The sequence below is a fragment of the Rousettus aegyptiacus genome, unplaced genomic scaffold (assembly GCF_014176215.1).
Source record: "Rousettus aegyptiacus isolate mRouAeg1 unplaced genomic scaffold, mRouAeg1.p scaffold_m13_p_13, whole genome shotgun sequence".
NCBI classification, from domain to species: Eukaryota; Metazoa; Chordata; class Mammalia; order Chiroptera; family Pteropodidae; genus Rousettus; species Rousettus aegyptiacus.
Window position 1 is genome coordinate 53,441,782 of NW_023416288.1, and position 136,501 is coordinate 53,578,282.

The 136,501-nt window shown below is 51.6% G+C and overlaps 7 protein-coding genes, 2 long non-coding RNA genes and 1 pseudogene across 26 annotated transcripts; 4 read left to right on the plus strand and 6 right to left on the minus strand.

Annotated features, from left to right (window-relative positions):
* The first annotated feature begins 13,058 nt into the window (after positions 1–13,058).
* LOC107516919 lies at positions 13,059–13,278 on the plus strand (annotated as a pseudogene).
* A 9,811-nt stretch (positions 13,279–23,089) lies between these two features.
* LOC107516979 lies at positions 23,090–29,226 on the minus strand. 2 transcript variants are annotated; one of them, XR_001598409.2, is made up of 3 exons: positions 28,981–29,226; positions 23,549–23,721; positions 23,090–23,371 (listed from the first exon to the last, which is right to left on the minus strand). It is a non-coding gene; the product is annotated as an uncharacterized LOC107516979 (long non-coding RNA). The 2 variants fall into 2 exon arrangements; XR_001598410.2 differs by lacking the exon at positions 28,981–29,226 and adding an exon at positions 28,346–28,605.
* EPHA1 (EPH receptor A1) lies at positions 28,808–42,979 on the plus strand. Of its 3 annotated transcripts, none has more exons than XM_016157195.2 (18): positions 28,808–28,927; positions 29,860–29,924; positions 33,844–34,125; positions 34,962–35,358; positions 35,605–35,760; positions 36,075–36,419; positions 36,561–36,688; positions 36,936–37,086; positions 37,522–37,618; positions 37,836–37,894; positions 38,722–38,847; positions 39,522–39,707; positions 39,850–39,911; positions 40,017–40,223; positions 40,415–40,564; positions 40,789–40,982; positions 42,436–42,591; positions 42,672–42,979. In XM_016157195.2, the coding sequence occupies exons 1-18, from the start codon at positions 28,846–28,848 to the stop codon at positions 42,748–42,750; spliced, it is 2,922 nt and encodes a 973-aa protein (XP_016012681.2). In that variant the 5' UTR covers positions 28,808–28,845; the 3' UTR covers positions 42,751–42,979. The 3 variants fall into 3 exon arrangements, 2 of the variants coding, with proteins under 2 accessions (XP_016012681.2, XP_016012682.2); XM_016157196.2 differs by having other exon boundaries at positions 28,857–28,927; positions 29,837–29,924; XR_001598408.2 differs by lacking the exon at positions 42,672–42,979 and having other exon boundaries at positions 40,789–41,036; positions 42,436–42,534.
* Positions 42,980–43,070: 91 nt separating this feature from the next.
* ZYX (zyxin) lies at positions 43,071–52,585 on the minus strand. Of its 3 annotated transcripts, XM_036230764.1 has the most exons (11): positions 52,466–52,585; positions 51,734–51,816; positions 51,408–51,627; positions 50,739–50,938; positions 50,502–50,594; positions 49,856–50,404; positions 45,713–45,833; positions 45,386–45,555; positions 45,113–45,291; positions 44,163–44,283; positions 43,071–43,604 (listed from the first exon to the last, which is right to left on the minus strand). In XM_036230764.1, exons 3-11 carry the CDS (start codon positions 51,613–51,615, stop codon positions 43,500–43,502), a joined length of 1,746 nt encoding a protein of 581 aa, XP_036086657.1. In that variant the 5' UTR covers positions 51,616–51,627; positions 51,734–51,816; positions 52,466–52,585; the 3' UTR covers positions 43,071–43,499. The 3 variants fall into 3 exon arrangements, with proteins under 3 accessions (XP_036086657.1, XP_036086658.1, XP_016012683.2); XM_036230765.1 differs by lacking the exon at positions 51,734–51,816 and having other exon boundaries at positions 52,466–52,581; XM_016157197.2 differs by lacking the exon at positions 52,466–52,585 and having other exon boundaries at positions 51,734–51,833.
* Positions 50,918–63,917, plus strand: LOC107516980. Its single transcript, XR_001598411.2, has 3 exons — positions 50,918–51,278; positions 62,316–62,380; positions 63,753–63,917. It is a non-coding gene; the product is annotated as an uncharacterized LOC107516980 (long non-coding RNA).
* A 953-nt stretch (positions 63,918–64,870) lies between these two features.
* Positions 64,871–71,665, plus strand: FAM131B (family with sequence similarity 131 member B). 2 transcript variants are annotated; one of them, XM_036230767.1, is made up of 7 exons: positions 64,871–64,991; positions 67,909–68,018; positions 68,333–68,368; positions 68,660–68,753; positions 69,057–69,254; positions 70,724–70,867; positions 71,079–71,665. In XM_036230767.1, the coding sequence occupies exons 2-7, from the start codon at positions 67,965–67,967 to the stop codon at positions 71,549–71,551; spliced, it is 999 nt and encodes a 332-aa protein (XP_036086660.1). In that variant the 5' UTR covers positions 64,871–64,991; positions 67,909–67,964; the 3' UTR covers positions 71,552–71,665. The 2 variants fall into 2 exon arrangements, with proteins under 2 accessions (XP_036086660.1, XP_036086659.1); XM_036230766.1 differs by lacking the exon at positions 64,871–64,991 and adding an exon at positions 65,342–65,464.
* A 2,546-nt stretch (positions 71,666–74,211) lies between these two features.
* On the minus strand, positions 74,212–101,113 carry CLCN1 (chloride voltage-gated channel 1). The gene is made up of 23 exons (XM_016157194.2): positions 100,934–101,113; positions 99,257–99,377; positions 98,792–98,923; positions 98,054–98,182; positions 97,694–97,827; positions 96,603–96,680; positions 95,430–95,508; positions 90,439–90,564; positions 90,061–90,145; positions 89,715–89,816; positions 89,341–89,425; positions 88,924–89,073; positions 84,642–84,711; positions 84,341–84,451; positions 83,006–83,219; positions 82,612–82,745; positions 80,502–80,746; positions 80,095–80,206; positions 79,717–79,796; positions 79,459–79,497; positions 76,527–76,631; positions 76,352–76,438; positions 74,212–75,790 (listed from the first exon to the last, which is right to left on the minus strand). The coding sequence occupies exons 1-23, from the start codon at positions 101,111–101,113 to the stop codon at positions 75,419–75,421; spliced, it is 2,970 nt and encodes a 989-aa protein (XP_016012680.2). The 3' UTR covers positions 74,212–75,418.
* A 4,347-nt stretch (positions 101,114–105,460) lies between these two features.
* On the minus strand, positions 105,461–122,046 carry CASP2 (caspase 2). 3 transcript variants are annotated; one of them, XM_016157224.2, is made up of 11 exons: positions 121,885–122,046; positions 118,688–118,838; positions 118,240–118,407; positions 118,007–118,088; positions 117,322–117,416; positions 116,887–117,063; positions 111,625–111,753; positions 111,398–111,488; positions 108,153–108,302; positions 107,886–107,995; positions 105,461–107,568 (listed from the first exon to the last, which is right to left on the minus strand). In XM_016157224.2, exons 1-11 carry the CDS (start codon positions 121,956–121,958, stop codon positions 107,437–107,439), a joined length of 1,359 nt encoding a protein of 452 aa, XP_016012710.1. In that variant the 5' UTR covers positions 121,959–122,046; the 3' UTR covers positions 105,461–107,436. The 3 variants fall into 3 exon arrangements, with proteins under 3 accessions (XP_016012710.1, XP_036086661.1, XP_016012711.1); XM_036230768.1 differs by lacking the exon at positions 121,885–122,046 and adding an exon at positions 121,178–121,547; XM_016157225.2 differs by lacking the exons at positions 105,461–107,568; positions 107,886–107,995; positions 108,153–108,302 and adding an exon at positions 108,659–111,312 and having other exon boundaries at positions 121,885–122,045.
* Positions 122,047–122,350: 304 nt separating this feature from the next.
* Positions 122,351–128,843, minus strand: TMEM139 (transmembrane protein 139). 5 transcript variants are annotated; one of them, XM_016157223.2, is made up of 4 exons: positions 125,700–125,792; positions 124,948–125,043; positions 124,188–124,437; positions 122,351–123,967 (listed from the first exon to the last, which is right to left on the minus strand). In XM_016157223.2, exons 3-4 carry the CDS (start codon positions 124,418–124,420, stop codon positions 123,556–123,558), a joined length of 645 nt encoding a protein of 214 aa, XP_016012709.1. In that variant the 5' UTR covers positions 124,421–124,437; positions 124,948–125,043; positions 125,700–125,792; the 3' UTR covers positions 122,351–123,555. The 5 variants fall into 5 exon arrangements, with proteins under 5 accessions (XP_016012709.1, XP_016012706.1, XP_036086662.1 ...); XM_016157220.2 differs by lacking the exon at positions 125,700–125,792 and adding an exon at positions 125,422–125,499; XM_036230769.1 differs by lacking the exon at positions 124,948–125,043 and having other exon boundaries at positions 125,700–128,843.
* Positions 128,844–130,769: 1,926 nt separating this feature from the next.
* Positions 130,770–136,289, minus strand: GSTK1 (glutathione S-transferase kappa 1). 6 transcript variants are annotated; one of them, XM_016157219.2, is made up of 8 exons: positions 136,147–136,289; positions 135,621–135,702; positions 135,396–135,521; positions 134,995–135,101; positions 134,797–134,832; positions 133,122–133,238; positions 132,686–132,779; positions 130,770–132,401 (listed from the first exon to the last, which is right to left on the minus strand). In XM_016157219.2, the coding sequence occupies exons 1-8, from the start codon at positions 136,216–136,218 to the stop codon at positions 132,355–132,357; spliced, it is 681 nt and encodes a 226-aa protein (XP_016012705.1). In that variant the 5' UTR covers positions 136,219–136,289; the 3' UTR covers positions 130,770–132,354. The 6 variants fall into 6 exon arrangements, with proteins under 6 accessions (XP_016012705.1, XP_016012701.2, XP_016012700.2 ...); XM_016157215.2 differs by having other exon boundaries at positions 132,686–132,914; XM_016157214.2 differs by having other exon boundaries at positions 132,686–132,914; positions 135,621–135,807; positions 136,147–136,288.
* Between the last annotated feature and the right edge of the window lie 212 nt (positions 136,290–136,501).

Below are 136,501 nucleotides of genomic sequence, written 5' to 3' on the forward strand. Positions count from 1 at the left end.
TTAACCCTGAAAAGTTAAATAAGGGGAAAGAATTAAGATTTTGACAGCTGTGGGTCTAAGAGTACATTTCAGCTTGTCAAGCAGAACACTCCAGCTACATCCAGAACCATAATCATCCAAATGTCACTGCAAAATAGGGGTCTACCAGAATGGAAGCAGTGGAAGATACGATTACTGATTACTGCCATATTTTGCAGGTCCTTGAACGCCAGATTTAGGGACATGTGCTTCACTTGATAAGCACTGAGAGGTGATGAGGCTGTGGGCAAAATGGTCATAGAAGTTGAATACGAGTTGCTGGCTGGGAAGAAGGGCTCAGCTGAGAGCAGGCGGTGAAGCTAACTCAGAGGTTGTCAGCCTGATTCACTGAATATCAATAATAGAAAAAACAGGTTCAACAGAGCAGCAGAGGGGCTGGTGGGGGGAAGGAAGAGAAGGACAGCCGTTTCGAACTCGCTGAGCGTGAAGTGCTCATGGAACCATCAGGTGCAAACGCCCAGTAAGAAGAAGAAAATAGAGATTCTGAGTTTTGAAGAAGGCCGGGGTTAGCGTTATCAGTCACATGCAGTCATCATTGAAGCTATGTGAGTAGATGGACACACAAAGGGAAAGGCGCAGATTAATCTTGAAGAAAGAAGGGGGCTGACTAAGGGAAGAGCCAAGGGCAGGAGGGCGAGCGAGTACGAGGCGGACACAAAGGCGCGCAGAGCAGGGAAGAGGCCCCTGTGCAGCATCTCGGGAGCCAGGAGGGGACGGCCTTTCCGGAAGACGTGTGGACGGGCAGGGATGGTGGCGTGCGCTCTAAAAAATCCTCTACCAACAGCAGGTATTACTTTTGCGAAAATATTTTTAATGCGTTTGTTTTTTGAGAAAAAGAATAATTTATTATCAAGAGAGGCAAATATTGAGACACGAGAGGATGAGGGCTGAGGATAAGAACACATTGAGGGATCTGGAACTCAGTTGTGTCCTTTAGAAACACATTTCAGCAGAACTGGGAGCAGAAGAAGGCTGTAAGGGTTGCAGGGTATGGGGGGGGGACCCTGGGCAAGTGACCAATCAGCAGGATGGATGCTTGAGTAAGAGAGTAAAGGAGATTGCTTTCAGGAAAGAAGTTAAAAGGCACATTTATTGAAGAAGGGAGGACCAGAAAGTGAGACGTCGAAGATGCACGCGGAAGTGGGACTCCCTGACTGAGCGGGGTACAGAGAAGAGGCAGGAGAGATGGAGCGAGGAGCACACAATGCGAGCCTTGAAACGCCAAGGGCAAGGGCGCGTCTTCTACTGCAGGGGCGGGGGAGGGGAAAAGTAAATGAGGCTGGAGATTTTACAGCAAACAGAGGGAAGTTTAGGGATCTGGGTTTGAATCGTTCAAGAGGTAACTCAGCTTAAGGAAGGTTTGAGAGGATCTGTGACAGATAGAAAAGATGTCTATGGTTGTCACCTAACCAAGCCCGGGGTCTTTCTTCTTAAATCTCAAGGGTCAGACAGATGTAGAGGAAACCCTCCTTGTCAAAATTTCAGTAGGTCCTAGTATCAACATAAATGAAGTTGCATCTGGGTTCCTGGACCTTAACATGTCAAAACTGACTAACAGACTGGGCTATTGTAGAGAATATGAACAACATAGAAGTCATAAAGCTCCAGCATTCAGAAGGATCTCAAGGGATCATCTGCAAAGATCAAAAACCCAGGTAACGCATGCTGCCACAGGCATGCACAAACCACGCCACCCTTTGTGAAGAGAAGTCTGACACCAGAGACTCCCCCAGAAAGGCCGGGAAGCGTCACTGCAGGGGGTGGCTGAAAACAATTAAGTGATAAAAAGGGAAAGGCGGGGTTTACAGGAGGAAGCAGAGGACAGCTGAGGCTCCAAAATTCTCCAGTCTGATTCAACAGATAAAAATTTCATGAGACAGATCACAGGGAGAGCAAGTTTCTTGACTCTTGGCCACATCGAGTCCCACAGGAAACACAGCTGTACGCTTGCCGAGTGTCAATCAGGGACACTAGCCCCTACTTCAGGACCCTCGACCTTGCCTTGAATCCCTATTTCTTTGAAGTTGTTCTCCTCACCAGGAAATGTGGCAAAGAGGAAAAGAGCATTAAGTGTGGCAAAGACATTGAAAGAAGCAGTGTCCCACTGTGCCCGTGCCTCGTGCATTCATCAATTGCAAGTCAAGATGCCACAGGCCTTAAGACGGGCCCTGCCCAGGGAAGCTCTCAGCCTGGGGGCTGCTCACAGTAGGATGGAATGGGCCGCTGTGCGCAGATAAATCACTGCCTGCACACCCAGTCCTGAGACAGGGAAACACCTGCGGCGCTGAGCGTCGGTGACAGGAAAGAGGAGGCAAAGGAGATGAGAGCCAGGAGAGCCTGGGTGTGTGCCCGGGCGCCGGAGTGTGAGAGCCTGAGACGGACTGGGAGGCCTTCTTCGCAGGCCTTCCCAGAGCGTGATGAGCTAAACCATGCAAATGAGGATGACGATGGCAGAGACTGCCCAGGTGACCATTTTTAGAAGGAAAAAGTAGAATTTCTGTAAGTTCTCCTGACATCCAGTGACATTCCAGGATTGTGGACCTCTCTTTAAATAGTTCTGATACACGTTTTGGTTGCTTATATAAAATATGATGCTCAAGCTGGAGGACCCCCACAGAGCTGAGCAGCATCCATGGAATCACCTCAAATACCTTCCGCCTTAGCCAAAGGAAGACGGGATGAGCGAGGGTTGTAATTTTCATACAATAGAAGACACCGAGCCAACTAGAAAACCATAAGGCGGCAGAGTTCAAGAAGTCCCGCTGGAAGGCTGGAAGCTGGAGCCCAGGGCGTCTGGGAAGGCCCTTGGATACAGGAAAACAAGAGCTCTTACTGATCACCGCCCACTGCGGACAGAAGCGAGGGGCCCTCAGGCTCTCTGGCGTGGATAACTTATCACAAGGTGACAGTGCTCTCCGCAGCGACCACTCCATGCCCAGTGGTGCAGTGACGAAGCCATTGTTCACCACGGCCACCAGGCGCAAAAGAATAAAATGACAGCCAAGATGATGGCTCTCTTAACCACTTTATCCTCATTCGCCCCTCCTGCGGACAAGGCGGGTCCCAAGACCTCAAGGTCTATTTCTGCAGGATTGCTCTTGCTCCAAAAGGTCCTAGATGACGCTTGTCCCTCTGGCTGCCCCAAAAGCAGAGGGCAGACGAGAGGATGCGGGCTGTCTGAGGAGGGCAAAAAGAGGTTCTTCTTCTCAAAATAGATGCAAATATGGTGAAGGCTCAGTTCTGAAAGTCCTCCTTCCTGCCCATGAATTCGCCTGCCCTTTCTCTGCTTACTTTCTGCCCGTGTCAACATTGGTGTGAATGATGTATCAGGCCCTTGCATTTAGCATCCCTTATACAGCAGTTGATACTTCTTGAAGCTGATACCTAAAACATGACCACACATCTGTGAGCAGCTCCTACAGCCAGGGTTCTAAGTGTTCTCCATTGTCTTTAGTTCTCACAGCGGCACTAGGAAGTAGATGCTTTTAGCATACCCTCCTCCGCAGAGAAAACTGCGCAAAACTCCTACAGAGAGAGATTAATTCAAATCCTATTGCTTGCAGTGACTGTCATCATCAAATACAACATAGGAGGCAATTATATACAACCAGGTAGGTGGATTTGTTTGTACAGTATTTTATAGGAAGTGACCTTTAAAGTAGCATTTCACAGAGGAAACGCGACCAGGATAGCAATAAAACCAATGAGATGTGGCAGGAAGAAGCCTGAACTAGGAGTCAAGACGGACCTTAGTCCAAGTTCTGCCCTCACTGTGAATTATTGGGCATGTCAGTTAGCCCCTTGTGCCTCAGTTTCACTATCAGTAAAATGTGAAAAGTATCATCTGTTTTAATTCACAAGATGAGACTAGAATCTAAGATAAGGATCCCAATTTTGAGAGTAAAATGAGGCATTAAAATAATCCTATAGACAAAAGAAATGAGGCCTCAAATTATAGTTTAATACTCCCACCCGAAGTCACAGTCACAGGGAGGACTGACCAAGATCCAGACTGGTTTCAGGACCAGAGATCTTTGCCATAGGCAGCGATTCATCCCTTACGCCCACCTGTTTCATTACTAGCTAAAGTCAGGAGACCGGGCTTTGAGTCTCGTCACAGTCACTACCTGTGTATCTTCATTCTAGTCATTTAACCTTTCTGAACCTCTTTCCTCACCTAAAAATATATGGATCGCAAACAAATGTGATTTTAGATAGATAGATGATAGAATAGAAAGATAATAGATACATGATTGATGGATAGATACTTTGTAAACTATAAACCTCTGCACATGCATGAGAAAAAATTAAGGTGATGATAACAATTATTACAAGTACATTCCATTTAATCCACCCTGTGGACCCACATGTAGTCCAAGGAGAATTCAGGAGAGCATCCGGGATGCAGCACAGGTCCAAGAAAGGAAACATTAGACAATCTATTTTAACCATGGAGTAAGCAAAGGCCACATTTTTCATAGGAATGAAGTTGAAAGAGTAATAATAATAATAATAAATAAGAAGAAATTTCAAAAATAAATCGGCAATTAGGTAGTGCTTACTCACTAGGTAAGCTGAAGGAGGTTAATGTGTAATAAGGAGATGGATCAGCAGAAATGGTTCTGGGTCAATACGGCAATATCGAGGGCTCAGGATCAAGTAGCATGAGAGTAAGGGAGTATTTTATAGTCCACTCACCTCCTGACCAGCACCATAACCTACCAGGTTCACACAGAGAACCCCGCAAAGAGAGAACAGAACACAAACACTCAACATCTCTCTTCAGTTCCCAGTCCACCTGACACAAAGGTCCAGCACCGAGGCCTAGCTATGGTGAGCACTTCCTTTCCTGGGGAGAGGAAGAAAGTGAACCCAGGAAACTCATTCACTCTTTCTCGATGCACATCTCCAGGAGATAGAGCTCCCAATTGCTCTTTTCCCTGCCCTGTTCCTCTGAATGACATTTGGCTGTTTCCTACCAGATATAGAAAACTCATCTTCTCTCATCTACCTTCTACATCTTTGATGGTGGGAAAGGTGTACAGTTAATCCTGTAAGTCATAATGACCTGTGAAAGGCGTTGGGCTACAACAATGAGCTAAGTATCGGCCCTCACCATGCCTTCATGTATTTACCATAAACCACGAACACTTGCTGGGCATATACCATGCACGGATTAAGTTAATCCCAAAGGGTGAATAATCATTTGTATTTAAAATACAATGTGTTTTATGGTGATTATTGTTTGTGCTTTTTGTTTGTTGCAGCTTGCTTTCTCATATTTAGATCATTCTTCTCAAGCCAAGCCTGAGAATTAAAATTTTTTCACAGCTAATCTTTATAAGCGTGATTGTGAAAGTGGGAGAGGTGGGAATCCTAAGTAGGTTCTTCGTTGTGAGAAACACTCAACTCAGTACTCTGTCTCAGAGAGATTGAAAAAAAGGAGAATCCTCAGGCTGTGATTCTAAATGCTATGTGTCATCCTGTTCCCATCCCAAGAATTCTCAGGAGAGGTCAGCAGCAGCAGCAGTCCCTTTATTATGAGACAACAAAGACGTTGTTTATTGAAAGGAAGGAGACATGGCATCAGTAAAGGAGGTGATGTGATTATGCCTAAGGAACAGGACAAATTTGGCTGGAGCAGAGGATTCATGTAAGGGAATGGTGGTGTGCTGGGCTGATAGGCAGGCTGAGGGGAGATCATAGAAAGCCTTGAAAATCAAGATGAGATATTGGGTTGTAGCTGGTCAAGATGGAGCCACCAAACGTTTCCAGGCTCATATGAGTTACAACCCAGGAAAGGGGGGTTGCGAATATCAATCAGTTAAGAACTACTGAGATGAGCCCTCTAGACCCAGCATAACTCAAGGGCTGGGGAGATGTCACAGAATACGAGAGCCCCACCACCATGCGCTTCCCACCGAGACATTCCGTCAAGTTCCGGGGCTCTGCAAAAGGGAGAGGCAGTCTTCCGGGTGTCACAGGTGAGTAGATGGGACAGAAGGGACAGACACTCTGACACTCTGGCCTACACTGCCTCCACCCAACCCTCTGGATTCTCAAGGGCTGGTCTACACAATTTATTATTGCCCTCCCTGTACGAAGTCACCAGTTCACTTGGGTTGCTGAAAGGAAGAGGAGAGGGAGAGGGAGAGGAGAATAAAAAGGAAGGAAGGAAGGAAGGAAGGAAGGAAGGAAGGAAGGAAGAAAGGAAGGAAGGAAGGAAGGAAGGAAGGAAGGAAGGAAGGAAGGAAGGAAAAATGAAAAAAAAAAACCTCTTTATGACCCAGCTTACCACAGGTCCCTCTATCCAGCCTCAGCCTCTCATTGTGCCCTGTCCTCGTCTCCAGCAATTTCGAATCTCCTCCTTTAAAGCCTTAATAATCTTTTTCCGAATGAAAACTCCTCACCCTGGTAGCTTATCTCTGCTCCTTGCTTCCTCCTTCCTCTGGCCTAGCTCAGCCTTCGGCTAGTATTATAACATAACATTTTGGGGCCTTAGCTTCCCAAGAATATTAGCCAACTTATTACAAATGCAGTTATTTATTTGAAAATTCCTTATAGCTTCTATTCTGTTATTTATTACTTTTATTTTGACCAGCTCAAATATAGTCTAGTGCTTTCCCCAATCTCCTCTAGTCTCTGTACTTTCTTTATACTGAACTCCAGCAGTTAAAACAAAAGAAAAAAATTATGAACATGCATCCCACCATATGCATATTTATTTTAATTATATGTATTCATACTTTACCAATACATTATGTACATCATGATACACATGTAAAAAATAGGAATTAAAAAGATGAGATAAAAATAAATGGAAATTGAAGTTGCCACGCTTTTCTTCCCACATCCAATGGATCATCTTGCACACACTCCAGGATGCAAACACCCCAAATTGGAGACTACCATCCTACGCACTGGTGTCCAGTATCCACTGCCTGGGTGAGCAGACAGGAAGAGTAGAATTGTCAAAATCAAGAACTGCAGCAAATTTCCTTTGTTTTCCTTCCCTCTCATCTGTTGGCCAGAAGCCAAAACCATTTCCACATCCGATAACTCCTTCTAATTCAACCTACAGCAAACACGCAGAACACTGGACAGGACCTGTAGTAGCAGGAACTCACATACGCCCTCAGCCTTCCATGGGATTAAACTGCAAAAACTCCATAGATGGAATCGGACATAAGCAAGGCACAAAAGAAGGAAATAGCAAAGAATGGCAGAGAGAGCAAAGAACGGTGTTCTGGAAGGGCCAAATGACCACAGGCCAGAGCGAAGAATATATGGGAGATGGAAAGAAGCCCTCCTGGGCCAAGCGGAGAGACGGGCGGAGAGCAGAGCAGTGACAAGGGCAGTTAATGCGTGGGGAGCGGGTGGGACAGTCTACGCTACCATTAAAAAAACGACATCTCCAGGTCAACCACGGAGACGACCGACATCCATTACAGGTCTCAGTAAAGAGTGTACAGACTGAAAAGATGCTTAAAGAATATTATTAGGGTTGTTCTTATAGAGAATGAGAGAGGCCAGTGAGGAAATGAAGCCACCACCATCCTAGTCCAAGGTGGCTTGAGACCAAGACTAGGGACTAGGATCAGAGAAAGGGAGGGTAGGAACAGACGAGAATGGAAAAAGGAGTAATGGGGCATCGAAGGAGTGGGAAAGAAAGAAGGAAATGAAGGGAGCGAAGGACGGCACCCGAACCTTGTGCACTTTGCCGCTCGTGGGCTTGTCCATTGACAGTGGTTGTTGACACTGGTAACTCGAGATGAACTGCCCTTTGCCCAGACCCTTGTCTTCAGGGCCTTTCTAAGCGTGGGGCTGCTCAGCACCAGGACGCTGGAGTGCAGACAGCTGGCTGCCTAAGTCACCACTTCCCAGGCCCGGTGCAGTGATTCTGGAAGGTTGTGATTTTCACAGCGACAATAACCAGGGACAGGAACTACGAGATGCAGAAGATGAGGAAGACGGCAAGTGATTTCAGGGCCACGGTGGGAGCCACGGTGCTGGGATCACATGGCCCCGACCTGTGGTCTCTCTGCCCCAAGAGCCAGTGCAGTGAGAACAGGAGCAGGAAAACGGGACACCAGGAACGGGAGGAACGGAATCACTGTCCCAAGCACTACATGAGGAAGGAAAACAGGCCAAAAGAAGGTGTGTACACTATCAGCCAGGCCGCCGTTTTCACGGGAACTGGGCAGCAAAGACCTGCGCCAGAACTATACTCCGAGTGGCTGATGAGATGCTTGTCAGCCCAGATATGATCAGGGAGCCCAGCGGTGGCCCAGGCCCTGACCGAGGAGTTCTCCTCTTCTGCCAGAAGATCCAGGTGAGAGAAGAATGAAGTCTTCACACGGTAGAAGACAGCCAGCCAGGCAGTCAGCCAGAAAGTGAGGGTGTTGATAAAGGACCAAGGCATGTTGAAACAGTAAACTTTGGAACAAAACTCAAAGGAGGTCAGGAAGTTTGTTAAGAGGGCCATCCCATGCAGGCAGAACCGGTAGGTGGCCAGGCCGGCCACGGCCAGGTCACCTGAGGGCAGTGTCTGGCATTGCACACAGCCACCAGGAAGTCATTCGGCGGCAATGCAGCCCACGACTCCAGGAATAAGGTGGCCTTGGAGACCACTGTGGGCAAGGAGGGCGTCTTCTCCAGAAGGTTCTGCTCAGACTTGGCTTTCACGCCAGAATGCTGGGACACAGCCACAGGGAAAAACAGCCTCTCTGGCCAAGCCACTCTCTTGAGATCAGAGATCCAGAAAACTCTCTCCCAGGATTCATGCAAAAGCTTAGCTCCTAGCAAAGAGCTTCAGTCCCCCAGGATTTGAAAAGACGATCTCTGTGATTTCCCTTGAAATGCAAATCACTCCCAGCTCTATGACACCCTGTCTCTATTTGCATAATCTGTATTTGCCTATTCTGTATCAAAGCCAGATGCAGGAAAATGTTAACAGAAGCTCCAGGGATGACGGAAAATATCCATGTTTTGCACTTTATTTCTTACCTTACCATTTTTTAACTTTTCCTTAAAAGATGCCCTTATCCTCATTTCCTCCCCTAATCGCAAACCTTCTCTGACCCTTTATGTCCTAGGTTAATATTGTATTCAATAGTCTTTATACATTGTATTAAGGACCACCTTCTGAATGGGTGGAGTAAGAAAGCACTAAGAAAAATTTCTCTTTTGTCCTCCAATGATCTCTCAGGCTGCCTAAAATTTCACTGACAGGCATCATATTGGAATTTAGGAGTCTCCAGTTAAAATGTGAATTTCTCTGACATGCTAATGTCAAGTCTGTTAGCCATTCACACCTTAGCCTCAAAGTGCCTGGCCAACCAAAACTGATCCTTTCCTGAGAAGGCTCTGAGGAAATGAGACAGAGTAGATGAGTCGTAATGAGAAGGGAAAGACAGATGGGAAGTGGGGAGATCAGATCGCCAGTGAAGATCACGGTAGGAGCCGAGGCGAGAGTGGGTGGTGTGACAAGAGGAACTGAGAACAAGCCCACGAGGAGGGACTGCTTTATGTAGGATGAGCCACGTCCCATAACAGTGCTTAAGATAACGACGACCAACCTGTTGGAACACCTTGCCTTTTATAAAATGAATTCACACGTCACATTTTGCCTCTACCACCGACCACACGAGTGGCACTGGTTCAGATCAGCCAACCCAGGCTCATGGAGCCATGAGGGAAGACCCAACAAAGGAGGGTCATAAAAGGCAGGAATGCCTGTGAATATGAAAAAAAAGAAAAAGGGGGAAAGGGAAGAGAGAGAAGAGAAGAAGAAAGCAGAGGTGTGGGTGGAGAAGACAAGGGAGCTCCCTCTTCGGGTGTCAAAGATCCCAGAGTCACAGCCCTCCCCGCGAGCCGCTCTCGAGTAATGGCCTTGCCCCCCACTTTATGCGTCCTCACTGAGATTCCACAGGTGAGCAGTCCATTGGGAAAGATTAAAGGGAACTGAAAACAAAGATAAACAACTGCAGTGGAGAACTCCGGTAAAAAAGGTTAGGCTGCTCTTCAAATGAAGCATTTGCGTTATGTTGAGCGACCTCTGGAAAGGTTATCAAAGAGCAGACGATCCGTTCTGAGCACGTTTTGCAGCATAGCTTCAGCATAGCTTCTCTGCATGTTTCCTCTGTCTTCTTGAATTCGGCAGCGATGAGTGGTTTCTGCATGTTTCACAACAATTTTCTGGCTCTTCCTGGAATCCTTTGGTGAAAGGCCAGCTTCGTGGTGTCATCGAGAAGCAAGTTGAGGCCATGGCACACACACCCTATAAAGGTCACATGGAAGAGTATTCCCTGTGTACTCATAGGCAACCTTCCTACGTGACTTGCACAGTCATCAAAGTGTATACTCTGCCAGAAACAGTCCTTTCTGCGACTGTTCCTTTTCCACAGCTGTCAGCTCTGCAAAGTCAATGCTTCCCCCCATTTCAGTGCTCTTTTCTAAGAAGGCTGAAAGAGTACCCTTCCTCAGGCCCCTGCCCTCCATCTCTCGGTGCTCCACCAGATATGTCAGAGTGGTCCCATGACCCATGCATAGTCTGCCACCAAAAGAGGCCACAAGCAGAACAATGCTTTTGTTTTTAAGAGTCCTTCCAACATGCAACAGCAATCAAAATACTAGGTGTTCCTCATAAGAGTTTGGGTCACATTTCTCTTTTCTAGAAGTGTCTCATGCCTGCAAACGAAGCTGATGAATCCCTTCCCGTAGCACAAACGGTGATGTCTGAGTCCTCTGTGAAATGATGCTGGGGTCAAACCAATTACAGCGGAAGGCTGGATTCCAAGTGGATGGTCCCGAAAAGACCTCCTTACACTTCATTCATTTTGGTTCTCGACACTAGTAAAGGATTTGTGGAGTTTCTGTTCATGAGTTTGTTTCCGTTTTACTTTTTCTTATTACATTTAAAAATGCATTGTGTCAAATTAGAGATATGTGAAAACAAATATGTCATCTGACAGGGTTTATAAACCTTGGTGTCCATTCTTCATTGGACCTTCGAGTGATACTCAGTGTATGAATAAAGTAGCCCTCCCTCATCCCCAATTTTGCTTTCCATGATTTCATCAACATGTGATCAACCATGGTATAAAAACAGTCAATGAAAAATTCCAGTAATAAACCATTTATAAGCTTTAAATTGCGTGCCGTTTTGAGTACGTGATGAAATCTCGTGCCGTCCCACTCCATCCTGCCCAGGACGTGAACCATCCCTCTGTCCGGTACCTCCACCGGGTACACACTGTCCGCCCATAGTCACTGAGTAGCCACCTCAGTTATTAGCTTGACCATCGCAGTACCACAGTGCTTGTGTTCAAGTCACCCTTATTCTACTTAGCAATGGCCCCAAAGTGCAAGAGTAGTGATGCTGGCAATCTGGATACGGCAAAGAGAAGCCATAAAGTATATGTCTGTACAGAAAAAAAACATAGTATACATAGAATTCAGTACTATCTGCAGTTTCAGGCATCTACTGGGAGTCGTGGAATTTATCCCCTGCAGATAAGGGGGCACTACTGTACTTCTATTTTTTTCCATGGTTTAATCAGGTAACTGATGGTCTGTGCCAAGGAAAGATGGAGGAAGAAAGAAATAACAATGTTTTTAATGGGTAGACTGCACGTAAATAAAACTAAATCATGTACAAATTTAATAATCATTTTCATGCAGAATAAGCACTAAATATTTATTTTTCTGGCCCTACAGACCTCTTCTCAGCCTATATTCAAGTAAATAATTTTGGATAAACATTGGCTCTAACTACAATCCAGTATAAAACAGAATTTTAGCTTTCTGAAACTAAATCTGAGAGGTCGTGACATTCTCAATTATCAAAATATGTAAGCACAGTTAAATACTGTTTAATATTCAGGTAAATTTACCCATTCTCCATTCAAATAAAAAACAATGTTTTAAAGTTATTTTTACAATTATAAAGTTAGCCTGCAAGGAGGTCCAGAGCCCAATTTTATTTCAATTCAAAAATTTTAGAATAGTTTTTTTCTCTCTGTTTTTCACTGTTCGAGCTATTGGAAGCAATAAAATTCATCTCTAAAGGAATAAGTCAATGTTCCTTCCATTATGCCACAGTCTTCACTCAAATGTCTAATATCTCCTAGAAGGATAAATAATATTCAACTTCTAAATCAGTGGTTTATAAACCATATCCTCTTCAAACTGAGCAGCTTTGTTTATATCTACAGTACTTTATATACTAAGCTTCTGCACAAGATTTCAATTACAGACAAGACTCCACTCCAAAATAAATAAATAAATAAAAACTGCTGTCCTAGATTAAAAGTCTCCAAGAGAGAAAAAGACAGATTGAATCAATGTATCTTCTTTCACGCCCTCACCAAAACTTTGCTAAATTGACTGTACAGGGATTTTTAGAAATTATCTTTAAGGCACCAATCCAGAATAATGGAAAAAATGAGAGGAAAAAAAAACACATTTGGAAAACTGGAAAGTAGACAAAGAGGAATCAAAAACATAGCAGGGCTGAGAAAACTGAATCCCATGCAAGCAACAGGAAAAGTTGAGAACTAACCTGATTTTTACTCAGGATTTATAGTACCAGGTACCTCTGAAGAAAATTTAGTAAAAATTGGTTACAAGTCTGTGTAAGATTCAGATGCCCGGATCATTTCTCTTTTGTATAACTGGGCATTCCTCCCTCACCCTAGGAAAACAGTGGGAATGTATTCTCTCGAGAGGATAAAACAGGATCTCTGAGCTGGGTATATATCAAACACATTTGAGGCCAGAGTTTACTGAAAACAGAAAAATTAGGTAAACAAATACCTTTCATTCACATGGCTTCCAGAACACTAGCACACAGGCCTTCACTCTCCAGGTAGGAGATGAGTACATAGTCTTATCCAAGCACCTGAACCTTCCAAGAAGATCTAAAGACACTGGTATTAGCTTGCTGTATCTCTGGGGCCGATGCAGGATATGGGGAGTTAATCAAGGTACCAACCCCCATTCTTTCCGCCCTCATAGCCATGCCTTGCAAAATTGAGGAGATGAAGGACTTCCTGCTCACAGCCAGACGAAAAAATGCCAAATCTGTCAAGATCAAGAAAAACAAGGATAATTTGAAGTTTAAAATTTGATACCTTTATACCTTGGTCATCACAGAAAGAGGGAAGGCGGAGAAACTGAAGCAGTCCCTGCCCCCCACCCCCACCCCGTCTGGCAGTGAAGGAGCTGAAATGCCTTTAAATTTTTTAAATTCTTAAATTCTTAAATAAATAAATAAATAAATAAAAATAAAGGCACTGGTAGTAGCAAATCCTCAAATAATTGGCCCAGCCAATCACTCTATAACCAAGCTATGGTCGACAAGTCCCATGCATGAGTTCAGGGTGTCCAATCCCTTTCCATGACTTACTCTACACTGGCAAAAAAAGAAAAAGAAAAAAGAATTTCGGACATGTGAGAAAAGATGGAAGACCAAAACAAAGAAACCAAATAGCTACTTGGAGGAAAAAAGCAATGCAAGGAAAAGAAACCTTTCTCTCCTCCCACAAAATCGATATTCTTAGAGAATTAAGTAAATATAGCAAAACCATATTAAATAACAGTGTGTTTTTAAAAAGTACTTCTCAATTCTTTTAAAGGGAAGCTCTTGGGAACTAAAAACATGATATTTGCAATTAAAAAATGCAATAGAAGAGTTGGAATATGAAATTTATGAAAATCTCAGAAAGTGGAGCAAAAAAAAAAAAAAGTAGGTGAAAAACAAGAGAATGCCCAGCCAGGATATCCAATATCCAAGTAATACGGATTCTAAAAATGGAGAAATAATCAATGAATTGAAGAAAAACGTCAACTAATAATTGAAGAAAATTTTTCAGTACTCAAAGATCTGGGTTTTCATTACAGACAGACTCTCCAAGTATCTGGTCCATCATCACAAAATTTCAGAACATTAAATATAAAGAGAAGGTCCTACAAGATTCTAAAGCAGGAAAGGGGGCAGGGGAGACCAAATTCCAAATATTAGGAATTAGAGTGGTTTAACGCTTTTCCGAGGTAATTTTAGAAGCTAAAAGACAACAAGTAACGATCTCTAACCTAGAATTCTGTTCCTGGATACTCAAGTGCAAGGGCAAAATAAACAATTTCAGGCAGGCCAAGTCTCAAAAAAGGTTACTTTTTATGTACTCTTTTTCCTGGGGGCTACTACTGTTGAATGTGCTTCTCCACAACAGGTGAGTATACCATGATAAAGGGAGACACAGGATACAGGGAGCACAAAATCCAAGATGAGAGCGAGGTAGAAACCGAGGACACTTGGGAAGGCAGATCTCAGGGCGAAGCGAAGCGTGCCAAGCATGGGGCCAAGTCCAGCCCAGAGCAGGACGAGAGGTTCCAGGAGAAACTTTCTCAGGCAAATGAAATCTTAGAATACCGAATGCACCCCAAGTCATTGAGCAAAAGATTTAGCCCACTGAGGAAGAGTCTGCAAGCAAAAGCAAACCGAACGAGCCAATTAATTCAACAGAAAACGAAAACGTGTACCGCAAACAAAAGGGAATCGTTCAATTACATGTCTGCATCAGGAACAGCACGTAACGTTGTCACTAAAAGAAAACTCGTTTTCCTACTCACAACACGTCTGCCCCCAAACGTGCGGGAGTTTGTCCCACCCTCCAGACGCCGTCCCGGTGTCCCACGGTCTGATCCCCACACTAACTCCTTGAATCCAGTGCAGACCCCCAGGTTAAGGACACCACGTCAGACACACGTCGCAAGTCCCCGTTTATCACCTGTACTTCTGACCAACCCGCTGTAAACTGGGGTTCCTCGGGTTCAGTCATTTGCTATAACGGCGCGCGGAACTCAGGGAAACACGTGACTCACGTTCATCCAGAGGAGCAGCAGCGCGAAGAGGGACCAAGCTCCCAAGGGCGAGTCTGGAAGGTTCCGTGAGAGGGCTTCGTCTGCGTGGAGCCGGGGTCCCCACTCTCCTGCGTGCAGGGAGACGCGCTCACCAACCCAGACGCTCTCCGCACCCCTTCGTTCAGGGCTTTTCTAGAGGTTCCATCACGTAGCTACGATTGATGCGATCGTGGGCCACTAGCGAGTCACCCAGTTTCCAGCCCCTCAGACGTGGCCGTGCCCCCGCCACCAGCCAGCCGGTCATCGCGTCAGCTCGAGCCAGACACCCCTGTCACGCCGACATCCCGCTTTAGAGGCTCCTGCGTCAGGAGCTGGAGTCAGAGACCACGTGCCGTCGACCCTTAAACAACACGCGTTGGAACCGCTCGGGCCCGTTCGGACACGGTCGTTGCTTTGTTTGGTTTTGCTTTTCCCCTCGCTGGCGGCCCTTCGTATCCGCGGGTTTCACATCCGGGGTAGTACACCAACCGCGGCTAGACGGCGGTGTCTTCTTATTCCCAGCAGCAGATTCGCAACCGCGTCTCCCAGCCTCGGGACCGCCAGCCACGCGTGGATGGAGAACGGTATTTTCGTGTTCCCAACAGCAGATTCCCAGACTCGAATTCCCACGCTGGGATCGAAACTCTGTGCTTGGTCGAATCTGCAAATGCTAAGGGCCAACTGTTGTTAAGTTTTTGGGGGGAAGTCAAAAGTTATATGTGGCTTTTCGACTGTGTGTGTTTGGCACCCCAACCCCCATGTTGTTCAAGGGTCGAATGTATCTGAATAAAAGATACTCGTGGTACCGCGTCACTCAGGAAATTACAAGGGTCTTGGGAGTTTTGTATGGGGAACTGCAGGTAAAGACCAAATATCTATTTCTTATTACATCACAGTCATTATATTTTTAAACACTGAATATTGATTAGGCCAACACCAGAATAAAACTATACTGAAAAGTGTGATGGGAATGGGTGAGGAAGAACAAAGTTTCATATCTCATAGTGAAAAGTGCGCCCGAGACTGAAAAATCAAAAGTAAAAATACAAGCAGATAATTTAGATACAAAGGCATGAGCGCGTGCGCGCGCACACACACACACGCGCACGCACACACACACACACACTAGCTAAAGGAAATGAAACGTTTTCTTGGGAAAGAGGGGAATGAAAGAGAGTAGGAGCAAGAACCAGTGTTTTTGCAATACAAGCTAGCAGAAATATCTGGCTCTTTAAACTAGATGCATATATAACTTCGATGAACTCTTAAGAATAAAAAACGAGGAAAAGGAGCAGGGACATGGCTACAAGCACAAAACAGCCAAATCAGTCTTCCTCGGTTTTTGTAAATGGCAGTGTCTCCTAGAAGCATGTCCATTTTCCTCTTGGAATCAAGTATTGGGCCAAAGTCCTCCATAAACAAGAATTATAATGACCTTATATTACTCATAATTTTATTAAAATCTTCCAAGTATGTGTTTTTGATAATCACTTGGAGGAAGAAAGGGCAGAAGTCAGTATATGAGTCATGTTTCTAAAATGGCTTAATCATCTGGCATTAAAAAAAAAAAAATCATGCTCTAAGACTTCCATTTCTCAAATGGCGATTTTTTTCTAATTCTCTTCTCTCCATCACCCCCCTCCCCCATCTTGTTCCTTCTAAGAGCCTCAAACAGTCCCCAGACACCAGTCATCATCATGCACCTTCCTGGAGGCATGAGAGTGAGGAGAGTGTTGATGGCATCAGATTGTGAAACACTTCCCCGGAAGAAGCCAAAGTGTGCTGACCCGGGTACACTATCAGCGGTGTGACCGTGCTGGGGATTGGGGGTAAAAAAAAAAAAAAAAAGAGGCAAACGAGGAACATAGCACAGCACCCACTAAGTTCCTAAAAGCAAGCGGACGCCCACACATTCCCTCTCAAATTCAATGGAGAAGAGGCGTTAAAAAGCATTCCCACTTACCCAGCTTCCCCCGCCCCCGCAATCAGCACTGAAAACGCCCATCACTTTGTTTGCACATGTGGGAAAGAAGGAAACAGGGATTTTGGTGTGGCCGCGTGGCAGTTTCCGATGAAGTACGCCTCACGCAGGACTATAGAACAGCTGTGGGAGCGCTGCGTAAGTGAGCAAGGAACCACAGCAAATAGGCCCTGGGCGAAAAGGTAGGTAGCTTAGTGGATTTTTTAGTTTCTCCCCATCGGACAACGGTAATAAAAGTAGGAGGAGAAAAAAAAAATGTGTGTGTGTATGTGTATATATATTTTTAAATCACAAGATATTAAGTAGGGAATTCTAGAAAAGAAATACATCTCACGTACCAGCATCCTTTGAAAACCTAGTCAGTGGCTGACATTAAGCTCAGGGCGATTCGCATACATCACTCTCTCATTTAATCTGATTTAAGGACGCCATATGCGCACTCCAGAGTTTGTTCTTCCTTGTTAGATACACTGTCTGTGTCTCCCCCCACCCCCACCCCCACCCCCCACGCCCAGGGCAATGCAGTGAGGCCGTGGCAGCTCTGCCTTTGGCCTAAATGGACTATCTGATCGGACTCCAGGTCACTTGACAACGGTTTCCATTGCCTCACGGGGCCAAAAGAAACCAGCTTTACCCACTTGCCGTTTTTCAGTGACCAAATCTCAAATTTCTGAACCATGAATGCCGTTGAGAAGAAGTAACAAATGTTTTGTCATCTCCTTGCTTCTCCTCTTCCTGGTAACATTTATTTACCACCAGGCAGCAATGAGGAAATACATGGAAGCAGGCAAACATGAGAGAGACTAAGAAAATACGACATTCCAAAGACAGTTATGAAAATAACATGCTCAACTTAACATTCTACGAGTTTAAATTAACTTTGAGCTACGTCGATGTAAAGGACATATAATTAAGTTTCAGAAGTCCATTTAAAAAGATTAGCTAAATCTGTATATGCTGAAATAGAAAAATCTTTAAGATACATAGTTAAGAGAGCTGTTTCAGAGAAATTTATATAGCATGTCCAGTCAATATCAATTATATAAATATATATGCACAAAATCATATTATATGTAATATACATATAGAGAGAAAATGCATGGAGAAAATGTCCAAAAGTTTACAAAATCAACTGATATAGCAAACGGATGAAATCAGGGTGGGTTTCTGCTTTATTTGTAATGCTCGAATGGGTACAGAGAGAAAGCACACAGATGTTCATTACATCACTTAAAATTCCTAAAATAAGAAAATGTTTTAAAGAATTGCTGAGAAAAAAAGCTATGCCCAAGCTCTGACGGTGGTCACCCAGTGATTGTGGCCTGAACTTCAGCCAGCCACAGTGAGGCCCCGCCTGGAATCCTGCTTCCTTCTGCAAGGGAGACAGGAAGAGAAAGCACTTCACCTTGGGTGCCAACCTAGTTCAAGTGGGGCCCTTCACTGAGTCTGCACCCGTGGGAGGCAGGCATTCCAACCCAAAGGCGAGCCACTCCAGAGAACACACTGCATTATCACCGTGAGCCAAAGGGAGGCCCCAGACCTTCTCCCAGCTTTTGGGCTTTACACCCAGGAGACAAAGGCCAATTCCCTGCGCAGATGAGATGGCACTGAGCCAGACTGAGCTCCATTCCTCCATTCCAGACCAAGACCCTATGAAGCATTGAGAGACCCCATCAGAGGGGCATCAGAGGACGGTTAGGGGGGATTCCCAGGCCCTCTGCCATGACCATAGGGTGGGGGGGGGGGCTCGGTGCACTCTGAAGAAGTGGACACCTCACCCTACAGTCCCATGTGACTAAATCACAGCAGTCTCAAGGGCTATGGTCAGCTAAAGTGCCCCTCCCTGAATCTCACTGGGCTTATGGTCAATATCGGTTCCAAAAACCGACTTGGAAGCCGCCTTTGGTAAAAAAAAAAAAGGACATTTATATAGGCCTGTTGGGTAGAAGAGGCTCTAAACCTATAAGATCCATTTATATGCAGAAGTTACAGTTATATCCCCTGGTCCCAAAGGCCTGGGGGACAAATGACGCATCGCAATGGCACTAGGCTCTGTGTGCCCTGCCAGTCTGGTCTGTGGACCTCCACACCCAGCTCCCCTGGATTTAAACGCCCCCACACAGCTGTGCAGGGTTCTGCTCCCGCAGCTGTCGGGCTCCCGCTGTTGCTGTCTGTCCTGGCCGCTGCCCATGGCCTCAGGTCACCACCCACACCCTGTAGCTCCTAGAATTAGAGGAGCAGGCCCACCTCCGAGGAACATGCTCTCTCCACCCACCTCAAAAAGTCAAGCTTTCAAGTGATCACTCCAGCCTTTTTCCCCTCAGGAGCCACACTGGACACAGGTAGCTCAGGACACCTGAGGAAGCGTCCTTGATAGCTCACACACCTTCACTCTCTCCCAGCCTGGATGGAGTTCCCTGCCATCCAGGTGTCCAGTTAGGTGGCATTCCTCACTGTATCTCTGTTTCTTTACACAATGTTCCCAGATTCCCCAGGCCCTAGCCGTCACTAACATGCTCTTCACGTAAATACAGAAAGACAAGCATTAAACGTAGTGAGAGTGTGACCATTTGGGTTAGAAGGTCACCTTTACCATTACTAGCTGTATAACCTGAGCTGTAAACAAGCATGCCCCCTCGGGGTTCTCATAAAGATTAAATGGCATGTACGTGAAGTGCTTAGCACAGCTCTCTCTCTCTCATACAAAACCTCCAAAGGCGCTCTCGATGTCTGTCTCAGAGCCGCCTGGAGAGGCGTGCAGAGGAAGCCTCATTACAACTTTCTACATAGAGACGTACATTTTAAAGACCTGTATTCTGACCTAGAAACTCTCTCGCTTCTTTAGTATTGCCTCCTTAGGACCCTTCCATGGAGAGTGGGAATTCTGAAATCACGCCGGATTGATTTTGACTTTGTTTCTGGGACCTTCGAGTAAATGCCATTGGTAGAATTATAGATCCTCATAATGGCAGGGCCATTAGGAGATCACGTGGTCTTCTCCATCTTCAGGTGAGATCTTCTTATCCCCATTCGGAGCCAGGACAGCTCAAACAGCTTGTCTAGGGTCTCACAGCTAGTGAAGGAGCGAGGCTCAAAGGCAGCGGGAAGCTAGAATTCATGCAGTGAAGTCAGGACTCTTGGTCACTTCCATCGCACACAAGTGTCCATGGTTCTTGGTGTCAAACTCTCCACCCTCTAAGGACCAAGAGAGTTTTTGGACTATTATCATGCTTGTTCACTGCTGTCCCCACGGGCCGGTTACAATTATTTAAAAAATGAGTCTCAGAGATAAAGGAAATGATGATTATGATAATGACAAGGTAAATGCCATTCCGCCATCCTATTAGTTTGCTTTTTGGTTCTGAGAATTGCAAAATGACAGTGAGGGATGTATTTCAAGTTAGAAAAAGTGATAAAGAAACAGGGAACAAACACAAATTGTCACCAGGGAATAGAAGGCAAGTAAAGAACTGAGTGACCTTCCCCGCCTCTCCTGGACAGACGCACACCTTGGGCAAAGGAGTGGGAGGTGGTGACCTCTGTTTTCAATCCAGCGGGATTGTCGGGAGGTGTGGCACACAACCTATGTCACAGAGCAGAAGCGTAAGGCAAAATGCAGGGCTGAGAGGAGCTGCCAGCAAGAATCAACCACATTTGACGGAGAAAAAGAAAAACTGTCAGTGCAGTTGAGATTTTCATTCGTTTCACTCTCCTACCAGGTGACAAGCAGCAGAGCAAAACGAAAAGACTGACCTGGTCATGGGTCCTTGGCATCCGTCCCATCCTTCCAAGAAAACCGAGACTCTGACTCTAAAACACCACCTAAGGCCTTAGTTTCTTAGACAGCTCTATACAAAGAAGAGAAGGTGGCTACATTCCATGCCACAGCTCGCTGCAAATCTTCTGTAAGCTGTCACCAGCGCCAAGTCCAAGTCCAAGTTTATCTCCTTCTCTCTCCTCTCCGCTGTTGGTTGTCCTTCCCTCCACCTGCATGGCACATTCCCTCCTCCCCTTCGATTCTTTGCCCAAACTCACCTCATTCCTATAAAATAGAGACCTGATCATATAATTCTGTCCCCTTATCCCGTGTTAATTTTTCTGTCAATATTTCTCACCATCAGAAAAACGGATGCTGTTATTTATTTGCATACTGTCTGGCTCTTCTCCCTAGAATATAAACCAGCGAGGTAGACTTTTATCTTTTTTTTATTTCCATTTTCTTGTTTGCTGGTGTGTCCCTAGCACCTAAAACAGTACCTAGCTCAAAATAGGGGCTCAATCCATTTTTGCTGAATGAATAAGTGAACTGCCCTTCATAGTCATACTACCCAGCCCAAGGCAGAGGCCACCTTTTCCCCACATTGTTTCTGATGTAATCGACCTCCGATGGCTATTTGCATCTGCCTCTATCGTAGGGTTTACCAGAGCTATCTTCTTCCATCCGGGGGCATCCAAATGGAACACACACACACACACACACACACACGAAACCAGGTCTCAGAAAGGTTAAGAAAAATGCCCACGGCCTTATACCTGGGAGGCGGAAAGCCAGAACTCTGCCCAGGATCAGTCGGAATCCCGAGGCTACCGAATACCTTTTCCACTAACTTTGGTGTCTCTCCAGTGTCTTACATCTGGTCCAATAAACAGCACTTCCCAGTAATTATTTAAAAAGAAAGAAAGAAGGGAGGATGGGGAGCGAGGCTCGGGAGGAAGGAATGAAGAAAAAGAAACCGCTGTCATTTTCCTCAGTCAGCGTTCTGCCCAGGGACCTGCCAGCTTCTGCAGAAGAGGCTTCATCGGAGTGGAACACCTCTGTGTGGCTCGTCCCTAACAGACACATTGTGAATAACGGTCACCTTTTGCCCTCAGATGGCACCTCCTGGATGACTTACTCGGTTTCCGCTTTTTTTGTGTGTGTCCATTTACTGAACTCTGAAAGTGGGATAAGCCCCTCACCACACTGTTGTAAGCCTCTCGCGCCTTTTTGTTCCCACCTGGCTCTTCTCCTGTCAGAGGCTACTATCACTGGGATGACACCGTAAGCTAAGAAAGCTACTAGCTAGCTTAAAGCATACCCATTTACATAACCGTGAGAATATGCAAAAATGGCTGCCACTTTCATATCGCATTGATAGTCCCATGCTAGTCTGAGATTTTGTAAACAGTAATTATACCTGTTTAATAGCACACCTGAAATTTGAAGTTAGACATGCAGTTACCTGCTTGCCTCACCAGGTGGCACCGAGACTTTATGACCCAAGGCGTGGGTCCCTTCCAGACTCAGGTATGGATTTGGAGAAATAGACGTTAATTTCTTAAACGAGGTGGCTGGGATGTGAATGTTCAAATGTGTCTGTTTCTGTATGTTTACATTTAAAACAATAACTTTCTAACTAGAACTTGTTAGAAGAAATTACAGATCACCCTATTTACAATCTCTTCATAAAAAACTCCTTCAAAGCAAAACTTAAAAGGAATCAAATTCATGTTCAATTAATAGGGCTCATATTCATCAAATACGTCTTTTATAAGACAACAGTGTAATGTTACCTCCAGACCAGTAACTTAAAACTGTGAGTGTGGGTTATGCCAAATCTACATTCTGCCCTGGGGGGTTAGTTCCCCAGGACTCCCAGCCTAGAGCAGCAATAAAATCATATGTTTTCCAAATAAACTATGTGAGCCTAATCTGGAAGACAAAGCTGCCAGTTTCAGCCCTGTCCTCTCCCATACTAGCCAAACTAAAATTGAGTTTCTAACGCGGCTGGTTGGCCACTTTTTCTCTCCCTGCCGGCTAACCAGCAAACATTCTGACAAGGACCAGGTTAATGCGCCTCTCGCAGAGGGTTCTGGCGTTTCGGCTTGTCTCAGCTTGCTCTTATTAAATTTCTGACGTGCCCCAGCTCACTGAGCCACGTTTGTTTCTTACTTCCTCTGTCTCCCTCCTACCTACCCGGGACTTGTGCAGCATTTTAATCTCTGCAGTTAGCCACAGTGTCTCCTCCGACAGCCACACAGACAGGTCAAGGTCGGAACGCAATGGTTGCTCCTGAGACACACACAAATGTTAGCGTGAGGGGTCCCGGGGCACGGCCCCTTCCTGCGACCGACCCCCTCCACATTTTCCAGTTGCTACTCCAGAAATCAAACGAAATAGCAGGATTGTAAATTGGTTTTATTTTTACCTTAGCGTGTGCTCAGTTCAGAATGGGGATGCAGAAGGTGTTGAGGTGAAGGTTGTACTGAAATACACACTTGGATATAATGCGTGACCCCAGGCGAACGCCCATCGCGACCCCTTGCCTCTCCCATCAGCTGCAGGAACAACGCGTCTCCTCCTGTGTGGCTGCCACTCACTGCCCGTTCCTCAACTCCGTTCCTCCCTTCTCCTTGGCCCAGGCTAGAATGCACACACAGGCTCACAGCTTCTCCACCACCTCCTTGCTCCTAAAACAAACAGAATGCTTTGGAGGATTTTAATATTGCAAAGATAGAGTCGGGGTTTCTTTTGAAAAAGAAAAGTTAAAAAAAAGAAGAAGAGGAAAAAAAGAAACACATGCAGGGAGAACCACTCCATGTCCCGAAAGCATTTGAGTGGCATTTACGCTCCTAATGCCGCATCACCTAAGTGGATCGAGCGATTTCTCCTAGCTGTTTCTGGATGCTCCTTCTGTCTCTTCTTGAGATCCGAGCTTCAGCCAAACGCCCCTTTGAATTCAGGGGCTGATGCTGCTCAGTCTCCTCCTTCGGCAGACATTTCTCTCCCTTGAGTCTTCAGACCCATCTCGCAAATAACCCTGTATAGGAGGACACGAAAATGAAAAGGTGCGTCCTTACCTGCATGGTGGGACCAGGAGCTTTTGCTTGCACGCCTTACCACACCGACACTCGCCTCACAGGCTGCGAGGTCGGAGTTCGTCACCGACTCCCCCATGCTGCAGATGAGGAGGCTGAGGCTCAAAAAAAGCTAGATAATTTACCCAAGGTCACACGGCTATTAAGAGATACATTAAACTTTCTAATAGGTACCTTTGCTCCGGATATCTCAGAGAAAACATCAAACTGCCTTGATCTCAAAACTGTCCTATTTCTGGTAATAAGGGTTGCAGCTACCTAAACACGATCAGGTGTCATCTTCCTGGCAAAGTGACTTGGAAGACTAAAGGGACATGCAAGGGTACAGTTGGAGCGGGATCACCAGGGCCAGCGACATTGCTCACAGACCTCCTCTGCATATATTTAAGCAGTTAAGGAGTCATGGGGCTAACAAAAAGGCTTTTTTAAAAACAAAGTGCCTTCTGGGAAGATTAAGCCTCTTTCAGAGACACCCAGACTAGCCGGATAAACCACGGGAGTTGCCCAGTAGAGCAATTCAAGTGTAGAATGTTTAACCACAAGTCAAGAGGTCTTTAAAAATAAGGTGTTCTTTATACAATGGAATAGCATACAGCAATGAGAATGAATCAGCACAAACCACATGAATAAATCTCCCAAACATGACTAAATGAAAGAACTCAGACACCAAATAATACACATATGATTACCTTTTATAAAGTTCGAAAATGGGCAAAACTAATCCATGGTGTTTTAAGACAGGATACTGGTTACCCTCGGATGATGGGCGGAGGTAGGGCATAAAACAAAAGTTTGGCGTTCCCCACGTTCATTGCCTCTGAGTGGCGGTAACAGGCCCTAGCATCAGACAGAACTGGGTTCAAATCCTGGTTCTGCAACGGAGCGTCTTTGAACAAGTACCTTCAGCTCTCCGTGCCTCAGGTCTCGTCATCTATAAAATGGGGCTAATGATACCTTCCTCAAAGGGTTGCTGTGAGAAGTAAATAAAACACCGCATGTGAAGGGCCGGCAGCCTGCGTAGGTGCCATAATAAACGGTGGCTGTGATTATCCCGCCCCTGCTGGCTGGCGTGAGAGCAGGATCAGAGACCAGATAGGAAAGACCACAGACAGAAGGAAAGGGGAGGACCGAACCAGCCTGATGATCAAAGATGTGCAGAGTCCACCCGAACGCCGTGCAGAGGGCTTTTTATTCCCTCCCTGCTGCCCACACCGTCTCCTGCACCTGCTGCCTACAAGTGCAGGCAGGCCAGCCCGACGCGGCCCAGACAAAGCCGTCGTGGTCCCATCCACACAGGCCCTTGCTGGGGCACATGACGCTGGTCTGATAAACTAATTTGCACTGATGCTCTCACAGCGGTCGCCAGCAGCTTACTGGGTTACCCGCCTGGTTAAGTAGAATTTTAACCAGAGTCTTATGGACATACACGACCTTGACCCAAGCTGGTTGGAATCCTTCCTATCCCAGGTCAGCAAGAAGCCAGGTGGGGTCAGAGCTGGGGTTGAGAGAGGCAACATAAGCCGGGTCTCGCTAAGGTTGGGGCTGCAGGAGCAAGCCAGGGCCAGGCCGTAGGGACGTGCAGGCTTTCCTTCCCGACTGCACGATGAGAGCAGGGCCAGACGACCTGCGTGTTCTCCACCTATGAGAGAAGACAGGTGTCCCTCCGGGGTACTCCGTCAGCTAAGAGGCCCATGACCCCTGGGAGAGCAGAGCAGAGGAAGACGGTCTCGACTTGTGTGGTCAAAGGATGTCTTAGGGCCCCCACGCAGGGAATACTGGTCGGCAAGCAGAAGGAGCAAACTGCTAATGTCCACAACACAGGCGGGCGGCAGGGAGGGAGGAAGTGTCAAGCTGAAGGGGAAAAGCCAAACTCAGGAGACTACACAGAATTTTGGATTAGGCAAAACTTATCTACCCTGACTGCAAGCCTGAGGCCAGAGTTGGAATCTACTGCAAAGGGACGGGAGCATTTTTTGGGTAATGAAAGTGTCCCGTAACTTGACCAAGGCGGAGGTTACCAGGGCGTGTGCATTCGTCAGAACCCATTGAACTATACGATTGGACTGGGTGCAACTTATTTTATGCAAATTATCTTGTAATAATAGTTGCTTTTAAAAGGGAAAAAGTGGGTGTTTCAGTCATAGAGGTTGTTGCACCCAAGTGGCCTCAGTAAGGAGAACCTCCGTAAGTCACAACATTGTGGGGGCACAAAAAATAACTTTCTTCCCACCTTCTAAGTTCCTCTGACCAGGCAAATAATCAAATTAACATGAGGAGGATTAACGGGGAAAAAAAAAAAAACGTCTAAAATGTATTATGCAGGGTGCCATAAGAATATGATACCTGAAGATAAATTGGACAGTGGAGGTTTACCTGCCATTTTGGACAAAGGAGAAGGGGACAGGGCAGGAGTCTGAGATTTTAAAGGCAAAGCAGGCAATTCACAGGTAGACAGGGAAAGAGTATCCCTGTGGCTAACAGATTCTCACAGGCCCACCCAGGAACAATGGGACATGGAGGGAAGTTCAACGAGCAGGCTTGCGAGATTTCTCCCCGTCTGCCACGTTTCGTTCATGTTGTGGTGCTAAGGTGATGCTCCCTTCCTGCAAACAGATTTTCCTGGTTGAACTCCTTGAGGCAGCTCAAAATCAATATCCCAAAAGGTGCATTTGGGGGGAGGCAAAACGTCGGCCCCCCCTTAGCCTCCATCATTCTCTCAGCACATCGACATTTGTTCGGCACCTTACAGATAGCAAAGCACGTTCCTTCCCCTCCCCTTTCCATCATCACAACCACCCTATGAGGTGGGCATGGCGACTGCCATTTTATAGCTAAGGAAACAGAGAGACGGCATGGCCGAAAGACCTGGGCTAAGTCTACTGACTCCGGACCCCACCATCTTTCCTGGAAATGGCCTCAGAGATCATCCTGGTTTAAGGAAGCTCAGGTCCAGAGAGTGTAAATAACTCGACAAAAGCTGCACTGCTGGTTAAGGACAGCAGCCGAACGGAAGGAAGGCGTGTCTCCTCCCACAGCAAACGGAGTGAGGACTTGTCAACTGGGATCATGCTGAATGGAGCTAGAAGGTGTGCTTTCATTCCCCCCTCTGCAAGGTTTCCAGACCCAGGACAGAAAAGCAATCTTAAACAAAAGCAAAAACTGACTCGGACTCCACCTCTCCTTGGGGGAACACCCCCCTACCACACCCCCTTGAGTCTCCAGGCTCTTGTAACTTTAACAAACTACAGCACCATGCACACGCATTACCTCACCACAGTCTGGCTGATTTCCTAGCAGCAATTGTCCAGAGCTTGCTCTATTTCCCCCCTTCTGTTGGCTGTGCACCCTTCACCCATTCCTCCCCGCTGAAATCACAAAGCTCTGACCCCAGAGAGCCTGCAGGGGCCTCCACCTCCTCCTCGAAGTCCTTCCATCAGAAGGAGGGGCCCCTGGTGCACAGGGCCGGATCCCACGACCCCACCAGCTCTATATTCTAACAGCTTGTATATGTGCAGAGTAGTGGGAGAAACATGATGGTGTGTACGGAGCGGGTAAAGTCACAAGGAACACAGATGAGGGTAAATTTTGGGGACAGGGATTGGAGAGTGGGAGGAGGGACAATTCCACTTCCTGTTCTGTTTCTTTTCTGTTCAACATGAATTTTCCAACCAGTGAACATGGATTACACGTATTTATTTATGCCAGTGAGCATAGTCTAAGTTGGGACATTACACACACACACACAAACACACACACACACACACACATACACACACACACACGGGAAGTATTACTTTCTGAAAATCAAATAAGCACCTAGAATGCACCACCTCCCTTCCTCCACAATGACCAAAACATGCAACAACTGAAATAATAGAAAAACTATGAATGATTCACCCAAATGGGATGGAGCCAGGGAGGGGTGTAGGAAGGAGGGGCCCCGTGAGTGGCACCCGCTGCCTGTCCTCCCTCAGTAAATGTATCACTCCCCTTTGAGCCACCGTCGCCCCCGTTCTGCACCTTCACTGGGGTCCACTCCTGCCTGTCATTTTAGTCACCTGTGTGCTGCTTTATGCCCTAGCCCCCAGCACTCCTCAGATTAATAGTCTGTCTAGGGCAAGGACCGTCTTACTCTTCTTTGATGCTTTTCAGGTTTCATGCATGGGAAGTAGAAACTGAATAAGCAGCTATTAAACATAATGTAGGGCGGTCTCCAAGACAATGAGAAAACCATGGGTTGACACCACCAGACGGAGGGAAAGCCAGCTGGCTCTCTTGCTTCTCTGTCACTTGCCCTCAGCTCCCCTTGTCCCTCCCATCTGCCCTGTGAGGTGCATGGTAGGTTCAAACTCCTTAAGGTGTTTACCAAGACCTTCCCAGCTCTGGCCCACACCTGCCTTTCTGCCTGGATCCCAAGACAAATCCTGTGCCCCAGCAGTCAAACTGGTCCATTCGCCACTCCCAGAACGCACCTTGAGGCTCCCAGCCTTCAGGCCCTTGCTCATGCCTTTCCCAATCTCTGCCACTGAAAATCCAACTCAAAACGCCTACTTCCTGAAGACTCACCTAAAGCGCCCCGCCTCCCGGGCTTTGCTCGCTCTTCCAACCTTCTAGGTGCTTCTAGGAGGGTTGTACCCCTCCTTGCATTATGGTCACCTAAGCCTCCCCTACGAGAGCATAAGCCCCTCCCTCCCCCGCGTCTGCTACCGTAAGGGAGTAAAGGGTGTACAGTTCCAGACCTAGGTAAAATTAGACCAAAAGCTGATCAGAACTGGGTTGGTAGGGTTAGAACGAGGACTGGGTTAGTCAATTCCTAACCCCACCCACTAGGCGGCGCCCGCGATCTCATTTCAGTCGAGACGCCCCCGGTTTTTGAAGTTTATTACCTGTCTAACAAGTTTCCTTCCTGCCCTACTGTCCCTTTAAGAAGGTGATCCAGGTGAGGCCGGGACTCCGCCCCCGGCGCGGGCCCCGCCCCCCGCCCCCGCCGGGCCATCCCGGCTAGCCCAGTCCCCGAGACCTGGCCCAGCCGTCAGGGCCGCGGTCCCAGGTCCCGGCCCCGCGCCATGAAGCGGCGCTGGCCCCTGGGGCTCGGGCTGCTGCTGCTGCTCTGCGCCCCGCTCTCCCCGGGGGCGCGCGCCAAAGAAGGTACAGACTCCCGCCCCCCGACCCCATTCCCTCCCCTGGCCCGGCTGGCACACCTCTCGGGGAGCCGGCATTCCTGAGCAGGCCTCTCCTCGCGCCGGTATCCAGCGCTCTGGTTTTGTTCAGCCGCCAGGCCTTGGGACTGGCCAGGCCAATCTTTGGTCTTTGACCCCAAACAGCTGCTTTCCCGGGCCAGTCACCCCCGCCTCTGCTGGGTAGCAGTTTGCGCCTGGGGGTGGGGTGCGAGGGTGCAGCGTGCAAATCGCACCCCAGCAGCCGTGGGGCCCCTCTTGCCCAGGCACCCCCAGCTTCTTGTGCCCAACCCAGAGATCAGAGGTGGGGTGTCACCTTAAGCCAGCCTCCCCTGGCCACAGAGGGACCTGCTGCTGGGGGAAGGATTAGGACTGTGCAGCAGCTCCCAGATGTAAAGGTCAAGCCTTACATGTGAAGGCTTGCCCACCCTCTGCAGCGCCCACTCCACACCCCCAATCGCAGGCAGTGCAGGCCCTCTGCCCATGGATGGGGACCTCCCCACCTAGGAACCCCCACCAAGGTCCCCTGCCCACACCCTGCCCGCTTGTGACCCCCAGAGGCTGAGCAACCGACGGGCCCCTGTGAGTGAGGGTGCAAGCCTTCTGTGTGGCAGCCCTTCCTAACGCTTCCCGCGTTGACTTTGGTCAGAGAGCTGGCCGGCCCTCCAACCCTGGTGCCACTCGGCCATCTCCCCTCCGCACTCCAGAGGGAGACAGGTTAATCCCTGGGGCCAGCTCCTCCTTCCTGGGCCATTTTCATCCCCCTAAGCCTCAGGAAATCACAGCTGTTAGGAACAGGATGTCGAAGCCTGAGGGGCTGGGGGGCCAGCAGGAGGAATGTGAGTTGCACATGTGGGACTTCCTCCCCCGGAGGTGACAGGCCCCTTTCCTCCGCACCTTCAGTCACTCTGATGGACACAAGCACCGCACAGGGAGAGCTGGGCTGGCTGCTGGATCCGGAGGATGGGGTAAGTGTCGGGGGCGGGGTGGGGGGGCGAGGGGGCGGGATGGCACCTAGGGTGGCTCAAGGCTGAAGGCTAGTGGGAAATAGGGCGGAGAGGTGGGTGGAGGAACGGAGAAAAGAGCAGGAAAAACTGGAAGTGTCTCCTCTGGGAGGGGGAGGGGAGCTGAGTCAGACAGAGCCTCCCGAATGGGACATGGTGGGGTCAGGCTTCATCCCATGGGGAATGCTTCAATGCCTGGTACCTCCCCTCCCTGCCCCAGGGAGACCAGGCTGAGGACCAGGGGGAGATGAGCCCACATTATCTGGGAGAGCACGGACCGTCCTGGGGGTGGTTGGGGCCGAGGCGAAAACAGGAAAGTGTTCTTAGTCTGAGGTTCATCCTTCCCGAAGGAGCTGCACAGATAGGTTCCGGGGGGTCAGGGAACCCCAGAAAAGTGCATTCCGAGTTGTGTATATGTATTTTTTTTCTGGAAAGGAGAGCCAGAGTTTTCATCGAATTCTTCAAAGTGTCTATGACTCCCCCACAATTAAAAGCTGCCTGCATAGTGGTCCCTGAGTGCATGGCCCTTCCCCATCCTCCCCAGTGCATCCCAGCTGTCTGAGTCTACTCCGAGTCCCTTCTCTCCTTGGATATCCCTAACCCAGTGAGCAGAGAGAGGTAGGATCTTGTGAGTCACAGGGAGCACCCTTCTGCCGCTTGGCGGAGCTGGCCAGGAACCAGGGCGGGCTGATCCAGTGGCCTCAGCCTCCGGAAGTCCAGCCTCGGGCCTTTCCTCCCTCTGGTCCTCGAGCCTGTTTCTCTGAGTGTCCCCCTTTCCCTTTCTTGCTCCAGTAGGAATGAGGCCTCTATGTCTGAGGTTGGAATGACTGGCTTACCCTCTGGGTCCTAGGGTCCTGGCTCCACTCTCGGCTCTCCCACAGAGTAGCCTATAATTAGAATTAATAGACTAAACCATAATGTATCCTACAGGAGGGGCTGCTTGGAAAATCCTGGATTAGGCCAGCCCTAATAGGCGCCTCATCTCATAAACCAGCTAATCACTCCACAGTGAGGGCTGCAGGTCCGTCTGCTGGCTCCCACGGGCCTTCCCTGTGCCCCTGCACCTCTGCCCAAATAACGCTTCCCCAACTGGCCAGGCACCTTTTGCGGCTCAGACTAAACAGCACTAGAAAGGGCGAGAAGACAGCAGCAGACACACACTCCCACTGTCTACCTTTCCCCTTCTCCTCCTCATCTTTTCAAAACACACACACGCACGCACACGCACACAGGGCCAGGCTCCCCAGAATGTACCCACAGAGCAGCCAGCAGCGCCTAAGTGGTAAGTGAAATGATCCTGGTTGCTGATCCTCGGCAGCTGGTTCTCCCCATCGGTCATCACTGGAACTGAGAGAGGCGAGCTGCAGCTGGGAACATCTGCCTCTGACTCCAGCTGCAGCCGCGGTAGTCTAGCTAATGAGCTGCACATTCACCACCCACCACCCGCCACCCACCCACCTGCCCTCCGCCGCATGCCTTCCACTGGGCTTCCCCATCACAGCTTCCTCCTGAGCACAGGCTCTCCGTGCCTTCTCTCACGCCAGCTTCAGTGCCTCCACAGCCCTTGCTCAGTCTGTGAACTCCCTAACGTAATGCGGAAATATGCCCCTGCCCCACCCCGCCCGCAATTCATAGTTAATGGTGCTTTTTCTTGCCTTTTCCCAGAGCTGGGAGCCAGCATGACAGCCCACTGAAAGCGAACTTTCTAAGGGCTCACAGTCTCTTCTCTATAAAATCAGGGGGTTGCAACCAAAATATCCATGGAACATTTTATAGGTTTGGGAGCCTCTTTTTAAGTTTGTCTGGCAGAGAAAATACTTAAGAATAGATGATACTTTGTAAAAAAAAGAAAAAGAAAATGGGAAACTTGTCCTCCCAGTCGCCAGACCATACTACATGTCAACTATAATTGAAACGTGTGGCATTGCGTAAGAATACCTAGGTCAATGGAACAGAATAGAAAGTTCAGAAACAAACCCAAATATGTGAGATTTTCGTATGTGATAACATTGGAATTATGATCAATGTGAAAAGTATAGGCTAGTCAAATCGACAGCTGGATGTGCATAATTTTAAAAATAAGAAAAAGAAGGTAAAGTTACATCCCCGCATCATATTCAAAAAAGTAAATTCTAGGGATATTAAACTTGAAACCTAAAAACCAAATCCACAAAAATATTAGGAGAAAATATAGAAAGCCTTTATAAGTTTGGGATGGAACAGCTTCCCAAACAAAACACACAACCCAAAAGTCATAAAGGGAAAGACTATAGATGTGATTATATAAAATTTTTAAAGAGGTGTCAACATCAAAGACATGAATAGTAAAGTTAAGTAGCATAAAAAGGAGAAAATATTTGAAAATACATTTCAAGTAAGTGATTAATATCCAAAATATAAAAACAACTCATGCAAATGAGCACTCAAAAGTTACAGACAGATAATTGCATAAAAATTCAAATAGCCAGTGAGTGAAATAGAAACAGAACCTCCTCTCAAAGAAATGAAAGTTAAAATGGCACGAAGGTGCATTTTGTCTATAAGATTGGCCAAAAGTAAGAAAATCATTAATATCCAGTGTCGATAAGCTTTTGAGAAAATTAGCCCTCAGGCACTGTTGGCGGATGTGTGAATTGATAAGGCTTTTGCAGGACAATTTGGCAATATCTTATAAAATGTATAATATGTTTACCCTTTGATACAGCTATTCTGCAGGAATCTTATAGAAATCTGTACGTTTACTTAAAAAAAAAACAACTAGAAGCTATCTAAATGCCCAACAATAGATGAATGTTTAAATAAATTATGGTACACGCATACAATGAACTACTATTTTATGGATTGCCAAAGAGAATTAAGTAGATCCGTGTACACTCCTGTGGACATCTTTCAAAGACTTCTTGTTAAAAACAAAAAGTCACTTACAGAATAACCCTCGTATGTTTCGTTTTTTGTTTTTTAAAGTGGACGTTAAACACACAGAAAAACATTAAAAAGTTTCTTTAGGGGCACTGAAAATGATCTGGAAAGTGTTGCTCTAAATCGTTAAGAGTGGCTCTCTCCAGGCGGATGGATGGGAGCACTTTCACTTGTTAATAGTACGTACGTTTTTGCACTTTGGTTTTTCATAATGAGCACATAGAAGCGTAATAACGATGCAGAGCATACACTCTGGAGCCTGGGTGCCTGGGTGCTTTTTCCAGCCCTGTCTCATAATAGCCGAATACCTTAGACAAGCCATTCAACCTCGCTGTGACTCACGTGCCTCATGGAAAGTGCTTAGCTACCGCGACCGGCCCGTGGTCAGCACTATGTTAGTACTCGCATTTAAAATGTAAAAGAAATTCCGGGCTGGGGGAGTGTACCGAATGGTGTCTCTGAGTCCAGCCAACCCTGGGAGGCATGTTGGGGAGGTTGATAATCCCTTATTCAGAAAAGTTCTCTGCTGCTTCTTGCCCTTCAAAAGCTTAGGGGCCTCAATATTAAGCATAGTCCCCTTTCCTCTGAACGAATAGGCAGAAAGGTTTCGTTAATGAGCTTTTGCTGCAAAAGTCTGCCCCCCGGGTACTTAACAGCTCTGCTGATGAAATAGGTACAAGTTGGTGCTCATACTCTTGCTTTTGGAGTGGGTTAATTGAAGGGACCAGGGCTGGCTACGGTTGTGAAAGGGGTGTCATCCTGCCCATCCTGTATCCAGACAGATCCCTGACTATCATCCTTAACCTACTATCCTGGGGCCGAGGGGTGGGGAGAGGACAGGACGGGACGAGGAACGTGACCCCGGGGGGGCTCCGATGCCAGCTTTCTCGCCATCAGCTCTAGAAAATGAGGGTTGGGGCAGCAGGTGACAACTTGGAACCTGACTCCGACTTTCCTCTCGCAGTGGAGTGGGTCACAGCAGATCCTGAACGGGACACCCCTCTACATGTACCAGGACTGCCCAGGACAAGAAAGAGGAGACGCTGACCACTGGCTCCGCTCCAACTGGATCTACCGGGGGGAGGAGGCGTCTCGGGTCCACGTGGAGCTGCAGTTCACCTTGCGGGACTGTAAGAGTTTTCCCAGAGGGGCCGGGCCTCTCGGCTGCAAGGAAACCTTCAACCTTCTGTATATGGAGAGCGATCAGGACGTGGGTGTCCAGCTCCGACGGCCCATGTTCCAGAAGGTACTTCTGCCCCCTGCCCGGTGCCATTTCTGGTCCTGACGCTGACCCCCCGCCTCACTTCTGTCCATGTCCCTGCTCAGCTAAGACAAAGCAAAGATGGCAGAAACAGGAAGAGAGTCTGAAGCGTTGAATAACGAAAAGAGGGCAGAACTAGAAATCGGAAGAGCTGGACCCGAGTGCCTATTCCGCTGTGTCCCGACTTCGAGCACGTCACTTCACCTCTCTGAGCTTTGAGAAGGGGGCCAGTCCCGTCTGCCCTAGAGGCCTTTGCGGGTGTCCACTGAGATAACGGCAGAGGCAGGGAAGAGGTGTTTCGGCTTTTCCCACCAGTTTCCATGACGTCCTTGGTGTGACACAGCCCCATGAGTATCGCTAGAGCTGTTAGGAAGATAGTCCTCTGCAGGGTCTCTAAAGCCATCCCTTCTTTTCCTACTCGAGAAAACATACTAGAATGAAGAAGGGTTAGGAGCCTGTGTTTACAGGCTGTGCTCACATTTTTTTTTTTTTCCCAAAGAGGAGATGCTTTGGGAATAAAGTTTGTTATTAGTAATAAATTAATCACGACACATTGTATAACCGATCAGCCCATTGCGCCGAGGCGGGCAACCCCTTCGCGGCGGCAGCAGCAGCCTCGGGCTCCTCATCCGTTAGTGGGATCTGTGATCCCACCTCGCGGGGTCATGGCTCGGGCTCACGGTGCAACGCCCGTAAAATGCTTAGCCGAGTGGCTCACCCGAATCAGCCCGAGGGTTACGGTTGTGTAAATCGCGGCGCACGAAGCCCGCGGTCGTTTCTGTTACGTGGTCACAGCCCCCCTTCCCCCGCCTGCTTCCCAGGTGACCACGGTGGCTGCGGACCAGAGCTTCACCAGTCGAGACCTCAAGTCCGGCACGGTGAAGATGAACGTGGAGCGCTGCTCCTTGGGCCGCCTGACCCGCCGCGGCCTCTACCTGGCCTTCCACAACCCGGGGGCCTGCGTGGCCCTGGTGTCTGTCCGCGTGTTCTACCAGCGCTGCCCCGAGGCGGTGCACGGCCTGGCGCGGTTCCCCGACACTCTCCCCGGGCCCGGCGGCTTGGTGGAAGTGGCGGGCGCCTGCTTGCCCCACGCCCAGGCCGGCCCTGGGCCCCTGGGTGCGCCTCGCATGCACTGCAGCCCCGACGGAGAGTGGCTGGTGCCGGTGGGGCGGTGCCACTGCGAGCCCGGCTACGAGGAAGGTGGCGAGGGGTGCCTGGGTAAGGAGACCCGAGGAGCTGGTGACAGCCTGCAGGGACCACTCCGAGGAGGGGGACAGAGTCGGGGTGCGAAGGGAGAAAAGGAAGCCAAGGCTCCGTCTCAGAGGTTATTAAACTGAATGTCCGAGGGTCCCAGGGGGACACACGCGGGGGCGTTTCCAGTACAAGGGACGGTGGGGGCGGGGGGTTCTGATTCTCCCCGTAAAGACACCGGACAACCATGTTTCCACTGCGTTCTCTCTCCAGCCTGCCCTAGTGGCTCCTACTGGGCGGACATGAACCCACCCCATTGTCTCAAGTGCCCCCCACACAGCACAGCCGAATCTGAGGGGGCCACCATCTGTACCTGTGAGAGTGACCATTACCGAGCCCCTGGGGAGGGCGCCCAGGCAGCGTGCACACGTGAGTCCGGGGCGGGGCCTGGCCATCTGCAGGGGGACGCGGGACCTTTGCCCCAACCATGTGAGGGTCGAAATTTCCCAGAGCTCATCATATGCTGGGGACTGACTGTCCGGGGTGTCATCCGCTGAAAGTCCCTCCCCCTCCCCCTTGTGCCATCCCACCCCCAAGAATGCAGGGCCTCGGTTAAGCTACTTTTCCTCAGTAGGAATGAAATCTCCCAGCGAGGCCTTCAGAGGACTTCCAGAACTGGGGTGGCGAGAAGAGGTGAGGGCCGGCAGCTTAGGCTCTTACTGCTGGCCCCTTTTCTCCCGTAGGACCCCCCTCTGTCCCTCGAAACCTGAGCTTCTCTGTTTACGGAACTGAGCTCTCCCTGCGATGGGCACCCCCAGCAGATATGGGGGGGCGCCAGGATGTGAGATACAGCGTGGAGTGTTCTCAGTGTCGGGGAGCAGCGCTGGACAGTGGGCCTTGCCAGCCCTGTGCGGGGAGCGTGCGCTTCTCCCCAGGGGCCAGCGGGCTCACCGCGCCTGCTGTGCGCGTCGAGGGCCTCGAACCCTACGCCAATTACACTTTTACCGTCGAAGCCCAAAATGGGGTGTCGGGCCTGGGCAGCACCAAGCACGCCAGCGCCTCGCTCAGCATCAGCATGGGGCATGCAGGTGAGGAGTCTGGGGAGGGGACGGAGGAAACCAGAGGGCTGAGGACCCCAGGGACTAAGCAATGGACAGGAAGCAATCGAAAAGCCACTCAAGTCATTTCCTCTTTCCTCCCAAATCCTCCGGAACCCTGTGAACTCGCAGAGTCACTGTCAGGCCTGTCCCTGAGGCTGGTGAGGAAGGAGCCCCGGCAGCTGGAGCTGAGCTGGGCAGGGGGCTGGCCCCGCAGCCCCGGTGGGAACCTGAGCTATGAGCTGCATGTGCTGAACCAGGTGAGGGCGCAGCTGGGAGACGGTCTCTGAGTCTGGGCCTGGCGCACCCCAACATCCTAACCTGGGGTGCGGGACGAGAGGAAACTGCCCAAAGTGAACTGCGTGGCGTTCTTGGGACAAGAGCCTACGCAGAGCCTTGCCTTAACTGGTCCCCAACCCGCCCCCGCCCATGTGCCCCCGAGACTGCCCACCACCTCTGCCAGGTGGGGCTCAGCACTGCCCGCTCAACACGAGGCCCCGCTCACAGGACGAAGAACGGCACCAGATGGTACTAGAACCCAGGGTCCTGCTGACCGAACTGCAGCCAGACACCACGTACATCGTGCGGGTCCGAACGCTGACCCCGCTGGGCCCTGGCCCCTTCTCCCCCGACCATGAGTTTCGGACCAGCCCACCAGGTGGGTGGCGCATCCTGTGTCGCCTGTCATCCCACTGAGGCGTCTCAGATCCCTGTTCTAGTCAATTACCCTCCCCCCCACCACACATGCACACGCGCATGCGCACACGCACAGAGGCCGCCTCCGGGACAGCCCCGCTCGGACTCGCACCACGCCCCCTCCCCACGGGGGTCTCGGGCATGCCTTTCGATGCTGGGTACTGCCAGCCAGCAAGCTATCCAGTCTCCAAGCACTCAGCACTCAGCTGTGGGCAGCCCGAGCCGGCAGTCCCTCCGGGAGGCCCTTTCCACATACTCCCAGTCACGCATGCACCCATCCCCCAGCTAGGGGACACACACCGGCAGAGGGACCTGCCCCGGGGCTTGCCCTTTTGGCCTCCATCATCCCCGTGGACTCTGAGCCCCTCCGCAGACTTCCTCACCTCGTGTGCCACAGTTTCCAGGGGCCTGACTGGAGGAGAGATTGTGGCCATCCTCTTCGGGGTGCTGCTGGCTGTGGCGCTGCTGCTTGGGGTCGTGGTCTGCCGGTCCAGGTGCTGCTCCTGCTCTTCCCCAGTCACCATCCTGGGTCCCTCTGTCTGGGCAGAAGCCCCCGAGTATAGCCCCAGGGACCCTCCCATTCCCTAGTACCAAAGCTCCACTGGGCCCCAGCCTTTACCCTGCACCCTGGAGAAAATGCAACCAGAGTCCATCAGGCCCCCGATGTGGTCCTGGGACCCTGAGGACGCTGTCCCCAACACCCCCCCACAGGAACAGTCAACGGCGACGGCAGCAGAGGCAGCGTGACCGTGTCACCAACGTGGACAGAGGTGAGCCGGTAGTGCCTGTTCGTGTGTGTGCTTACGTGCCAGGAGGGGCCCCTGGGACGGGACCGAGCGACCCGTATTTGCTGGGTCAATTCCGGGGACACAAATAGGCCCTCTTGTCTCTAGGCCTTCTTGTGTTTTGCTACGTAATGAACTTTAGTTAATTAACTTTGCGCTGATAGCACCCCAGAGGCTCCGTGCGATTGCCTGTCAGCTGTCGGTGCCTCTGCACCAACACTCGGGCCCTGGGCAGCCTGCCCTCCGTGGCTGGCCAGGTGTGTGGGCTCAGGCGGGAGGGAGGGAGGTGACTTGGCAGGCGCCCTGAAGTCCTCCGAGGCATGTGGGCTTCCTGCTGGTCACCTCATTAGGTGCCTCACAAAAGGGGCAGTGGGCAGGTCATCCAAGTCGGGGGGCGGAGCGAGTCTCCGTCTCTCGTCTGGGAATGTGAATGAGGTGTGAGTGACTAGAGGAGTGTGGCGAGCAGGGGTGAGCCGAGCAGGGGTGAGCCGGAAGGGCAAGGAATGTGCTCGGGGAGCCGCAGGACGGCTGGGTAACTCGAGGCCGCGCACGTGCTTTTGGGTCGGGGTTCTGGCCCGCTGCCCTGGGCCTTGGGGGCGAAGACACGGGAGCCTCGCATGTGGACCGGAGGAAGAAAAGCCGGCTGTGGCGGCCGCTTCGCTGCTGAGGATGGAGATTATCTCCTACTTTAGCCAAAACAGAACTCCTCAGGGAGCAGCATGGAAAGTCCAGGGTCTCCCACGAGCCCCTCCCCTCCCTGTTCCTCCTGGGGTTGGAGCTCGGTGGCCGAGCCCTCCCTGTTCTCCCTGCAGAGGACAAGCTGTGGCTAAAGCCTTATGTGGACCTCCAGGCATATGAGGACCCTGCCCAGGGAGCGCTGGACTTCACCCAGGAGCTCGATCCAACCTGGCTGATCGTGGACACTGTCATAGGGGAAGGTAAGCCCCGTGGGTCGCTCTGTCACAGCCCCCTTATCGAGTGTCCTGGAGCAGCCCCCGCCTCATACACAATCTGCTTCTGCGGTGATGGAGTTTCTGATAAAGACCATTAGACACATCAGCTTTGTCAACAAGGGGTCACAGTGCCCAGGCTCAGGCTCTTCCCAGACGGCTTCCAAACGTGGGAGAGGTTTGGAGCCTCCCTCAGCCCACATTCCATCCCACCAGGGCCCAGTGTCCTTGGGCCGCCCCGATCCCTTGGGTCACCAGGGGAAAAGGATCTGAGCAGAGAACAAAGCTAGGCAGTGTCCTTGCTGATTATGCGGCCAAGCTGTGACCAGAGGAACTCACGGAAGAGAGGCAGCAGTGGTCAGCCTCCCCGGTCACTTGCGCGCCGGCCCCAGACCAGCCTGCCCTTCATGGACACGCTCTCGCACCACTGCATAATGCCCAGCGTTTACTGAGCACCTACTGTGAGCCGAGAACCGTGCCGACCCTGCAGACAGTGCTGAACAGGTTGCATAAGTGCACTCCGGTTCCCAGAAGGGGCATGCCAGGCTTCTGGTTCAGAGAAGAAAAAGAGAACTGGGGGACTGGAGGAAATCGCTGCCTGTTTCCGGGAAGCGGGGGGCTGACCGTGCATCGGGCCATGACCTTGCGTTCTTTCCACCCAGGGGAGTTTGGGGAAGTGTATCGAGGGAACCTGAGGATCCCCGGCCAAGACTGCAAGACTGTGGCCATTAAGACCCTGAAGGACACATCTCCGGATGGCCAGTGGTGGAACTTCCTTCGAGAGGCAACAATCATGGGCCAGTTCAACCACCCACACATTCTGCACCTGGAAGGCGTGGTCACAAAGAGTATGAGGAGTGTGGGGGGCGGGGAGGCCGGAGGGAGCGAGACCCCCGGAAGTAGAGGCAAGGTGTGTTGCCAAGGGCAGGAAGTCTGGTCCTGGTGGTTCTGGGTGGAGGCTGCCACGGTGACATGTGCTTTGTGTCTCAGGAAAGCCCATCATGATCATCACGGAGTTTATGGAGAACGGAGCCCTGGATGCCTTCCTGAGGGTGAGGAAGGCGGAGCCCCTGCTGGCAAGGGGGCTGCACTGTGGGCTCCTGGTCTGGGAAGAAGCGACCTTGCCCACCCCTAACATGCCACTCCCTGGGCTGCAGGAGCGAGAGGACCAGCTGGTCCCTGGGCAGCTGGTGGCCATGCTGCTGGGCATTGCGTCTGGTATGAACTACCTCAGTGACCACAGTTACGTCCACCGGGATCTGGCTGCCAGGAACATCTTAGTGAGTCAGAACCTGTGCTGCAAGGTGTCTGACTTTGGCCTGACCCGCCTCCTGGACAACTTCGACGGCACCTACGAAACCCAGGTGAGGTCCCTGTACTCACCGCACGCACATTTACACATGCGATGTCATGCCGTACACGCTGGCACACGTGGGCGCGTGGGGTGCGTGCTCCTGTGGACATGGCAGCTTCCCCTCCCTTTTGCTCGGGTCTTTTTTCACCCTTCCTCCGTGCCCTGAAACACGTCACCCTTCTGTCCCATGCGCCCTATTAGGGAGGAAAGATCCCCATCCGTTGGACAGCCCCTGAAGCCATCGCGCATCGGATCTTCACCACAGCCAGTGACGTGTGGAGCTTCGGGATTGTGATGTGGGAGGTGCTGAGCTTTGGGGACAAGCCCTATGGGGAGATGAGCAATCAGGAGGTGAGCCCGAGTGCTCCGCACCCGCCTTCTCCTTCCCGGCCCCCCGTGGCTCTCTCCTCCACATACCCTCATCTCTCCTCCCTGCCCACGGTGTTTCTGCACTTCTGTCTCCTGATCGGGGAGGTTTAGAGGCTCCATTGCAATGATCTTGCGTGAACATAGACTTGCCCTGGGCCACCAGGTTAGCTCCCACCTCGGGCCTCCCCCCCTCTCCCCTGCTGCAGGTAATGAAGAGCATTGAGGATGGGTACCGGCTGCCCCCTCCCGTGGACTGCCCTGCCCCTCTCTATGAACTCATGAAGAACTGCTGGGCCTATGACTGCGGCCGTCGGCCCCCCTTCCATCAGCTGAAAGCACATCTGGAGCAACTGCTGGCCACACCTCACTCCCTGCGGACCATTGCCAACTTCGATCCCAAGTAACCCTGCTCGGGACGGCAAGGGGATCGGAGGGCAGACCTGGGAGGATGGAGGTGGGCATTCAGCCACAGCCAGCACGTCCTGGGCCTGCAGCGCTCTGGACGGAGTCTGGCGTGTGAGGCAGGACCGCAGCCCGCGTCCTCGGGGAGAGTCCACCCGATGGAGAGGAGATGGGGAACGTGCTGTCCTACCCCGGACAGCTCGTGTTCAGTGGAAGCAGGAAGCAAATGCCGAGGTGGAGAGCGGATATAAGCAGTGCCAACAAGCTGGTACCTGCCTCAGGGAGCTGGGTCACTTAGACTGGGGTGGGGGAGAGAGAGAAACTGGCCAGGGGCAGCCTTGTGCAGGCTGGGAGGGCTCTACCAGATCCTGCGGCCAGCAGTGACCGGGGAGCTGACTGCAAATAGCAGGGTGACAATGGTGCCCCTTTCGGGGACAGTGGCCAGAGATGACGCTGGAGAGGTGGCAAGCAGGGTCAGTACAAGGAGGACCAGCGCTGCTGAAAAGTTTGGATGTCATCCCGAGCACAGAGAACTATCGATTAATTTTTAAAAAACTATCCGTGGGAAGGATGTGGTCAGAATTGCCTTTTACCAAAAGCATTGGCAGGATGTGGGGAGTGACCTGGGGGTAGGGGTGAGGCAGGGGGGACGGGCGAGCCTGGGCTCCGGTTGCTTTATCGGGCAAACCAGCCCTGGCATGCTGGCCGCCGTGTCAAACCACCATATATAACCTTGTTTCTGGGAGAAATGTGCTCCAAGGTCCAACTTTTGAAACTATCTTCTGGAGCGCAACTCCCTCGTACACTGGAGAGACTGCGTGCGCTAATCTTTCTGGAATGCTGGGTATTTCTCCCCCAGCAGATTTGCTTTGCCGAAGGTTCCTGGCTCTGGCTGGCTTCGGGACAGGAAGAACACGTATTGTGTTGTGGGTGTCAGAACGCAAGCATAGCAGCCCAGGTTGGAGGTGGCCAGCGGGGGCTGCGCCCAGAACTTACAGGGCCCTCCTGGAAGGAGACGGGCCCACACCCAGCTCTGGGTCTCTGCTCGCCTGCCTTCTGCTTCCCCTCTCTGGGGACAGTTGCTACTTTTCTGTCTTAACCAGCTCCCTCCATCCGTTGCCCACATTTGGCCACCCCAGTGGAAATGGGCCAGTGGTATGCTTTGTGTCGGGGACTTTCAGGGCAGCCACCTCCCCCAGGTCCGCCAGCCCGCCCACGGCTGTGAGCACACCAGGAAACAGGCCAGGAAATGGGTTCACAGACAATGGCCGGGCTAATCCACCGAGTCTAGATAATCTCTCTGCTCAGACACCAAACTCGAATGCTGGCTGCAGATCCTCAACAGGCTGAGTGCCGGTTTCAGGAAACCTGGGGACAAGCTGGGGATGGGAAGGCCAAGGACAGCTCCTGTCTGCATCTCTGGTGTGACTGAGGTAGCCTGTGTCCCACAGGGTGACCCTTCGCCTGCCCAGCTTGAGTGGCTCAGATGGGATCCCCTATCGGAGCGTCCCTGAGTGGCTGGAGTCGATCCGCATGAAACGTTACATTCTGCACTTCCGCTCGGCGGGGCTGGACACCATGGAGGGTTTGCTGGAGCTGACGGCCGAGTGAGGACCCTGGGCCTGGGCAGGGGAGGGCCGCTGGGGTTTGGACCCATGCACTCACTGACTCCTTTCCTTGCCCACAGGGACCTGGTACAGATGGGCATCACGCTGCCCGGACACCAGAAACGCATTCTTTGCAGTATTCAGGGATTCAAGGACTGAGCCCTCCCTTGTCCCTGACCTGTCCTCAGGGAGCAGGGATGGGGCCGTGGTCACGCATGCCCCTTCCCTCAGCCTGCGGGGCCCTGGTGCTGCTCCTGCCCGCCCTTCCCTGAGGACCTTGCCTCTGGAGCTTGGGAGCCTCTTGATGTTAAAAAGGGAGGTAGGAAGTTAATATATATATATACATATATATATACATACACATATATATTTTTGTAAATAAACAGGAGCCGAGTTTTCATCTTTACCCCTGGTTTTTTGTCCCTCCATCTCCACGCCACTGGAGAGGGCGGGAGCACAAAAGAGTCAATTGCTAAGAATTCTGGAAAACAAGGTGTTTTATTTGTAGCTATAGCCACAAGCTGGCCGCACGGGGGCGGGTAGGAACGTCCAGGCCAGCCAGCTCAGCCTGGCCTGGCCTCCCCACAGGTCACGGTGGCTCCGGGCCCTCAGCAAGCAGAGGAGAGGCTGCTCAGGGGGCAGCCGGGGCATCGGTGCAGCAGCGAAAGCAGCAGCGCCCCCTCAGGTGGGGTACCTGGAGGATGGTGGGCGGTCCCTGCAGGAGAGGGCTGGACTGGGAACCCAGGGCCTTCTGGGGCACTGGGATACTGGGTGGGGTTTGGAATGGAGGGAAGGGCTAGACCTCAAAGACAAGAGGGGGAGGGGCACGTGGCGGGCCAGGCGGTCTCAGCGTGGGTGGTCCGCTGACGGGAATGGACTGCAGTGGAGGGGGCGGGGGCGGTCCCCACTCAGGTCTGGGCTCTGGCAGAGTGGCACTTCCGGCAGAGCACATGGCCGTCCAGGGGGAAGCAGCCGTTGTCATCCGCCTCAATGGACAGTGCCTTCCCACAGTCCTGGGAGGAAGAGGAAGAGACACTGGGCGGGAGGCCCCTGCGCACCCCGACTCCCCCGTCTTTACATCAGGAAGGCCGGACGCCTCATTGCTCAGGGCTGGCGACCTCGTCCTCGCCGTCTGGTTCCCTCCTCCTCCCGCCTCGCCCACCGCCCCAGTCAGGTCCCCCCACTTCTATTACCTACTCTCACGTTTGTCCCCCAGGCCTCCTACTCAAGGATGGGCAGTAGGGCAGGGCTGCTTTCAGGGCACCCACCCCAACAGCACCCACCCCGAGGCACCCACCCTCCCACCCGTCTCCACTCCTTTCTGGCTCTCCTTAATTCTCAACCTGGACCCGAACCCGGCCACATCGAAGCGTGGCACCCTACCCTCCCATTGGTCACTTCCCTTTCTTGGTTTATCCCCACTTTACTGCAGTGGCCGAAGCATCTGGGCTAGGCAGGCCTGAGCGCTACCACTGGCCACCCCAAAAATGGAGGCACCAATTGCTGGGCTGGCACGGCCCACCCTGCCCCTACCCCCAGCCCCAGCCCTGAGGGGCCCCGGGGACACCGACCTCACACTTGTAGCACTTCATGTGGAAGTTCTTGTCCAGAGCGACCACGCGCACAGTCTCCTCACGGCCAGGCTCGGGCATGATGGGCTCCGCACACACCGAGCACCTGGGCGCATACTGCCTGAGGGTGGCGAGCAGAGCTAGAGTCAGGGTGAGGTGAGGGGAGCCCGGCTTTCCCCGGACCAGCCACGGGCAGACTGCACCCATCCTGCCCGCCTCAGGGTGGGCTGCAGAAGGGCCGAAGGCCCGCCGCCATGACTGCCCCTGTCAAGGCGAATTTCCCACCTCCCCCTTCATGCTCCCAAAGCCCCAGCCTCCCAGGAACCTCTGCCACATCCACACTGCAGCTCTTGCAGAAAGCACACCCAGAGGTGCCCGCACCCTCTCGTCCCACCCCTGAAGCCCTGACCCTAGCCCACCCCCCAACACAGGTGCCTCGGCCCAACTGCCGAGGGGGGACAGAGGCATGTGAAGTCCTGGATTCCACCTCAAGCAGGGAGGTTGGGGCCAGATTCTGCCGTGTCTCTGCACGGCCCCAAGGCCACATGAGGCCACTGGCCTGAGAAAGGAACCATCTTGCAAACACCGTTTCAAGAGGCGAATCGCAGTTCCAAACAGCTGATCCCCAAAGGAACGTTCGGAACCCGGCCCGTGTGTGACATGAAGTCACTTCAGCCCACATTGCAGAACATAAAAACCACACCCAAAAGCAGCCTGGGCAAGACAAGGGCAGGGGACTGGCCAGCAGCAAGACTTGCTGCCCAGGCCTAAGGACGCCGGACAGCTAAGTCCAGATGAACTGGTCGCTGCCGTCTCTACAGGTAGGCTGTGGGGCCGGAAAGCGAGGCCAGGGTTTGGCGCTGTCTCAGGGTCCGGGCAGGCAGCCTGGCTTCCAGACAAACCACGGTTGGCCCCAAAGTACAGCCCAGGTGGCGGCGGAGGGTCCTCACTTGTGGTAGTCAGGGACGCAGTGCGGCCGGTTGGCCTGGTCCACGATGAAGGAGGTGCCCTCCAGGGGGCAGGCGCAGACCACACAGGTGAAGCACTGCGGGTGGTAGGCTTTGCCCGTGGCCCTCAGCATGCGGTCGGTGATGGGCTGCCCGCAGGTGTTGCACTTCTCCAGGGTGTCCTGAGGAAGCAGGAGGAGGTCGGCGGGGAGCTGGCACCCGGCAGCCAGCTGCCAAGGCAGGCCCGCCGAACCCCAGCCCCCCAACCCGACTCACGGTGTAGCAGCCCTCGCAGTACGGCGCCCCCTCCAGGCTGTAGAACTGCTGCCCTTGCAGCTGCTGCTCACACCGGTGGCAGGTGAAGCAGGTGATGTGGAACAGCTGCCCCAGGGCGCGAACCGCGGGCTGCGCACGCGCCAGGGGCTGGTGACACCGGCCGCAGGACTCTGGGAAGGCCAGAGAAGATAGAAATAAGTAGGAGGAAGGGCGCGCACTTGTAAGGGACCAACTGGCTTGGACGGGGCAGGGGGGTGGGGGGGAGCAGCCACAGGCACCAGCCAGCGCGGTGACGAGGCCACGCGTCCCGGCCGGTGGCGGGCTCACCACTGACGGCCACGTTCTGCCTCTGAGGATGTTCCATGTCCTGCATCAGCTGCTGCGTCAGGTGCTCCAGCTCCTCCACCTCCTTCAGAGTCAGAGGTCCTGGGCCCCCAGGGGAGCGCACCTGAAACCCCAACAGTTTCTTCAAACTCAAGGGTCACCCCCTCCAAGAGCGGCCCCCGGCCAGCTTCTCCGCCTTCTTCTGAGATGGACTAACTCCCCTCCCATTTCCCAGATGCTCAGGTGTGACCCTGAAGGCTCCTCCTTCTCCCTCCCCAATCCCGGCACCACACAAATCAGGGGAAGGGGTGACCCTTCCACCCGCTTTGCCCAAACACCCCCGGGCAGCCACAGACAGGCCAAAACGACTAAGCGGACAGAGGCCACGCACACAGCAGCTCAGGTCACTGAAGCACCGAACACACCAGGCCACGCGGCAACTCCACAGAGCATGCTCGGACATGGCCCCCCACGGACAAGGTCGGCACGTGACGGCGTGCGCACCCGGGCGCACACACCTACCCGGCCCGCCTGCCGCTGAGCAGCCCTGTCAGCGTGAGGATGCAACACAGGCGGGAATCACAGGTTAAACCCTCAGAGCCGTCGCGGCTCCCGGCCCCCAGCCCCACCGCACAGGTCCTGGGGGCCCTCCCAAGGGAGGGGGTTCTGGACGACCTGACCCCGCTTCCTCCTCCCCAGTAGGTCTCAGAGCAGGGCCTGTCCTAGGCCAGCTCATCCTCCCGTTTAGGGGATCCCGAGAGCTGGGGATGGGGGTGGGCTAAGGTGAGGGCACCGCAGGAACCTCCAGGTGCCTGGAGGAGGCGACGCAGGTGCTGTCTGACCTGTCAGCATCGCCGCGAGGTGCTCCACCCGGAACACTGGCTGGTCTTCGCAACTGGACAAGTCCACCCACGGCTGTGGCCACTGAACGTCCTGCCTGCCCACGCCTTCGTTCCCATGAGGCCTAGAACCCCAGTCTCCTAGATGTCCCCTTCCACAGCCACCTGCCTTCGGCCCTGGGCCCCACCACCCTCACCCCATCTGCGTCCAGAGCTGCAGCCACCCCGAGAAGCAGACGCACATAGAAGTCCCAGCTCTTGGCGGTGTTCCCTGTAGATTCCTGCCACCCCCTGCCCTTAACCATGTCCCCTGTGAGGCCAGCCTCTGCAATGGAAGCTTCACCTTTTCCTCTCCCCGTCTTCCCTTCCTGGCATCTTGGGGACAGAGGAAGGGGATTTGGCCAGCCTTTGCCCTCTGGTGCCTCTTTAAGTGGCTGTTCCATTCCTTGGAAGCGTGAACTGCTCAGGTACAGCAGCTCCGCGCACCTAGCCACGCTCCCTGGGGACGTGCTGCTTTCGGTCTCTGCCTGTCAGCGTGGATGTCACAGCTTCAACGCCCGTGGCACTCGGACCTCTAGCTCCTCAACCCCAATGGCTCCAAACGCCCCTCCATCTCAGGCACCTTCCACCATGAGTCACCTTGAACCTGAGAGTCACAGTTCTCTTTTACCTCCTAGACCATGGGCTTGACGCCCCAACCAGACTCACCTCCCACTTCCCTGTTCATACTGAAGGCACCTGCTCAGAAAGGCTTTCCTGCGGCCCCTCGACCCTCCCACGTGCTTCCCCGCCCCCAACCTGACCCCTTATTCATCTATTTCTATAATGTTCTCCCCACCCTCACCCACAGACTGCTTATCTGTGGTTCAGTCTCGACCCTGGGCACGCCACTGCCCGCTTCCTGTTGATTCCGCTGCAGCGTGAGCTCACAGAACCCTGCAGGGCCCTCCTCTGGCCTCCTGGCCCTCCGGGCCCTCCAGTCCGGCCTGGCTGTCTGGTTTCTGGCTCCTGCGGTCCCCGGTCGCCTTCCCCACAGCAGCTGTTCCGACCCTTTCCGTCACCTTGAGGCCCAACAGCTTCGCCCCTCGCCTGCTCTCACGGATGACCTCACCTCCTACATGACTGAGGAGATGGAAGCCAGCCAGCGCGAGCTCCCCCAGTTCCTCCTCTCTACCGAAAACATCGTAGTGACGCTGTCCTCGCTCTCTGGGAACTCCACCGAGGGCAGCAGGGCGGAAGGGGGGGGGGGGGTCACCGCCTCTCCTCCAGGGCTCCCTCCCTCCCAGCAGGTCTCCCTAACCCATCCTCCACCAGCTTCTGCCCTCCTCCCAACTTGAAAAAACCACACACACACACGCCCCGAAACACGCAGTCCTTCCCCCAGTGCGCCGCCCCGCCAACCTCTGCGACGGGCTCCCCCGGCAACTCCATTCCGTCTCCACCACTCAGGCCTCAGCTCCTTTCACTGTGCCCACCACAGGGCGCAGATGGACCACCTCACGGCCATCGCCGACTTCCAAACAGTCAAACCTGTGGCCTTATCTTAGTCCTCAGTCTCCTCAAGCCCCCACTGACGAGCTCCTCAGCCAGCACGTTCTCGCCTCCAGAGTCCACCCCACCGTACGACGCTCCTGCTTCCGCCATCCTTCCCTCTCCCACCTGCTGGACGTGAGCATTGCCCACGCTCCCTCCCGGGCCCCGGGCTCCTCCTGTACGAGCCACCCCCTCGGCCGCCTCGCAGCCCCAGAGGCTTCGGTATCACCACACATGACAACCCGAGTCCCGAGCCCTCTCCTGAAACCCATTCCTCCATTTCCAATGAGTGACAGTTCCAGCTGAAGGGAAGTCTCCCATGGAGCCTGTTGCTCAACACCCTGAATAGCTGGACCCCTCCTCTTCCCGTCTAAACCATTTCCCTTTCTGGACTTCTCCATTTTGTCAGCAATACTGTCATTCTCCAACACGCGCAGGCATTTTTTCGCCCTTCCCCCTCCTCTTCCAACTGCTTATCAGCGACCAGGTCCCGGAGGCACTTCCTCTGCTTTTATCTGGGCCCAGGAGAGAATCCCCACACATCACTGCCAGACAGTCCACACCTCTGCTGGAAACACTTCCCAAAAGCTTTCAAAAGCATGGCTGTCCCCGGTCCTCTGACCCAGCCACACACCTACTCAAAACACCGTGATGGACTCGCCAGAACGCACAGGCTCCTTGGTGAGCTATTTCATTTCCCTCCCACCTCAAGCCTCCACCTACCTCTCTGTAGCTAGTCTCCCAGAGGAACATTCTACTTTCCAGTCTTCAAACGCCCTGCTGCTTTGCTCATGCAATTCCCACCCCGAAGCCCTTCCCTCTCCTCTCTGGAGTCTTAAGTCCCACCATCCTCCAGAGCCCACCAGAGCACCATGATGCCTTCCCTTCCTAGCTCGCCAGCCCCGTGGCGATGCCCAGCTCAGTGTTCCTATTACACGGGACTGTGCGCAACTCACTGGCACGTGACATCTCCTCCTGCCCCGTGCCTGCACACACAGGGACAGATATTCCTACTGTCACTTTACTCTGGGCTGCTTGGTCTAGATGACCGTCAGGGCCCCTTCAACTCGGAAGCTCTCGTCTCCTGAACTAGAAGGCAGGAAGGGTCAGGCAGGAACGATAACTTTTCTACTTTGAGCATTCTCGTGCTAGACAAAAACTCCAGCATTATTAGCTCACTTCATCTTCACCACCATTGTATGCAGTGGATACTGTTAAAGATGAGGAAACTGAGGCTCAAAGTTCACCTCACTCGCCTAGGGTCCTGTGAGATGGGAAGCCGGGAATTCTATCCCAGGTGCTCCTGACACCCTCAGGCTTAACCTCCTTTGAGATCTCTTCCATCCAGAGCACAGAACGCAGTGCCTGGCTCAGCCAGCGTTTATCAATACAGGGACTCTTATCACCAGATGAGCCCTTGGGCAGTGAGAGCCCTCAGAAGAGCAGAGAGGTTACAGCAAGAATCCGAGAAGAGGGAAGAACCGAAATTGGACTGGCGATGAGCTCATCTCTTACCTTTAACACTCTGGGGCAAAGTGCAGGGGAAGGTCCACTGAACCCTCCTCCCAAATCAGAGCCTGGACTCCCACGCCCTGCCAGGCCCCCCTCCATTGGAGCTGCGGCTCGCCACTGTCCTACAAGTCGGAGCCTCCAGGCTGGAAACCCCCATCCCACCACCCCCACTGCACTCATCTTGGCCCTCTTTCTCTGGCCCCCACTTGCCTCCCTGTCCCCAGCCCCCCGGTCGCAGCCTAGTCCTCCCACCTTCCCTCACCTGGTTTTGGTTTTGAGCCGGCGGGGGCACTGGGTGCTGCTTCTCCTGCACTCGGGGCTTCTCCCTCTGCTGAGCATAGGTGAAGCTGGGGGGCTGAGGGGAGCCTGCGCCAGCGGAAGAGGGAGCTTGAGGGGGCCCTAACTTTTGATTGGGCTGTGACCCAGGTCCACCTGGGGCTCCAGGGCTGAACTTGGAAGCCACAGGAGTAAACTTGGGAGTCACTGGAGAAAACTTAGGGGCCGGGGATGGGGCTGGGGGACCTCGAGGCTGACTGTTTGCCAAAGGCACAGGCTGAGGCGGGGGCTGGACATGGAGCTGGACCTGAGGCTTGGCCTGGGCCTGGGCCTGGGCCTGGGCCTGGGGCTGGGGCTGGGGCTGCACATGGAACTGTGCCTGGCTGGGAGGCGGAGCCTGAGCTGGGGGCACAGGCTTGGAGCTGGGAGGGGTCTTCCAAGGAGGCAGTGGTGCCCCGCCCCCAGCCGCAGGCTTAGTGCTGGTCTTGGAAATGAATGGAGTGGCGACTGGTGGGGGCACGTATCCGGATGACACCTGCAAGAGGAGGCGGAGGGGAGAAGAGAGCGTTTGTAGGAGGGTGCCAGCCTCCCCAGCGCTGTCCCCAGAACTCTCCTTCTCTCCTGTTCCTTACCCGGGCTTTGAAGGGATCATTCCTGGTCATGTCATCCAGCAGTGACGACAACGAGTCTATCTCCAGATCAATACTGCTCACCTTCTCCCTGGGCTAGAGGGTCTGGGGTCAGAGCGCCCATCCCAGTCCTCCAGTCCCACCCCACCCCACCGTGGCAGAGGAGGTTGGAGGCTAGGACCCTCCTCTCCTTCCCTTGGGGGTGCCCCTGGGTAGCTGCCCCCCTTCCAGCCCCCATACCTGTGGTGGGAGCGGGACGGGGGCCTCAGACCCTCCCTCCTCCTCCAGCGGAGGCGGCGGGGAAGGAAAGATCTCCTCCTCCAGAGGTGCAGGGGGGAACGGTTCCTCGATCGGAGGAGGAGGAGGTGGGAAGGCACCTCCCAGGGTGCCCTCAGCTTCGTCGCCATCCCCAAGGAGGGGCGGGGGCGGTAAGGGAAGGTCTAGGGTCGGCAGGAGAAGGAAGGCAGTCAGTCAGCAGGGGACCCTCTCTACCCCTTCCCCAAGTTCCCCTCCTTCTACGGTGCTAACCCTCAACCCAAGAACGCTCTAGGGGGTCCAGGGAGGGCGGGAAGGAAGGGGGGGCGGCGCAGGATGCCCTGGGATGACTGGGTCAGGACCGGCCAGGGGCTCGGCGCAGGAGTGGTGCAGCTCCCGTTACATTTTGGAAAACAGACCCGCAGGGGAAGATTCATGCCCCACATTCCCGCCTCCCACCCCCCAGGCGAGGGCCTTGGATCGGTCCCAGGAGCCCTGGCTCCCAGCCACGAGCTCCACGATGAGGTAAGAACATCTGCTCGGGACGGGGTGGCTGCGCCCAGCCCCCTCCGCGGCAACCTTTCCAGGTTCCCGAAACCAGAGCCGCGCGCCCGGCGCCCGCCGGGGTCCAGCCCCCCGGCCCGGCCGGCATACCTTCCGGGGGCGGCGGGGGGATCTCGCCCACCCGGCCCATCTGTGCGCGCTGGGCCCCGGCGGCCGGGAGAGCCTCGCTGTCCCCGGGCCGGAAAGGATTCACTTTGGGCTTCGGGGCCACTACCGGGCCGAACTTCTTCTGCGGGGCGTAAAACGCCGGGGCCGAGACCGAGACGGAGATCGCGGGAGACGGGCGGGGGGCCGCCATGGCCAAGCCGGGCTGCGGGGGGCGGGGGGCGGGTGACGCGGCGCCGCGCCGGGCGCAGGACCCCCCGCGGGCTCGTCCCCCCGCGTCCCCTCCCGGCGGGCGGCTCCCCGCGCCTCACCGCTGGCCGGAGCTTGCGCGCCGCGTCTCGGGTGGCCGCCTGGGCACCGGGTCCACGGACTCTGCGTCCCGGTCCCGAGCCGCCTACAGCCAGGCGGGAGAGGGACGAAGGGCAGAGGGAGGCGGGAGGGGGCGGGGAGAGCGCGGCGCCGAGACCATACAAGGAGCGGCCCGGAGAGGGGGCGGGGAGAGGCGGGGAGGGCGGACGCGGCAGGAAACTCCCCCAGGAAGGGGCCCAGGTCCTGCCCCGGGGCCGAAGGCTCCGCCAAGGTCCTCCCGCCCCCGCCCCCGCCGCCCCGGCCCGGCGCGGACCACCCCTCCCCGAGCACAGGCCTCTGATGTCATTTCCTGACTTGCCCCTCTCCACGCCCGAGCCGGGGTGCCCGAGATCTGACTCACCGTCCCCACTCCGGGCTAAGCCGGAGGAGGTCGGGCGGGTGCCCCTGAGGTGCTAAAGCATCTCTTTTGAGCCTCCGCCCCGGCCCAGCCCCCTCCTCTCCGGGCCTGCCGTTACCTGCCCCCGCCACCTCCAGCTGCTGCTCCACCTCCCCACCCAGCCGCCAGCCCCACGCCCCCAAATCCCCTCCGGGTCGCCCCGGACTGGCAGGGCTGGGATGGAACTGAGCTCCAGCGGGGACCGGGATGGTGAGTGGGCGTTCTCCCTGCCTAAGCCCCCCGGGACCTGACTGGGGCGTGTGAGCTCAAACCTCAGGGGTTCTTGGGGGATCCTAACCTTAAATCCCGGGCAGCTTCTTCGGGCTTCTAGGAATTCGCATCACCCGCTCCGCCGCCGCCTGCAGATCAGTTAAGAATAGGGGTAGCGGGCAGGGCGGAGGCGAGAGCGGCCGGCCGACTTGGGGGCCAGGGAGGACAAGAGTGGACGCGGGCGACACGTCTTCGACAATTCTTCAGTGCCCCCGGCGAGCCTATATATACCTCAAGGAGCCTTTGAACAGCGGGGCGGCCCTCGGGAGATTCGGAGACGGCACTCAGTGGAGCCCCCCACTGGTCCGACTGGATTCCTCAGCCTTGGACTGGGCCCCAGGCTACGCCAAAGGGACAGACCTTGTTCTGTTTTATTTTTTTAATTGAATATGGAAACTTACCAAATTGCATCCTGAATTCTTCCACACTCACTGGTACAGACTGTGGAGTCATGTGGCCTTTCGGTCTGTAAGTCTAAAATATCATCCCTCAGGCGCTGCCCTACTATTTCCAGTCCCTGGACCTCCAACCTTCTGTCCAGGAGCATCTGTTCTACGTTCTTGAGATAAGCAGACTCACCATGAGTAAACAGGCTGGGAGTTTAAGAGAGGAGCCCAGGGTCATACTGGGTTAGCCACAAGGTCAAAGCTAGAACTGGGTGTCTTGAGGGCTCTAATGTCAGAGCTCATTCCCCTACATCCTGGTGTCAGGTGAAGCTACCCTGGAGACGAGAGAGCAAGGTGAAGTTACGGTTGGGAGACTAGCTTGAGAGACCAAACTGTGACAGGTTTCTTCATTGTCTCCACTTCACTTTCCCTGTGCATAAAAGAGTGATGATATTTAATCCACCTACCTTATTTAATTATATGGAGAAATAAAGGAAATTCCACATCTACAAGTGCTATATAATACTTGGTATTATTATTCAAGTCCAAGTTCTGCCCAGAGTGGAAATTCTGACAGGTTAACCTAAGGCCTATTTCTCCATTAGTCCCCTTCAGGATTGCCGAGCAGATAGATCTCTCATGGGCCTGGGGTGGGCAGTGCCTACTGTCTCCTTCAAACTCACCAAATACTTAATTATGCCTAATACTACATGTTCATTTCACACCCAACGGATCTTTCTTTCCTCTGGTGTCTGGTTGTCTTTGTCACGGGTGTTTTTCACAGCCACCAGTAGGTGTGGCCATGCATGATATAAAACATGTCATGCAGACCTTCTCTGACAGGTAGAAGCAGGTCCTGGGCCTGTCTACATGAAGATCTACTAGAAATTTGATACTGGATTTCCTGCGCGTATTGGAAATTGTGTCTTGGGCTTTACAGCCCAAAAAAGTCTCATTGCCAGTCCTTCAGAATATACCCACTTGAGGGAAAAAGTCAGGCAGACAGTTTCCAGATACCGTCACAAGTGGAAAAGTCATCTTCAATCTAAATGTCTCATTAAGAAGCGTGCATGTGCAAAACATAGTATGTTTAATTGTTAAGCATTGAACCTATTTATAAATCAAGAATAGAAGAGTGCGTAGGCAGGCTTAGTTTCACTGACAACTAAGACCATTTGGGAGGCAGAATATGAAAACTAGGAGTTTTCAGCCAGGCATTCTGAATATAAAGAGAACCACACCAGGGACCCCCCGAAGGACAGGTTCATTAGGCCAGGTTGTCTCAAGAGGAGTGCTGTTAAAATGCACATTAGCAGGAGCGGCCGTAAGAATTCTTACGTATTTTTCCTAAGTAAGTGATTCTAATTGATCTCCTCTGGTAGTATGTGTAAAAGGTAGCACGTAAGGAAATGTTCCCAACTCGGGGCCAGCAAGGGAGAGGAAGAAAATGGGCAGAAACTTTTGCTATCTAAAACATCTCTACACACCTCCAAGGATTTATGTCCACCAGGTACCGAAAGTTTTCTTCAAGGGCACACGACCTAAAGTAAGACGTTAGCAGCAGTCAAGGGGAGAAAAAAAAAAAGAAAGAAATGAACAAGGACAGCATCAAAAAATGAATTCTGAAATGAAAAGAGGAGATGCTATCACGAGGTTCTTTCTGTATGCGCTGTGCTAGACACTAACAATGGCAAGAAGGACAACCACCATAGCAACAACAGCATCACAATAATAATAGCACACACTTAGATGAAGCTTAGGACATGACACTAGGCACAATGCTGAACGCTTTCAATGTAAAACTCCCATTTAATCCTCACAATAAACCTGTGAAGGATGTACTTTATTATCCCACTTTTCAGTGAAGGAAAATAAGGCTATCTAGATGTTGCATTTCTCACCTCCAAAACTGCACAATTTCTTGCAACGTAAATATTTTCTCTGCAGACGCCCCTACTCCTTGCACTCATCCTTGCAGTCCATCTCGTCTTCCGTTCAGGCAGCCCAGCCTGGTACATCAACAGCCTCTTTCGGTCAGCCTCCAGCTCCATCCTCCACTTTAAGTCCGGCCACTATTTTCTTTTTCCATCACGTGGCGCCACCAAATTCTGTCTGTCTCTACCTGTAGGTACATTGGCATGTGTGTGGCGAAAGAGATTGAGATGATAGGGGGAGAGGGAGAGGGTCGAGGGTCGAGGGTCGAGGTAGAGATGTTTTGTCTAATAAAACTTGTCCAGAAGGTTTCTTCGAGAATGGTTAGCAGTGATTGGTGTTAGGGTGTAGAATTTAGGGAAGGCAGAAAGCTTTTGTAACGGTGGTTTTTTAAATCTGCGAACCTGTATTACTTTTATAATTTTGAAAGATGAAAAGAGCGGAAAATGAGAGCCATTATCTCTTTTTCCTTTTATCTGAGTGTTTTATTGCACTGAGTAATAGGCGCACATGCTCTGCAGCTTTTCCGCTTTCTCTCAAATTTATTCCCCTCTCAGTCCCACTGGCATTTGCTCGTCAGGACTAAAGACTATGTCACTTGTGGGACTGCAGATACAAAGGACAAGTTGGATGGGAATGGGGCTGGGGAAGGTTGAAGTATCATCCAGCAAGGCTCAGGGATCTTTGTCGCAAAGCGAGAAACAGCCCCCTGCTCTGCTGCAGAGGCCCGCCCTCCTACAGAAGAGAGGGATCCACAACCACAAATGCCCCCTGTTCCTGCTTTCTTGTTGGGCCGGCCCAGTGGGCTGACACCAGAATATCATCCTCTGTGTACTTCTCTCATCTCAACCTCAGTTCAGCCAATATTTGCCAACAACTTTTATATTCTAGGCATTCTGGATATGAAAATAAATAATTCCAGCTCTTGCCTTTAAGAAACTCCCCCCAACTGCAAATCGGTACAGCCACTATGGAAAACAGTGTGGCGGTTCCTCAAAAAACTAATTGATCTAGCAATCCCTCTACTGGTTATTTACCTCCAAAACTTGAAAACCCATATCCAAAAAGATATTTGCACACCGATGTTCATAGCAGCATTATTCACGGTGGCCAGGACATGGAAGCGATTGAAGTGTCCTACAATAGATGACTGGATAAAGAAGCTGTGGAACATACATACAATGGAATATTACTCAGCCATAAGAAGAGATGAAATATTGCCATTTGCGACGACACAGATGGACCTCGAGATAATCATCGAGATAAGCGAAATAAGCCTGACAGAAAAAGTTGAAAATCACATGATATCGCTTATCTGTGGGATATAAACCTAAAAGCAACAAACGAACAGGACAAACAGAGAATCATGGACATAGACTATAGACTAGTGGCTACCAGAGGGGAGGGGGGAGGGGGAGGGGGGAGGTAGATGCGGTAAAGGGGGTCAAATATGTGGTGACAGAAAGAAATCTAACTATGAGAAGTGAACACACAATGTGTATGTGTGTGTATACATATATATATATGCCTTACCGTTAAAGTGTACAGATGAAATTTATTGAATTTCATTAACCAATGTCACCATAAAAAAAAAAACTCCCCCCCCCTCCCACACATAGAGTAAAAACACTTGAGTAAGTATTTTAGAGTATTTTAGTATAATAAAGTAAGTGTAACAATTAGAAAAAACAAGTTTCACTCACATAATAGTGCTTGCTTGGTGTGGCTACATGCATTACAATAGCTGGGTGGCCTTCTCTTCATTTAGACCTCGTATTATTGTCCTACCAGGTCCAGGCAGCAGTGAGTGAGCAGAGCCTGCACAGAGCATCTAGGGAGCAGAGGTCAGAGAAGCAGGGGGTCCATACCACCCAAGGTCTGAGCCAGATGGGCACCCAAAGGCACCAAAAATGTCACAAGGCAGCAATGTGTGGTGGCCACAGGGTGCACGAGCAAGGCAGATGGTCAGATGGCGGAGAGTCAGCAGCCGAGGGATCGGGGAAGGGCAGACAGGAAAAGACGCCCAGGCCACCAACAGCAGCACCGGCAGGTTGCTGGCACCGAGGCGGCCGCTAGTAGAGCATCTGCTGCCTTTTGCCTTCCTTCTCCCTGAACTCAGGGGAAGCTGAAATCAGAGAGCCTAGCTAGAAGCTCAAGTGCGTACTGAAAATAGCCGAGTAAGTCACTAGGGGAAGCAAACATTTCAGGCAGTGGGGCTTAAGGACGGAATAATCTAGCTGCTTGAGATGAGAAGTACTTACGATTCTCTAGTGGCTCCCACCGGCTCCCTTCCCTTTAATAAGGTGGGCTTGCTATGGAGAAACCCACCAGGCCCACTTGACGGCAGGAAGTGGGTGCTCCTGCGCAAACCCTCAGAAGTTGCTCAAGCTCCCTTAGGCCGCCCTTCCTGCCACCTGGTTTGTTGTTATTTACCTGCCATCCGGGGATGCAAAGAAATGCGTCAAATGGACACAGTCTCGGGAAGAGAGAAGGTGGTCCACTCAGAACAGCAGATGTATTCCTCTGTAGACTTCTCCACATGCTGGAGACAGGCCTTTGTGCCCAGCTGAGAGATGCTACTGGAGGACATTTCTGCCACAGAGGGGCCTAACCGGCTCCAGCAAAGTTATTAGTGTGTGCTCCATAGTAGCCGAGCACAGAAGGTCCAGCTCAGTGCCTGCCACACACGGCCAGAGCGTTGTAGGCATTTACTGAGTGCCACTGAGTCCCGGAACCCTTGAAATCTCGTACGAGATCAAGGGAGGCTCTGTGTTTGGTAAAGCTTAAGGGCTTTGGGATCAGCTTGAATCATTCGTTTATTCACTAAGTATTTATTGAGCACCTGCTACATGCAGGACACTTTGTTAGGTGCTGAGGATATAATATGGGACAAAAACAGACATGATTCCAGCCCTCGTGAGGGTCCATGACCTTGGCGAGTCTACTAGGGGAGATAAATATTAATCAAATAATCACAAACAAATGCAAAACTGCATCTGTTACAAGGACCTCAGGAAAAAGATATACGATACATGTGATGGAATGCATGACTGGAAAGGGACCTGGCTGAGAAGGTCAAGGAGGGGACTGAGTGTCCCAGCTGAGATCTGAGAGATAAGTAGGCTGTTATCTAGGCAAAGTGGGATCGGGGGAAGCATTCCTTGCAGAGGGAGCAGCATATGCAAAGCCTTGTGATGGCTGTGGGCATGGCCGTCCTCACATGTAAGCATGAGGGAAGGCGGGCATGGCTGGGGTGTCTGAGAGCTAGATGCAAGCCTTATATTGCCCTGAGTCATTCATCTTCATTTCTCGAACACTGTAATGTCTTAGCTCACTGGCTCTCTCTTCCAAACGATTTTGCTATTAATTCTTGGTGATTTCAATACCACAGAGACGATCCTTCCTTGCCCCTACTTCTCTGTTCCATGAACTTCTCTCTTCCCATGACTTTGCTTGACCTTGACCACTATTCCCACAATGACAGTCAGAACCAACACTGACCAATAAAAGTAAGATGTAAGCCATATATGTAATTTAAAAAGAAACAGGTGCCATTAAGTTTAATAACATACTTTTTAATCTACTATATCCAACATATTGTCATTTCAGCAGGTAACCAATATTTTAAAAGATCAGGTGGCAAATTCCAGCTCCCACCTTAGAATACAGAAATCGCTTGCACCCCCTCCCTCAACAGCTTTCCACCAGCAGTAATAAAATTTAACTCTGGTGCCTCTGGCCACCTCATTGTATGTATCTGAATTTTTGTTCATTTGCATTTAAAATTTTTTCTAAAACAAGTGCATATTACTTGATAGCAACACATACACACCACTTGGAGTTCAAAGTTTCCAGTCTCTTTTGGACTTCCCCACCTGGGTGGGTCCACTCCCACTCGCGGGACAATCATGTGACTCAGTGAGCAAACAGCCTTCAAGTGGACCCAATGCTCACCACCACCCAGAAGAGTGAAAGCTTTTTTCAGCTTATCACGGTGAAAAGAACCTTAACCAAACAATGACCTGAACATATACACAGGATTACACACCCATTCTCAAACACAAAGAACAGGAGAACAGTTATCTTTGGAACTCCTAAGTTAGGGCAATGTTTTCTTTTTACTTTTATTGTGGTAAGAACATTAAACATGAAATCTGCCCTCTTAGAATAATATCCTTTTAACCTCATTTTATCCAAAGATGTTGATCCGTCTCTATGTACAAAAGGAGTATGGAGACCGAGCATGTTTCAACAGTATTTAAACAGTATAATAAAAAATCAGAAAAAAATAATCCAGCATAGATTTAGGGAGGCATCATAGAAGAGGCAAAAGAATATTAGAAATGAATCAGAAGACATGAATTTTGGTTGCAGGCTAGCCACTTACTAGCTGTGTGACTGTAGAAGTCTGAGGTGAATGTTTCTTTTCCATGAAAGCATAGCAATGGACTTGATTTCTAAATTACCCTCTGGTTCTAACACTCAATGATCTGCACTTCGTGCCCTGTAGATCCTCTGCTATTTCGTTGTCAGGAAAATGCCTCTGCTGCCCCCTCTGGACTTGGTCGGCCTGCTTAAAGATGGCGGACTGGGAAGGGCTGAGACCTGGAGCAATAAGAACCCAAGCTGAGGTTGCAGGACATCCAAAAGTTAGGGACGGGGGAACCTAGAATGGGGGCCGAGAAGTGGGCTGTCAGCTGCCACCGGGTGACAGAGTAGCCTGGCAGGGAGCAATGGAACGTCAGGCGCCAGACTGTGATTCGGTGGCAGGACCTTGTAAGCACAAGGCAGGCTCTCCCTCCTGGAGGAGCTGGGCAGGAAGGCAGGGCAAAGGGGTCTCCGCAGGAGCAGTAAGAAAGCTCCAAGAGGCATGATGCGACAGCAGCTGCTGCTCTTACCCTGAGTTCATAAACACTAGCCAGGCAGCTATCTGTGATTCTCAGAAACGAGCCTTCCGATTCCAGGTTCTCACGGGCCCTCTGGGAGGGAGGAGTATAAAATTGGCAGGGAGGACCACTGAGGCTGGAAGAAGCCACTGCCTGTTGTTACCTACTTGATTTCTTCCCTTTCTTCATCGGCGGCTCCGGGATGTGTGAATGCCGAGTACCCTCCTGGCCGCCAAAGATGCCATCTGCTCCAGCTCTCTGGAGTGATGAACTCCATTTTTCATTGCCTACCTGGCCTCTGACTCGTGGTCACCCAGGCCTGCTTCCTTGGTCCTGGTATCCTGTCTGGCCTGCTACAGCTCGTGACCTGGACATGAGGCTAGCACCCCAAGGCCCAGAGTATGCTTTGGGTCCTGACTAAGACATTGTTCTAGGCCCTCTGCACCCGACCTTCCCCTTCTCTGAGAAGAATGTGGGATCCCATTAGCCCAGAACCCCTGGCTTGGCCTTTCTCATCAGAATGTTTGGATGGAACCCCCCAAATCTGAAGTGATTCTCTTTTAGGCTTTCCCACAGACCCCTCCTCAAAGAAAAGACAACGCAGATGCATTCCCTTGATAATCTAAACAATAGACTCTGTTAGAGTCACCAGGAAAACATTTATCTGGGCATTCTCCTGTGCTGAATGGAGCAACAGGACCCTACAAAATGTGGATTCAGTTATACCAACCTGCCCATCGTCAGGAGGCTTTGCCTCTGCGTGGAGATGTGGAGACCCGTCTCTGGGGACTGCACCAAGTGGAGTGGGTGTGGGGGGTGCTGGGGTGAGTTCACCACCATTGCCCATCTCTTCAAACTTCCTCCTTTCACTACACACTGAAATGAGCTCACCTTAGATCCCTAGTATTCTACAAAGCTTTCAAACTTCATCTGAAATTCATACGGCCAATGCCCTATGCTGGTTTAAAAGGTTTTGTCTTCCACAGTGTCTAACAGATCAGAGACTGGTCAAATGACGCCTGTTGGTCCCCATCACCAACACTGGACCTTGAGAACTCCTGCTGTGGAACAGGTCTTCCTGTATAATTAGCTGCCCTGGGATGTCCGTCCTTCCGCAGCAAGCTTGCTCTGCCTGGGAAAGGCTCTGCTTGGGGAAAGGCTCTGCTTCCACACAAAAGCCAGGAACCTCATTTATTGATAACTTCCCAGCTGAAGGTGGGGGTGGGGAAGAGAGCTCAGACCACCTGCACAGGTTCTGTGGCGCTTCCTACTCTGCAGGAAAACAATTTACACGTTACCAACACCCCCACCCACCCATGACTTAGCTCTGAGTCTGCCCCAATGTGTCAGCAGCCTAACCCCTAAGCCCCGTCCTTTGTCTTCTTATCCACTGGTCCATTCAAAAGAATACAGACCTCCATCATTGCTCATTCCCAGACTCTGCCGGGTTCCAGCCAGACTCGTATGCCGTTCCAGGTATGCCTCTGCCAAACGATCTCGTCCAGCCCTTTCCCCAAGGTTGTCCAGTATCAACTAACATGCCCATTGCTGGGGCCTTAAGCACACAGTGTTGCTTCCTGGGAGGCACGAAGAACTGCCCCAAAGCTGACTAAACCTGGGAGCAACCTGAGTCGCCTCCTTCTTGGCCCGAGACAGAGAGACTGACACCATGCGTAGACTTTGACAAGCAGGGACCGGGACACGGCCCTCATCAGTATTTTATGATAGCGCCAAAGACCTGTGGCAGGGCTGGAAGCCACCCGAGGAAAGCTCATTGCTTTTGCATTTCAAAATTTACGAATGTGGATGGAGTCATCCTTCTCTTCAGCTTACGGTCCTGCCTTCTATAAAGACAAGAGTAAGAGCACGTGTATCAAATAAAATGTCCTGAACCAAGTAACTCCAATATTTGGAACACAAATGAACACATCAGTAAAGCTTTTTCCTTATAACATCCAGGATGACATTTCCACTGGAAGCCCTAGCTCCTGCTTTTTCCAGCTAGGTAATTTGGGGGAAAAGAAAGTGAATCAGCCTCTAACCCTGGTTTCCACGATTCCAATGCAAAGGTAATGACTTCCTCATTGGGTTGTAGTAAGAAGAGACTGCGAACCCTTTGTCAGCCGTAAAGCGATACTGGCATATTATTTGTTATTATTTTCGTCTCCCATCTCCCACATCTCCAGACTCCGAGTGGATGATCTTGCCTCCTACTTCTCAGGGAAAATAGATGCCATCAGACACCAAATGTGCAACCTCCCGGCATCTGCTCCATTCTTCTTTCTACTGGAATGACAAGAGCTGGGCACCTTTGTGTGAGCCTAACCCCCGACCCTGAGCTCTGCACCCGCCGGCCCTGGCAGCTGCCTGAGGAATTCCCCCAGTCCAACACACACAATGTATTTAGATGCCGGGGGTTCTTAAACTTTTTGTGCCCAGAACCCCTTATACTAAATGCATAAAACAAAATGCACAGGATTACAGAAGCCAACCAATTATTTTAAATACAGTTACTATAAAATCGTGATATAGTAATCTATCTGCTTCATAAAAATAAGAAAATGTAGAGGCAAGTCCAATACTACCATAATTTCAAAGTAATGATGAACACACAGGATATTGTAAAATATCAGCAACAACTGTTATATAACCAAAATGTCTGTGATTTTTACAGGTAATAAAGACACAGTACGACACCTCTAAAATTGCCGTGGTGTGCTGCCTACATGCATAAGTGAAGTAAGTGCGTGGGGAATTTCAGTTACAAGTTAGTGAGCATGAAGGTATAAGTTTTCCTTCCAAGGTTACGGACTCTGGATTCTGTCCACGAATCCTGGGACAAGGGTCCCCGTTTTAGACAGTGCTGTCTCTGAACTTGGTTTCTTCCCTCTGTCCAAGAGCTATCCACGGGAGTTTGAAACAGCAACCACGGAGAGGAGGTGTGTCCCAAAGGGGACCAGTCAAGACGTGGCAGCGCCACATGGGTGCATTCTGCCCAGGTCCTTATATTTCTAGAATTTGGAAATGGACTGGTTCATGCCGTGATTTCATTGAGGGACAAACTGTAACACCGAGTTGGGCATTTGTAAGACGTAGGCATTCCTCAGGGAAACCTATAAATTACTTGGGATGAAAAGCCCGACAAATGGCAGGAGAAGAACATGTATGTGTGTGATTTTTAAACAAAAACTGATATACTGTAATTCTTATAGCCTGCTTTTTCATAATGTCCTAATAGATCATGAATAATTTCCTGTCAACAAATACAGTTATAAAATATTATTAATGGCCCTGCAGTATTTTATTATAGACATAGACCATTATTTAATTAACCTCCAGGTTTGAACACGTGGCTTGTGTACCATCTTTCATTATTATGTAAATAGTGCTCTGATGGGTCCTGCAGACGAAATCTTTGTCCACATTCTATTTTTAGTTCCTTAGAATATTTCTATAAATGGAACAGCTGTGTCACAACTTAGTAACAACAACCACATCGATGCATATTTTAAAGATTTTTTTTTTCAACACTACTGTCAAATTGTCCTCCGGAAAGGTTGTTCCCGTTCATACCAGAACTGGAATCATTGACCTTGGCTCAGAAGATGGCAAAGAGATTGGGAGAATGCCTCGAAATGAGGAAGTAAGAGGATCCTGTACAAGAAGGAGGAAGCTGGCCAAGGCTCTATGCCTATGATATTCTGCTTTTCTCTGGTGCAAAAAAAAAAAAAAAAAAAAACCTTTGAAACAGAATGTGGGATGGGACTGAGTCTTCAAGACTCAGAATGCCTTTTGTTGACCTTGATTTACATCATTTGGACAAATCCAGCCTTATACAGCTGTGCTGAGGGGGATCATGGGAGGGGTTTATATCCGTGTTTGGACCAGAGTAATAGTGGGAATAGTGGAATCAGAGAGCACCCCAAAGGAAGAGCAGTTTCAGGTGGGAAGGCGTGAGCAGAGATGGCCACCTGGCCCATTACTATCGACTTGAAAATTCCTGGCAGTGCCTTCTCTGCTCAAACCATGGGGCTTTGGGTGGCACTGCTGTGGTATTGGAGGTGATTTCTTCTTTCCTTTTTAGCATTTTTCCATTTTCTTTCTTTTGCAGCTAGACCACATATTCCAGGAGGGCAGAAACCATCTCATCCTTCTTTTATGTAACCAACAATAGCAGATACGGGAAAAATACTTTCCAATTCTCTCCATTGTCAAAAGAAGGCATCAGATCCTGCCACAAATGATACCGAACAATTAAAATCTAAGCAGACCTACAGCTGGCTATGCCGTCTTCTCCCTCATGGTTTTATAGATGTAGATTGGTTAATTTCTTCATGCGCAGAGACCAAAGATCAGTTCTCTCCCCATTATCCCATCTCCTAGATTTGCATTAGATTATTTCCCATACATCTCATGTGGGATTCCACAAAACGTAGTGGTTATCACCCTAAAAGTTTAGTTCTCCATGCATAGTCTAAAGGTTAAAAGTTACATCCATAAGACCTGGTCTCTCTCCCTGTTACGTGCCCAAACCAGGGACCCTCTAGCCCATGCCCTACTCCCTGTTTAACCTCAAGAGGGACAGGAAAGCAGATCGAGGAGCAAAGAGACCCTGATTAGCATTTGCTTCTGGTCGCTGGTGCTAACCAGGTCTGTTCTCTAAAACTTTGCGTTTTCTAGGTACTTCTCAGACAGGAGTCTCCTTGCTGTTTCTCACCTGATTTGCCTGTACTCCATTTTTTTGCCTGCTGTAACTATAGTGCCCACTTGACCCTTGCCACTTAGATCTCTCTTTCTCTCTCATTTCTTACCCAGGAGGTACCTAACTGACCCTCCCCACCAGCCAGAGGACAATCCTCCTCTCTCTTGAATGCTTCGTGATATCCACGCTCTCATTTGTCAGAGAAGACCAAGGCTCAGAGTTTAAATTGGATTTAAAATTGTCTTCCACCCGGTCTTGGGTCTTGACACTTTCATTTCACTCTACCTGGGATTGAATTAGCTTCGTTCTGCTCCCCCATCCCCAGTCAGGCCTGGAGTCAGATTATCCGCACCACGCATGCCCCCTCCCACCCCCGAATTCCCAGCGAGTGCCGAGCACCGGGAAGTCTCAGCAAAGACTTCGCGATCCGTTTGGGTGGACAAACCGTGCACAGGAAACGCAGAGCATCCTAAGCTGCATCCAATCACGTTTCCGTTGGTGTCCCAGATGCCGTCGCAGGAAGAAAACAAGTGTTTGCGGATTTGGCGGCCAAGGCCCTTCATGCAGGCTTTATTCTCGCCCCCACCCCACTTTCTCTCTGAGCGTCTCCAACCCCGACCCCGAAAGTCAATGCACCAGAACCAAGAGGTGGGCCCGGGGCTCTTCACGCAGCTCCTGCGCCCCAAGGCGGGGCCCCCTCGGCCGGGCGCGAACCCGGCCGGGACCCGCGAGGAGCCCCGCGCGGGGCCGCGGAAGGGCAGGTGGAGCGAGCGGCGCGAGGCCCGCGGGCGGCGCGGCCCCCGGGGGAGCGCGGCGGCGCATCGGGGCGGGCGAGGCGCCGGGCGCAGCCAATCCCCGGGCCACCCCCTCCCCGGCCGCGAGCAGAGCCGGGGCGGGGGAGCCAGGCGGCGGCGGCGGCGGCGGCGGCGGCGACGGCGGCTGCCGCGGGGAGGGATGGAGAGGGGCGGGGGGAGCGGAGCCGAGCGGAGACAGCCGCGGCGCTGCAGAGCGGCTGGGGCGGCGGCGCGGCTCCCGGTGCTCCCCCCGCGCGCGCCCCGCGTCGGCGAGCGCCCGGCCCCGGAGGCCCCGCGCCATGGGCTGCATCGGCTCCCGGACCGTGGGTGGGTACCGCGGCGGGGCGGGAAGGGCGGGCGCTGGGCTCGCCGCGGCCGGGGCCCCGGCCCCTCCCCCACCCCCGCGCGCCCCTCGGGCGCCGGCCCCGCCGCCTCACTTTCCCCGCGTGCCTCTCCTCGCGCGCCCCCGGGGCTGCCGCCCCGCCGGCTCCCGCCGCTCTCCGCGCCTCGCTCCCGCTCCCTGCCATCGCCCTCCCCGCGGCGCGGTCCCCCTCCGTCCTCTCCCCGGCAGCTCCCTCTCGCTCATCCGTCGCTCTCCGCTCCTCCCGCGTCCCCTCACCCTCCACCTCCGAGCCGGCCTCCTCGACTCTGCCCGCCCCCCACCTCCGTTTCCGGGGCAGCCCCCTTCCCGGCGCCCCCGGCCCCGGGTCGGCGCCGGGCCCCTTGCGCACGCCCCCTCCCCACCGCCTCCATCTGGCTCGGTGGTTTTGCCCCGCGCTCTTTCCCTCTCTGCTGCTTTTTCCCTGTCGTTCCTGCCTCCCCCGGTTTGCTTTGTTCACGTGCATTTTCCCACTGGGGCGGGGGCGGGATGCGCCTGGGGCCTCAGGGAGGGAACGGGTTCCACGCCGGAGGGAATGGGGCCGGGCTGGGGTGGCGGGGAGGATTCGGGGCTGCCGAGGGACCGAGCGGGGTCGGGAGCCAGCTCCCAGCAGGGTGGGGCCGGCCCGGCCGGGGAACCCCGGGACTGGACTGCACCTGTCAGCAGGGGCTGGCGGGGCGGGGCCGGCCCTTTATTTACCTTTGACTGGGTGGGGAGGGGGGAAGACGGGCGCCTCCTAATTCGTCTAACCCTCTCAGAGCCTTGCTACCGCCCCCTGATACCCCACCCCCTGCACCCACCGCACCCTCACAGCTCAACAAATAAATCCACCCCCCCCCCGCCGACCCCTCAATTTTTTTCATTTCAACTCCCCATTTCTCCCGCCTACACGCCCCAGTGACCTCAGGCTGAGAATAATTCGTATTATTATTACAAACAAACTCACTCTCCTGAAGCCTGATTTCTCTGAGACCCGATTTATTTCCATGGATACCCCCCTCCTCCTCTGCTTTCACCTCTTCTTCGGGTTCTCTCCCTCCCTCTCTCTGCCCCCCAACAGAGAGCTCTGACTCAGCTCTCCCTCCTTTACAAAGGCCACCTCCCCCTCCCCTCTCCCCCTCTGCCCTCCCCAGCTCCCTTCTCGGGGAGTCTCTGCCTGCCCCGTTCCAGTCCTCTCTGCCTGGATGTCCATCTTTCCTCTTACCCCCGAAGCCCAGCCTCTGGTCTGACCCATCTCACCACTGCCCTGCAGCCCAGAGAGCTGGCCCACTGCGGCGGGGTCCTACCCCCCTCAGTCCCCTTAACCAGGAGTCCTTCCTTTTGCACTAGCTATGTTGAATGCCTCCTCGGACCCAAGACCCCATTCGGTTCACCCTTCTCAACAGTGGCCCCCTCTTCCTAAACTCAGAGTCAGAAAACTGCATGCACGGAAGGGACCTCTCTGGTCAGGTGGTACATCGGCCATCTGATGCTCGATTCTCTCCACGACTATCCAAGTGGTCCTTCCCCAAGCCTTCCAGGAGGCTCCACCCAGCCCTCATGCCATGGTCTCCCTTCCCCGGGAGCTCTGGCCTCACCTTAACAATCACCATCCTCCCCCTGCCCTCCGCAGCCCTCAGACCCTGTTCACAGCCTCCCGATGTCTTCTGTCTTTTCTTTGACTTGAATTCTTATTCTTTTGGTTGCTATTTTCCTATAAGTCAGTCCCTTTCCCTCCTCCCACCGTCCCCCCTCCACTCCTCTTGAATCCATCACTCGTCTCCCAATAGTCAGGTAAAACGATTCCATCTCTTGGCTTCCTCTGCTCTCGCTGTTTCTGGGTGAACACACCGAACTCCCGCCTCTCTCCCCACCAAATCCTTCTTGTCAGATGAATTCACCAAATCTCCTTGTGAGACAAATTCGCCAACTCCTGCCGAGGGTCCACTACGTTCCTTGCACCTCACAAATCATACAGTCCACACGTAGAGAAGTCACACCGTATTTACAGAAACATAATAGATGGAAAACACAGCTTCCGTATACACGCATGTGGAAACCCTATGGAAACCCTCAAAGGTTCCTCAGGACAGAACAGAGAACTGTTTTCCTGCCAAAACCCAACCACGGACCCCTCCATCCACACAACAACCAATAAGGCCACATACCACTTTTTCTGAGCGTGCTAGTCTTGGCTGAGATCAAACTGAATGGTTCGGCCCAGAATTTATATTGCTCCTGCCACACATTTGGGGAGAGTAGGGATGTGCAAGGAATGGGCAGTCGGAAGGAGTGGCTGCTGGCGGGAAGGGCGGGCTCTGCCTCGGTGTGTGGCACTGTAAGACCGTGGAGGGGCCTCGCGGGTGGGGAGCTGGGAGGCGAGGAGGAGCGACTAACCCGCTGGCCCCTTCAGGGAATGAGGTGATCGCAGTGGATTGGAAGGGCCTGAAGGATGTCGACCAGATCAACATGGACAGCACCAGCTCCCTGCACGGGAGCAGCCTCCACCGGCCATCCACTGAGGTGAGCCCCCCAACCCCAGGTGCTCACAGGACCTCTGAAAGACCCCAGGGACAAAGCCGCCCAACTGCTCACCCTTGAATTCTCTGCCTAAATGCCAAACACTCCTTCAGGCTGACACTTCTACAGAACGTTTCTCCCACATTCTTCAAAATACAAGCCAAACGTTCTGCACGGAAATCCTCATTCCCGATGCTGATCTCGGGAAAGGCCTCCCTCCTTCAAGCCATTCTGGAAGTCCCTCGGAGGGAGGAGGGTGGTTACCCGCATTCCTGGAAGTGCTTGGGATACCCACGCCCCTTCCTCTCTCCCCACAGCAAACCCGAACCGATTTCTCCTGGGATGGCATCAATGTGAGTGTGGCTTCCCCCGCCCCAGCCTTCCCTCGTCCAGCCTAACTCCTCTTCCTTGCATTCTCCCTTGGGCCTTCCGCTGGACACAGTGCTCCCTCGTTCCAGAGGGCACTCCCGTTCTCTGCCTACCCCCCAGACTTGTAAGTGTGGGTGGAGGGTGTGTCTCCTTGAGATCGCTGGGTATGATGGTCACCCTTATCCTTCCTCCTGGAAACCATGAGCTCTGCCCTACGGATGAGCACCCCCACACCCTCTAACTCCTCGGCCCTTTCTCCCATACCCCTATTCCAGCTCTCCATGGAGGACACCACTTCCATTCTCCCCAAGCTTAAGCGAAACTCTAACGCCTATGGCATTGGTGCCCTGGCCAAGTCATCGTTCTCAGGTGAGACGCCATACCTGGGAATGCGTCCAGAAAGGAGATACCTACAGGCTCCCGGTCTCAGTCTCCCTGCTCCTTGAGGCCTGAAGAGGACCCTCATCTCCCCACCCTGACCATTTGCCCTCTGTCAGGTCTCCCGCATCCTCCAGGCTGCTCTCAGATACAGAGTTCTAGGGGAGCCTCCCCCCCAAACCCCCATGAGCTGGGGTCCCCTGGCCCTGGGTGCCTGGGTGAGGGTAATGGGGAGGATCTGTTACGGGTATTGTGTAATGTTCTGGAGGATGTGGGGACTGTCTGGCTCCTCAGGGATTTCTCGAAGCATGAAGGACCATGTGACGAAACCCACAGCCATGGGGCAAGGCCGGGTGGCCCACATGATTGAGTGGCAGGGCTGGGGGAAGGCGCCAGCCATTCAGCCGCAGCACAGTCACGAGGCCGTGCGCAGGGATACTGATGCCTATTCCGACCTCAGCGATGGCGAGAAGGAGGCGCGTTTCCTCGCAGGTACTTTCCGCACCCCCCCCCCGCCCCCCCAGCCCTTAAGAGGCACATTTCATGATGGCCAGAAACTGACCCTCCAACCCCACCCCCTGTGGCAGGATTGGCTCTGTCCATACGAAGGCCATCAGACTTAATTTCCCAAGCAACTCAAATTTCAAGTACTTCGATTTGTAAATTCTGATAAATATCCTCAAACTTGCTTTTAGTATCATCTCGGAAGTTGAAGGGAATTAACATGGGCTTGAGGGTCCACCTGATGCTTTCTCTCCCACCTGGCGGGACTCCCTCAGTACAGCATGACAAGGCAGGGGCCACAGGCTCCAAAAGGCTCTGCTCCTACCCCTGTTGCTTGAGGAAAAAGAAAGGAAGGCCTTGGGGATCTTGTGTAGCCTCAGCCCCTCTGCCCGTCGCAGTCCTGGATTCCCATACCGGGCTCCTTCCTGGTGACAACCACTAGAGGGTCAGTGGACTTGGGTGACGGGAGCGTGGTAGGCAGGAGAGGTTTTCTTCCAGGGACGTAGTGTAGTTATGAGACAGGCACGTGGTGCACCCACGATGGTGGCCGAGCCCTAGGGGCAGGTCTCAGTAAGAAGCCCGGATTGACAGATGTGCAGGAGAAGGGAGGCATCTTTACGTGGGGGGCGTGGGTGGTGGGAGAGGGATCGGCGAGGGGAGACGAGCGTATCGCGGGGTCGGGCAGCCAGCAGCGTGAGCTTCAGCGTACTCAGGGCTTTGACCGGAATGGAGTCCCCCAAAGTCTACCCATCTTCACTATTCCAGCCCCCTCCCTTCTTCCAACCTCTTGAGCTTTCAACTTGATACCACCGTGAACCTACAATCCCATGGTGCCCTTGGGGGTTCTCTGTGGATCTTGAGCTTCCCCCTCTACCCCCAATCTAGATTCCTCTGTTCTTGACTACTTAATACTAGCTACCGTTCCTCAAAACTCCCAGAGATAAACTTCTGGAAGTCCCTAATTTCAATCCCTTAGCGTATCTCACCAGAAGACTCCCAACTCTTTCCCTTAGGAATCCTAAATCTGACCATCTGGGAAGTCCCCACGATTTTGCTTTGTTTGGGGGCATATACAAAGACTGTGCTGTTCAGTACAGTAGCCACTGGCCACGTGTGGCTGTTGAGAACTCAAAATGTGGCCAGTCTGAGTGAAGATGTGCCGTAAGTGGAAAATAGCGACCGAATTTCAAAGATTCCATATGAATAAAAAAAGTCACCTATCTCATTAATTTTATATGGGTTATATGTTGAAATGATCATCTTTTATACATATCAGGTTAAATAAGCTATGTTAGTGAGACTAATTTCGCCTGTTCGATTTCCGTAAAGGAAACTTTTGATTGCCTGAGTGGCTCGCATTGTATTTCTGTCGAATGGCAGTGCCGATGGCCCCTGCCCCATGCGTGTGACCAAGGGTTCTCAGAAGCATGTCGTGCTAATTGCATTTCTTCTCCCAGGTGTCATGGAACAGTTCGCCATCTCCGAGGCCACACTCATGGCCTGGTCTTCCATGGATGGTGAGGACATGAGCGTCAACTCTGCCCAGGAGCCATTGGGCTGTAACTACAGCGACAACTACCAGGAACTGATGGAGAGTCAGGGTGAGGAGTGTTCTGGAACCCAACCCCTGATGCCGGAGAGGCCTCCCCAGGCATCTAGGCTACGTGTGTTCATCTCTATCCTTCTGAGACTTTCTCTTCCTCTCAGCTTTGCTACCCTCCCCCTTCCTGAGTCTCACCCTCACCTCTCTGCGCTGTTGCTACTGACTTTGATAGTCCATGACCCACCTGACCCCTACGATTCTCTTTACAGATGCCCTCGCCCAAGCCCCCATGGACGGATGGCCTCACTCCTATGTGTCCCAGGGCATGTACTGTCTGGGGTCCTCGGACGCGTGGGAAGCAAGCGACCAGTCCCTCATTGCCTCTCCGGCCACAGGATCCTACCTTGGCCCTGCGTTTGATGACTCGCAGCCAAGCTTGCATGAAATGGGGCCTTCCCAGCCCGCCTCGGGATACTCTGCTCAGGAGCCCCCGCCTTTGCTGGGGGGAGACACTGACTGGGCTCCGGGGGTGGGTGGGGTGGACCTGGCAAGGGGCCCCGCTGAGGAGGAGAAGAGGCCACTGGCCCCTGAGGAGGAAGAGGACGCAGGATGCCGGGACCTGGAGTCGCTGTCCCCGCGAGAAGACCACGAGATGTCCACCGCTCTCAGCCGGAAGGTGTCTGACGTCACATCCTCAGGTGTGCAGTCCTTTGATGAGGAGGAGGGCGAGGCTAACAACTAGCTTCTTCCCACTCCACGCCCTGCCTTCCACTCGCACCCGAGGGCGTGGCCGCGACAGTCCCCTCCCACCCCCGGCAGGACAGCGGGAACCTGGGCAGAAGACCGCGGCCGAACCCAGGAGCTGCCAGTTCTCGCCAGGAACACGGAGGGCCGGGATGGGGTTCTGTCCAGGCGTGTGCTGTGGAGAGCACAGGGCCCGGGGCTGAGGCCCAGGCAGCGGGGTGGCTGTGGACTTGGCTTGGCCGTGGGCTTCTGGGTCTGTGAGGATGAGCTCCAGTTTGTACCCTGGGGACAGGAGCACAGAACGGCCTGTGGCCATCGACTAGATGTTTTTCACTCCCCGATTTCGTCTTCCAGGAGCCTTGACCGTGGCTGTCTGAATGCCTCCTTTCTCCACGTCACTCTTGCTTTTGCCAACTCTTTTCTCTGGCTGGGGCCCCAGCCTGACCACACTGCGCGCAACAGACCTCGGGCTGTTGAACGTGGCTCGATGGGCACAGGAGAAAGTCGCGTCTCCTTAGAGGGCGGCGAGTCTGCCTTCAGTGGGTGACGTGGCTTCTGAGATCAGGAGTCACAGGGCAGGTAGAGGTGCCCAAACAAGATTCTTTTACCTAAGGCCCACCCGGAGACCGGAGAGCCGCCCGTGGGACCAAGAACAAACATGGCCACCTGTCGTGGGATCGCGACTGTCCCGTGGCTAAAAGGAGGGTCCTGAGGGCCTGGGGGAGGACCTGGTGGGCTGCCTGCTCCAGCTCTTGCTTCCTTTGTCTGCCTTCCTCCATCCCCTGCTCCGGAAGCCCCCGCCCCGAGGGTGCGACACGGAATGCAGGTGTCCTGCCAGGCGCGGACGCATGAGGGCTGTGCCTCCTTCCATCTGCCCCCTAATTCTCTGGAGCTGTTTACACTTTTCTCTTTGCCTTTTCTACATTTTTGTAACTTCTCGGGGACTCAGGTCGAGTGGGTGGGAGGGAGGAGTCCGGTGCTGCCAGGCCCCCACCGGGCAGTTCGCGCGCCGAGGAGCCCTGTGGCCACTCGGCTCCTCTTTCACCTTCTTCAGCTCCTCCTCCCAGGACTGAGGACCTCGCAGGTGTCCCCTCCTTCCTCAGGCCTCCTGCAGAGGCAGAGGGAGGACGAGAGTCTTCTTCCTTCTGGGACAGGTTCACAGTGATGGTTAAGCCCCTGGCCCTGCATGCCCTTCCACGCCCTCTCCATTCTGGTGGGAACGCCTGTGTGCAGCAGGTAAAACCCCAACGCCTCTGGAAGGGATCCTGATGGCGGGGACTGGCTGGCCATGGAGCACATTGCTACTCCCTGTTTCAGGGGGGCCTCATTCCGCAGCTCCCCGCAGAGGGGGACTCTGGGTAGCAGAGAGAAGCTGTGAGGTTCCTTGGCCACCTTCCCTCCTTTCTCCCCCGAGGCTCCAGCACCGAGGCCTTGTGTCCTGCTCAGACTCTGCCAGGGGTCCCGTTGCCTGCATCCTCTGCCGGGAAGGAAGTGCTGTCGCCCCTTCAGACCTGGGCCCGAACTACATCCCTTACCCACAGCCCCCAGATGTCCATTTCTTTGGAGTGAGGAGGCTGAGAGTGGGATGTTTCTGCCCACCTAGGGCCCTACCCCGCCCAGAGTTCACACTTTCACACACACGAGGCACCTGGAATGCTGCCCAGGCTGGGGACCCCCGTCTTCAGGGGGGGAGGACGTCAGTTCTTGGAGAAAGCAGGTGGGCGTGGTGAGCACGGGGGCCTTGCTTGCCTCGTCCAGTGCTGTGGCTGGTGTTGGGTCACGGGCCCTGACTCCTGCCCGGGAGCTCCGGGGGGGGGCGGGGGGGCCTCGCGCCTCCCCCTGCACTGCCACGGGTCTCGGGGTTTTCTGCACGCTCACGGTTCCCTCCCCAGGGGTCCCCGTTTCTTCGCCTGGCGCAGCTTGCTTTCTCCATGCACTACCTTTTCCTTAGTCTAATCTCCTTCGCGCCCCCTGTCCTGCCCCCTGACCGCAGTGGACATCCCCTCCAGGGGAGTGAGCTCATTTGTCACAGTTCCTTTTTGCTCAGGGCCCTGGGAAAGTTCGGGAAGGTAGATGAAATGCTCTGTCCTCCTTCCCCTCCTTGAGGCAGCCTTCCTTCCGTCCCTGCCCAAGGATGACTGAGCTGGGAAGGAATGAGCCAAATTCAGAGCAGAATTCATACACTGGTGGGGCTCCACTTCCCAGTGCTGCCCCCCACCGGGGTGCTGGCGTCTGTGCAGGTCAGAGGTCAGCCGAAGGTCTGCATTTGCAAAGAGGGAGAAGCCCCAGGGAGCTGGCCTGGGACCCTCTCAGGACTTCTGGAGGGAGGAACTGCCTCTGGTGCTGGGGGCAGAGTGCATGGGGTTTGCTCGTAGCCTATTTGGGGGGAGGGGAGGGGCATGTGCAGGAAGAGGCCGTTCGGGGCGGGGGAGGGTCGCTTTTCCTTTGGGGTTAAAGGCTGTGCAGCACGATTTACAGCAGTCTGGAACGGGGCTGTTTTTATATTATTGTGAATGAGACTGCTCTTGCTAAATGATTTTCTTTTGGTGGGGGGCGGGGGGCGGAGGGGGTGCACTTTTATTTTCAGTTCACTTTATTAAAGGAAAACCCAAATCTCCCATTCCTCCCCTTCCACGCCCCCCGCCCCTTCTTATCCTCGTGTTAAGGAGGGAATCTTGGTGAACGAGTTTACGGCCCTCTCCCTGCCCCCACCTGTTCGGCCCCTGTTCCATCTTCCAGGTCTGGGGAACGTCCATTTTTATGGCCAGTCTTAGCATGTTTTCTTAATGTGACATTTCCCACCCCAGGCCCAAGAGAGGTTCTATGACATATATTACAGAGAGAAGTATATATAAATATATATAAATATTATAGATTATATACACGCGGGCGTGGGCTCGAGCGCCCACTGCCGGCCCCCGCCCCAGGCTGCCGCCTCTCTCTCAGGGCCTGGGGAGGGGGCGGGGATGGAACTCTGGAGAGGGCTCCAGGCTGTGTTCAATGGCACTAAACGGAACGTGGTGGCATCCTCTGGCTCTGAGTGTCTCATTTGGGGAATGGAGGAGACTGGGCCCAGGGGAGGGGAAGGAGGAGGGTGTCGGGTCTGGGAGGGGTCAAGACTAAAAGAAGGCGTCTGTCAAAGGAGGGAGGGAGAAAAGCGAGGGTTCCTGGGCGCTGGGAGACCCCGGGGCCACTTCCAGGAACGGCAGGCTGACGGCGGGCTCCCCGGTGCTGATTCGGGTGGGTGAGGCTCAGATTCCCGGGACTGGAAGCTCTTTATCCACATTTTATACTTACATCGGGGGCAAACAGGGACGTGGGATTGGCCTTTCGCTGCCCTAGTCATGGCCTTTGCTTGGGGACGGATAGTGAGAGCCAGATGGAGTCTGGAGGCAAATTTAGGAGAATGGGCGTGGGCAAGTGGGGAGACCACCAGGGTGGGGGCCCCTGGAAGAAGGGGCTGCGGAGGTGGTCCCATCTCCTCCAGCATGGCTCTCATGGGACCACAGTTGTCCTGGGCCTCCCCTGACTCACCTGTGGAGACTGAAGGGCAGAGGGACAAGGCCAGGAAGCTGCTGGGACGAGCGCCCCAGGGAGTCCTGGGGAAACGAGGAGAGGCGGGGGGAGGGGGGCCCTCGCCCACACTTGGGGAAACTCCAGCAGGCCCCTGGGGTGTCAGCCGGGGGTCTATGGGAATCGGCCCAAATGACTGACCACGGCTACTCCTTGCGCACATTCTGGCTCCCCCTTGAAGGCTGTCACTGTCACGTTTAAAGATTGCACATTGATGTCATCCTTCCAACTCGAGGACATACCCTCTGGCCGGGGCCCCTCGGCAGCCTTACGAGGTGGTCTCAGCAGGTGGTCAAAGGATCAGTTCATCCTCGTCCTCCTCATCAGTGGACCGCAGACTGGGGCCCTGCAGAATGTCAGCCAGCTCCTCCTCCGGCCCCGGACCCTCCACCAGCTCTAGCTCCTCCAGATCACCTTCTGCCTTGGCTGGAGCCAAGGAGACAGGGGGCTCTGGGGAGGGCGGCGGCTCCAGGGTGTCCGGCGAGGCGGGAGCAGCAGAGTCCGGCCCAGCGGCCCCATTTCCATCCTCGGGCAGGCTCCACGCCTCTGCGGGAGGGAGCGGGCCCCCCGGAGTCATCCGAGTGGATGTCGTGCTCCGGAAGCTGGCCAGGGGGGGCCGGAGCTGCACCCCCGACTTGGTGTGCCCCTCGATGGCCTTCTGCAGCTGGGGAGCAGCGGGAAAGGGAACGAGGCGCGGAGGAATTGGGAAGGGGAAGAAGAGGTGGTGTGAGAGAGACAGAGGGGAAGACCAGACGTGGGGCAGGCGAGAGAGAAGAGGGGAGATGTCAAGTGGCAGGAAAGACGTGCGGATCAAAGAGGCGAAAAGGAAAGGGGGGCATGCCCAGATCCCCGCCTGCGGAGCAGGGGCCTCGGGACCCAGGCCTTCCTTCCTTCCGTCCCCTTCCTAGTGACCTTCGGCCCCCTTCCGCCACCGCCCATCTCTTCCCTCTTCCCATGGACTCCCCAGCGTACACCCCTATAAAACCATCGCTCGAGCCCCCAGCGCTGACTCCAAACCCACGCCAGTCACCAGACATCGCAAGGGCTACGTCTGGGATGGAGATCTAGGTCCCCTTCGGACTGTGTGGCCAAATGGACTTCGCAGGCCTCGCTATTCCACCGTCCAAACTGCTGCCCCCTCCCCCTCCCCCAAGCCCTGCATGAGAAACAGAGAGGGAAGTGAGGGGTTTCCCCCATCCCCATATCCCCCCCCCATCGCTGTTACCTCCTCCAACGCCAGCACACCCCTGAGCTTCCCCATGCTGGTCACGTAGGCAAGGTGGAGGCCGAGGAGTGAGAACAGCGTGTGAGTCTGTGTGGGAAGAGCAGCCGGTGAGCACAGGGCCGGCCCCACACCTCCCCCGCCCTCCGGCAGCCCCGAGCAGTGGCCAAGGACTAGCCTTGTGCAGAGACGTCTGCTCCACCAGCTGGAAAGGGGACTGGTCAATGCAGCAGCAGTCAAAACAGACAGGCTGGCCCAGCTGCTCCTGCTCCCAGGCCTCAATCTGTCGGGCGGAGGAGGGCGGTCACCCAGTATCACTGGAGTCCCCTTCGACCTCAGGTACCAGGCTTTGACCCCGAGCGGCCCTCTGAGCCCGAGGCCAGAACCCTGAAACAGGCGATGAACTAGCACAGACCTCCCTGCAGGGTCACTAGACCCCTTCCCTTCTTCCCCGCGGCAGGCCCCTCCCCGTCCTTCCCTCGCCTGGCCCCAAATCAACGTTCAGCTTCCGGTGCTGGAACCCCTCTCCCTTGTCCACCCCCTGGTGCCCCAAACACTTGCTGTTTCCAACCCATCTTTCCAGTCTTTCCCCCTATTCTCCAGGTCGTACCCACCATTCCAGTGAAAGCCAACTGCTTCCGGCCCCTCAGACACGGCCTCCCACCTCCGGCTGGCTGGGCCGGGTGCCCCTCATCTGCCCACCCTGCTCCCACTGCTCTCGCAGGCCAACGCGCTTTGCCCCTTTTCCAATTCCCGCAGCTGGACCCTCCTTTCCAGGAAGGGCATGGCCCGTGCTCGCTCCTGTATTGCCACACACCTCACCTCTGCCCCCCGACTGTGAGCTCCCTGAGGGTGTTACTGGTATCCACAGCTACGTGTCGGGAAATACGAGCACGTTTGCCCTTTATGCTGTAGATCTCCTGAGCATTTGCTGGATTTAGAGAGCTGTACCGAGCCACGTGGTGCTTTGTTGATGTGAGCAAGCCATCTTGTTTGTTGGTTTTGCTTATGACAGAAGCGTCGAACCACAAAGGCCAACTCTCCCCTTGATTTTAGACACAACGCCCCAATCCCCAAGCTTTCAAACAATCCAGTGCAGCTCTGGCTTTCATGAATGAATCTAAAATTTTATGAAACTCTCATCTTTCCCTACTGAAGGTTCACACGGGGTTTGGTCAGCTCTCATAACACAGGATGGTGACCACCTAGCAGGTAGATGGTTTATTTATTTATAGGACTGAGGCTAGACCCCTGCCATCTCTGTTTTGGCTGGTCCTGTCCTCCCGGACCCTTTCTGTGACCATTCCTGGCCTTTCCTTAAGAAACGACGACAACAGAACTCTTTCCCTCGCACGTGTACCAAGCACTGCCTCTGTGGCCCGGCGTTATTCAAATTGCTTTCCGCAGTCTTCACTCATTGAATCCTCTCCAACAAGACAGACAGAAACGCAGAGTGCTCGAGTACTCACTCTGCTGAGAGATTCCACGGAGGTGGGACTGGGCTTCTGCCCTTGACTGCTGATCGTGTTCCAGGGACCACCCCCCCCCCCACCCCCGGCTTAGCTCTTGCCCACGGGGAAGAGAATGTCTGCTCTTGCCTCTGAACTTGAGAAAGCTCAGCCCGTTACAAACTGGAGCGCCAACTCTGTGTACTCCTAACATTAACAGAATTAAGTCATAGCAGGGACTTCTGGAGACGTAGAATAACTCTTTTGTTATTCCCGTAGGGATTATCTTGATATTGCCAAGGGTGTCACCTTGATCTAGCCTGAAAACCCATGTTCCAAATAATCTGATTTTTGACTCCTGTTGAATCTTTTTTTTTTTTTTTTTTTTTACCTCTAAAATGTCAGTGGGTCACATGGGAGCTGCCTAAAGTCTTCTTTGGGAAAGATATAAACTAAAAATGTACGATCTATCTTCTTTTTATCCCTGGCCTCACTTTATTTCCAGCGGTCATAAATAGCCTCGCTGCTCAACTAGCCAGCTTTCTCTCTTTGGTGCATTGAGAAAAAAAAAAAAAAAAAGTATTATTATGGGTTTTAGCACCCTAGCGACGCGCTCCTTAATTGCAGTTATGACCCATCTGATTCCTGCTTGTGGGCAGAAGAAATGGTCGTTCTTTTTCCTCTGTGATCATCTGCTCCATTTTTCCGCTAAGTCATTTGTTAGAAGTGGACGTGTTATGAGGGGCGACAGGGAAAGAAAGGGGGAGGCTTCCGTTCTCTCCCGTCACTCCCCACCCCCTCCTCCATTCCAACCCTGGAGTACTTTTAATTTTCAGCGCATGTTTATTCTGGATGCCCAATAGGATGTTTACTGTGACATAACATCCATTACGGTTCGGTCGGCTACAAAGCTCTCCTTTTCCAGCCTTCGCGGCGAGTCTGCATTCTCCTTCACTAAATGCAGCGGCTGCTAATGGGTTTCTCGGGCCCCCGCGCCCGCGTGGGTGCGCGCCCATCAGCCGTGCTCCCAATCACTGCGCCACATTCCTCCTCTGCTCACAGCCGAGCCCGTTCCGTGTGCTCGGAGTTCTCTCTCCTGGCCTTGAGAACCTAATGCTTTCGGGAAACAGGCATGTGTCCGTCCCCAGGAGGCAGCTCTGTCAACATTTGTGGTTCTCCCCAGTCTCGCTTCCTGGCCCTCTCCAGCTGTCCACTGGCTCGGGGCCCTGATCAATCGGTGGTGGAGTGCCCTGCACCGGGCGGCGATCCCCCCTGTCTAGTTTTGGTGCTATGTACATGTTAGTGCTGCTGCCGGTCCTCCCTGAATAGCCTCTGCCCGGTCTAGAACGTCCCTAATGTCTGGAAGGTCTGAGGCTCATCTAAGCACCTGGCACCATCTCCGCGTGGAGACTCACTCACGACTTTCCTCTTCTGAAATGACGACAGTCCTTCTGAGAACCCGGCCGGATCCCCCCACCTCTGAGCGGTGCGCCCGCCCCTCTCCCCATAATGATACCTTCTTTCCCATCTCTCAAAATGCTTCCCGCCGAGATGCGGATCCTATACTTACAATAGCGCGACGAAGAAGGCAGAAGAAGATGAGCGCTAGCTGCCTTCGTGTGACAGAACCACCCACCCCGGGCTGCTGCTTCCCTTACTCACCTCTTCGGGTGACATGTTGTCCACTAACTCCGCTGAATCCTAGAGAAGAAAGACAGAGGTCCAAGCTCTTTCCTGATGGAACCAGATCCACGTCTCCCTGGCCGGGGCCACGAATGCCTGCTCTCCAACCCATCGCCCCTTCCACATGGTGAAAACTTCTCCTTGGAGGGACCCTTCCTTCCTGATCTAAGGACCACAAGTAGCCCATTCCTCGAAGACAAGCTCCCGTTCCCGTCACCTCCCTGCCACACTGCTTACCTGGCTCGTTTTGTTCTTTGTGGGACGAGTTTTGCCCAACAAGCAGCGCAGCAGGGACCGAAAGATGGAGGGTCTTTGACCTGAGATGAGCGGGGAGCAGACGAAAATGGAGACAAAGCAGTACCCATCCTGGGAGGAAATGGTCAGGGGCTCCCGCGTGGTCCCCTGACCCTTTGCCACAAAAGGTTTATACTTCCAGGTGCCTCACTGCCGTAGACGCCCTCTCTTCTACCCTCCCGAATCAGCCCTTACCCCACTTCTTGGGGCAATAACGTGGAGACTCAATGACTAGGAACACCCTCCACCACCCTAGCTTCTCCCCTCCTCACAGAAGCAGCCCTCAGGCTGAGTGAAGGTGCATGATGGGAGAATCTTCACCTGCAGGTTCTGGTGCTTCTGGTTGCTGTTTGTGGCCGGGCAGGGGCCCGTTGGGCTCTTCAGGGGGCAGTGGAACAGTGGAACGGGGGTGAGGAAGAGGAAGAGGAGGCGGCTGAAAGGAACAGTAAAAATTCTCAGTTCCGGGGGAGGGGCTGCCTAGTGCTTTCCTGCATTTACCAGCTGATGTCCTGGGAAATCTAATTCCATCCTCCTCCCCGGTTCAGAATTCCTATATCCCTTTGGATTCCCATCAGTACCTTTATGTGCAGCCTAATCTCCTTCAGCCCTCTGGACCCATGGGCACTGGTCTCTTCGACTTTCCCAACGACCAGCATCTCCGCTCCCTCTTCCTACTTTCCCTTTGCCCCAATCATTCCCGCTGCCCCGGCCCTGTCCAGCTCGGTCACCTCAGGCTTCCCAGAGAGGTCTTCATCTTCATCTTCATCCACAAAGGCAAAGGACTCTGGTCGGCCCTGGGGTGAGAAGCCAGGGCGCCCCTCCTGGGCCTGCCGGGCCTTCCCATCGTAGGGCAGCTCAGACAGCTTCCTGGCCAGGTCCTGGGCTTCCTGCAACCTCCGCTCAGGACACAGGTGGCGCTGCAGGAGGGCCTGCAGCTCTGACCGCTCCACGGAGCCCAGCAGGGTCATTGAATCTGAGGGTGGTCCAAGCTCAGCCTGAGGTCCTGCTCCTTACCAGCCCCGCCCCCTGCCGACTGCCCCCTGCTCGGCAGGATGGAACCAGGGATAGAACACCAGTGCCCCCCTAAAAACTTGTTTCAAAAATCTTCCACTCCCTCCCTCCCTTTTATTTCACCCGTTTGGCACTTAGAGACCCAACTGATAGTACACTAATTGGTGCTAATTTGTACTTATTTTTGTATAGTTTGTTTGCAAGTAGGTGAACTTGGTATTAAAATAGGCGAATCAACACCGTCTCCCTAAAAAGAAACATTAAAAGCCATTCACGTAGGCTGAGATGTGAATATACTTTGAGAGACGTCTACAAGGATATCAGGCATTTAATCACTTAAAGACTCCGTGTCCTTCTAGGATATAAATAAAATGCCTACATTTCCCAGGAAGGTCGAAATTCTGCTACTCTAATTAACATTTTCATTAAGTTTTAAGGCCATAAAATCTCAGCAACGTACTGAGATAAACCTTGCCGTTAAGTCTTAGTCATTATTAGGAAACTCCGCACCTCCCTGCCCGTTCCCTTGCTCCAAGGAGGAGACACTGCTTTAGGGTCCACTTAGAAGGTGTCCGGGATTTGGGATAATAAAAAACCAACCTGACTTGAGCAGTTTGGATACTCTGATAATCTAAAATCAGAACTAACCATTTTAATGGCTCCAGATGGCCTTCTGCGATTCTTCCCTATTACACGAATTCAAACGTTAGGCGAGTAGTCATTTCATACCTAGTAAATACCTACAAGGAGGCAGTCTGAGGGAGGCAGAAGTTGTAACCTCTCCCCTCGAGAACACCCAATCTAGCGAGGAAGGTTAGACGCAGATCGATAAACCACAGTCGCAAATAACACAGAGCAGGATTAAGTGCCAAAGGTGGGCAGAAAGGAGGTGAAGGAAGTGGGCTGTGGAATCGCCGCTGACTGAAACCACCCTCTTCTCCACCTGGCCCGTTTCATCGGCCGATCCGGGCACTGAAGAACAACTATCGTTTGGCTGCGTAGCAAGAACCACGTAAGGGGCTGTCGGACTTGCAGCTGAACCTCACTGTGTGCGGATTCCCTAGCTGCGAATTCTCCTACTGGCTCAAATAATATCTGTGACCCGAAATCAATATTCACGCTGCCTCGGCTGTCATTCGCAGACACACGCAGAGCGACAAAAAATCTCAAGTGCCCCCCACCCGCGTTCCCAGCTGAGGTCGGACAAAGCGACGCTCTGCCTTCTTTTTTTTTTTTTTTTCAGCTCTCCTGTTGCAAACAAGTGTTCTTTTTGTGGTCCATTTCATGCTACATTTTTGGCTTTTGTGTGTTTTATGTTGCTGATTTCGCCGTTTGAAATTGCCCCCAAGCATAAAGGCTATGTACGACGTGCCTTGTGGGGAAAATATGTGTGTTAGGGAAGTTTTGTCCAGGCATGACCAACATATATTAAATAAGGTGTCTTTAAAGAGAAACACCCACTCAACACGTTTATGCACTGATTAGCTGAAGAAAATGTGACCAGAGACTTGCAGGAACCTAACCCTGCATGGCCTTCGGGAGCAATTTGGGGTCGTGCCCTTAACGCGGTGTTCATGGCGGCTTTACAGAACATAACTACAGTGGATAGTAAGAACTGACTGCGTTCCCTTCACTGGGTTTTAACTGTCTTCTTGTGCTTCTCCTCTCTTTAAGGATGATCCTGTTCCCTAAAGAGCCCAGGCTGGGCCTCCTGCTGCAGACGGGGTGGCCCCGACAGATAGGCCCAGGCCACAGTGCCTCCCCTACCTCCGTGGAGCCTGAGGTCCGGCCTCGAGCTCAGGAGTCGGTTTCCTTCCTCCCACTGACCTTCGGAATCAACCAGCGGTAAAGTCTTGACTGTGGTGGTCTGGAGCAGGGTCTGCAACTCCCCATACGTGCAAGAAGCTGAAACAAACTTCACGTCACGTACCATGATGTCTTCGACAAAGATCGTGAATTTGCTATGGAGGGAAAAAGTGTTCGGGGCGGGGGATGAGGGGAGGGGTTGGCCCCGCCATAGGCCTGTCCCTTTGACGTCCCTTCCACTCCTCCCATGAGGTTTGCCAAGCACGGATCACTCACAGTATCTATTAAGCACATGGGCATATGAAAATGGGTAGGAAGCAGTCTTCCAGACACTGGCCCCGACATCGATCTCAACCCCGGAATCTCCCGCCCGCGCCCCATCAGAGCTGGACTAATTCCCGCTGGTGTCCCTGACCTGAGCTGGTTCCAGCCAAGGTCGGGCAAGTAGGGGAGCTTCTTGACCTGGATGATGCTGTCATAGAGGGAAGGCTGCAGGCTCTGAGCCACCATGTTGGCCAAGATAACAGCCACCATCATGGGCAGGATGTGCGCGATCTGACCCGTTAATTCGAAGCAAATGACAGCTGTGGAGACCGTGTGGGACACGGCACCGGTCAGGGCTGCTGCTCCTAGAAGGAGACACAGGAATGCGCTGGTGGGTCAGAGCTGCCCTGGCATGGGTGCGATGAGGGGGGACACGGGATGAAGGGGACGTGACCCTCGTCCGTGCCAATACGCCATCTGCTGAGAGTAGGGGCTAAGATGCTGAACTGCTAGAAAAATCATCATGTCGCTCCCGTTCCATGACCTTGACAAGTCACAGGACCTTCGACAGGTACCCGGATTTTCATTGATAAAATGAAGACCGTGACGTCCTCTCTATTCCTTGTTTTTGAAAGTTTGGATCGTTCTTAACTGAGCATTTTAAAACCCAGTGACGGCATCCTACTTTGGACCTCAGGTGTTGACTCAACAATTTATGGCAGAGTAAGGTCATCATACGAGCAAGAAATCTGGGTAGTGCTCCTGAATCTGGGGGAGGCGCGGCCTTGGATGTTACGGGATTTTGGTGAAGATGGGAGGGAGGAAGGAAGCATAGCAGGTCTGGAGAGTATATTAGTCACTGTGTTAGACACTGTTTTTTTTTTTTTTTTTTTTTTGTTAGATGGGATAACAGACATAATAAAAACATAATAAAAAAGAAATCACAGACTCTCACAATGTACGATATCTCAGAAGTCACTTTAGAACAACAAAAATATCAAGCTCAGAAAGGCAGCTGGCTAACTTGTCTACAGTCATCCAGAGGATAATGGCAGAGAGGAGTCCAGAGCTCATGCTTCTCAGCAATTAGTCATGTGCTCTTAAGTCCTGTCTCTATTAGCATGTCTGCAAGGTGAAGGCAGCCAAGCCAGTCACCTGCAATATTGTTTCCATGACTCTTTGGAAGGAAAAAAGAAAAACGAAACTCTTACCACACATTCGGACACAATTCTAGGTGCTTTCATCCCTATTATTTCATTTAATCCTTATAATCCCTTTCTATATGAAGAAACTAAGTCTCATAGACATTCAATAAATGTGAATGAGAGTCAGAACCTAGGGCCGATTATCTGAATAAAAGCTGAATTAAATAGCATTAAATTAAAACCATACTGTGCAGCCTGGAATGAAGATGTCATGGGAGAGTTTGAATGTGGGCGTTCAAGGCCTCAGGTACTTGGTTACAGGAGGGCGGGATGTGTCTCACCAATCACTGCATAGCCCCCAGGCAGGATCTTGTAGAGGATGCCATCAAATAAGATACCATCGGGGAAAATCATGGCCATGATCTCCCCCACCAGCCTTCCAAATGCAGCTCCTAGAGGGAGGACAAAAGGCAGGAAGGTGCTGAGAGATCCAAGTTCCTTACGCTTTACATTTTCAGGGCGCATCCCTTCTCCGGTGCTAAGACCAAATACGAGCTCCCAGCGTTCCAAGCTTTTCCTTGTTTCCCTAGTTCCCTTGGTTGCAGCTATTAGCAGGATCGCAGGCTCCCCATCGGAACTTACCCAGCACAAACACAGGCATGAAGCCTCCGCAGGGAATGGGCATAGTGGTGGCCACGATGGACATCCAGAACTGGGGTAGAAAGAGGCGTCAGGACACCCTCTCCACTAGACCCAAGAAACGGGTGCACCCTCAGCAACCACCCCCCCGTCCCCCCCGCCCCGCTCCATTATCCTCCTCCATGTTGCTTCAGGAGTCACAGAAATCCGAAGATGGCTCATCTTCCTGGGAGCCATCCTGTCTTGTCTCCTTTCCTCCACAACCAAAAATACCTGGAGCTTTCCGGCCAGGAAATTACCAGAGACAACACTACAAGAAAGTTCTTCCAGGTGGTTAACCCCAAACCCGTCTACATTTGACTACATTTGCCCTTAAGCAGTCTAGACCAAGGAGTGGGGCCCCAGAGGTGTCCTCTGTCACTGCCCCTGAAAGGGCCCTAGCCCACTGTACACCCTCTTAACTTCAAAAGGTCACCTCCGCAGAACAGCCTGAAATGTCCCAAGCTGAAAGACACCTTTTCCTGGTCAGATTATGTTTCTGAAAAGGATCCCCAGTTCTAAGCAGCAGACATCTTAAAAGTCTTAGTGACTTACTCTGTGACTAATTGAATTTCCATATGGTCATTTACAAAGCCATTTACAGATGATGAAGCTGGGGGGACTGGGCAGGGTGGGACCTGCTGTGAAGACTATCCTGCCTGAGACGTTTCCTGTGACAGCAAATCACTCTGAACAAAGGATCAAAAGATCAGATCTGGGCTGGCCGTATTGGAAGGGCACCTAGAGAAAGCCAGGTGAGTCAGCCAGTTGAACAGAAAAGACCTCCAAGGCCAACTCTGTCAGGTAGTGTTCTCATAGAAACTGGGATAATTTTAGAAAAAGCAGGATGAGCCTTTCGTGGCAAAGAATGCAGAAGAACTGAGACATAGAGTGGAGAGAAGGAGTAGTAGTTGAACTTTTGAAATATCTGTAAAAGAAATTAAAAAACGAGATGATATATAGATTAAGCAACAAATGTGCATGTCATTTCCAATCTCAAACTAATTTGGTGAAAGATGATAACGACTAAAGGTCAGAACAAATTGCCAGGATCAAAATATTTACAATTAAAAAACTGCACCAATTGCCTTGCAAACAAACGAGTAATAAATTTCTTCATTTCTCGAACCTCAGAGAGAATTCCCGCAAGCCAGGGCTGACCTCAAGAGGCAGTGACAAAGGTTCTGAGAAGGTTTCATCCCAGAAACTCTTCGTGTCAAAAATATTACTGTCTAAAACAGCTGAGAACTGAAAAGTTAAATGTACAAATGAAGAGAATATAGACTGAGAATCCCTTGAGTGTGTAACACAACTGTATCTTGTTATCTCTGCCTTCTCTCTGCGCTGGCACAGTGCTCAGTGCATGTAGGTAGGATGTAGGTAGGATGCAGGTAGGTAAGTAGGTCAGTAGGAAGGAAGGAAAGAAAGAAGGGAAGAGAGAGCTTGGTCGACTAGTATTTGTGCAAAGCAGAAAAGGCTTCTCAGAGTTAACATTTGCTGAAACACCCAACGGTAATGCTCACGGGGAATTGGTTTAAATTATAGTCGACCAGACACCACCACGTCAAGAGTATCTGGAGACAGACTCCTAGGCACTCGCAGTTTAAGCTTCTTAAGTGATTCTGACCTGTAACAGTTTGAGACCCCTTGATCTATTCTCTTTGGAATATGTACATAAGGGATTTTGAAAAGCCATTAGGGATTTTTTGTAGGCTTGGGTCAATCTAAAAGTTCCAGGACTACAGATCAACAGGTGGCCAATAGGTCCGATATCAGAGGATGAATTTTAGATTAGCCTCCAAGAGATGTGTAAGAACAGTATCAGGATCAGAGGACTCTGAAGTATCGAATCCTATAGCACAAAGAGTGACACGAGATTAGCCCACTTTTGAGCTATTGGTTCTTGAAAAGAAAGATCCAGAAAGAAAGTGACATTGGACACAAATAACTTCCAAGGTTTTAAATACCCAGTTCTAGAGAACTGGGAAATGAAATCAGATTCCGCTTCTCTCAGACCTTTCACGAGAAGGAGGATATGAAGATCCGACACAAAAGAACTTGACAGAGCCTCAGGCTGTGCCCAGAACTCCACATACTAGGTAATCTTGTGAGATTTACTGAAAGGGAAACTGAGAAGTTGTGATTACATTCACACTCATTGTAAAAGCTCCTCGCTCACAACATAATGATACTTTCAATGTCTTAAGATTGAGGAAGATGCAAGTTCCCTTCCTCAATATTATAAAAGATCGGAACTGAGATTGTATCTGAACTGAGATCTTATCTGTAGTTTTAGTCACTTTTATATTTTTATTTGGCTATATAACCTATTGCTCACACTCTGGAAAAAATAAGAGAATGTCTATGTGTCCAACGATAGAACAGTGAAAAATGCCGGAAGCAGTGACAACTGAGTAATAGCATGAATTTATAGTAATGAATGGTTTTATGTTCATTAATATTATAGAATATTATAGGCCTGATGCAAACTGTTGGGCCCAGGGGGTGTGTGAATTTCTTTTCCTGATAAACGTATGATGTAAACACTATCAGGGGTGTAATTCAGTGAGAAGTTAACAACAGTGACGTCCAGGCGAGTCTTTCTATGTAGGTTTCTCAGAATAAACTTTAATCCGAGAGCTGGAATCCAGATACATTCCTGGCAATCCTAACAGGTGAAATGAGGTGTGGGGAAAATGTTGAAAAAATACGATATTTTGTTTCTCAGAAAAATTTCAAAAGCTTGACATTTTAAAAGCATATGTGATCCCAAAGTTAACTGATAGTTCGGTCCAGGGAAATATCAGAAAAACACAATTATTCTGAGCTGCCACCAAAACTTGGACTTGGTTACTACAGATGGCTTCGTATACTTAACCAATTATGGGAAGTTAGGATTTATAAATTAGGGAAAATGAACTCTATAATGAAAGTCCAAAAAAAAAAAAAATCCCTAACAAGACACTGAGAATTTATTTATGATCAAAAAAAAAAAAGATACAATTAATAACATGAGTATGCAAAATGTGGACACTAGAGACCCAATTGATCTACCTAAAGTGAAATAGGGAAGAATATATACAAATATGGCTTCTAGAAACCCCAGCAAATCCTAAGAATGTAAGTTACAGTGTTGGAACCTGGTGTGTCAAGCACTGGGTAGCCCTAATCGTAAGACTATTGACAATTGTTTTCAACCTTAAGCATAAGATTTGTCAGATATCAATGATTAAGTATTACATATTTGGCAACTAGCAGGTATATAATAACATTTATTGAATATATGAATAAATGAACCCACTACAGCCATTCCAATGTAAATGTCACTTTGTGACTCATATCCTGAGGAAATATAGACTCATAAAAAGTAATGAGACTAAGTCGATAGCAAGGTATTCAGAAGCATGAAAGTTCAGTGTGGATGGACTTTTAAATGAGAGCCCTACAATGCAGAGGAAAATGTTCATTCAGGCAAGAGACACTATTCGTAACAAGGCAATCATCAAAAAAGAAAAAAAAAAATGCAGTTGGCAATTGTAATCAATGTCACGACCAGGGGTGGGAATAAGAATATCTTCGTATAAGGTGGTCATTGAGAAGCCTACACACACATGATCTTTGACGGGCAGGTCTGAGAAAAAAACTGATGGAGAAAAAGATCAGCTTTTGTTTCCTGACTGGAGTTAGAAGGAAGTGGTTGGGAAGGGCTAAATCCTCACAGGCTCACTACCTGAACAGAATAATAACATTTATACGAATTATTTATAGTCACTAATAAAATTGATTTAAATATTTAATCTCTTTTGCAATTCTAGAAAAGAGATTACCCACTAGACCTGAGGAAAAAGGGATATGCAAATTATCTAAAAATGGATAATCAGATGGAAGGAGAATGGAGTGCTTAATTATCTAATACGTGGGGGATTCGGTTAATTTATCTGAGGTTTTTAAACAGTTATCTATATTGCTAAACTCTATCTTGTCTTTGTTTACTTGACTGCTGTGATGTCTTAATAATGTAGCAAGCAGAACCTTTGGAAGGCAACATCTATGAGTTGACATGAAGGGAACGGTTAACCTACATATCGTTCCCATACACACATGAGCGATTTATTTATATTCTGGCTTCCAAGCTATTTCTTTTCAGGCTGGGTGAAGAGCAGATGCGGTGTTACCCTCTCCTACCCTATGCAGACCCTGAGTAGAAAGCAGAAGCTTAGGAGGGCAGGCCTGTTGGCGGAGGTACCTTCATGACAAAGAAGAGGAAGATGACGATGACGACGTTGACCTGTGGGTGGATCCACACAGCCGACCGGCCCAGGGTCTCAGGGTCACCTATGTGTTTTACCCACGTATTGTTGTCAAAGAGGGTGCTGATGGCTTCACGAGGCATCAGCTGGGAGAGGAGGAAGCAAAGGGGTCAGTTCTCCAGGGATGCTCGGTGCTTCCTCTTCTTAGAGAACTGATTCCCAGTCCCGTTTTTCAAGGGTCCCTTCTGCTCTTTTCTCAGGGACAGATTCTACCCTCGGGCAAAAGTACATGTGCTCAGAAGCCCAAGGGACTTCTGCGCTGTTTCCTCTTTTCTGTGCATCCACGTCCCAGCTTAGTCCCTGTCATGGGCTCAGTGACCTGACCCCCACCCCCCTACCCCCCTCGAGCTGACCTCTCCAGCCATGAATTGACCCATTCCTGGTGGAAAGGTGAACGAGGCGATGACCAAGGTGACGACCCCGGGATACAGCAGGCGACTGAAAAAGGAATGAAATGAATTGTCTCCTGACTTTCGCCAGCCCACGGTGGGCAGCACGCGGAACCCTGGCAGGCTGCCGTCTCCTGCAGTCCTACGCAGTCTCAGCCCTTTACGCACAGTACATCCTCTCCACCGAAACGCCGACTTCGAAGTGGGGCGTCAGGGCTTCCGTGCTTGACTCCAAGCCATGGAAAGGCGTTTGATGCCTTCCACAGAGACTGAAGAGGAGGCGCTCTTGCAGAAACCAGAAGGCACGTGGGGAGGGCAAGGGCAGGGTAGTGACTCACTGCTTAGCAAGGAACTGGCTGAGGGCCTTGTGCTTTCGGATGCCGAGCATGACTTGGCGGTGCAGATACACAAACACAGCTCCCAGGAACCCACAGCAAATCCTGGGGGGTGGACGTCACACAGAAATGACACCCTCGCCTCTCGGTTCTTGTGGGGGTGGGGGGGGTGGCGGGGGCAAACACCAGGCAACCTCCTTCCCTTTCTACCCGCCTCCCCCCCTCCCCAAATTTGCCACCTCGGCTTTGTCAGCCCCACCTGCTTCCCCGGCCTGGGTCCCTTCCGATCCCAAGCCACACCCGCCCCCGCCCCCAGCTCACCACTCCCAGAGGAGGCGACCCCACTGACCCGATGACTGCAAAGGCTGGGAGCTCCTGCAGGTCAAAGGGGAAATCCATTCGGAAGTTGGTTCTGAAGAGGGCGGTGATGGTGACTACAGGAGAGAAAGGCCGAGGATCGAGGACCGTGGAGGGGGCGCCGCAGGACCCCACCGCAAGGCGGCCCGCCTTACGCATCAACCCCTTCCCCCCACCAGCCCCCACGTCTCCTACTTGATTTCCGTTCCCTGTGCACAGCCACACCCCCCTGCTCCGCGACCTAGACCTAGCCGCCGGTCCTACACCCTTGGGTCTTGGTCCCTTTGCTGTACCGCCCCGCAGAGGCTCCCTCCGCACCCCATCGCGAGCCTCCCTGCGCCACGCGCCTGCGCCCCAGGGCCCCCGTTACCCGCGTCCTTGTTCCACACGGCTAGCACGCGGAACACAAAGGCACTGAACGTGGCCGCGAAGAACCCTCGCCAGTAGTTGCGGACGGCAAAGTAGGTAGAGGTGACCTCGATGCTGAACAGCACCCCTGTCGGGGCGCAGAAGTGGGGTCAGGAGCACGCGAAGCTGAAGGCTGCCGCCCACGCTCCCAGCCTGCGGACCCGAGCGTGGATCACGAGGGCTCACGGCGCGGGAAAGCTAATGACCTCCTGGAGCCCCCGCTCCAAACCACACCGGGGATGGGGTTTGACGAGATACAGAGATGATGGGACATGGGGGACCTGGACCCCACGGGGACCAGGGGGTTGTGCCCTCTCCGGGAAAAGCAGGATTGGGTGGGATTCACTCTTGTCAGACACTCACAGGGATCAAAGGGTCGCTGAAAATTTTCAGAAGGAGAGTTACGGGGAAGAAATTACCCAGAACAGGGGCTCCTCAGAGCTGCCAAGCAGAGCCCCAGAGTTACTGGGGGACCCTCCCTGACGTCCCCTCGGATCTTAAGCCCTCCTCCCATGCCCCGGGCACCCTAGGACAGCTTCATCGGAACGAAATAAGAACAATGAGTAGGGGTCTAACCACTATTCTGTACACCTGAAACTAATACAAAGTCATATCAAATGTCAGCTGTAATTGAAAAAAAAAATGTTAAAAAAAGGAAAAATGAATAGGAAAGGGCTTCGCAGAGCTGACAGTACTCAGTATTCCAAGAAAAGAGAGTAGAGGATTCATTCACAATTTTAAAAATATTAATATTAAAAACTTGACTTAAAAGGACCATAACAGGGAAAAAACCAAGAGGCTAGAAGTTAAAAACCACCGTACTTAAGAAGGTGGGTGAGGTAGAGGAAAACTAATTCATAATAGTCCTACACAGGACTGTTCCTGAGAACCGATACCCGAGCGGGAAACGGGGAGACAGAGATGGAGAGAAACAGCAAGGGTTGGTGGGAGCAAAGCCAGGAACTCTTTCTGAGGGCCCAGAAAGCGAGATTCAGGAGACGCGAAGAAAATTTTTAAGCATATAAAGAATAAGGGAGTGGACTTTGATTAGATGCAAAGAACTATCTGAAACCTAGCTAAGCCTCATCTTTATTAAAAAAACAAAAACAAAAACAAAAACAAACAAACAAAAAAAAAAACACAGAGAAAATGTAGCACATAATGAGATCAATGGAGAAGAGGCCTGGCCCCAGAATGCGAAGCAACGAGGTCGGGTCTGCCCCTTTCTCTCCATGGCGAACGGCTTCTGGCCGATAAAGACCGGCTCCCACCACCTTCTTCCATCTTCAGGTGGCACCTCACGTGCCAGCCACTGTCTTTTCCCTGTCGTATATTCAAAGCCACAGGGCCCCCGCCTCTCTCTTCCATAGGTGACAGGTGACCGTCACAGGGGAGAGTGGCCCAAAGGTTACTCATGGAATAGTGGCGGCATTTGGGCAGAAGACGCCTAGAGGGTCAGCTCAGATGCTACCTTCTCTGGGAAGCCATCCTAATCCCCTTCCTCAGGTAGAAAAAGTCCCTCGCTCACCTCGTTCTCTGCGTTCTGAACTATCGGAGCACCTGCCGCTGTCAGATGTAGTTATTAGTGTACATCTCTGAGTTCCCCTATTGGGACTCAAAGTCCCCTGGACCCCTAACACCTAATACAGTGCTTGGTACATAACCAGGCTCAATGCCTGGCCTATGGATGAACAAGAACAGAGAGGAAAGGGGGGAAGAGGATAGGATGGGTGGAATTTCAGAAAGCAGAGTGAAAGGCGTGGAATGTGGGGCAGACGGAGCTTTGCCAACCGCCCTTCTGCTCCTCGCCCTACGAGGAGGCTTCGGCCCGGCAGAGAACGGGGTGGAGAAAGTCTCTCTCCATTTCTTTACCAGTAACAGAACCAAAGTTGGCTTTGATTTGTCTGGGTGTAAAACTATCCAACTTATGAATATTTTATAACCTTTTTTTTTTTCTTTTTTGAAATTCTAGGCTGCTAGATTTTCTTTCCCACGATGTAGTTCTTCTGGGACACTTCCCCTAACAGTCTGTCACTGTATACTCAGGAATGAGAACTAATTTTAATATTAGCCTGAGCCAAACAGAAAATGTGCTGCTGAAAGGAAACACGGCATTGAAAAACACAAACAGCTTCTGGAAGCGCTCCGGCCTCCTGGGCGCTGTGATTTCTCTCTCTCCTCCCACCCTGGGTCTTCTCCGTTCTTCTCCTCTGCCCTGCTGTCTCTGCCCGACCCACGGCCTCGTCCTTGGTCTTGTATTCCTGCTACTCGCAGACACGCTTTCTCTCTCAAGTTCATTTACGCCCGTGGATTCGACTACCCCCCGCAAGGCTGCTGGTTAACAAAGCTACGGTTTCAGCCCAATTCCTGAACTTCAGACTCACCGACCCAGCTGTTTATTCGATCTCACTTGGCTACGCCACAGGATCTTCAGACTCCACGCGTTTGCAGTGAAAGCTATCTACTCCCCAGACCTGTTTCCCTTCCTGCCTTCCCTCTCCTGGTTACTAAGTGCCACTCTTCACCAAACTTTCCTTGTGACAAACTTGGGAGATAGCCCGGATTCCTCCCTCTCCCTCACCCTTCAGAGCCTCCCGTAAAATCCAGGTCGCATCGGTTTTACTTTCTCTTGCCCGTATCTTTCATCCCTTTCTATCTCTTTTGCCTCTGCCCGGTTCAGTCTCTCATCACTCAGCACCAGGACCATGGAAATGGTCTTCTTGTTAACCCCAGATCAATCCTGTCAATCACAGGCCAGCTCTATCCTGCATGCATATGCCAAAGGGACTGGATGACCATGCAGAGCCGTCCATGTCACTTCCTTGTTCAAAGTCCTTCCACGGCTCCCCTTCATCCCAAAGCCAGGTCCATGAGATGCTGAGTCCCACGACAAAGTCCTTGCAAAGGGGATTCGGCGGGAGATACCGAATTTGAGCCACACTAGACAGTCACAATGCTTGACCGCACATCAAATGTTCTGATAATTTTCCCAGGTTAAAAAACTCCCTTGTTCAACACTACATCTTTCAACTTATTTGACCTCGGAACCCTTTTCCCATGTTCCAGCTATTAACCCCACAAAGAACTGCGTCCTGTAAAAACACACTTGGGCAAATTCTCGCCTTGAGAATAATAACATCTGCATTCTTTTGCATGACCTACGAGGACCTTCGTGATTTAGCCCTCATTTACCTGTCCAGACTCATTTCCTATCTACTCCTCCCCCTGCTTCCTCTAGCAATACTCATCGACTCTAATTACAGTCTCCAGATGTTGACCTTGCAAAATGCTATTTCTTCTGGTCCGTCTTCCTCCCGAGTTCCTACTTATCACTTAAGTCTCATATCAAACATGATCTCAGGCTGCCGTGGAGGTACTTTTGTGAGTGATGGTTTGCTTGCCTGTCTGTCCACCCTTTCAAGGTGAGCACTTTGAGAGCATAGGACCCAGCACAGTCCCCAGAGGGCACAGAGCTCAGAGGATACCTAATGAAAGCAAGAAGATGTTTGTCATTTTGGTAGAACGTTGAAGTCTATTTCTTTCATTGGTGTAAGGGTTTAAGACTAGATAGTGCATAAGTTACCTTAATACTAATTTGTTCTTTTAGAATTAGACTATGTTATATAAAAAAAAAACCAGTCAAGTACTGTCATTTGCAAGTACATCTAATATTTGCCACTTAAACATCCTAAAGACGGCACCTTAATTTTTCGACGCTTAACGTTTTCTGTGGCAAGAGCCACCTTTTATGCAGGAAATTCAGATCCTCTTCGCTTCAAAAGAATCTGATTAAAAACAAACAAACAAAAAATCTACCTGTCTAAAAACGTCCTTTAGTTCTTCCAGGTATGTAAGGCGAAAGAGTAAATAAAGGTGAGAGTCGGCGTAAACGGAAGTGCGAACGGTTAGCGTGTGCAGGGATTCGAACACGCTACCCTTCACTAATGAGGACCGGTGATGCTAACGACAAGAGGTGACCACAGACAAGCGAACGGGATGCCAGCCGACGCGCTGGCGGACCTCCTCTCCCTACGCTGTGCGCGCCGGCACGGGTCAGGACAGGCGGCGCGACATGCTGTTGTGAACTCTAAAGGCTCAGCCACACCCCACTCTGGAGCCAAGCCGTCTCAGCTACCTGAAGACTCCTCCACAAAAAGACCCGTCGCATTGTCACAACTGAAGAGCTGCCTCTGACAGCTGGTGTGTTCGAGAGGCGTGTGCCTTCCCTGAAATTTGTTTCTTCAATTGTCAACTGTCCTTTCTGTCACCTGTGAATCAATCCAATGACTTGTCCATATAATCCCTGCTCTGTTAATCTGGTTACAAAAGATACTGATGAGTAAATAGACACACAGGGCTGTTTTCTCTGACCATGCTCCGCTTGACGGTCATTCGGAAAGCAATCTGAAAGGTCACCCTTTGTCTCACGTGCAGAAAGAGCTCAACTCAGCTTTACACTGCAATCAAGGAACAGTGATCCTTCAACTCCCACCGGGAGTCTAAATAAGGTCCACCTAAACCCCTGTGTCCCTAAAAACGCACAACGAAATGCAAGCTTTCCATCGGAGAAGAAAGTACACAGCATCCCCTGCGAGAAGATGTAATAAGCGGAGGGCAAAAACATTCGACAAAACGAAAAAGGTTTTAATGTACGCAGGGGAACTGGGAGCCCGCCTCGGTTTTAATTTCTGGCTCTGCTTCTAACCAACCTTGCTCAAGTCGCCCGCTCTCTCTGTAACCAGTTCCCTCCTCTCTCCTCCGTAACCTCGATCTCATACAGCTTTTGGCGGAATAAATATGACGTGCTTAGAACGACAGTCAACGCTCACTAAAAGTTAGCTATTTTGGTTATTCCCTTATTCTACCTGGTAACATCTGCACTCGGGGCGCTGACAGCAACTGTTTAGGCGGTAAGACCAGGCAAGTGGACCGGTGTAGGAGGAAATCACTTGCCTCCAAGGGGTGTCCCAAAGCAACAGCCGACGCCCACGGCACAGCCCACGGTCAGCATGTCGGCGTAATAGTATGGCTGCTACTAGGGGACCGACAAGAGAGAGATGGGGGTGGGGGAAGGGGGCACAGAGAGAGGAAAGGAGAACAAGCAAGGGAGGGGAAGACGGCAGAAGGACAGGCTTAAGTCACAGGCAATCACAGTGGTCCCACCTCCCCGACCCCCGCGATTCGCAGGCCAGGAGAAACTCAGTGCGTTTGGCACACAGGAAGTGACCTCACAGCGCCAGGCCGAACATAGAAAATGAAATGAAAGTTAGACAAATACATGGCGGGCATGTAAGCCAATGAATGGTCACCAGAGCAGGGCTGGAGGTAGGGACAATCAGGGGAGGAGTGTCAATAGCAAGAGAGACAGGACAGTAATTCAGACAGGCAGTACCACCATTAACGCCCGCACGAGACAGCCGCCGGCCTCGAAAGAACACATAGGCCTTTGGTAGAAAAGTGTGGGCGCCTGGAGACCTGGAGCTGGGATCGAGGGTCACTTTCTGAATGCCCACTCACCAGTCCTGTCAGCGAGCACCCCCGTCCACCCCAAAGCTTGTGGCAGCCACCCAGAACCGCTTCTGAGTCATGCTCAGGCCACCCGGATGGGGAGGAAGTGGGACTTGCCTCCAACGGGGGCTGCAAAGCAGCACCCCGCGCCCACCGCGCAGGCCGACGCCAGGAAGTCAAGCTGCCCGGGCATGGTCTGCAACAGAGAAGCAGGCCGGACAGGGAGGGCAGAGCGCTGGGGCGGAGGGCAGTCAGAGGGAGATGGGGTGGGGGCCCGGGGACGACGAAGGGACAGGGGCAGCACAGGAGGGAGCCGTGGAGGGGAGCTGGTACGGCGGGGCGTGTTGACTGGCAGGTGAGCAGAGGGCCCGGCCTTGTGCAGGCCCCGATGCAGGGGTGCAGAGCAAGAAGGAGGGCAGCGTTCCTGGACAGACGCACGCTAGATGAACAGGGAGTTCAGGTAGTGAGGATAGGCTGTGGGGTGTGCGCGTGGACAAGAAGGGAGCACGGATTAGCGCCATGCCCCGTTTCAGCATCGCGGCCAGCCCAGAGCCAAGGCAGCCTTCCCGAGGTCCCGAAGACACACGGCCCCGCCTCATTTTACTTCCTCAGCCTTACCTCGTACACCCCACAGAACACCGACATAAACTTGCTGAGGATAGCAGCGCAGATGCTGGCGATGTGGACAAAAGGGCCCTGGGAGAGGGAAGGAAGGCGAGGGAGGGGTCAGGAGCGGGGGTCCAGGAGGCAGCCTTTGTGGCATTCCGTGGACTGACGTTTATTGCTCCAGGCACGGTACTAGGTCCTGGAAACAGAACGGCGAGTCAGACAGCAGTTCTGCTCTCACGGAGCTTCGTCTCCGGGAGGAAGGGAGGTGATACGCTGGCATTTTATCATTCCGGAAAATTCTAAGGGGTAGGAAGAACCTGAGGGAGGGCAAGGGGACAGAGAGACACAAGACAGACAAGGGCGGGAGGGGGGATTGGTTTAGAGGTGCTCAGAGAAGGTTGCAATTGAGTGCTGCCCTATTGAAATGAGGGCGTGAGCCACGTGGGAGTCAGGACCAGGACGATGTCTCAGGCTGAGGGCACAGCAAGTGCAGGACCCTGAGCGGGGGGCAAGCTTGCAGGGCTGAGGGACAGGAAGAAGGCCTTGTCACTCAAACGCGGTGAGCGAAGGGCAGCCTGGGAGGACAGAAGAGAAACAGAGAAGAGCCAGGCCATCGCAGGCCTCCGAGGGTGGATTTTATTTTAAGAATGGAAAGCCATTAGAAGGTCTTGAGTAAAGGTCAGACATTACTGATTCCACTCTGAAAAGAGGACTCTGGCTGCAGTGTGGATTATCGACTACAGTGGAACAAGAACGAGAGCGTTGAGTACGACCTTGAAGAAAGCACAGCCTCCTTCCAGGCCTCGGCGTTTGCATATTAAAACAAGGGCACTGGTCTGGAGCATTTCTAACGCAGTGATCTTCAACTGGAGGGGGAGATCCTGCCCCCTGGGGGACATTTGGCAATGCCTGGAGACATTCCGGGCGTCACGGCTGTGGGCTGCTAGGGCATGAAGTGTGTAGAGGCCAGAGATGCTGCTAATCATCCTGCAGCGCACAGGACGGGCCCTGGCTCTCCTTCCCGTGCCCACGTGGCCTGCGGAGAGAGCTGCCCTCTGCCTGCAGGCCGCCCACCTCCCGCCCCCATGGGGCCCACCTACCTCCTTCCCCACAGGAATGCCGCTGCCCAGCCCTGCAGTCAGGGCCACGACCTTGGCCACGAAGGCCTTGAGGGTGAGATATTCCTTCAGGATAACCCCACGAAGTATTGTCTTCATTTCGGGGATCCCAGATCCTAAGAGGATGACAAAACGAATATTCGTAGGTTCAAGACAGAAGCTAAAAGGGAGATGAACACCCAGGCGGGGGGGACCTGGGGACGGGGGCGGGGAGAGGGCTGTGTGGGGGCGCCCGTGGGGAAGCAGGTGCAGGAGCTGCGCCAGGGAGGCAGCGGGGCCGAAGGGTCAGCGGGACAACGAGATCATGAGGTGACAGAGGGGCATCCGCTGGAGAGTTCTTACCGACAGCCTGGGGAGAGATGAGGTGGCAAAAGAGCGCGCTGAAGAGGATGAGAGCGAGCGGGAAGGTGACCCAGACCAGGTACTGCAGAGGCAGGCTGGGCTGCATCTGGTAGTAGGTCCACTTGTAGGCTGCAGAGACACGCGTCAGGCCCCGCGGGCCCGCTGGGGTGCTGCAGTCACCCCACGCCGCGCGGGGACTGAGTGCAAGGAGCATGCGCACGGGGGGGGGGGCGGGGCGGGGGTGTGGGGGGCTGTCGCGTTTGACCTCGCGAGATGGCGCTATTCACGTTTGGCACGTGCGTGGGAGCCCCAGGTGGCCAGAGACGCCCCCTTCCGCTCAGCTTCCCAGCACCCCTCACGTTTGGCACGTGCGTGGGGAGCCCCAGGTGGCCAGAGACGCCCCCATCCGCTCAGCTTCCCAGCACCCCTGGGAAGCGGAGGTGCCGGGGGAGCCACGCTGGAGCGCGGGCACTGCGGCACCGATGTTAGCGGCCACCGCGTGACCAGCCACCAGACCCGAGGGGGTTCCGGGGCTCAGGACCTTCAGTGCCCACACTGGGAAAGCCCTGGACAAACTGGGGTGAGTAGGTCACGGTATTCGAGGGGCACCCACAGCGTGGCGGGCGGCAGGTGGAGGGGCAGGATAAATGGTCTGGGGCTGGTCTGGCCTTGCCCTGGGCCAGTCCTACTTGGTCTCTGTGCAGCGCCCCAGAGGGGGCGGGGCCAGGGAAAACCTACCCTGAAGGCTTTTGGCACTGACGTAATCCATGCTCCAGCTAACCAGAGCCATAAGCAGCCCCAGAAGCACCAGAAAGATCCAGTCTTCCCCTAATTTTCTCCTTACCGCACGCCCCAGGCGGCAGACGCAATCTAGGAAGAGAAAGGGGTATGTCACGCATGTAACTGAGGACGAGCGGGGGCCTTGTCTAGACATCTCATTCATTCGCCTCTCTGCCCTCACCCCTTCCGGAGGCACCAAGGTCCATTCCCCGCTGGGCTCATTTCCTCGGGCTGGGTGGGAGGGAGAGTGGGGAGGGAGATGGGGAGAGACCCCTCTCCTTAGGACTGGGAGGAGGGCTTTGGGGGTGTATGTGGGCGGAGGCGGGGGCGGGGAAGGTTAAACGCAGTCCGACATCCAAGTTATTCTCCTGAGCCGCGTGCCTCCTCCAGTCCCAGGTCACGGTGCTCCTCCGTCCCCCTCACCTTGACATTTAGAGTAGTGGTCCTCATCCTTGCTGTCCACGGTAGTGCTGAAGCCCCTCTTCCTGGGCGTCCCCATGTCCTGCTCCTTGTCTGAGAATTGATCTTTGTGATGGCCATAAATCTGGACAGGGGGAGAATGAGAAGTGTCTGCCTTGTGGAGGAGTCGAAAGGAATGGACAGAGGGAAGCCCGCAGACGCACGGAAAAAACGAACAGCTCTTCAAAGTCCTGGGTGTCGAGGGCCTTGTGTAGGGTCCCTTTGTGGTCCTCCTTGCCCTCGACGCCCCACTGTCCCTTCGCACGTTTCCCACCCTTCACCCTTGTCTGTCCATCCTCACTCTCTCTCCATCCGTACTCATCTCGGTCGATGGCAGCCTTCAACGAGGAGGCCAATTCATACTCTGCAGTAGCGACAGAAGAACTGTGCTAAGACTGGGTATCTGCGGCAACAAGATGTTTCCCCTGTCACTCTGCTTACTGTGTCTCAGCCTGTCTCTCTAATATCCGCAGACCCCCTGCCCTGACTTCCCTCCTAGGAATCCCGACGTGGGCAGGGCGAGGACAGACCAGCAGGTGACTCCTGGTTGCACCGCGCACCTTGGTGCATCTAGCCCTAGTGGAGGCCTTCAGATGCTCAGCCCAGCTTGGAGAAAGCCTGTTCCTCACTCCCTGGACTTGTATGTACAGATAGGAACCAGTCATGAGAAGGCAAGTCGATCCTCTTCTTCCCAGAGCAGGGTAGGTGGATGCTCCCCAAAATGTGAAGGGGGCTGACGGCGCCCCTCGGGTCTGGTAGCCCCTCTCCACCCCATCCCCAGGTGTGCTCACTGTGCGGGGAGCGAGGGCTCTAATTGCTTTTGGCCCGCCCCGCCCCCACTGCACTAAGGCAGTCCTCTGGGGCCAGGGTCAGGCCAGGCCAAGTGGCTGGGCTGGGAGAGCCCGGGTGGAAGAGATCTGATTTCGCAACGCGAGCAGCGCGCGCGGAAGCCTGGGCAGTGGGTAGGCGCACACTGACCGCCCCAGCTCATGGGCAGTGTTTCCCTCCACGCCCCACCTGGGACACAGAGAGGAGGCACTACACGTGGAGCTCGGTGCACCCCTGCGGGTCCCGGGCCGGTGGAGGGGAGGAACAGGGGTGCTCCATACCAGAGCGGGCTGGGAAGCACTGAAGGCGCCAAGTCCGTGCTGGCTGGGTCCGGCTGAGCGCCGCAGCGCGGCAGGGCCGGCGGGCAGGGCGCTCCAGGCAGGGGGCTCCGGGCTGACGGGCCCTGGCGCCTGGGCTGCGTTAACTGAAACGCCGGGTGCAGGGTGGTGCCGCGCGTGGGTGAGGGTGTGAGGGAGCTCGCACACGCACCGGCGTGGGCTCCTTGGCCAGTCACTTGTGTAGCTTACATAAGCACGGGCTCGTCGTGCATGGGTGGCTCTGCCGTCCCCCGTAGGGCTCAGTATTCCGCTGGGAAAGGTTATCTAAAAGGACGTGTGGCTCTCGGGCACGGCGCACGGAGCTGGGCCCAGGCCTTCGAAGGGCTGTCGTATTTTGAACGCGTTGCTATGGACTTTTTTAAGTGAAAAAGACAACACTGCTCCCTCTTTCCCCCTAGTTCCTAATTTCCCTCAACCCATCACACCCCTGTGTCTTCACCCACCCCCTCCCCCACCTGCTTCCCTCGGACTTTACCTGCGTGGGGTGGGCGCTGGGACGGGGGCCTGCATCCCTGCGGAGCCTGTGCTGGAGGCCCCCATTCTCAGAGGGCAGTCCGTAGCTGGTGCAGTGTTCGAAGGGCATGTACTGGTACTGGGGGGCACTCCCCCACCAGCTTTGCTCGCCCCCACGCCGCTGCGACTCAGATGGCTTCATGCTCCCGCCCCCGGCCAGGCCTGGGCCTGCTTGCCCCCGTCCTCTCCCCAGTGCAGCTCCTTAAGCCTGTCCCCTTGCCTGTCCCCAAGGCGTCTGGGGCAGCATGCCCACCCCCCGCTATTTATAGCCATCTCTCCATCACATGACCCCCTCACCGCCACATCTGATCTGCTTGGGGTCGAAACAGGTGTGAGAGCAGTGCGGGGGAGGAGTTGGGACGTGAACCTGAGGGACAGCCCCGCAGGGAATTCCCTCAGCAGGGCCAGCGGCACTGTCCCCTTCCTTCATGGCCAGGAGGCTTCCAGCCCTGAGGCGCTGGTCCTCTATAAATATCGCCCAGACCAGTGGAAACTGCTTAGCATGCTCCCGCCTCCGTGCTCACAGAGTGTGCTAGACCTGCACGCTGTGGGGCCCACCTGCCCTCTCCAGCACGTGGACAGGTGAGGCTGGGGTGCCGGATGGAGCGATCGAGGTCTGGAAATACTGGAGAGTAACTAACTCACCCTGGACAGTAGCTGGCGCCTCTCTGCCGTCTTTCCCCGCGGGGTGGTTGGTTCTCAGCTCCTCATCTTCCCAAGGTCAAGGTCTAGCCCTCAGGTGTTGCACCAGCTCTCCCAGCCCTTCCGATTTTCAGTTTTCTCCTCCAGCTCTGTCTTCGCCGTCCGCCAGGGGCTGCTGATAACGTGTCCGTCGGTGCCGTCCCCTCGACTCCACCCTTGTCACCGGGTGGCGGGCGTGGGGTGCTGCGGGAAGCAGTCGTGGTAGCCTTGAGTTCCGGCACTTCTCCCGCTTCCCAGACTGATACGCGCGGCGGCGGCTCCACCTGGATGTATGGGGAGGGCCTGAGCCCCCGTGTGGCCTGGGGGACCCTCGCCTAAGTCTAGATTAGATAACGAGGGAGAAGGGGAAGTGGGCCAGGGGCAGCGGGTCACAGAGCAGGTAAGGGAGTGTGTATTCCTCATGACCAGCTGACAAACCGAAAAGATGATAGGGAAGTGCTCTGCTGTTCTTCCCTTTTCAGGTCAATAAATAATTTTTGTCCAAGGACAAACTACTTTATCTGGCATCACATTTTTTTTTTTTCTTCTTTCACCAGTTTTCCTAGGACATTCCCTCCCCCGCGAATTCCTCACTGTAGAGGTTATAAACACGAGCCAGTGTGTGTTGTAGGATCCATCACCAAGCGGAGTCTGTCCCTGGACAGTCCAAGTTCAGGGACAACACGGTAGGAACACCACACAGCTGGTCTACAAGGGTATTTTGATCTAGGCTTAATGAACTGTCCAAAGCGGCTGGGAAGATGGATACCCTTGAAAGCACCTTTTCCAACGTGAATCCCACAAGCCCGAAGGCTTGTAATCCACCTGCAAACCTGACAAACGTGTGCCATTTTGAGGGACTGAAAGTTCTGAGATATCCCCCTTCTCTGCAGGCAGAAAATCAAAGATCTACGTGGTTGGTGTGAGATAAAAGGAATACTGTCTTAATAAGGAAAACAGAGCGCCCAAGTCAAATTACATTTTTGGAGGGGCTTCAGAAACAGGAAAGATTTTCAACTGTGGAGTATGACTCTCTTGAAAGGAGCCAGTTTCTGTAGGTTCTTGATAATCCCAAGAAAAAATATCTAAGGCAATTATTATTATTATTCCTTCACTCTCCCTGAGAACGTCAGGTGGTTTTTATGGAAGCCTTCACACTTGACCAAGTCAAGTAGCCTTCACACTTGACCAAGTCAAGTAGAAGCATCAGCTGCAACTCTGAAACCCAGATTCTGGAATTAGGAGGGGCAAGGAACTCTCCAGCTACTAGTGCCAAGGATTTGAGAGGAATTATCTTGAGTTTGAGACTGCAAATAGTTAAAACCTTGTAGATTATCATCCTGGAAGAGAATGAGAAACTAACCCCCCACCACGGTTACAGGGCTTAGGTTCCTACTTGGAAGGCCAAAGGTGGATTTCTGGGGAGTCCTGTGAAAAGCTCCTAATTTGGAAACAAATTCATAAGCATGGATGTACCCTATAGGTATAGTGCATAATACATGCATTTTTTCTGGTGTTTTAAATATTTTCTTGAGATCCACGCTACTAAAAGGTTAAAACTCATAGGCTTATGAATTGCTACGTGAAGGGTGTCAAAAGTGACCACACAGGACACCCATGCAGGAGGAAGTGTGTCCTGGGGTGTAGGTGGCTGTGAAAGAGCCAGCCTCTTGGCATCTGTTTAAGCAAGGACCTTCTTCCAGGGCTATGCTTTTGAGACTCCTATCTCTTCCAAGTCTGGCCTCCCCAATCCACAGGCCAGAACACCATTATATTCCGTAAAGGGGTTTCTGGTCATCACTTTCTCTCTGTACACACAGCCGCGTGCGGAACTCATGACCACCTGCTTCTGAAATTTCTCCCAGGCAACTGCAACTTTCGCGGAACTTCCTCTTTGTAGCTCTACCCTCTGAAGTCATTTCCCGCTACTTACTGGCCCTTGCCTTCCAGATGCTCTAAAAAAATCCTCGGTCCCTTCTCATGCTCTGCTTGAGGCCTTCCCTATTGTACTGGACGGGCCTCTTTCTCCCCCTTCTGGTCTTGCAAGCATGGTACACCTTTTTTCTATCCTCCTAACGAGGCCTAAGATGGAATAAGTCTTTGGTCTCAGGTTTATTCTCTCAGCTCAGAGGGAAAAGTCTATAGCCCCAGAGAGTGTGGAGAAAACCTTGTGCTGGGAAGTCATAGAACCAACATTGTTAAGGGGGCGCACTCAAGGTGACATTGTTTCACACCCGGCCTGTTTCCTCATAAAGGCGGTAACCCCACAACTCAGGTTATGGAGAAAAGAATGTACAAAAAAGCTACCAAGGTGTTTGCCCACAGCAAGCACGGAATGAATGTTAAGTCTTATTAAAGCGGCTGCTCATTTTGAAGAGTTAATGTGTTAACACCTTGCGATTTACCACTCGTCCTCACAGTAAATCCTCTGCCCTTTTTTAGGTAGAAACAATGTTCCTCCTTTTTTGATAAGGGGACTGAACTTGTATGAGGTTAGCCAAGGTCTCCGGCATCTTTTAAAGGCTGAGATAACATTGAAATTCTAATCGATTCTAAATCCATGCCTTCAAAGCTACATTTCTTCCCTTTTTTTTTTTCCTCTCCTGTGAAATGGGAAAGTGACCACCCCCTGAGACTGTGGGGAGGATGGGAGAGCGCCAGGCACAGTGCCCATGACATACGCAGCCCTGGGTCAGCTGTAGCGATTTTGGGTGACGCCCTCCTCAGACTAGATGTCTTGCCCCTTGCTCAGCTTCCCGGGGTCCCACTTCCTGTTCTCTTCCGCAGGAGAGTGAAGCTGCCCTCCAGCCCCCAGCTCAGGGAGGGGATAATTTTAGAAGAGAATCCCTGGCAGAGGTAAGCAGGGGGAAGGGAACGGAGCTGTGGAAGTCAACCCGATACCCTTATTCAAGGGCAGCGGTGGGAAGGTCACCGAATCCAGCTCAGAGGCCGATGCCGCTCTGTAATCCCAGACATCACACCTCCAAAAAGTTTTCCTATCCCGAAAAAGGGTCCCTTCCTTACTCCGGCTGGCCCAGTACGTTAACTGCTCCCAGACACTGTCTGCCTCCCTCCCTCCCGGCTGTCCCTTTTTTCTGCTCAACCTACCAGCTCCAGGCCACCCCTCCCGGCCTTGTGCCCTCAGCGCTCTTCAGCCAGTTCCCTTCCCTCCACTGGGCGATGTGCTTGAGGCCCCTTAGTCCCTTTCCGCTCTTCCCCTCTGTATTCAGCGGCGACCCCCAGGTTCCACAGCTGCGGCCTACCCCGGTGCCCCTACAGAATGTCCTGTCTCGTGCTGAACCCCCGTGGCCCATTTGCACTTGCCTCTGCAGGCATGCACTTTAGATCCATCGCACCCCAAGAACTCCCCAACTTACATACAGCCCACTGCTTAGAACTCACACCTCGTCCGAGCTGCCCTAAAATTCTTACAACATATGCCCACCCCAGAAAACCTGAAATCCAAATTGGGCCATGGTGAGATAAGAAATACTACAGACCTCATCACCCTCCTATTCCAGCCCAATGCTTCCCCAGCCTTCATCCCAAAATTTAAATAATCCAGGACCAGCACTGTTTGCTAAAGACTCTTCTAACCGTGTGACATCCAGCACTGCCAGCTTTGGGCAGTTGATTGTGGTCATGACAACTAAGGTGGCCTCCTCCCAGGTGGGGGACCTGCACACAGGAAGATCTGGCAACGAAATAGGAAGGGGCTGCCCTTGGGAAGTGGTGAGGAATGTCGGAAGGGGCCAAGAAAATAAAAACGTAAGATCATCGCCAGTCACGGAGAAACGAGACACACGGCGCTAATAAATACGAGCATTTATTTGGCACCCGATGGCGACACAACATCCTGGCAGTGGGAAGTGGAAAAGTTCCATCACCCAAATACTTCCACGCGATACTGACCCAAAGGCAAGACTTGGCTACCAGTCTCCAAACTGCCTGGCTCACAGAACAAGTATTTATTGAGCACCTGGATTACCGCACAGGCCGAGCACCGTGCCAGCCCATGGGGATGTGCAGGAAGGTGTCTCACACGTGACACGTCTTCGGGAGCTAGTAATGCCAGTGGATGGAAGCACACATGAAAACGCAGAGCACAAATGCCGAACTGTGTGCACCGTCAGTACCCCGGCTAGGGCCGCCTGCCTGCTTCCTTCCTTCCTTCTTTCAACAAACATTTATCGGAGACCTACCATGTGCCAGGCACTGGGTACATACTGGTGAACAAAAGAGACAAGGTTCTGGCCCTCACAGAGACAGAAATGAACAAACGAAGCAAATATATATTCATTACAGACTACCAAAATTGCACTCAAGGAATTAGACAGGCTATAGTAACAAGGAAACAGAAGCTCATTTAGAGAGAGGATGGCCTGGGAAGGCCTCCCCAACAAAGTGGCATTTGGGCTGAGACTGGAATAAAGCCACCCACACCAAGAGTGGTGAGGCGGGCACTCAGTGGACCCCAACAGAGTGTGATGGTTTAGGACAGGAACGATCTCGAATGTCTGAAACTGCGGAAGCCACTGGGGCCGTCACCTAGAGAGAAAGCAGCACTTCCTGGAGGTCCGAGGGAAAGACAGGAGCCCTGCAGGCCAGGGTAAAGAGTCTGGATTTTATCTGAGGTGTAATAGGAAAACAAAGGATTCCAAACAGAAGTGACACGATCCGATCTATATTTACAAACCCCAAACCAAAACCTGTCACACAGACATCGGCTTGAAGGGGGCAAGAATGGAAGCAAAGGAGAAGGCCTTCAAGGACAGGAAAGCGTCATACAAGCACGGATAAATACAACTTCCAGAATAAACAGATACCGCGCACTGCAGTAACAATGGCCTCCCCAAAACGGAAAGACAGAGGTGGAAGGGGAAACGGCACGTAAAATCCTGAAACAGAAAGCAGGAACAAAGGGCCAAAGCACATCCTGGAGCAGCCAAATAATCTGATCAGTATTTTAGACCGAAGTGGTGGCAGCAGAAAATAGGGATGAACTGAAGGTAAAGGGAGAGAAACGAGAAGCGGAAAGGAACCGGGAAGCTTCTCTAGAAAGGGACATTTCAAAGGCAGAGGAAAGGTGACACAGATTGCGGAGCACGAGGAAGCGCACCACGCTGATCTGCCTCTGCTGGCACTCTGCCAGGCCCAGCTCGGTGCCAGGGCTCAGAGGAAGCGGCAAGGAAAGTATCTTCAAAGATCAACGAGTTACAGACGCAGGGCAGGCAAACCCTAACCTCTGCTGCCAGCGGGGATTCCTCGAGTCTAAAGGAGCCAGAGCGTGGTTGAGAAGACTGTCCTCCCAGCGGGTGGCCCTGTTTGCCCCCTCGAAGCCGAATGAGAAACGCCCACGTTACATTAGGGCCCCGCAAACTCTCACTCTGGGACAGATGGGGGAGGGAGGATGAAAGGAAAGACAGGAGGCCTCTGACCGCGGAGACCAAAGTGCTGCCCGCGAAAGCTCTGGGCGGGAAGTGAGCACACGTGGCCAGGCCCCCCAGCCCCTCGCCGCGAGGACACTGTGTCCACGCCTCCCGCCAGGCTCCTCTGCGGAGGCGCGACGCGCCTGGCAACGGCCCAGGGCCAGCGCGTCACCCCGGAGGAGCCGGCCTGCAGTCCCGGGCCCAAGGGTGGAGACGGAAGCTGTGTGAAACCAGCCCGGGAGACTCCCAGTTCCTGAGGGGGCAGGACAGAGACGGAACCCTGAGGAGCAGAGGCGCCACCACGCCTCCGGTGGTCCAGTGGCCTCCACCTGGCACGAACGGCGGGGAGGTGGCATCACGTGGGAGGGTGACCCGGGAACAGGTAGAGGTGACGGCACAGGGTGCTGCAGTACTCAGACATCTCCTTGCACCGGTGGAACTCCGTGCCCGGGGCGTAGCCTTCGCGCTGCTTGATGAGTGCGTTCACCTGGAAAGGCAGAAACCAGTGGCCGCGGCTGAGAACCTGGCGTTTCCATGACACCGACAGCACCACAGAAAGGGTGGAGCTACCGCAAAAACCAGTGTCAAAAACCAGTGTCAGGGAGGAGGGAGGGGAGGGGGAGGAGGGGGGGAAGGGAGGGGGGCGAGGAGGAAGCAGGGAGGAAGGGGGAGGGAGGAGGGGGGAAGGGAGGAAGGGAGGAGGGGGGAAGGGAGGAGGGGGGAAGGGAGGAGGGGGGAAGGGAGGAGGGGGAAGGGAGGACACCGAGGAGCAGCAGGCCAGGGGGCCGGACGGAGCCGCCGTACCTTCACAAGCATGTCAGCCACGTGCATGTCACAAGCCCTCTCAGAGAACACTTGAGTGAGGGCCTCGATGTACCAGGAGCCCCGTTTGGTGTTACGCATGGCGGCGGTCCCTGCGGCCAGGACAGCGGTGAGCAGCGTGAAGGACGGGGGACACCCTCACGCAGCGGGACGTGGCCCCCTGGACCCTCCCCAGCCGGAGCGCCCCGCGTGGAGGGGTGCAGGGCTATGAGTGTCGCCGCTTGGAGTCGTCGTCTCGAACTCAAATACCTCTGAGGCAGGCGTAGCCGCAGATCATGTCCGAGCGCGTGGGCAGCCGCGTCCGCAGCAGCAGCTCTGTCCCAGCGTCGCTCTCCTCACGCTCGGGGGCCGGGCCGTGGCTCCTCCCGTCCTGCTGGTCAACCCCACGATCTGTTTCATCTGCAAGAGGCAGGCAGAATGGGCAAAGGTGTTATTTCCTCCCATCTCTCTCAGGCCGGTCACAGGCAAGCCCAAGGCCCACACTATAGCCGTGACTCGGAAGAGCCATTTCCAGCTGCTGCCTCCAACCTAGGGCTGATGAATTAAAAAACAGAAACTCCTGCTCTCCCAGCACGCACCCGCTACTCGGGGCGCGCAGACGCGGGGTCCGGGCTGGGTCCGCCCTGTGAGACGGGGCAAGCGCGGAACCCGGCACAGCTTGTAAACAGAACCAAACACCGTGCACGTCCACGATTCACTTGTTCGCTGAACAATGTACCTGGCGGCCGCAGTGCTTTTTACTCAAACACATAACAGAACATTGATGTGGTTTTATTGTAAAAGGAAAAACCAGTTAATAAACCAGAAACATGATTACGACATGTATGCAATATAAAAGTCCTGACCTTAAATCTATGTAACAAAAAGATTACAAAACCAACCATGACCAGTTGTTTTTAAGGCGTTTTGGTAATTTTTAAATCATTTGTTTATTAATTTGATAAGCCAAACTGTAGCAGACATCCAAGTTTTAAGAGATATTTAAAAGAGAAATAACTTCAAATTGAGATAATTTGACTGTTTTCTCCTATATGACCGAAAGAGAATGCTGTTCTTCCACTTTGGCAGTAGCTTCTCGGCATACCCGGAGCACATGCCCACCCCCTCGACCCCGGCCTTCCCTACCCGGCCCCCACACATATTACTATTTTGAAGTTTCCCTTTGGGGGTGGCAGGCGTGCTGTCGGTGGGGAACAGCGACAGGGAGGGCACACAGGTCACACACCACAAGGAGTATGCCCTTTTACGGCACGCCCTGCTCCACGCGACATCCGAGAGAGCCTAACAGGAAAGTGAAGCTTGAAGAACGGAGGCGAAAACGACCGGGATTCACTGATCCCATAAAAATCTGCTGAGCGAAAGCCTTGTGTCGGGTACTGTTTTTAAGCCCGAGGGACACAGCGAAGAAGAAGCCCCTGTGCTCATGGAGCGTACACTCCAGCTGAGGCGGGTGAGGCACCTTTACAGACATCGATCTGATTAACTACACACGGCAGAAGACAAGTGCGCTCAAGGTTTCAAAGGAAGAGCTGGCAACCCCGAAGGATCTGAGAGAGAGTACTCAGATTCCCCCAGAAAAAGAACAATTTCTCCCTGTCCAGATCTAGTATTGCGTATATCCCTGAACACAGGAGGATAATTACAGGTAGGTTTCACTTTATTTCGCTGAGGACATCTCCTCGAGGAACCAGGCCAGGCCCAATGTCTCCCTCAAGATGAAGACGACTCCTCCCTCGCTTTCATGCCTCAGAACTATTAATCAATACATGTCATTGGCTCTTTCTTCACATTATCCTCGTATCTGTTTTCTAACTTACTGCTACAGTTTTTCAGGCAGGTTAACGTTCATCCATTTACTTATTAAGTGATGCCATGCATCAGGCAGTGTTCTCGCTCGGTCCAGGACTGCAGCAGCTGAAGAAAAAGCAAGTCCCTGTCCTCACGTGCTCTTTTCCTAGTGCAGCTCCCTGCCATAGCAATCGCCCTGAAAAGAAATTCATCACATCTTTTTCTTTCTTCAGCTTCCGACGGCTACATACTATTATCTGTTGAAGTCCAAACTCTCAGCCATGACTAAAGGTTTATAATCAGCTGGCTCTACCTCACGTGGCCAGCCGCATCTCATATATACGTCTAGATGCTCAGTTTTTAAATTAGGTTCAGGTATAGTTATGAGTCGGCACACCATTTTTGGGGGAGAGTGGGATGGGAGGCATCCTTTCGTCTTGGTGTGCTTGTCATATTGTATTCTCATTTTCTTCTGAAATTCTCTTTTTGCTTCTCCACACCCACATAAGTCTTATCATTCTGGGTCCAAATTAAACCCTACTCATTGGTTTACTTTCCTAGTAAGTTAGTAGGTTCTTTTGCGAGAAGGAAGGAGGAAGGGAGAGAAGGAGAGACATCACATTTCTTCTGTTTTTGTGATAGTACCTAGTGCAGTCCTAGTCATGTAAGACCTTAATGGATTATATTCTTTGGTGATATTAACAGGGTAGTTACATTATTAGCCATTTACATTTGTTGAATACACAACAGATTAAAATTTTTTTTGAGTATTTTAAGTGACCTTTAAACCAAACTATAAACCCCACGAGGGCATGTTATAGTATCCACGGCTGGCGTTTTTGTAGACTTACTGTGAGTCAGGTAAGTAAGCCCTTCGTAAGCATTAATTCATCTAATCACTGAATTAATGAAGTAGGCCTGATCATGATCTACATTTTACACTGAGTAGAGAAAGTGGAGGGACATCAAGTCGTCAGGTGGGACAGAGACAGAATTTGACTCCAAAGTCGGAGGTTTTAATGATTACTGGTCTCCTCCCAGATTGGAAGCAGGCCTGAACGTCTTCTGTGCCCAGTCATGGGGCCCTGGCTCCTCGAGGGGTAAGACAGACTGTATGCCGGGAAGAAGAGGGTTGGAAGCAGAGGATGGATGGACGAATGAGGAAGAGTCAAGGGCTGACCTGGGGCTTCTGCATGGCTGCCCTGCATGGCGCGTGGATGAAGAAAAGAATGGACGCAAGAATGGCAGGGCGGATGAAAAGAGGAGAAAAAGGAAAAAGTGGAAATGGGGAGGAAAGATGGAGCCGGGAAAAGAGGAAGGGGACAAAGTGAGAGGGACAGGAAGAAGAGACGGAGAGCAAATCCTCACATGGAAGGAATAAGAAGAAGGTGCACCAGGGTCATCGATAAGCACAGAAAATGTCAGAGTCCTCAGAACAGAAGGCGAAGAAGATGGTAAAGAGAGTCTTGAGAACAGGACATGGCGGTGCACAGAGCGACCGACCTGAGAGCCACGGGCTGCCCAGGTCCCGGCACACCACATGCATCGGGAGACACTTACAGAGCAAGAGAGGCGGTGGCAGCAGTGAACAGAAGGAGGTGCCCAAGGGATCCAATAGCACCTGAGAGGAGCAAACAGGAAAGTGAGAGCTGGTGGGAGGCTGCCCACGAGCCACCACCCAGGTGCTGGTCGGCCAGGGCACTCACCTCCACGGCAGGCCTGGATGAAGAACATCTTCGGCTTGTTCTGCAGGCTCGGGCAGTTGGCGTTGTCAAAGAGCCGGAACACCTCTTGCAGCTGCCAAGAAGAAGTAAGGAAGGAGGGCAGTTAAGCCGTCGGTAGGACCTCCTGAGTCCTGTCTACATGACAGCAGCCAGTACTGGATAGACGGGCAGGCAGGAGGTGACCACGCCATCCACAAGGCTGCACGCACCTGAAGCAGCTTGCCATCCACGCCGTAGATGCCACCCTCCACACCGTGAGAGAGGAGGGCCACTATGCACGAGTCGGTGGCACGGTGAGCGGGTAACTGGGCAAAAGTCTGCAGCTTCTCTTGCATTTCCTACAAGAAAGAACCGATCAGCCTTGTTCACTGTAGTCGGCACCGATATAAGCTTTTCTGTGGGGTCTGAAACCTTAAGCCATCAGAAGATAAAATGTTTCCTGTATAGGCATGCCTGTGGTCACGGAAAGGGAAGTCAGAGCCTCTTTGAGAGGCTGAAGTTATGAACTCACCAGAAAAAAGTAGAACTTAAGACAACAGAATTCTGAATGTAGCTGCCCAAGATTCAGACTGAGGTATGTTAAGAACTCTTGGATTAAAGGAAATTACTAATGAAGCTAATCAAAAGTTGGTTAACTCTATCCATTCCCCAATCATAAACAAGATCTTTCTTTAGGGCAAATGCCTCTGAATGTTAGTGGCACAGGACCAGGAGAGCTGTGAATGAAGTAACATAACCTACACACCAACAAGAAAATAAAGTGCTCTGTGACAAAGGGCTAATAGGATCTTGACTAGAGAACTGTTCTCTATCTGGGTCTGAAGTGTCCCCAGAGGTGTCCATGTCTGTCTACAACGCCTTGTGTGGAGGGCTGTCAGGACCTCGACTGCAGGCTGGGGCTACAGGATCAGGCAGATCGAGGTGTGACCCCTGGGCTCACAAATGGGAACATGTTATTTAGCCCCTCAAGGCACTAATACCTTTTTTTAAGAAAAGGACTTATAACTATGTCTGGCGCGTACTGTGAAGATCCGCCATTACTGTAACAAGCATGCCTAATGACGGGTAACAATACTATCAGTTTTCAAAGAAACCTGCAGTCCAGTGTAAGAATCCTGCATACCTAGCACAAGTTGCCATACATGAGTACTTCTCTACCTCAAGCACCTGGCCCATCAATGGAAAGTTATATTGTGTTTAACAGTATAATAACCTGGCAGTAATTGTAAACCTACATCACCTTCTACAACCCAATATGTCTGGGTCATCTCTCCCATCTGAGGTGAGCAGAGATCCCAGGTTAGTTATGAATTTGAACTAGAATGAAGATGAATATGCTACCTAGGCAGAAGGGTTACCGTACAAAGCCCCTGATAAGAAGGACTCACTCGTATGACATACCGCAGTGGTTCTCAGTGCGGTCCTCAAAACAGCAGCATCAGAAACACCAGGGAACTTGTAAGAGATGCAGTCATGGACCCCGCAACTGTGTTTTAACCAGCCCTCAGGGTGATTCTGATATGCAAAGTCTACGAACTACCCATCTATGTGAATATATTTGACCTTTGAATAAAGTAGGGATTAGGGGTGCTTGCACCCTACACAAAAATCCGTGTGTAACTTTTGACTCTCCCGGAACTGAACTACAGCTGTTCCCTCAGTATCTGTGGGGGGCTGGTTCTAGGACCCCTAGCGGACACCAAAATCCTCGATGCTCAAGTCCCTCATATAAAATGGTGGAAAATAATGCATACAGTCAGCCCTGCCTGTCTGCAGACTCTCGGCTGTGGACTGAAAATACTGTTTTTGATCCAAGGCTGAATAAATTTGCGGATGGAAAGCCCAGGGGTACGAAGGAACGACTGTATAGTTACTTTAAAAAATCTGCATATATGTAGAACTGCGCAGTTCAAATTTGTGTTGTTCAGGGGTCAACTATACTTCTCTTTGTGGATAACTGAGACTTAATTATACTAAAGACTCGAAAGTCTGCCACTTATCTGGAAATAGAGTCATTGGCTCTGTTGAAAAAGTATGTAATTTTTCTGGGTAGCCAACCATAATTTTTCTAGAAGCCAACCATAATACTGGAATCTTAAGGTAATAAGAGATACCCAAAATTCAAGTATTTCAAGACTATAAATCTCAAGAGAATACACAAGTATGAATACTCCTCTGGAAAGGACCATGACAAAATTTAACATACAGTAGTCAAAGTTAAGTTTGCTCGAAGAAGGGAATAAACATATATGCTTGGCACCTACTCACAAGCATTTGAACTTCAGTGAGATTATTAGGTCAGTAAATAGAGGACAAGAAAGCCCAAAGTAAGAACACACACTCTGTAACTGAGTTAACAAGACTAACTAACTAAATGGGGATTAGTCATTTGGGGGAATTCTTTCAAAGTTAGCATAGCTTAAAATAGGATCTGCAGATTGATTTCTGATAAAATTACAGTACTTCTGTAAACAGTCTTAACTCTCATGTTTTTTGGCTGGAAGCTGGGCGACATAAAAGACAATAACCTGTGAACCTTTGGAGTTACAAGCAAAATTTTGTGGGTACCTCATTTTCCTGGAATGACACGTGGCTTGTCCCTATTCTCAAAGCACTCTGTAACCCAAATGCAAGTTAAAAACCAATGCTACATGGTAAAAGACAACTTATCTCTTAAAACGTATCTCATTTCCTCATATGATAGTTGCAATTCTAGGACTAGCAACCTGAGGAGGGAAATGCAATGACAAGGCTGATGACAAAGAGAAAAACTGAAAACCTTCTATGAGCAGTGAGAGTAACAGCGCGCTCTCCAGCACTGCCAAGGGAAGAGGATTCTCTAAGACTACTTACTATTTCCAATTTTTAAATGGAATTGTTTCTAAAGTCAGAAAGGTTTAATAAAGGAAAAAAACAGAGGATCTTATTTTTTTGGTTCTGTTTCTTCGGTCACCAAATGATTATATGATAAAAGAGTTGAGTTTGTTGAGAGGTCCTACCAGGAAGAAAAGTGTTCTGTGCAAATGCCCGATGCACCAAATTATCTTACTCTTGTGACGACCTGATTTTAATTACATCTGAGGGTTTGGATATGTCAGGAACTGATTCTGCAATGTCCTTCTCTCGTTTTTGAATCTCAGCGGCTGAGGGTTAGGCTGCATGGAGGACCGTATCTCCAGGTTCAGTCCCAATAAGCCCTTTGCTCTTATCACTTGAATTTCTTTCTCAAAGATCTCACTCTCATTAAGTATTTTTTCTACACAAGTAATTTCCAACTTTTCATCTTTGATCCCGACTTCCTCCGAGGCCCTCAATTCCTCACTTAATTTTTCCATCTTCCTTCACACGCAGCCATTCGATCACTAAGCACTGGAAGAACATTACGCCATCGTACTATTTTCTACATACATTCCTTCCCTTTTGGCCCGCGATCCTGTCCAGGCCCTCACCGTGGCACAGTGGCATTATGATACGTATTCTAAACTGGATCTCCTGCTACTAGTCCCTACACCATTCTTTATAATGGAGTCGTATTAATCTTCCTGAATCATCACTGTGAACACACCACCTTTCTGTTCAAGAATTACTAAAGATGTTCTAACATCAAAACAGGGGCATCCAATTCCTTTGGGAAGACATTCAAGGCCCTGTGCATTCTGGTCCCTTTGTCACTATCTTATTTTTGAAGCTCTTCTGCCCTAAGCATTCGGTTTACCCACTAAGTCCCTAACATTGCACACACATCTCTTGTCCTATTCTGTCCTCCCAGCCTAGGACCCCTTCGCCACTGCTCTCTGCTCTAGTAGCTTCTATCCTTCAAGGCCAGCCCAAGTCTCACATCCTCCATTCATCCTTCGGACCATATCCACCCAGGTGATTGTTTCTTCCCCTTAACTGTGGTGGGAGACACTGTCTTGTACCTTGGGAATATAAGGGACATGCTTCCTTTTTTGCAGATGTCAAGACTTTCTTATCTGAGGTCCCTTGAGCTCAAGCTCCCGTTTTTAAAATCTGACAGCTAACATAGCTCCTCCATTTTAAGGTACTCAAAGCCTGATGCACTGCAATTCCAGTCACAGAACACCGTAACCTGAGGCTTAGAACCCAATGGGTCCCCGACTCTGCATCAGGTTTAGCATAAACAGGAATGATGTTAGTGAAGTGGGCTCCTGGGTCCATTAAATCTGCTGAATGTCTCTGAAAATAATAGTACACACCTAACTTGGTGATGCAGGCTTATATCTTTACTATCATGCATGTAAGATCCCTTATCGACTACATACAATTTGGAAAACCAGGATGTATTAAATTCCTAGTAAAAGGAATTACTGTACCAAAACCTGTAAGGAAGCATATCTGTAGCATTCATTTTGTTAAGTGCCTTTCTAACAGGATCCCCCAGTAGGAATTACGGCTGATGTCCCACCCACATTCACACCCAAGAGGCCTCTGAAGAAAGTGTGTAACCTACTAGGATACGTGACGACTAACGAAGCTATTCTAGCTCCAGCTTTGAAGCAAGAGTGGGTTTACTATTTGGCATGGGCTATTACTGGAAAACTGGCAAAAACGGCATGTAAAGGAGAACACTTGAGCACCTGCTGATGAAACTGGCCTTACCAAAAGTACAGCGAACATGACGGCTGAGAACCAGAAACAGAGACCACACGCAGTGCCGAAGACAAAGACCCTCTCCCCACCTCAATAGATTAAAGTGACTCTCCCAGAAACTTTAATTCTACCACTGACGTTCCCAAAGGCAAGTTTGAGAAGGTACTATTACTCCGGAATCAAAATAGAGAATTAGTATCAATTTACCAAAGGGTTATTATTAACAGAAATACCTAAAGGTAAAGAGGCAGTAGTGCAGCTTGATCACTGAGGTTAACGGGAAATAACCCATAATGACAATGCTTGATTTGCAGGCACCTAGTCTGGAAGTACTCTACCCTAAGATCAGCCTCATGGCCATGCGGCTGATAAAAACAAGGCATTTTCCATACATTAATTCACTGAACTCACACACGATGGTATTTACAAGGGTAATTCCAGCAAACTGTCATTTGTAAGAATTCTATCTGCCAAAGTAATCTTTACAACGACTGGACCCTTCTTATTAGTAACCAGAGAGTAAATGTCCTACGTGGTCCCGGCTTAGGACCGGGTTGGTTGGGTGACTCTGTCTCACTTCCTGAGTGACTGGAAATCAAGCTGCTGCACAGAGAACGTGGAGAACCTTCTCCCCGGACGGTTTGCACTCAGCGTGGGCGCAGCTAACCCGAGAACGCAACACCAAAGCACGGGGCTGGCCTTAGGTTTTCTGTTTTTTTTACTAGATTGCAAGGTAAGAGGCAACAGAACAGAGCAAGTCAAAAGGAGAGAGCATCAGTAAGACACAGCCCAGGAATACAGGAGCAGCAGATGTCTCTGGCCTGCAAATGCCGCCGGCCCCGAGTTACTGCCTCGGATACCTGTGCAGTCTGGTCGAGCAGAACATGGACTTTGTAGCTCAAGAGCTTGAAGAGGGTGACAAGAGTGCTGTGGTCCACATCCCCTCCAGAGCGAAATTCCAGGTCTTTCTCTCCGGTGAAGTGCACATTGCTCAGCACCAGTGCTAGTCCGCGAGGCCGAGACTGCAACCTATAGGCCTGAAGAGGTGAAGCTAGTTAGACCGTGAGCTTCCTGAGGACAGAAACTACGGCTCCCCCACTAGATGAGACAGTTCAAGGAAACGAAGACATTATATTCTTCTTCCGAACCCCACCAGGTCAAAACAAAGAAATGCCCACAGAAGACTTTCTGACTGATAAAGCAGGAAGGAAATGCCCATGGAAACTAAGCTCAGATGCCTAGGAAGGGTGTCTCATTTCCCAATGCTTTTTCTCTCACCTTTGTGCAAGACTCACCAGCTGGTGATGTGTTTGATAAAACTCTGGAGTGCAAGGCTTCACCTGAAGGCAGGGAGGACCATCTCCGTTGTCTAGGGAGTGTTCCACAGTATCTGTGGCACAGAGAGCCGAAACACTAGCAGGTAACCTACGCATCAATCCTAGTGCTTCGCTGTAACTGCAGGCACTGTTATGGACTGGGGTTTCGGTAACTGCTGCTGGTCTGGCTCACTCCCCTCATCTGTAAGATCCTTGGGGGCAGAGACCCTATTTATTTAGCCTGAATAGAGGAGATACTCAACCCTGAATGACTGAATGAGAGATGACAAAAGCCTCGTTCTAATCACAAAGCACTTCAATCAGCAGGCAGCGGCCTGTAATGTAATCTTTCCTCATTCTCACTCAGGTTTACAGAGGAGACAGGCCAATCAATCACGTGCAGGAACTTCCGACCTGCAGGAACTTCCGACCTGACCTGCGCAAGTTGCTCTGAGGGCCAATTACCAAAAAAAAAATCATCTCTGATGGAAGGGAAATGGGCCTAACCAATACTCCATCTAAACCGTCCTGTCAGTCCTAACGAATTCACCGAGGGAGCTGTTCCCACTATGAATGAAACAGGTATCACAAGAAGGCAAAGTCAGATACTAGTCAAGAAACAGGGAGCCAATCTGTGGGACCCGTTAAGCTCACCAATTCTCACCTGCAGACAGGCGGAGCTGCTTGCGGGGGGTACAGGACTCACACACTGGGAAAGAGAGGCTCAAGTCGTAGTCACAGCTCAACTGTAAGAAATCAGGACCCAATGCCAAGACTTTATGGAGATGGTCTGGTCCAAATAAAACATAAATCTAGTCTTCCCCATAACCCTGTCTCAAAAATTCCTTTACCACCGAACTGACCCTCCTCATACACCACATGTCTAGGGCTCCATACCGGTGGGAGAAGATGCTGAAGATCAGAGAGGGTTGTGAGCAACAGATCCTCCAGGTGACCCTGTTTGGTCTCCCTCAGGGCCACACAGAAGACATCAAAAGCCTGGGGACCCCTCTTGGGCAGCAAGTTGAGGAGTTCCACATTCTGGCTGAAACTGCCCACTTTGGCCTATGATACAAGAATAAAATATGAAATCACATTTACTTATCTAACTATAATTCTATTTCTCCAGATGAGCTTCCTAAAAATGCCGTCATCCATCTCAAGAATTTGTTTTATAGGAAAAACATGTATGAGTGAAGCCCTTCCCATTATTCTTAAATCACGTAAAGGGTAAAAAGGCACTTTCGTTTCCTTAGTAGGGCATGACATCCTTCTCACACTTTGTCACGCTCTGTTCCTCTTCTATAATCAATTTACTTGGCTTTTTTCTTTTGCCTCCCGATACCTGAATGTGCTCCCTCATTTCCAAGGTGATGATGTCTTTCTCCAGGAGATGTTCTAAGAGTTCGCTCAGCAACAGCTGCTTGGCCAGCACCACTCGGTTCTTTTTTAGAGCTTCCTGATGGTCAGGATGCATGCCACAAACTCCCAAGATCCTACAGATAAAAGGCAGAAAGAAAAGCTATCAAGGACAAGATTTGGTACAGAAGAGTAGAAGGGAAGAGGGGTAGGAAGAACAAAAAGAACATAGGACTTACAATAACCAAGATTAGGCATATTTGATCAAATATGATTAAAATCAAAGAAGTATTATGTAGTAACACATTAAGCATAAGGAAATGAGGTACGTGATTCTTTGTGGAGTATGTTCGACTGAGAGCATCGTCTGAGACAATGGTCTGTCTAGGGGAAGGAAACATCCGCCTAGACAGAAATAATACACACACGTGCACACATGTATTCCTAAGAAATATTCTGCTCACAGACCAATTTTAACTTAGAGATTAATCCAGAAAACATCTCACATTGTTTATCTAGGCTGTTGAAAGTGAGGTAAAGAGATGTAACGTGAAGTTTAGCATGATCCTGGGTAAGGAATAAATTAATTTGGCAAAATGGCAAAAACTGAAACCAATGGCTAGCTTTAATGGAAAATGAGACAGGTACATAGACACACACACTGTCTAGCTAGTTATACAAATTATAACTATGGCTCTTAAAACTTCGAGTTTCCGTGACAAAATGACACCAGAAATGATGAGAATCCTGTAAGAACTGGGGTAAGCACAGAGCATGATAGAAAGTCATGCAGATACCTAATAGTGATGAACACCATCACCATAACTTAAAATCACTCAGAGTTAAAGCACATAAAGGCTAAACTATTTTGGTAATGTAATTACTAGCGATGTCTTTATTGCAAGGATTTCTAAGTTTTTCTGTTGGTTTAGAAAAAGATCTGTTTGCGAGCCAAAAGAATCCCATTTCCAATGTGTATCATCTATGTGCCTAGTTTATATAAATCCAGAGCTCGTCAACCTGCTTAGCCAGTTTCCAAATATATAACAGTAGTAAGTGCCTGATAGCAGTGAGAAAGAGATATGGTAATGGCTTCAGTGTATAACTTAAAAACCCACTTAAAAGATGCATCTTGATTTCAAAGATGTTAAAACGTGCATCTCAGTATCAGTGCATTTATAGGATATACTTGGCTTAACTCTAGGTTAGAGATTTACTGTTAGAGAAGAGAAAAGCAGAATTTTGGAAGAGCTGAGAGAAACCCGAGAAGGTAGAACGTGGGATCCTAAGGCAGAGGAGTGGTCAGGAAAACAGTCCCAGGGTTGGGAGCAGCCAATTTAGGTTAAAGTTTGGGTTTGGAATAGTGATGCTTCAAATTCCATTTTAACGTCTTGTTTCTTGTAAGACTCATTACCCTAAACCTCCGGTAAAAATCTGCTACACCACCACAATCTAGAGAAATGAAAAACCCCCATTTAAGGAACATATCAAAGCAGTAACAATGATGATATATGTGAACGCTGGTATAATTGTCAGTAGGCCAACCACAAGGAAACTGCATGCAGCTGGATGCTATTTCCTTAGGAGATAGCAGTGCCTGAGCAGGTTTACCCTGGTTTCCTCCCATTGTCTACCAGGAGCATTCTTCCTTAAAACTTTCTCCTTCCTAGAGGCAAGCTGTAACGAACTGCCCTAGTTGCCCTAAAGTATGCACAAAGCTAAGTGACCAAACCTCTTGTTGTGATTCGAAACAAGTGGTCTTCTTGTCCCTCTCTTGGATGGGCCTTCTGATGTGACCAGATGTTTCCTAGAACAAAATCTAAGGACTAATTTTAAACTTAAAATATTCTACTTTTGGAAGTTGTTTCTAGTTGTTTTATGTATAGTAGGCAAAACTGTAACCTAATTGTAACCGGAAACCAGTGTTTTTAGTTCTAGTGTACTTCTCTGATTACTGCAAGACTTTTAGTTTGTTGCAACAGCCAATTATTGGAAAAAAGCTTGAGTGTAAAGCTATTGTAAAAGGCTTTATCATACTCATTTTAGTATGTGCCTGATGCCATTAACTTCTGATGAATAAAAACCTAAAAAACAAACACCGAAATCCTCTCCTCCCTTGGGTCCCATGACATCATTCTCTCCAGGTCCTCTCTTTGCCTGCAATGTTCCCGTTTCCTCCAGAGGACCTTTGCCTGCCTTAAACGCTGATTTCCATTAGCAACTCCGCATATCGGAAGAAAGCATCTCCCAATTCTATCTCATCTATATTCACAATCCACTGACTGACTCCCAGTTCTTAACTCTTTCAAGTTCCAGACTTGATTGAATTTTCAATCAAAAACTCCTTAGGGTTAATCTGAACCCTCATCATCTGTTCTTCACACATCTGCTCCTTCCCGTACTCCATACTATGTGGAGCGCCTCAAATGTGGACTTTCCAAAAGCAACCACAATCACCTAGAACTTTACGACACACCTGGAAGGGGAGGAGGGCGTGGAGAAAAGGACACAAAAGGAGTTCTTCGGTCTTGATTCTGTGTCCTTCTGCAGCTTCCAGTCTGAAGTCTTAAATTTATCTTCTGGGTTTGGGCAAGGAGGAACCTAAACGTTCTGGGTGATGTCTGCCATTAAATGATTTAAATGATATAACTGGGGCAGGGCGGAGACGCTTCAGGAGCCTGAACCTCCTTGTCTTATCAAAGCACTCAAACCCCAAAACCTGTGTTGACTGCTTTGAAAATCCAGGTCATGATACATTCAATCCAAATCAAATGCACACCAGGCAGAATTCCGAGATCAGCACATCCTATCGGTTTTTAAGGGGACAGAGTACAGTCCCTCATTACGGAAGGGGGAAGATTCTCTTAAAGACTTAAAGATGGAGAATCTTTAAGAAAGGCCGAAATCTGGCAGGACTAGAAAGAGATCTCCTTGTTCAGAGCTTCCCTGAGTTGGACGAATCGATGCTGGGGGGCGGTCTTTGCTCACGAGGAACAAGGCCGAGAAGAGGCCCACCCGCGCGCCCCGAGAGGATGTAGCACGACCTCCCACCCTTGGCAGGAAACACGGGTAAGGCCGCTTCTAGGGGCTCCATGGAGACGGGGTGCCAGGGTCACACGCCTGGGACCCGCGATCCCCCTTGCGGGGCTCCACTAAGGAACACTGGGACCTTCTCCCACTCACCTGCGTGCCCTGTCAGCGGCCATTCGCCCTTTTTGCTCGCGAGGAGGCCGAGAGCCCGCGATCGGCGTCGCCATTTCTCGCTTTTCCCGGGCTGTGCGCGCACCGCCCACAACCCAAACAAACCGAGAGCCTCCGCGTCCCAGCGTATCCCTCCCCTGGACGCTGAAGCACCACGCGCCTGCGCCCTACGTCTCTCAGCACCGCCCCTGCGCCGGGCTGCCCCGCCCCTACCGCCGCCGGGACGCGCGCAGGCGCAGAGCCTCGCGGTTGACGCGCTGGCCAATGGGGTGAGAGCGCGCTCGGCCGAGAGGGAAGGGGTGGGGCCCAGCGCGAGGAGCCGCCCCGCCCTACGTGGGAATGCGATTGGGCGTCGGTTCCCGCGGAAACCATGGTTCCCTCCCCGGCACCGCCCACTCCGCCTTCCTGGCCTATCGCAAGAACTGTACGAAGACGGGTGTGGCAGGGCTTTTCATTTTATTGAACTGTTGGGGCCAGGGTAAGGAGGAAGCGGACACCACTAGAAGGCGCCAGATACACGCTCAGCGACTGAAGGCCCGCGTGGGGAGCGCACCTCTGAGGAGGGTGGGTCAGCGATGGTTGAGCAGCTCCCAGTGGCCAAAATCTACACCGCAGCCGCGCGACAAGATGCCAGACAATCTGGTGTTTTGTTGGGATTTGAGAAAGCAGGGCGGAGGCTGGGTGAAACTCTAGCGGTCCAAGTGTAGGGGTGAGGCTGAAGCGATTAGAGGCAGCGCAAGTGGCTCCAGTGCTTCACGTTGGCTGATTTAGAGTATCCTTAGATAGATACTCCCGCCACTCTTGCCGAGAAACTCTCGGGATTATCCCTGCTGACCCTCTTTATCCACCCATTCTCAAACTAACAAGTCTCTAACCTTGGGGCAGTTTGCCCCACTCCTAGATAGGATGGAGACTCTGCCTTGGCACTGCTCTCCAACCCCTGGGCGGGAACTGCTCCTCACATAGAGCGGGGGCCATCACAGCTTTGATTAGCTTCCCTCCCGCAGGAGGCCGGGCACACTCAGCCCACCCTGTCTGCAAACACAACTAGTCCTCCATTCTGTCTACGCGAAGTCTTCACCCCTCACCAGCAGTTGTCCAAGACAGAGACTGAAAGCTGTGTGGATGGCCTGGCTTCCCTTACCTTGTACTGAGAACACAGCGGGCTTTGGCTTCAGAAGAGCAGAGTTCAAGTCATGTTTGTGCTATTTACCAGCACTGTGCTTTTGTGCAAATAATCAAACTTCTCTGACCCTTGGAACCCTCATTTTTCAAATGTGGGTAATAATAGCTCAGACAGCTGGGAAGCCTAAGTGATCTGACAGACTGAGGCAAAGCACCTAGAACAGAAGCAACATAGCTATCACTCAGATGTTTCTTTTTTTCCTTCTCCAGATTCTCTGGATCACAGCCTCATCTCACCCTCAATCTAACTATGGAAATAATGGATATGGGGTAGGTTTCTGAATGTTGCCTGAAAATTCAAATTGTGCCACCTACATCTCCCCTGGGAAGGGCTTACCGTAGCCTGACTCCCAGCTGGGTTAAAGTCCCCGTTCGTGTTGTGTAGTTCTTAAATGTAGCAGGCGCTGGAAAGTGTTGGCCAAATGAGTGGACCTGGTGCGAAGAGATGATATATCTTGGGAAAGTCTGTTAGGGGGGTGCCCAGTTGTCTTCAGAGAAAACATTCTCATCATCAAGCTGACCAAAGCTGACATCATAGTCAGGGGGTGGAGTAAGAGGCTCCAGTTTGGGGAGCGGCTCCAATTTGGGGAGTGTTCCCAAGCTCTGCAGATCAGGAGCTGTGGACACGACTCGTCCCTGCAGCCGAAGGCTGATTGGAGCTCTTCCAGGGCTTCCTGAGGTCATAGACCCCTCTGAGCCCACTCGCCTTTCTAGTCCGGCTCTCCTGGGCCCCTCTGGATGGTCAGGCTGTCCCTCTGCAAGTCCTGGGGGGATTACAACACTGCTGTAGGGGGGTGGTTGATCCAACTCTTGGAGGTGGCTCTGTGATTCCAACACTACGGCCTCTTCATAGGTTGGCACCTCAAAGGCTTCATTGTCCCTGAGAAAGGATAAATAAGGTCATTGGTGGCTTCCTGAAAGGAGTCCTTTTTCTGTTTTCTGTCTTTTACTGGCAAAGACCCCTCTGCAAGCCCCTGACCCTCTCCTCTCACTGATACCAGTAACAGAGGAAAGCAGAGCCTGTATGTCTGAGGGAACAGGAGAACACAGGGAGAATGGGGCCACAGTGTATCCCTCCAGTCCTGCCCGCCCCAACTCACCGTGCACTGCTGGAGGACCCTGGGCTCTCCGTCTGCACTGATCGGAACACCCATTCCAGAAAACAGGCCAGGAGGCAGGCAAACAAGAAGAAGCCACCCAGGGTCAGAAAGAAATAAGCAACAGGGGTGATGTCTGGCCATATGCCCAGCAAAGCCAGCCCCAGGAGGAAGGAGGTGCAGCACAGGTAGAGAAGCGGCTTCTTCAGTCTCCCCCACCACTGGCTTGGCACCATGGCCCCTCCCCAGGCTCCTGCAAAAAGATACACAGCTGTTGTGTCTAACCTAGCAAGTGGTATCATGGCTGAGTCAGATTCCAAAGTAACCATATTAGACACCTTTCTGGGGTGTCAGGCTCTTCAATCTCGAATCAAATAAATGGGAAAAATAAATGACCAGCAGGATCCTCTCCAGTTCTGTAATTCTTTCTAGGATCACACTGTTGTCCAGGGGTGTCAGTATGTTTGGAGTAGCCAGGAAACCAGCCCTGGAATTCTAACTCCCAGTCCTCATGCCAGTTTACGGTGTCACGGCCACCTGCCTTCCTTTTTCCTTCCCTGCAGTCTCCCTTCCAGCTCTTCCTTTCACAGCACCCAGGATCCAGACCTGGGGCCTTGGGGTTCACTGGCATCTCTGGAATCCAGGTAATGGGGCAGGCCTTGGCCTTTATTATTGCTTGAGACAGAACTCTACCCTCCAGCTTCCCAGTCAGGGACCCTTAGTATGACTCTTTTTTGGGGTATGGGGAGGGAGCACCACTTACCCTGTCTGACCCCATCTTCCCATTTCCTCCAGTCAGCCCATGCTCCAGTTGGAGGGCGAAAATGCACACAGGCCCAATATAGCCGCAAGGAGACAACTAAGTGAAAGAGAATCTTACAGACAAAGGCCTAGGGAAATGGACAGAGGCCCAGATAACCCCTGACCTCTCTACACCCCACATCTGCCAGGATCCTCCACCCTCTACTGTCCCTAACTCAGGAAACTCAGACTTCTGGTTTCCAGCCTGGAGTCATCACAGGGTCTAGGAGGTTGGTGGGGAGAATTTTCTTTCCTTCGCAACAGAGCAACCAGGCTGAGACAGCCTTATCCCAAAACCAGCCTGTCAGGAGTTCTCTGAACTCTGTGTAGCAAGGGCTTGCAGACTCCACAGAGGAGCCAGACCCCCTCCTTAAACCCAGCCCCAATCCCAGGACCCTCCAGCCCCTCTCACCGGCCTTAGGAGTTCCTCCCTCACCTGTCTCCACCAGACTGTGGAGAAAGTGCATTGTGGGGGGAGCAGGAGGCGTGGAGGAGGTGGAGCCTGCTTGCCCCACCCTCTCCTGCCCCAGTCCCTCAGGTTCCTGCCCCTGGCTTTATGCTCCCATTTCTCCTTAAGAATGCCTCCGACTGCCCCACCTTGATTTTCCTCACACAGCACGGCGCCCCCCCCCCACCACCCCCATAGTGCTGTGGTGAGCTGCCCCTCCTCCCACCCACACTGATCTTTGTACTTAGGCCCAGAGTTAAACTCACCTTTCCTTCTTCTCAGTGCGCCTTGAATTCTGAGCAGTCTGTTTCGTATTAAGGGAATACATTTTGTGCCTGGGAGCAGAGACCACGATTTCTTTAATCTCTAGATCATAAGCGCTTTGCCTACTGTAAACACTGCTGTGGGCAGGGAATGCTGTGTTCTGCTTCTGCTGCCATAGTCTCTTTTCTATGAAGGCCTTGTATTCTGCAGACCTGTAAGATGAGTTTGTGTCTGCTTTGCAGCCTGGTTAACTCTTGATTCTTCAGAAGCCACCTTGGAGGTGCTGCCTGCTCTGTGGAGGCTGTTGCCACAGTATAGCCACCGATCCCCTTCCCACCCTTTACCTGTTAATACCGTAATTTTCTGTTTACATACCTTTCTTCCACTGTGATCTTCTCAAGGCGAGTGACTAGTTTCAATCATCTCCGAATCCCTGCAGCTAAATCAAGTCCTGGCATGTAGTAGGTGCTCACTAAACATAGCTGAATGTTTTTATCAGAAGCCTACCATTTTGCCTGGCCTCGGGCATACACTGGAGATCCAGGACCCTTTTCAATTGTGGCTCAGGCAGGCGATCTGGGTGAGGCAGGCGCTGGGAGGTGCAGAGTGGCCAGAGACACTTTGTCCTTGCGACCTCAGGGAGGATAGGCAAGGCTGCGCTCCATGCCTCCAGAGTGTTACCGGGGCAAGTGGAGGGGGTAGAAGATGACGGGCCACAAATGGAATCCCAAGTACAGTCATGGGGCTTGTGTGTGTGTGTGTGTGTGTGTGTGTGTGTGTGTGTGTGTGTGTAAAATCCCTATTATAGAGGAGGAAACCGGCCCAGAGAAAGTACATGATTTGTTTAGTTACACTTGAACTCAGAATCTTGACTTAGCTCAGTTGAGAGTTTTTCTCTGTTAGTTGCCTTACTCACAGCTCCTCCAAATGTGTAGGGAAGGTGGTTAAATGAGTTAACATGAAGTAGGTCAGAACATTGATATTTCTGGGATGGAAATACTTCCAAAGAATCATAAATCCTCAAGTAGGTAAGGATAAATACACGTGCTCACCCTCGCCAACTAGTTGTAATATTGTACTAAGCTCACTGGGAACAGACTGAGGGAACGGTGGGGTTCAGGCTGTCAGTCTCCCTCAGATGTTCAGCACTAAGCCACAAAAGACAATTCTGGAATTTGAGAAATCGAGCATAGTTGTTGCCAAGTGACAAAAAGTGCATTATGTTTATTAGAAAAGTCTACAGATAGTGGCCATAGGGCCCCATGTGAATACGTCTCTGAATGTGAGGAAACAGGGAGAGGCATTATGGCTAATCATATATGTTTTTGGAGATGCCCAAACCAGGTTAGACACCTCAGTTCTACCATCTATCAAACTTGGGTTCAGTCCTTTTTTTTATTGTTCGCTTGCTATGTGGGACACTCCGAGGTATGAACAGTAGGAATCTCACTCTCGAGGAGCTTACTGTCCAGAAGAGGAAAGACATGTAGATGACTAAGACGAGGTACAAAGTGACAAATGCTGTGAGCAGGGTACAAAGTGCTGCTGGGGTTCAGAAGAGAGACTTCGTGCTGAGAAGGGTGGGGATCGGGAATGCATCATGGATAAGAGTGGGGTGTGTTTACACCCCTTTTATGTACACATCATTGTCGGACATGGAAGAGAGTGAAAACATTTATTGGTAATTAGTGAATACTTACTGACTTAATGATTCATGATCTTTTGATCCCTGGGTCCTCGCTCAGTTGCCTATCTCTGATCCCCGCCCCCGCTTCCCAGTCTCTTCAGGTCTGGCCTCAGCCAGAGCCAGCCAGAGCCTTCGTCTGCTCCAGGCCAAGGGTTTCAGAGTCCCTACCCTCTGTAAAGATGTGGAAGAAACTCCAGGCCGGGATTAAGGGCACAGGACAAACAAGGAGCAGTGGTCCCGTTGGTCCCAGCCTCGAGTCCTCTTTTACGCTGGGGTCCAAGTGGCTACCTCTTTGTTCCACTTTGCGTGTGCTTGGGAATTGTAGTAGAACGAAGGGCTGTGAGTCCTCTGAGAAGGAGAATGAATTCATGGCCCCAAACTCCTCTATTTTGGACCCTTTTCTCTCTGAACTCGCCTGCCTCCCCAGTAGCATTATTTCCTGGAATCTCCATCCAAATTACTTGCCTGGTGACTTTATCTGTCTCTCTCCTTTGATTTACCTTGCCATCTTTTTGCTACCTTTGTCACTTTTCCCCTTCTCTCACTCACTTTCTTCTCTTTCCTTTGTTTTGTTTATTTGATAAGCGTTTACTCAGCTTGTAGTGTACGCTAATGAGATGGGCTACAGCTATATGATTTGTGGGGTCTAGTGCAAAATGAAAATGCAAGGCCTCTTGTTGAAAATTACGAAGGATATCAAGACAGCAATAGCAGAGCATTAAACTGGTCGTGAGGTCGTGTGCAAGTGCATGGGTCGCAAGTCCAATAGCTGACCTTGTGTGCTTAGTACTCTGGGGGATATGATGAAAATATGTACTATCACAGAATTACATTTTCATGGCATTCCCTTTAAAAACATTCTTATCCCGGAAATATCCCAAAACACATCAAAGAGGAAAAGATAGTCTAGTGAATTCCCTGTGTACCCATCACACAGCTTCTAAATTAGGGACATTTTGTCACTCTTGTTTCAGCTATCTGTTCCACCTCTTCCATCTTCTAAAACGCATCAGGCCACTTCTACCTGAATATTTCAGAATCTAATTCCAACCGATGAGAACTTTTTTGTGCTTAGCCACCCTGCCATGATCACACTTAATGCAATTAACATTAATTCCTTAACATCGGCCAATACCAAATCTGTGTTGTTCCCTCCAGTTGTTTCAAAAATATGTTCTTAGTTTGTAAACAGTCCAATTAGAAAATAAGTAAAAGACATGAAGAGATATTTAACTGAAGCGCATGTACAGATGGCAGATAAGCACACAAGAAGATGTCCCTTGTTAGCCATAAGGGAAACGCAAATTAAACCCACAATGAGATACAACTGCACACCTATCAGAAAGGCTAAAAGAAAAGAGAAGAAAAGTAATAACACCAAATGCTGGTGAGGATGTGGAGAAATTGGATCATTCCTGCATTGCTGGTGAGAAGGTAAAACGGTACAGCCACTCTGGGAAAGTATGGCAGTTTCTTGAGAAACTAGACATGCCCTTACCATGTGACCCAGCAGTTGTACTCCTGGGCTCTCACCCTAAAGAAATGAAAACTTACATGCACACAAAAATCTGTCCATGAATGTTCACTGCAGCTTTATTTGTAATAGCCCCAAACTGGAAACAACCGGAATGTCCTTAAATCTGTTAAACAAACTGGCAAGTCCATTCCATAGGACACTACTCATCATTAAAAGAGAACAAACTGCTGATCCATGCAATGCCTTGGGTGGACCTCAAGAGAATTATGCTAAGTGGAGACAAGCCAAGCCGATTCCCTTTATACGGCACTCTCAGAAAGACAAAACTATAAGAACAGATTAATGCCTGCAAGGGGTGAGGGAAGTTCGGAGAGAGGGAAGGGGCCGGAAAGGGCAGAGTGAGGGATCCTTAGGCTGGAAATGTTCTGTATCTCGACTACGGTCGTCACGTGAATATGCAGTGATACAATTACATGGAAGTACATACAGACACACAGACTGGTGAGGTCTGAGTCAGGTTGACAGATGGGAGCGTGAATTTCCCGGCTGTGTTATGATGCTATAGTTATACTATTGACGAAGCTCATGAAGGGTGTATGGCATCTTGCTGTATTATGTCTGACATTTGCATGTTAAAAATATGGACACGTCTGGGAAGATGTACAAAAAACTGGCGACTAGGGATGGGAGTGTGAAAGGGGAGACTCTTCACTTTTCACATGATGCCTTGATCTGTCTTTTTTCATGTATCGCGTGCATGCAATACTTTTTCGCTGTTAATTGCCACTTGTGTTTTGACCCTGTAAAAAAAGATATCACTTCTCGGAATTTTCTCTAAGAAGGTTGTGGTTTTGAAGCATAGTTATTTGGTGAGCTTGGAATTCAAATTACAGAACAAGAAAGTGGTTTACTACAGAATTTCGAGTATTGACGTAATTGCAAATTTTACCTTACATAGCAACTGTTGATCAGAAGGGACGAAGAGGAAGAAACTAAGTATGAAGCTCTCTTTAGATTAAAGAGTATTTCTTTACAAAAAGAAATACAGCTGCATTTGGGGCCTTTTTCTTTTCTTACTGTGGTTAATTTTATACATATAAACCTGACTGAGCAAAAATATGCTCACGTGGCTGATAAAACTATTTCTGGGTGTGTGTCTGTGAGGGTGTTTCTAGAAGAGATGAGCATTTGAATCAGCGAACTGAATAAAGAAGGCAGCCCGCCCAGCGTGGGTGCCATCGGCCAGTCCTCTGAGGGCCCGATAGAACACAAAAGTAGAGGAAGGGCAAATACGCTCTCTGCTTGACCTGAGACATCCACATTCTCCCGCCCTCAGACTTCGTGGCTCCTGGTTTGCAGGCCTCTGGACTCCACGGGAACCACACTGCCAATGCTTCTGGGCCTCCAGCTCACAAACGGTGGACCCCGGGCCCCCTCGGCCTTCAGAATCCCGTGAGTCACCTCCTCAGAATCTCCTTCTGATTTCTCTATATCTCTATAAATATCCTATTTGTTCTGTGTCTTTAGAAAACTCTGATTAATACATTCACTTTGGATTCTATTTGGCAGAAGTTGTTCCAAAATTATAACCTAGATCACGTGTGTAAGGATGAGTCTAGAAATTATCTCCAGAGAAGATTAAATTCTGCTCTTGGGTTAGGTAATAGGATGCCGGTCTTTGAAGAAGACTGGGTAGAGCTGGGAAAACGTGTGGTAAGACATTATCCCACATTAGCCTGGAGTCAGATTTAGGGTTAAGTTAAGCAATCAATACCTTTAGAAACCAAAGGGAAAAATTGTCCTCAAATGTGAATCTACGACTTCTTATTTACTTATTTTTTTTTTAAATATATTTGTTTACCAGGTCATTTAAAAGGTATACAAATAAAATGGAAACATTTTGACATATTTCATTCCAAGATCAATATATTCACATCTTCTATATTTTAATATATGAAGACATAATTGAGATCATACTATAAAGTTTCATCTTTTTTTCCAAGCAATGTTATATCCTAAGATTGCCAAAGTTCTTCAGAATTCTTCACATATATAATTAAAAAAATTTGTTTTAATGGTGACATTGGTTAACGAAATCCAATAAGTTTCAGGTGTATAATGCAACAGTAAGGCATGTATATATTGCATTGCACACATATGATTTTTGAATGGCTGTGAAACATCACATCCTGGGTATACTGTAATTTATTAAAGCCTCTTCTTCCTGTTAGATATTTAAGTTATTCGATATCACAAATAATGCTGAGACTAGCATCTCACGAAATCTCCTTCGAAGGAGTGGGTGCTTATTTGGAAGTGTACTTCTGGCATTACTTCACAGAGAAGGCCGGTAAGGATGACTGGAAATCCTAGAATATGCTGGCATAACGGAAAAGGGAAAGAGAGGAGGAAGACGGAACACGATGGGGGACAAAAGCAGAGAGCCAGATGTGAGATGAGAAAGAGCCAGAGGGAGGGGGCGAAGGGAAGATGGCATCTGCCGCTAGGTCTAGGGGCCCCCGAGCCATGGAAGGCTCCACACCTGGCTTCGGCCGGGTGTCCAAGTGTGGTTTCAGCTTCTGAATAAAGGGTATTTATTCTGTAGGAAGGCCAAATGCTATGGAAACGCAAGGTATTCGGATGGTTGCACTTCGGGCACAGATAGAGCAGAAGAGACTTTGGGTAAATAACTGGGTGAGTGGGAAAGCTGTAGGTTAGTGTGGGAGCCGCGGGACTTACACTAGGCCAGGGAGAGAGGCCCGGAGTCCTCTCAGGATCTGCACTGTGGGCGAGGGGAGGGAGCGATGAGGGGATGAGCAGCTTCCCCAGGCCGCCGTGGCAACTCTAGCGGGTCTCCCTGCGCTGCCTTGCCCTGCTTCTGCCGGACCCGGTTTGAATATCTGGGTACAAGCTCAGCCATGCTGTGGTTCCCTCCAGCTTTCACCACACTGGGCCTTGGGTCCAAGCCCTGTCCCGGATGCCATGGCTGGTTAGTGGGGCTAGTAAGTGCCGGAATGGATAGTTGCAAAATCCATCTGGCTTAGTTTTTGTCCTTGACAGAGACCTAGGGAGATTCTGCAGAAGAAACAGAGACTGCATTCTGCTCCTTGCACACAAGCTGCCCCGAGGTGGGCAGGGCAACTGGGAGAACAGGAAGAAGTGTTCTTCTTGAATACTTGGCATGGACAGAAGGTGCAAGGAACAAGAACACACAAGCACCAGGGAAGACCCAGGACCAGAAATATGCCTAATGGCATTAGGTTAATTTTGTGGGAAAGCAGAGTTTGGGGCTCTGTAAAGGCCCTTGTGAGGCACAGAAGAACGAGCAGCCGTGAGGGGAGTGCAGATGATGCACTGCACAGCCCCTCCCCAGCACCCCAGGGCTGGAACCCCCATCCGTGGGGAAGCCAGAGTTCCAGTGTCCCACAGTGGAGGAAGGGTAAGCAGATGCTCTGCTTTTTTAGATGAATGGTGTTGCTTCCTCTGGGCATCCTTAAAGTCTGACACATAGCTGGGGCACAGGACCCATCCACTTCTCTCCTGGGAAGAGAAAGTGTCGTGTGTCAGAGCCCGGCTCCTTGAGGGCCGACATTCTCCAGGAAGAGCTCTGCTTGGCTTTAAGGCACAGGTGACTCCCTTCTCTCCTATGGGGCTGAGGGGGGCCCCTCCCATTCAACCTCAAGCACCCTGTGTCTGCATGACACTTCACTTCGTTGTTGGAAATGCCTAGAACATTTTTGCTGTGAATCTGTCCTTCTGGTCAATCGTTATAAATGTGAGTGAGGCTAGGGTCAAGGACAGCTTAACGTGAACCTGTAACTTACCCAGCAGGTACGCCAGCAACTCCATCCGGTCAGAGCCAAAGAGCATGTGGGTCTGTCCATCCAGGTGGACCACGGTGATGGGCAGCCCAAAGCCCTGGAGAAGGCAGTCACAGTGCAGGGAGGGATGTGATGGAGCAGGTGTCTCCCCAGCTGGGGTCCAGGCTATGAACCAGCTCCTGTCTGCGGTCTCTGAAGCAGCCAGAGGTGTTTGCTCAGAGGCTCCATGGCTCTAAGGGGAGTTTCGGTTTCTAACTCTCAGGTGTTCTGTCTTTTCTCACCATCTGTCTCCCTCTCTTCCCGTCCCTGGCTCAGGGACGGGAAGGGAGAGGATAAGGGTCATCTGAGAAAGCTGGGGAGGACTAGGGCGTGTGGGGACCCAGCAGAGGTTTTCAGACTCTGCCTTCAGAGCTGGGGCTACGCATCGAGAGTTGCTCACCCCGTATTTGCAGGCTGCCTCTGTGGTCTCTCTGAGCTGGTTCTTCACCTGCGGTGTTGAGGTCTTTTCCAGAAGTCCCCGGGCTTGTTCTGCAGACATGCCAGCCTTCTGTGCAGCCTGAGAGGATGTGGAAGGGGACACAACCTTGTCTGCATTAGCGGGGGTGGGGGTCTCAGGAGAATATTCTGGTCTTTTAATTTTCTGCCCCCAAGGTTTCCTAGCAAGGCCTTTACCCATCCATGAGTGGAGGTGTGTTCTTGCCAAAATCTTGAAATCGGCAGAAAGAACAAGTGGCGAAAAGTCATAGTTGCAGAAATGTTAACACTAGAGGCATGTTAGATACATGGCGCTCTTGATCTCTTATCAAGGAGGAGAGGAGACAAGTCCAAGCCTGAGCTGACTCCTCAAAGTGCAGGTTAGTATCAGAGCCAACACGGAATCCCAGTCCCTATTGTTAAGTCTGGGGTTCTTGCCTTCCTACTTCTCAGAATTCCTGAATGTCTTGTGCTTTTTTGAAGTAAGGGCTGGGGTGTAATTCCCATGGGATTTCCTGGGGACGTGAGTAGGGTACACAGCTGCAGCCACCTGCCTAGCTTCGGGAGAATGATAAAGGCTTCAGTTTGGGTTTTGTCGTTATGGTTTGGGATCAGTGGTTTGGCTGCACATTAGAATCTCCTAGGGGAGCTTTTGAAAAAAAACAAACCCAAATTCAAGGGCCATCCCCTAGACCAATTATATTGGAATTTGTCAGGGAGTGGGGGGAAGCACCCAGGTGTTCCAGGTGATTTTTATATGCAGGCAAGTTCAAGGACCACTGAAACCTGACCCCTTCGATCTGAAGGGGAAACACAAATCATCTTGTGTATTCTGACCCAGACCAAATGCTCAGTAGGAGGATGGTTAAGTAAACCAAAACAAGTCCACTGAATGGAATGCTATGTAGAAACTAAGAATGACACTTTCAGAGTTTGCAACAGCATGGAAAACCATAGTTCAGCATGAGGCAAGAGGGCAAGCCTCTGCGTATCCCCTGCAGGAATACAGAACCGGAGGGTGTGTTGGCCGTTCTTCCTACGCTTAACTTTTTTGTGATTTGCCATTTTATATATTAAATTTGAATACGGCTCAACTATCTTTTGTAAACTGAAGGGAAAATATTGGTTTTAATTTCCTGATTTATCGACATGCTTTCTGTACCCCATCTATGGCTGGCACACATTTCAATGTTTTGAGCTATTTCCATTTGTTGTCACTCAGGATTTTGTATAATTGCGGCTTGAGTTAGGAATCTCTTTTTGTCTTTTTAAAGCCTGTCTTTAAAGTCACCTGGTTTCTACTTTGCACGTGTTGCTGAGGTTTATGTTGGAGTGTTTGGGTCTAGGACCAGCCAGTCAGCCTTCATCCCTTCCTCCCATTTATGATTTCTCTACCACTGACTTCCATCAAATAAATTCTGCCCACGTAGAATTTTGCACTTCCATTACAACCATGAGATAATCTTTTGAGAGTCCTTAGTTCCAGCCTTTCAGTAATTTGTCCTCAAACAGAGACATCTTTTCTCCTTCAATAACAATGACCTCTTCCATCCAGTAAGAACACTATGTTCTCTCCACCTCCAAATGCCAAGTGTTCTCAGATTCCCTCCGAGGGGAGCGGGGGCAGGAAGGACACTCACTGCCAGGATGCTCTCGTGCTTCGTGATATCTTCATTCTGGGAAGAATAAAACAGTCAGCAGGAGAGGTGGCCAGGTGAGGGGCGGGATAGTGGACAGCGGGGTCAGGGGTGGCCAGGAGGAGCAGGAGTCTGGAAATGCGCCTAGCGGAGGGTCATCAAGTCATCCAGGGTCCCCCAGGTGGGTTCCCAAAGCCTCACCCTCATCCGAGACCAGTTACACATCCATAGTTCCCTGGACACTCTCTCCAGCATGTCTGGCTGCTCCAAGTTCACCGCGGTGAGGAATCGCATGGCCAGCAGACTTCCTGTGGGGCAGAGGCACTCAGAGGTGGGCCCTCTAGGAGGACCTGCTCTTTCTTGCTTCTGACATCTCGAAGAGCTGGATCGCTCTCAGCCTCCCACCGTTTCTCGTAACTGATTTGCCCTGTTCTTCCCCCCCCCTTTCTGTCCTGATAACCTTTTCTTGCTCGGCTCTGGTCCTGAGTTTCCCCAGGGTGTGTTTCATTGAAGTTAGTCGCCCCGCCTCTCCTTCCTGGCCCTACAATCTTCCCCTTCCCTGCCATCCGCTGGCTGCCGCACGCGGACCCCACTGCCTTTACCTTTTTCCAGGATCACGGAGAAATCCTCGGGGACTTCGATGGGAACCTGCATATGCTGTCCCAGGAGTCTAATGTCATTTCTCAGGTATATAGCTTTGCGGGGAAGCCAAACTAGCGACTCGTTTCCTGCCAAAATAAAGACCTAGTGGAGAACAGCCCACTCCTGGGGACCTTTGAAACGTGCCCTCCCTCAAGGCCCTGCCCCCAGCGCCGCTGCCTTCATACCGCTGTCTTTCATGATCCCTGCCATGAAGCTCGGGCGCAACTGTAGGTGGACGTTCCAGATGTTCTTATACCGGCACAGGATCTGCAGGAGCAGAGGCGAGCACGCAGAGCCAGTGTGCGGGTGGAAAGCGTGCAAGTGGCCACTGAACGGGAAGGGTGTTTCACGGCAAGGGATGAGGCAGAGGTTCTAAGCAAGGAGTAGGGGTAACGCGGGCCCCCAGCGTTACTCGATTCGAAATGGCGAAGCTCTGTCCACTCCTAGAAATCCACCCCAGGAGCTTTGCCCCCGTGGACGATTTCCATCCTGGTCTGCATTCCGCCCCTCTGAAACTGACAACGGAGTGCTAAGAAGTGGCGGTACCATGGCTTCCTCCTTGATTCTTTGGAGTCGTCCCATTTCCACCACTGTGGGAAACCACTGCCTTAGGTTCTCCCTAGGCCCAGTGACTCCAGTAGACCGGGGGTGGGGGGAGGGGGAGGGGTCCTGCGTTTGCTCTGCCTTCCGCCCTTCCTCTCCCGGCCTCACCTCGAAACTCAGCCAGGAGTAGGGGGACAGCACATCGTAGAAGAGCTCCAGGGTCCGCAGTGGGAGAGGCATGCTGCAGCGCAGAGCAGGACAAGCGAGCGCGGCTCCAGAAGAGGCGGCGCACGGCTACTCTTCCGGGGGAGGGGCGACACCGCAGCTTCCGGGGCTGGCCACTCGACGCAGTGCCCCGGAGGGCGGGGCGGCCCTGCGCAGCAGCGAGCTGTGGTGGGTGGGGTGTCGCCTGGGGAACATGCAGCTTTAGTGACCCTTGGACGTCGTGGTCACCGCCCTTGGGGTGGAGGCTGAGACGAAAGGGGGTGGTTTGAGATGCACGCTGCCCTTCTCACTTAGCTGT

What these genes read in the sequence shown, in the direction of transcription:
- ZYX (XM_036230764.1), bottom strand. Translation starts at nt 51,615, where the DNA reads ATGGCGGCCCCCCGCCCGTCTCCCGCGATCTCCGTCTCGGTCTCGGCC. An exon ending in ATGATCCCTTCAAAGCCCGG is followed by an intron (nt 50,405 to 50,501) that starts GTAAGGAACAGG and finishes CTCCTCTTGCAG; the next exon opens with GTGTCATCCGGATACGTGCC. An exon ending in GCAGAACGTGGCCGTCAGTG is followed by an intron (nt 45,556 to 45,712) that starts GTGAGCCCGCCA and finishes TGGCCTTCCCAG; the next exon opens with AGTCCTGCGGCCGGTGTCAC.
- FAM131B (XM_036230766.1), top strand. Translation starts at nt 65,437, where the DNA reads ATGGGCTGCATCGGCTCCCGGACCGTGG. An exon ending in TCCACCGGCCATCCACTGAG is followed by an intron (nt 68,019 to 68,332) that starts GTGAGCCCCCCA and finishes CTCTCCCCACAG; the next exon opens with CAAACCCGAACCGATTTCTC. An exon ending in TCTCCTGGGATGGCATCAAT is followed by an intron (nt 68,369 to 68,659) that starts GTGAGTGTGGCT and finishes CCCCTATTCCAG; the next exon opens with CTCTCCATGGAGGACACCAC.
- CASP2 (XM_016157224.2), bottom strand. Translation starts at nt 121,958, where the DNA reads ATGGCGACGCCGATCGCGGGCTCTCGGCCTCCTCGCGAGCAAAAAGGG. An exon ending in GCCGCTGACAGGGCACGCAG is followed by an intron (nt 118,839 to 121,884) that starts GTGAGTGGGAGA and finishes TTTTATCTGTAG; the next exon opens with GATCTTGGGAGTTTGTGGCA. An exon ending in TGCTCGACCAGACTGCACAG is followed by an intron (nt 111,754 to 116,886) that starts GTATCCGAGGCA and finishes TCTTTCTTGTAG; the next exon opens with GAAATGCAAGAGAAGCTGCA.
- TMEM139 (XM_016157220.2), bottom strand. Translation starts at nt 125,452, where the DNA reads ATGCACTTTCTCCACAGTCTGGTGGAGACAG. An exon ending in CCACAGTCTGGTGGAGACAG is followed by an intron (nt 125,044 to 125,421) that starts GTGAGGGAGGAA and finishes TCTTTCACTTAG; the next exon opens with TTGTCTCCTTGCGGCTATAT. An exon ending in GGGTCCTCCAGCAGTGCACG is followed by an intron (nt 123,968 to 124,187) that starts GTGAGTTGGGGC and finishes ATCCTTTCTCAG; the next exon opens with GGACAATGAAGCCTTTGAGG.
- CLCN1 (XM_016157194.2), bottom strand. Translation starts at nt 101,113, where the DNA reads ATGAAGCCATCTGAGTCGCAGCGGCGTGGGGGCGAGCAAAGCTGGTGG. An exon ending in CTTTGGGACACCCCTTGGAG is followed by an intron (nt 90,565 to 95,429) that starts GCAAGTGATTTC and finishes GCGCCCCGACAG; the next exon opens with GGGTGCTGTTCAGCATCGAG. An exon ending in CTTGGCTGGAACCAGCTCAG is followed by an intron (nt 82,746 to 83,005) that starts GTCAGGGACACC and finishes TTCCCTCCATAG; the next exon opens with CAAATTCACGATCTTTGTCG.
- GSTK1 (XM_016157214.2), bottom strand. Translation starts at nt 136,218, where the DNA reads ATGCCTCTCCCACTGCGGACCCTGGAGCTCTTCTACGATGTGCTGTCC. An exon ending in ACTCCTGGCTGAGTTTCGAG is followed by an intron (nt 135,808 to 136,146) that starts GTGAGGCCGGGA and finishes CTCCTTGCTTAG; the next exon opens with AACCTCTGCCTCATCCCTTG. An exon ending in CTCCGTGATCCTGGAAAAAG is followed by an intron (nt 135,102 to 135,395) that starts GTAAAGGCAGTG and finishes TCTGCCCCACAG; the next exon opens with GAAGTCTGCTGGCCATGCGA.
- EPHA1 (XM_016157195.2), top strand. Translation starts at nt 28,846, where the DNA reads ATGAAGCGGCGCTGGCCCCTGGGGCTCGGGCTGCTGCTGCTGCTCTGC. An exon ending in GGGAGATGAGCAATCAGGAG is followed by an intron (nt 40,565 to 40,788) that starts GTGAGCCCGAGT and finishes CCCCTGCTGCAG; the next exon opens with GTAATGAAGAGCATTGAGGA. An exon ending in ATTGCCAACTTCGATCCCAA is followed by an intron (nt 40,983 to 42,435) that starts GTAACCCTGCTC and finishes TGTGTCCCACAG; the next exon opens with GGTGACCCTTCGCCTGCCCA.